The sequence below is a fragment of the Amblyomma mixtum genome, chromosome 2, assembly GCF_055824585.1.
Source record: "Amblyomma mixtum isolate Tamu chromosome 2, ASM5582458v1, whole genome shotgun sequence".
NCBI classification, from domain to species: domain Eukaryota; kingdom Metazoa; phylum Arthropoda; class Arachnida; order Ixodida; family Ixodidae; genus Amblyomma; species Amblyomma mixtum.
This window is the reverse complement of record NC_143013.1, coordinates 136,104,071-136,247,575: the sequence shown is the minus strand read 5'-3', so window position 1 is coordinate 136,247,575 and position 143,505 is coordinate 136,104,071. Positions and strand designations below refer to the sequence as shown.

Here is a 143,505-nt window from a genome sequence, read left to right as displayed (position 1 = left end):
GCAGGAATTTCAGATGCTACTATCAAGTCAAAAGGGGAGCAGTATCGCAGTGCGTGGCGTTGCTCAAATTGCAGGCGTTCGAAAGGTCGTGCTCCACAACTCGATAGATCCAGCATTGATACGGATGACCAAGATGTTCGTGCACTGCTGAAATCAATCAATGAAAAGCTGGAGTACCTTTTACCGCTAAAAGAAACAGTTGACAGCGTCGAAGACACAGTTCAGTACATGAGTGACCAGTACGATGAGCTTCTAACTCGGATAGAAAAGAACGAACGTGAAGTCAAGGACCTGAAACACAGGGTAGATAAGATTGAGAAGCAAGACGATGAAATAACGCAGCTGAAAAACGAAATGGACTGTTTGGAATGGAGAAGCCGAAAGCTCAACCTTGAATTCCATGGAATTAAAGCAATGAAGGATGAAAACCTGATTGATGAGATAAATAAGCTGGCAACTCTAAACAACCTCCCACAGCTTCAGGAAAGTGACATAGTGTCCATTCATCGCCTGCCCTCAAAGCAAGATAAGATACCTGGCATTATCTGTCGTTTCGCCAAACAATCAGCAAGAGACAAATGGTGGCAAAACAGGAAAACACTGTGCCAAGGAAATGACAGCATTTTTGTGTTAGAAAACCTGACAAAAAGGACACGTACTCTGCTTACCGAAACAAAGCTCTGGGCCAAGACAAATAACTACAAATACGTATGGCACAACAACAACAAGGTCTTGGTCCGGAAAGCTGATGGGCAAAACGCGGTGGTCATTTCCTGCTCTAGTGACCGCGACAAACTTAAGCAACAGATCAGCTGAACACTAAGAACACTATGGCACCTACTCACTCGTATGTATTGCCACACACTTTCAACCATCACTTAGGTACAGCGTTTTCGAAGGCTTTCAAATGTTTTCACTTAAACATACGTTCTTTTACTCGCAAGGAACATGACTTACAACTCTTTTTTGAGCAAACAAAGCAATCCTTTGACGTCATTATGCTGACAGAGACTTGGTGTGTTGACGATGTGAACATCTTTCGGCTTCCATTGTACAATACTTTCTACCTGAATCGATCAACAGGTCGTGGTGGCGGAATATGCACCTTGGTTAAAAAGCCGTCTGCATGTGAAATATTGAACCAGTTTTCAGTAATAACTCATGACTATGAATTTTTATCAGTGATACAAAACAATACTGTTTTCGCTGTTTGCTATCGCCCGCCGAATGGTTCCGTTACATCATTTTTGGAGTTCTTAGAAACTTTTCTCGTCTTTATAAATGAAAACAATTTCAATTTAATTTATGGCGGAGACATTAACATTAACATGATGAAGAATGATTCACCAAAACTTAGGTTAGATACTCTCTTGGAGATGAATGCGTGTTGGAATACTATCAGTCTTCCTACCAGAGTGACCGAGAATTCGTCATCTTTAATTGACGTATTTATTACGAATTTAAGTTCTGAAGTCATTAATGCTGGCGTCTTCGCATCGGATCTCAGTGATCACTTGCCGATATATTTATGTTTCAAGGGTCACGTACGAAACAAGGAAACTAAGACAAACCATTTCATTCAACTAATAACAGATCAGACTCTTTCTATTTTTCGTGAGAAGATAGCTCAGACATGTTGGGATACTGTATACGATCTTAAAGACGCAAATTTGGCTTACGAGGCTTTTTTCAGCCTATTGAAAGAAAGTTATGACATTAGCTTTCCTTTTAAGTGCATTAAACAAAAAAAGAAAATACGTAAACCATGGATTAGTGCAGAGCTATCTGCCAGAATACGGAGAAAGAATGCATTATACAGTGAATTTATAAAGACAAGAGACCCCGAAATATTTCAGGCTTTTAAAAAAATTAGGAATCGTTTAGACAAAGATATAAAAAAGGCCAGGCGAGATTACTATACACTTTCTTTTAATTCACTGGTTCCACGTACGGCCACAATGTGGAAAAAACTGAACTCTTTGTTGAATTGCAATATTCCTGAGGAAAGGATACAGAGCTTAAAAATAAACGGTCTTGAGTTAGAGGGAAAAGCACTTGCTGACGCTTTTAACGAACACTTTGTTAAAATTGGAAGTAACAACGCACCAGACAATGATCTTGATGGTATTCCATACAACTCTAGCTCTATATTTTTGTATCCAGTAAATGAGGGAGAGATAATTAGCACAATTCACAGTCTAAATAATAGTACCGCTAAAGATATTGATGGTATCCAAATAAAACCCATCAAATATGTTGCTGACCTTCTCTCTCCTTGTCTTACATATATCTTTAATATCTGTATAAGCGAAGGCACGTTTCCTCGAACGATGCAGATAGCGCGAGTCGCTGCGCTCTTTAAAAAAGGCGATAAAAACGACTTAGGAAACTATAGACCGTTATCAATCCTTCCCGTCTTTTCAAAAGTCTTCGAAAAAGTTATTTTAAAGCGACTATCCGAATTTGAGCAGAAACATTGCCTGCTGACTGATTGCCAGTATGGCTTCCGTAAGGGTTTAGGCACACAACTCGCATTGCTACAACAAAAAGAACACATACTAAATCAGTTTGAAGAAGGAAGACTTGTGTTAGGAATTTTTATTGACCTGTCAAAAGCATTTGACTCCATTAGTCATCAACTTTTAATTAAGAAACTCCAACACTATGGCTTTCGTGGTAAAGCCGCATCTCTTTTATGCTCCTACTTGGAATTTCGTAGACAAATAGTTGTCATAAACAACCACAGTTCTAACCCATTATCTATTTCAGCAGGCGTCCCACAGGGCAGTATATTAGGACCTTTTTTATTTAATATGTACGTGAATGATATTGTGAATATTGATGCAACCGTGAAATTTATCATGTACGCGGATGATACCAGCATATTATTAACCGGTAAAACTAGTGACGACCTTGTTGATGCTGCTAATTTAACATTAATAAAACTAGACGAATGGACGCGTAAAAACAGCCTGACGATTAATGCAAACAAAACAAAAGCCGTATTCTTTCGAAGTAAAAACAAAAACCTAACAATACAAAAGTCTATCTACTTAAATGCCACTCCTCTCGAAATAACTTCCAGTATTAAGACATTAGGTGTTATCTTTCAGCAGAATATGTCATGGGATGTCCACGTGGACAGTATGCTTATTAAGCTGGCACAGGTAATTGGGCTAGTATACCGCAATCGCAATTTACTACCACCAAAAATCTTACTGTTAATTTATAATACCCTATTCTCCTCCCGACTCAATTATTGTCACTTAGTTTGGTCTACGACAACTTATGGAAATTTGCAGAAGCTTCACAAGTTGCAGAAAAGGTTTGTAAGAGTAATAGAAAATCTGCCGTTTTATTCACATACGTATCATCTATTTCCCAAATACAACATAATTCCTGTTACCAAGCTGTTTGATTATATCCTTTGCAAGGCAATTAAGAATGAAAACGCCAGCAACAGTTCATTTCTACATCGTCTAGCCAGGTTACAACAAAACGCTACTACACGCCAGACACGTTACACGGAGCTCTGGAAAGTAAGGACGTTTCGCACAACATACGGCCTACAAACACTACAGAATAAACTACCCCGGTTACTAAATGATTTAAATCATAAACATATCCAACTTGAAAAGGTGCCGTTCAAAACACTCCGCCGGTATTTCAACATGTACTAGGACACTTCGCTTGCCATTCCTGTTTACTCTGTCACATTGTTGTTTACCCTGACTGTACCGCTTGTCTGTATTCACTTTGATTTGAATTTTATTTGAAGCAAAAATGTGCTTAATTTATCTGTTACTTTCGCTAAACTCATTGCCATCGCACATGAATGTTCCATTGCTTTTGTAAGTGCTTTCTAGCTTCATTCTAACACATTTTCTGTATAATTTTATGTAGTTCTTATGAGTGATTGTAATTGCAGATGTTTTCATGTTTTGTTTCTATTTTCTTTTTGGATGAGACATGCCGTTTCATTGCGCCTATGATGCTGTCAAGTGTATAGGGGGGCCTCCGGCTTTGTCAAGCTGTCGCTTGTGACAGCTTTTACTGCGGGTCTCCCGCGCCATGTATTCATTTGGCGCAAATAAAACCATTATTATTATTATTATATTATTATTATTACCTATGCCGCTACCGCTGTCTTTCTATTTTTGTTCTATTTTTATTTTAGTTGTCTTTCTTTGTTTTTATTCCTTTATTTCTTTACCCCCTGTCCTTCGCAACCCTCTTCCTCTACCCCCAAATGACTGCAGCACTCTTGCCTCTTGTACTGGCTTTCGCTCTCCTTCCTCTAGCGGGAGAGAGAGTGATTTCACCTCTCCCTTTGTGTACGGTGCCTCGAAAATACGAACTTGTCTTCATTCGTCTGTTTACCAGAATGAAGGACAGTCTTCCGTCTGAAACTACTGGTAATAAACGAAGATAATTGGAAAGTTGTGACCCCTTCATTCTATAAGTCTTCCTGGCCCATAGAAAGATGAGACCTGCTACTACTTCTACTGCAGTGGCTGCCATCGCCGAAACAACCGAGCGATTATCCATTCACCTGTCACGGAAACCCATCAGCACGCCTATAATTGGATTCTTCTCAAGCATCTATACGAGTATTTCGACCGGGCGCAACATAACACCTCTGTCTTCGTGGTGTATAGATCAGCCAAGTTCACGGATATTCCGGCACTCTTGGAATACCTGACTGCCTCCATCCATAGAGTGATTCTTCACGTTGGGACAGCCGACATCACGCCCGCGGGCGCCACTGCCGCCCTCTCCGTGAGCGCCCCTCGCTGAAAGTGTGCCTGAGTTTTCCTTTTCCACGCGCCCTGAACCGCCCACGCTGAGGAGCGAACAGAAGGTTCGTCAGCTGGATTAACGGCCAGGCGAAATTCTTTGTGGGCCAGGTCACCGATGGCGGCTTGGCAGTGACGTGGCGTATCTTAATCACGCACTTGAAGAGCTGCCACCATGGAGGGTACTCGCGGCCGATGGACATCATCTAAGCTTCGAGGGCGTGGCTATCGTGTGCGAGCACCTGACACGCGTCCTCGGGACCAGACCCCCCGCTACGAGATGAAGCTTCCGTAGACAACCGATTACGACGACTCAGGGAGGCAGCAGGGCAAGAGCAACGCCATCTGTGGCTCATCCGAGATCCCAAGAGGCCGAGACACCCCCGTACCGCCACGCCGCCGCTACATGACGACAGAGGCCTGTGAATCACTCGCTGCCGCCACAGCTACGGCCCGCTCCCCAGAAACTCACTCGCCGTCTTTTCTAAAAATCCGGAAAACTATCGAAAAACGAATTAGATATGAATGCCACGCGGCCATTCTAACTCGCTATTCTGAATCAGAAACCATACCAAAAGGTATGTGGCTGCAGCTCACGCAGGTGATGACAACCCTTAACGCAGTCGAGGACGCGGAATGGTGTGAAGGACTGTCTACGGGAGGCCTAGGCGTGGCCCGAAAGAACTCTCTCCACCGACTAGTACCACAGACACTGCGTCTGGCTTCAAAGTTATCGCCCTGCCCCGTCTGCGAAGGCGGTTGTGTGGAGTGCGGCGGAAGCAACAGAAAGACGTGAAAAGTAGCCAAAGGACTAAAGAGGAGAGGCCGTCTGGGAAGCCCAGCGCAACCACAGACATCCCTGCGGCCTGTTTTGTGGTGCGCCCCCAACTGCCCCTTTGGCGCGCAGACAAGCACGTTTGTGCGTTTGTGTGTGCGCTAATGCGCGCCTGCAGACGGCCTTACTAGCAGCGGCCCCGGCAGACCACGTAGCGGCTTGAGGTTGCGGGGGAGGTCGGCGGGGCTAGCACCAGGAGGGCTCCCAGCAGAGGAGGCGAGACGCTGGTTTAGGGGAACCGTTGCCCTCCGAGCGACACCTGATCCCCTTCGACACATCCCCAACGGGGCCATCGGGCCTGGTGTCGTAACGGCCGCGGCTTCATGGAAAATCGGCGGGCGCCCTTGGTCGGCTGCATGAGCAGCGACGGCGAAAAACCATTGGGCGAGGAGGACACCGAGAGAAAGAAAGAGGATCCTCAGAGAGACGCGACGCAGAGAGAAGATCCAAAGGAGAGAACGAGCAGAGACGGGCGAGGTGAACGGAAGCAGATCGCGCTGGTCTGTAGTCGGCGAAGCCGGACCTCAGGGGTCCGTAGCAAACTGACCACCAGCCGAGACGTCCAAGAAGCCTAACGCCTCAACCCGTCGTAGTACCGCTAGCGAGACGCCTCAGAAGATCCGACAGTGTCAAGATGGAAGCCCCCATTAGCGGTCGCCGGGCCAGTTTGCCGAACCGTGGGACCGTCACCAGGCTGAGCGCCACCCCACTTGAGCAGTCGAGAGCGAGGCACCTGTTGGCCGCACTGAACAGACTCCTGATACAAGACAGCGGTGAGCGGAACCCCCAGTTTCACCTTCAGGCAGAGTGTGAATAAATAAGGTTGACTCGGAGGTGTTGTGTGTTGGCTCAGTTCTCCCCGCTTCAGGAGAACCCGTAGATAGCGACAAATATTGTGTTGCTTTGTGTCTGACCGCCGACAGGCTGGAACGTCACAATTGAAATACATTCTACACGAGAGTTCATTAAGCTTTGTGGACCTAATTATACGGCACAGCCAACGAAAGGCTCTCGAATTAGAGCATGTCTAACAGTGCTTGTGTCGTGAACCGGACCTTACGCCGACAGGAATAACTCAGCTAAAAGAATTCGCAGAACGAAAGAAAAAGGACACACATGTGGAGAAACTTAGCAAACTCCGGTGAAACGGTGTTATCCCGGTGCCCCGTTCACCTGTTCTGCCTCTTACTGAGAGCACGCTAAGCCCTGAGCAACCTATGTTAGCCGGTCTTCCATCGAGGCTGACAACGTTGTGAACGTAACGAGCCGTCCACTTTCTCCTTCGGAACGAAAGCTGCTCTCCAAGGGTTTAAGTGGTAATAAGAGAGTAATTACTCATTGACGTCCACCCGAGCGCAGCCATACGGCTACAAAGGAAAGCTATAACAGCTTTCTCAGAAACTTCGTAGTTAAAGAAAAATTCGTCCTGGTCCGGGGATCGAACCCGGGACCACCGCTTCACCGGAGCAGTCGCTCAACCAATTGAGCTAACCGGGACGGCAAGCTTATGGTAGAGCGAGAGCGAATTGATCAATAACTCGAAGTGGGAACAGTGTTGACCAATTCTAATTACATCAGAATCTGGATAACTTCGCAAGGGATCTACGTCTGCGTGAGTACTTCCGAAACCTCAAAAACAACCGTGAAATTAGCATTCCCGGGACATCAAACCAATCATGGAATCCAAACGAACACAGAGAAAACATTTCGATATGTACTACATCGCTGCCGCTCAAAAGGATATCCTAGTCTCATATTCAAAATCCAAAATATCCCGAACAACCTCTCATCCGAGGAACAGCGAGCCCTCGGCCCTTTAAATGAGCGGTCTTACATAATCATCAAGGCGGCAGACAAAGGAGGGGCTGTTGTTGTTCAGTCAGGATACTTAACAATGTTTCCGACAAATGGAAAGTAAATATTTTTGCACTCTGCTAACCAGTGGTCAGGTCAGTTCGAAATCGAAATTAACAATAAGTTAAAATCAGTTCGTCAACATCAAAAGATATCCGGGGAAATTATGATGACTCCAGTCACAGCGGTCCCTGCACGGTTCTACCTACTCCCGAAAATAGTCCGAGACAGGACGGTACGTGCGCGCGGCTATGTACATATAGTTTACATCTTTTGTGATTGTGCGCAGTGGCCGCTCGCGCGCACTTATTTTCGGACAATGCATGGACATTAGCGCGCGAGCGGCGCGAACTTGATTACTTTTGTATTTTGTAAATAGTGTACAAAGCTCTCCCCTGTCCTTTCTTGCTCTCGCTCCCGTCTATACTTCTCCTCACTATCCTCTCCCTTTCCCTTTCATTTCCGCCGGCTGCAGCTCGGGTGCTTAACATATTAGATAGCAATTGCCGCGGCCGGCAACACTCTTTTGCTTCACTTTTTTTATATTTTTTTAATAAACCACTACCACCACCACCACCACCCGGGCCGTCGTCCCATTGTGTCAAGTAACGGTACACTCCCCCATCCTTGACTTCCTCTTGAAGGACATTATACCGACCATCCCGGCCTACATTCAAGACACAAACCACTTTCTCAGAGTGGTGTCTAACCTCAGAATTTTTGTCCAAAGTTTCTTGGTTACAATGGGCGTGACATCATTATGTACAAATATCCCCGACCAAGACGGCATACGTGCGACAGTGGATGCGCACCTGCGGACAGATCCCCGCGTTTACCTCGATGAGGAAACTCTTTCTACTATCCTGGCCTTATACTGAACTACAACTTCGAATTTGAGCGAAGACACTATCTTCAGGTCAACTGCACGGCGATGGGAACAAAGATGGCAACGGCCTACGCAAATATATTAATGGTGGCACTGGAAATAGAATTCCCACTCATTTATAAACGTATCTTCGACAATATTTTTTCATTTGGCCCCACGACGAAGCCAGCCTCTTGACATTAATAGCGAGGTATAACACATTTCATCCTTCCACGTCATTCACCCACAGCATCTGCACAACATTACAAATTTTTGGGTGTTCAAACTGAGAAAAAGGGCAGCGTACTTAAAACAACCCTCTACAAAAAACCCACCGACCGCCAGCAATACGTTTTAAGAGCAGCCACCCACACCACTGCAAGATTGGCATACCCTAGTCACAGGCTCATAAATACCAACTGATTTGCTCTGAGTTCGAAGACTTTGACCGCCATGCTGAGCAAGTAAAAACAAACCTTTTACTTAACGAATATCCAGCGCCCATCGTCGAAGACGCTATCCAGAAAGCTCGTGGTTTAGAATGGAATAAAATACTAAATTTCCGTAAATCGCAGGATAGTGAAAGACCAAGCAACCTTATTCTCACGCATTCATCTAACATACCACGTGTGAACAATATCCTTTCAAAACATTTTAACATTATCCAGCAAAGCAGTCATTTGCCCCTCATTTTTAAAAACCCCGAAGAGCATTACACCGCCACAGCAGGAACCTGAGGGACATTTTAGTTAAGTCCAGTACAACGTCGAACTCCAACCCGAGTCCTGGACGTTAACCACACCGTAAGCCGCGCTGCAAGGTTTGCAATCATGTGCAGATTACAAGCCCTGCAAAGGGTACATTCTCTGATTTCACCTTCACGATTAGAAAAACTGTAAACTGCGACAGCGCAAACGTGGTATATATGATTCTCTGCGGTGTGTGCGGCATGGAGTACATCGGACAAACTGAAACACCGTTTAGGTTGCGTTTCAACAACCACAAGGCCCATTTTCACGCGCTGCCAAAACTTCCTTTTTCCAAGCATCTGCGTCTACCCCAACATGCGTTCGAAAGCATTCTGGTCATCCTTCTCCAGTCGGGTTTCCAAACAAGTCGCCAAAGAGAACAAAGAGAGTCCTATTTCATACACAAATTCCGGACACTAACCCATGGCATGAATGAAAACTTGGGCAGTTTCTCCTTTCTCAAAAACCTACCTGACGGAACGCTTTGAACGTCTTGAATCTCTCCTTTTCCATGGGGTCTGCACTCTCCGGGCGCCCCACGTTCCCTTTTTGTTATTTTCTAAATGTACCTATTCTTTAGATTATTTCTCAGCCCCTCTTTCCGGCCCCTTATCCTGAAGGACGAGTTTGTACTGCGAATGCCTTTGCAACGAAAAGCACTAAGGGAATGGCCAACTGAGGAACGGCCGCCGCGGCACTTGGCTGCGGAATCGGGCTCCCGCACGGCGTCTGACCGGCCGCCCTGCCTCCCTCGACCGCGGCGCCGCGCTTCCGCCGTGCCGATCACTAGCTTCTCTTGAGGAGGTCAAACTGTTGTGGCCGAACTCGCAACTCACGTTAGAACGGCCCAGAACACCTGCACCGCTGGGAAGCGGTCCATCCTGTGATGTACTGTACATATTCATGCATGTACTTGTTCATTTCATTTCATTTATTTGATCCTTAAGGGCCCGAGGGCATTACATAAGGAGCGGATACAGTTAGGGTAAATACAAGCATGATGAAGGCAGGCGCAATTAACACAAACACTACAAATTATAATAGACAAGAAAAATAAATAAAGAGCATCAAGGTATCCGTGGGATGGTGCGGAATATGCTTTTTTTGTGTGTATTTGCTTCGTACTTTCCTTGTTAGGATATTGCTTTTATTCTCTCTCCTGGCTGCCGCATTCTGAGAAGCAACTCGTTCCCTCCCCATCTATCGCTATAGCTTTAACCTACGCCGCTACTTTTTATATATCTGCAGTGTACAGGGATATAATAAGGGCGCATGGAAAACAACGTCCGGTCCCCAACAATATTTCCAACGAAGAACGACAGCCTTTGGAAACGGTGCGTAAAGACGAAGACATCGTAATAAAACACGCTGACAAGGGTGGAGCTATAGTAATCCTGGACAAATAAGAATATTTTAAAGAAGGCCACCGCCAGCTTAATGATGCTCAGTTCTACAGAAGCTTCCGAACGACCCCACACGTCAACTAGTGACAGAAATAGGGGACTCTCTTGCTGGACTCGCTAAGGACTGTGGAATAACTCAGGCAATGTTAAAAGCAATGTCGCCGAGCAATCCAGCTCCAGGCCGGTTTTATCTCCTCCCTAAAATTCATAAAGCTAACCATTATGGCTGGCCCAATCGTGTCCGGCAATGGGGCAGCGACGGAGAACATATCTAATTTTATTCAGTTTTTCAACAAGGACATCCCTCCTCGTTTTCCTTCTTACATCAAAGACGCAAGCCATTTCCTGCGGTAGATTTCCAACTTCACCATCCTCGCAGGAGGCGTTCTGGCAACCATGTATGTCTGCTCCCTGTATACAAATATCCCGCACGCAGACGGCATAGCAGCAACGTTGGCAGCCTTCGAAAGCTCAAACTCTTCGGTTCATTTGGACGATGGAGCTCTTTCCGTCCTTCTTGAACTGCTCCTAAATTCCAACAAATTTGAGTTTGATGGCGAGCACTACTTCCAAATAAGCAGTACTGCGATGGACACAAAAATGGCACCTAGCTATGCCAGCATCTACATGGCGTCACTAGAAATTCCCTTCATTGAGGAACAGCAAAAAAAAAACACTTTTCTATAAGCGTTTCCTAGACATCTTTCTTTTAAGGAAACATGATGAAGCGAGCCTGTTGGACTTCATTTTAATACCCAACATCCCTCCATCTGGTTTACCCACTGTATGTCCGACTGAAAGATTAATTTTCCCGACGTGGAAATATCCGCAAGCGGAAACTACCTCTCGACTTCCCTATAGAGAATGCCCACGGATAGACAGCAATATCTCCATTCCCACAGTAGCCATCCGAAGCACCGCAAAACAAGTATTCCTTATTCTCAGGCATGCAGATACCGAAGCATATGTTCTACCACAGAGGAATTTGACCAGAATGCGGAGACTCCCAAGGTCGCTTTGTCACGACAAAAATACCTGTGGGAAATAGTCGATGACACGATTCAACGCGCTCGCAACCTAGGCCGCTCCTCCATCTTGGCAGAGAACAAGGTGAAAAAAAGACAGCAAAACAAACCTAATCCTCACCAACTCCGCAATGGCTCCCAAGGTAAACAACATACTAATCCGTCATTAAAATTTAATCAGACAGAGTAATAGGTTGTCACTAATATTCAAGGAACAACCCCGAGTGGTGTACCACAGGGACAAGAACTTGAAAGACTTGCTTGTCAATGCGAAAACAAAGAAGAACACTACCCGAGGTTGGTGCCACCCATGCGCAAAACCCCGTTGCAGAGTATGTCCACACGTTTCAGACACCAAATTGGCAAAATCGAAGTTCGATAGCTTTGTGTCTCTCATAAATGAAGACCTCGACTGCGACTCAAGCAATGTTATTTACAAACTTCAATGCGAGGTCTATGGAGAGGAGTACATTCGTCAGACCAACATATTATTCCGTTCCCGCTTCAACAACCACAAAGCCTATGTGTTATCCTTACCCAACTTGCCCCTTTCCAGGCACCTGCGTCTGTCACTCCATACTTTCGAAAAGATCCGTGTAATCCTTCTCCAGTCCGGGTTCCCTAACACCTATTACAGGGAAGAAAGGGAATCGTACTTCATTCACAAGATCGGCAAGTTCTCCCATGGGATGAGTGCTACTCCCTGAAGACTTTCCTTTTAAAGGAGCCAACATAGGAAATTTCGCCGCTCATAGGCAGCGTTATAAACCGGAATACGCCGGAACTTGTTTTTGAGGACTTCAGCCACACTGTGAAATGGCAGGGAATCTAGCAGTTTATTTCATGAGTACTTCCTTTGTCCAACCTCCTGCCAGCATCCACGTTCTATCCCAAATAGACGCCTATAATATCTTTATCGTCTAGTGCAGTGGGACCACGCGGAAGCTCCGCGGGCCGCAGACATTTCGCGTTTTTCGCACACATGTACTATTATTTTTAAGTTTTTAACTTTGGTATAATTTCTTGTACTCTAATTTATCTTTTCTGTGCCATTTTCATTTTTCTACATATCCCTTGCCATTTGTTATTTAGTTAAAGCAACATCGACTTAACTCGATAATCTCAGAATGATTTAACCTGCGCGTGCATGCAAATCTCGAAACCACATGCACTGCGCCAAACTTTACCAAATTACTGCCACCTATGTGATATTTGTGTGGCGCCACATTTAATCAATAGTTTTATTTCTTTTCTCTTTCTGTGTGTGTGTTAATATTTTTTGGGTTATACATTTTCTATAAATATTTTTTTGTGTCGAGCTTTTTCTGCTCTTCCCTCCCTTTGATTTGTTCCCCCAAACTCATCTTTGCCTTCCAATTACGCGCTCAGGCTAGCTCAGTATTTTACCCGACGGATGCTGCTTTTTCACGGGAAGCGCACAGCGGGACACGGGTTGACAGCCTAGTATATTTATGGGAAGAAGGGTGCCAGGACGTCTGGCAGCAAAGCCTGTCAGGAGAGCAAAGCGAAGAAATGAGGCAAAAATACGCAGGTGGCACAGGCGCAGGTTGCCATTGCGGCGGTTAACAAGTGCGTGGTGACGTCTCTCGAACAGACAGCTCACCCCTCTCCACTTCCACTACAACCTTTTGTCTCCTTCCCTTCCTCCACCCCCTCTTTCCCCTTTCTAGAATTTGTTCTTTCTGTCTCCTTGCTTTGCAGCCCTCATTTTTTCCCCTCAATCGGCAGGAACACCCTTGTCCGCCACTCTGTCTTCCTTTTCGGGTTTTGTTTCCTCAAAGGAGAGCGTCTTGCCCTCTCCATCTGTGTGCGGTGCCGTGAGCAAGCGGATCTTCTTTGTTCATAAACAACCTTACCCTGATGAAGGACGGTCCACCGTCCGAAATCGTCGGTAAAATAAATGTTTCTGTAAGAAGTGTATTTCAACTCTTTCCTTATGTTATCAGCAGTCGAGGAAGTTTTTTCATCGTAATAGACTTCACCTTCGATGGCTGCTTCAAGAAATGTCACTTCAAGAAACTTCAATTCAAGAAACTCCCCATCAAGAAACGTCCCTTCAAGAAACGTCGTATGGAAGTTTCCCCATCCCTTTCAGCATGTGCTGTGATAGGGGACTCTCAAACAAGGCACGTCTCGACCTACTTTGACCCATCAAGCCAACACTGCCCGGCATTCGTTATCCAGCCGGGAGCAAGAATCGGGGATGTTCCGAACCTTGTCGACTTTGTGCCCCACAGTGTGACCTGTGTGATAATTAATGTTGGGACGAACGACTTCTCTTCCGAGAACAATCACACCACCATCCAAAATTATGTGGACGTTATCAACTTTATCCGGACCCAACGCCCCCAAATCGAGGCCATACTCACCACCTTGGTGCTCCCGCGTGCCCCAAACTGCCGGCGACGGTTCGGTAATTGGCGAGCGGTGCAACGGTTCAACAGGCGAGCTGGGAGGTTCAATTCACAACTTGTCCAGCTTAGCGAAAAACTGGACGTCTTCTACTTGCACCACTCGCTGGAAGCCTTCCACCCGTCTACGGTCCTGGCTGCGGATGGGGTGCTTCCAAGTTATGGCGGTGTTGCAGTGCTTACATGGAACCTTCACAGCCTGGTACTGACAATCTAGCGGAACAGCCTAGCACCGTGGCTTGACCACCTTCCCACCTCAGGATGAACTACAACAGCACCTCCCACCTACACCGGAGTAGCCGAGGACCAGAACTTAGCCAACATACTGGCAAGCCACTTTATTAGGGAAGCCACCACTGCTTCCCTACCCGCGCCGAGGCACGAGGAAGGCAGGATGCTAAGAGGCCTTTTACGCGAGTATTCCGGCGAACGCTTCCAGCGGACACTGCAAGTATTCGGCCAGTGGATTCTCACAGAGAAACGGAGTCAGAAGTTGCAAAAATCTCTAAGTACATTCGTGGATCCTCCAGTCCAGCACAGCAGAATCATCGCCCTAATTAGGATCACCACATAAATATCACCATTACACCAAAATTCACGACAGAAACCAATGCCAGCGAAGCGAGGGAACCACCATTCAATTTCGCCCCATCCACCCCCAAGCCAGTGGGCACCACTTCGAATACTCTGCTGCGCCAAAGCTCACCACCCAAAACAGTTGTTGCGGATCAAAGGAGGCGCCGCTGGATTTTGCACCTGACACCTGCAGTTCAACTTTGAGCGTATCAGCGTCTCCTAGAGCAACTGAAGCTCAAACGGCCGAAAGACGCCGACGGATACCTGACATCGGGAGCAGCTGTGCGGAGAACACTTCTACCTAGAAATCGAGGTATGACCTCAGGCGACGCTGCGGTTCCGCCCAGCGAGTGAGACAGGACTGACGGTCTGGTCGCGCTCAGCCGCCTACTCCCCCCTCAGCTGCTGCTATAGTCTCGGAATTTTTTTAAAATTAAGAAAAATAATAGACAAAAGGATCAGGCACGAGCTCCACATAAAGTCCCTTAAAATATACCTAAAATCAAATACGGTGCCCAAGGGGCGGATCCTTAGGGTATTTAACCAGCGCCCTAAGTGAAAACGAACGCTCTGGGCCTTGTCGAAAAGGCTCATCCAGTCGCTCGACGTTATGAACTCTTGAATTTTGGACTCTTTGCTCTTGTGCATTTCAGTATGTAAATAGTTTCTTGCTATTAAACCCGCTTGTTTTCGTTTCCCATACTCCGAAGCTTCAGTCTTCCCTCATCCCCGACGAGCCCCCAGGGAGACGCAACAACTGGCCACGCTAACCGACTTGTAACAACTGGTGGCAGCGGTGGGGTGCTGCTACCACGACTTACAACAAACGCTACGAAGAGACAGCTTGTGTAGGAACTGAAATCGCGTCAACTACGGTGCTCCGGAAGCAAGTACGAGCTGATCTCACGAATCCTCGAAGATAACATTCGACAACGAGTCTCCGACGAGATGGACACGCCAACGATAATTCGGGCTGCCAACGACGACGACAGGCAGGAGTACCTGGAGGCGCTTTCCACAATCAAGGAGCTCCGTGCCGAGGTGGAGATCGTCCGAAGGCAGCTCGCCCAAGCTATTACGACCATCGCACCTGGAGTGCACGGCAACGTCAGCCCAGCTGTCCCAACGCCAACGGAAAACGTCACGAGTTCCGGACGAAGCACGGCACAATTTGGAGTTCCTGCTGAAGGCCCGAGAGCTGGAACGACGGAAAGATCACCATCGGCAAGTGGCAATCATGCACACTACGACACGGGGCCGAACGGCAGTACACAAATACCGCTGCCTTGCACCACCATTGACGGTACACCAAATATGGCAGCTATCCTGGCAATGACGTCACCACGCAGGCGCAGCTAGCCACTGTATTGAAGAGGACTGCCGCGGCCACGCCACTGGTGCAGATCCAATCTACGAGCGACACGCCATCCGCCATACCGCTTTATGACGGATCTCCGCAGCAGAGTGTACACGGCTGGATCTCGCAGGTCGAAGGCATCGCAGCACTTGCGCATTGGACGGAGTCACTAACACTAGCCAGCGCAGCGACACGTATGACGGGAGCTGCAAGAGACTGGAACAGCTCCTACGGAACGAGGTGCGACACCTGGCACGAGTGGAAAGAAGCTCTCGCCTCCCGCTTCAAACGATAGCTCTCTATGCAGGATTTTCTTGACCTCCAGGCTAAACGACGCCTTGAAACCACCGAGTCCATCGTGGAGTACATGTATTCGGAGAACGCAGTACTTGACAAGGCGCCGTACCCGCTGGCCACCGAGGAAAGGATCTCCCTCAACCGGAGCGGCATGGACGACGACACCTGAGCGAATCCACTCGCGGCGCAGTGTTGCACCACGGTGACCGAGCTCATCGACCGTGCAGCTCAACTTGACTCGCGACGCCGCACCACAACCGCGCACATCGGCGACGCCAAGGAGGAACATCCGCCTTCTACGAGACAACGATGCCAAGCCAGGCGGGTCAGCGAGACGGCTAACGCTCCTGAAAATAACAGACAGCTCGACTACTCACGGCCAAGATACGGTACAGCACGAGCGTTGTTACGTTGCAAGACACTGCTGGTGTGTGGGCCCGCGAGCTCCGGAAACTTTGTGCCGCGAGCGTTCCGGCCTACCCTCCGCGCCGCAGGGTGCCGGCCTCGTCGCGGACGCGGGGCTCATGTTCAGCCGATGACACACCCCTCTCGAACTTGACATGTTTATGAGGGTCACGGCTGTCCCCTCTCCTCTCGCATCGGAACTCGGGGTGGTCTCGATTCGGCCCCCAAGGACGCTTTCTTCCAAGAACCGCGGCTTGGTCACGTGATCACGGCGTTCGAAAAATTCAGGGGTGCACTTTGTTGACCCAAAGTGCGGTGAGGCGGAAGCCTTAAGCGCGGTGTTGCTGTTTGTGTTACTGATGTGTGGTTAAAGTGTTAACTTAGCTTCGCCTCTAACAGTGGAACGCGACAGCGTCATGCAACGCCGCCAGGGATTCCACAGAACGCCATCGCCCGTTCGGCTGTGCGCCTTGCTCGTCGGTAATTTGGTTTTTGAGGAAAGGAAATGTATTTGTCTCGCATGTCTCGATGGACACCTGAACCTCACCGTAAGGGAAGGGAGAAAGATAGGAGCGAACGAAGACACAGTATTCACTAGACGCACCTTTGTTCATTCTGAACCATCGAGCTGGCATGGCGGAGTGGTTGCGTGCTCGTCTCGCACCCCGGAGACCCTGGTTTGATTCCCCAAGTCGACCAATATCCTACTCGGATTTATTTATTTATCTGGTCTGACTAGAAATGTTAATTAGGCTAGCTGGTTAATTAACTAATTAACTAAACTCAGTCATACTTGGAGCATCAGTATACCATCCCTTTAGTTGGTTGCATGGTTACTAGACAAAGTACAATTGGCCCCGTTTGAAATTCGCGCACTGTGATGTCACGACCATTTCGACCAATTGAAAAGCGTGACATTTCTTTCGACAACTCCTGCTTAGAACGATGAGGCATTAAAGGCTTCAGCCTTAAAACTCGACCGTCAACGGACAAAAGAGAGTCGTCCTCCAGCAGCGGAAGAGAGCAGCTGCTCGGGGAGCAGCCTATATTTTCCTAGGGCCTGGGGCCTTCTTTCCTTTTGGGTCACTTCTTTCAATAAAGACCCAATTCCTGGCCATCCCCGAGTCGAGAGCTAATAACTCGCAACAGTGTGCTTCAACTGCGGCGACGTTGGCCACCTGTCCCGCGAGTGCAGCAGGCCAAAGACCGCAGCTACCATCAGGGCTGAGCAACGGCGATCTGGCAGCAGCAACGACGCCAAGAGGAACGGGCCACCCACCAGGCAAGCGAATTGCTTTTTGCAGTCTACCGGCGCCACGGCTCAAGATCTGTATCGACAGTGGAGCCAACGTGTAAATCATAAGCGAAGATGTACTGAGCCCCGACATTCGCACGCACGCCCGATTGGGTTCGGAGGAAATTCAAGTCTTGAACCGCTGCATTAGACCGACGCGCGGCAACGCTGGACGTTGAAGTTGGAGCGACGAAAGTGTGTCTCCGAGACGTTGTCATGACGCCGCTACTGGAATCAATCGATCTCATTCTCGAACCGGACTGGCGCCGCCCTGCAAACGTCGACGTGACATTTCACCCGACTAACGACGTGACTCTCGTGCAAGTCACCAACATCGTCAACGCCCCAACGAGCTCGCAGGGCCAGACTCGAAAGTTAATAAAACACACAGGAGAGGCTTTGGTGGCTTCGTTTTCCCGTCAGGCTAATGAGAGTGCTCCCGACGACCATGTCTTTGTGCAGCTGGGTGCAAACTTCCTTTGCCCCGGTGACGATTTCACGGCTCTTATGGAAGACGCGGTTTCAAAAATGACCACACGAGCAAACGAGAAGAAAGTTAACCGTTCATATCCAATCTTCCAGAAATGCTTGCACCTGAGGACAGGCGCAAAATTTGGGAGGGTCGTTTCAGCATGCTGCCGACGGCAACGTTTCTCGTCCGGCCCAAGGAAGTTCCAAGAATTCGCTAACTGCTTCGGCCTTCGGACCGCACGCACTTTCTACAGATTTATGGCCGGAGGAAAGCAGACCCCGACGAGAACCCACCGCGCCTGCAAAAAGAGATCAACATGTCAGAGCCACGGGCTCTTCACAGAAAAGAGGGGACCCCGCGACGCCTCCCGCACTCCGAAGGGAAGAGGGGGAACCTCACGCGACCGGGGGAGGAAGGAACGGGCCAAGGGGCAGAGACATTCTTTCACCGTGGACAGAGAGACGAGCGCCAGGGAGAGAACAGAGTGGACGCGGCGAGAGAAGCGCGGTTCACACGGCGCGATCTCCATTGAAAGCGTGGACTGGCATCCCTGTATATTTTCTTAAGCGACCTCAATAAATTGGTATTTAAACATGCACTGAGTGTCCGCAAACACAAGCTACTTGGAAGAATTAGTGAAACGCTGTGAAAGTGTGTATGGAGCACAAGTGCTTCCTGTTACCAATAACAACAAGGAGCTCCAACTACTGTTTTTCGAAACACCGCACACGGAACACGCCTTTCACTCATTACCAGAAGATCTCGTCCTTGATGACGCATAAAGAACTACGGACGCTTGTTGCCTGTTGATTGTGCAAGACGGATCTGGCTGCAGTCACGTTGTCACCTATGATTTTGTTTACTCTGAGCAACATCACGTAGTGACGCGGCTCCTGGAGGTATTTGTTGAGGAGAATCCTGCTGCAGTCAACACAAAAGTGATGGTGGTTGACAAGGACTTTACAGAAATCACTGCTGTAAGACAACATTTCAAAGCGCACCAGCAGTAGAGCTATATCTATTCATTCAGCTAGAGCCTTTAGAAGGGGAGTATGCCAGCTCGCCAGGTCAGCTGATGTACCAGACCGCCTTTTGTAGAGTTTTCATTAGATGCTGCATTCACCTACGCCCAAAAATATGATGAGGTTAAAGTACAGTTGAGCGGCAAATAAGCACCGAGGCAAGTAGCTACTTTGAAAAACAAAAACTGCAGCAACAATGCTGAGATGTGGGTCCGCACTTATGTGACTTGTACTGTGGGAACAACACAACACCTGTGGGAACAACACAACAAACCGTGTAGAATCCCACAATGCTAAAATAAAAAAATATCTTCGTCAGCAAAACTGCATGAAGCATTCCGAGCACTCCTCAAGATGACAAGTAGCATGATACGAGAGGCACACCACGAAACGATACTCCTCAAGACAAGCGAGTTTTACTCCTACTAAGTTTCCAAAATGGTGGAAAACCAGTGCGAAAAAGTGTTGACCCAATATGCCAGGAAGTTAATAAATATGGAGCTGGCAAAGACACGAGACAAAATTCGGGAAATAAGGATGGCCTCTGCAGAAATATATGCAGTGTCATCTAAATGCACTGATGTCTGCCATGGTTTCATTTGAGACCAAGTCATGTACTTGCACAGCATACTCGAGAATGAAGATACTTTGTTGTCATTTTCTAGTGGTATGTGCATAGTACAATCTGAAACGACTCCTGTAAAAGGCTGTACACAAGTGGTGGTTAAAGTCTTAACAAATAGACGTTTTCAGTGCCACTCCGGGACCAACTAGCAATGAAGCCAGCAGCTCCAAAGGACTGAGGATACTTTCAGCTCCTGGTTCTATTATTTGAAAAGATGAATCGGAACCCAGAAGTACACATATGCAATGAGGACACGAAAGGCTGTTGCCGACACCCAGGCTGAATGCCAGTCAGATGTGTTTGCGAGACGCCTTGGTTCTCTAGAATCTTTAAATGTCTCATGGCTGAGAGGGGATGATGTGACAGAGACAAATTTCCAAGAGCAGCAAATCACGATAGACGTGACACCGCGTATTTGTCCTGCCATCAGTACAGAAAGCAGTGACCTGGAGAGAATTGAAGAAATCACCGATGATGCCACAGAACATGCCTGCGGCAACAGCATGGCATCTGCATCAGAAAAAGCCACAACGAGCTATGATAACTTGGACAGCTTTGATCATGAACATGTCTGCGACATCATTGTGGCATCCACATCACAAAATGCGGCATCGCACAGTGGACACCACAGTGCGCTTTTTGAAACAGTGGTTACACCATTAAACTTCCTGATGTCAGAACATGAGGGTGGCCCTCAAAAAGGGTACTGCAGAACAGAGTAGTAAAAAGAAAAAAAGGAAAAGAGGTGTAACCTGTTCCCTTCAAATACCTGGCAGAAAAGGCCCAAGCAAGAAGCCAGATAAAAACCACTTCATGTTGTTTGACCTTTTCCCAACCTTGTCCAGCATTCTTTCTACACTGCTGTTGTCTAGAATTCCTGACAAGCACTTATGTCGGCGCTTGATTAATGGAATGAACCCGTGAGAGGAAAGTGATATTAAAGTTTGCTCAGAAGCCTTGCCCAGTGCCTTCCTGGATTACAGTTTCCCTTCGAAAGCTTAAAAAAAAACACTTCATGCCTGATGGATGGACTGCATTGACATCCTCAGGTGTGCAATACAGCAACTTTTTAAACGTTATGCTTCAGCACTTGCCTGGAGATTTTCATGTCTTGATTCTTTTATAGTTGCTGTGAAGAAGAAAAAGAAACTGTGGATTTGTGGTCTCTGCAAGGAAGAATACGACGGAGAACTTAAGTTGATCTGCTGTGACCAATATGTATCATGTACACATGAATAGCAACTTTTACCTCCCAATTCTTGGCCGATCCCCCAGAGTGGGTATGTGCCATCTTTTCAAGGGCTAACCGCAACAACAACCAATGCTTGGAGTGGTATCGCTGGAGAGTGAATGTGTATTAGTGTGACAGTTTTGCTGCTGCTGTTGTCAAAAGTTTTGTCTATGCCAGTTAAAAACTAACTCAGTGGGAATTACTAGGTGCTGCTGCTGACAGCAAAGCTGACCGCCCATCGCAATGCAGGTTTTGTTTTTAGCAAGGGCATGAATTGGTACTTGCAATTATTGTATGATGATGGAAGAACGTTTCAAGTTCAAACACTCCTTAAGAGAAGAGTTTAAATGAGCATTACAAGAGCTTTTCAATAGCCACGTTCACAAGGATGTAAACAGCATGCTAACACAATTTTTGTTATCCTACTGTCTTGCATATTATTTGTTGTTTTGCTCAACTTGCAGGAGTTGTGCTGCTGTGAATAAGGAGACCACGAAGAACCTTTGGTACTGTGCGCACTGCACTGGACACAACTAGTATTTATTCTTGGTGGCTGACACTAATAAATACAATTAAATGTCCTGAATCTCCTCAATCTTTATGAACGCACGTAATGGTCTACTAACCGTAATAATCCTGGACTGATGCAAGCTTTTAATTGTCTTCTGCATTTCACAGCCTAAGTGGTGTCCTTTAGCAGCATATCACATTTCTTTTTAACATTGATGCAATAACAACCGTGATAGGCGTAAGTAGCGACTGCATCAGTGAGACTGGGAGGTGAGGGTTTGCTGATTGTTTTCTACACCTGTACTGTCGGAATCATGGGACAAGCAACAGTGTGTCATGAGGTATGCACTGCTCGGTATTAGACTGCGTCTGTTTGTTTCTAGATTTTTGTTCTTCGAGGATAGCTAAACCTCACTCGTAGCTCAAGTGAAGTTTTCTGTAGCATATGGAAAGCTGTCCTCTGTAATCTACATATCCTAGCACATATGACCTCATTTTTTCAATGTTCGAAAACTCTCTGGGTTCACTGCCATCTACGAACCGGGAATTTCATTCGTAAGTGAAAGCAGTGCTCTAATACAGCGCCGCGATATCAGAAGTTATGCTTGCTTACGTGCGTGCTGAAATTCCTGCATGTGATAACAAAATATGGAGCATGGTGTCGTCTTCGCATGCGGCGATCTAAAAGGAAAGTGGCGAGAGCGAAAAAAACTTGCTTAGAAGAGCAAAAGATGCACGGAGGGACAATGGTCAGCAGCACGGGGACTGGCCAACCAGCACATATAGCTAGCTCGCTTTCCAAAAAGCACTTCCGAATGCCGCGCGGTCTCAACCAGAATAGTATAGAAGACGGAAGCGGTGTGCCATTATGAGAGCGCCTTAATCGTAACAATCAATGAAGGTAGTACTAGCAACGCGAAGGGGTCCATGCGGGAGAGCGCGCCTCGAAGGAAGCGAAAGACACCAGGTGGGGGTGAGGGAAGGGGAATGATTCAAACAACGTAATAACTCTGATGACCTGCACACGTCAGAACCACGCAAGTTAGAAATTTCAGAACATAAGACTCGCGTCATGCGGGCAAGCCGAAAAGGTGCTCGCTCACCACCATGTATTTAGTCACGAACAATGTGTTCGTTCCGACTTGGGAAATATCTGAACGCTTGTTTCGCGAACTTCGCAAAGCTGTCATACTTCTCCCTTAAACACATCTCCACCGCAGCAACGCCGAAATGCCTGTCGTTCACGATAAACCACCAGCGAACTGGTAGAGGCCGTCGAGCATGGATGGAAAAAAAAAAGCAGCAGCAGAAGATTGCGTGACGAGAGCGAACGCAAATTTTCGTTGCTAGACGGCGCAAGCGACCCACGTAGTGCGTACACAAGCTTCCGGTTAGCGAACACGACATCGTGCGTATACAAGCAATCAAGCCCAAAGGCAGGGGACGTTTTCAAAAAACTAAAGGATTTGCTTTGTCCGGAGCAGTTCTATAAGACCGGACTGTCCGCGGACTGTCCGACACGGACTGTCCGCGGATAAAGTGGCGCAGCTTGCGGACGAGTGAGTACAAGGCAAGCCGCAACTTTAGGCAGCCTAAGGCAAGTGAAACCTTCAGGAACAGGCGCCACGGGTAGAAATTTTATTCCCGCGAATAGCAGAGGACTCGTGGAAAAACGGACAACAAAACACGTGGTTCGTTCCGCCCTGATACCTCACGTAAGGCTCAGGAGTCTGGGAGTAAAAAGAGAGGTGCTCATTGTTCAGAGCTGCAAAAAAGAAACCTCTTGACGTCGCAAAATTCCAAAGAGCGAGGCCATTCTCCTCCATACTGCACGAAAGAAAGGCCAGTGTTGGCCTCGCTGTGTGACCACCCAAGAACCATGACCTTCTGCAACCGTAGACTGGAGGTTTCATCATAAGTGGACAGAAATGCAATTACTGATGGATTCGACAGCCACCATGCATGTAGTCCATCCTAAATATATCACGAAGGAAAAACTGTGTATCGGAGCGCGCATAGATTCGTCGGGTAGTAAGTGAAGACTGCGTGTGTCTGCCGATGGCTAAAAAGTCGACATTGAGGGTCCATTCGGCACACTAAAGGCAGTTTCGGCTGTATCGAAGAGTCTGCCTTTACCTCTTTTCGAACAGTTCGCAACAACTGGTGAACGAGGGACTGCGCTTTCGCTGACGCCGAAGCCCAATTAATGGCTTTAACTCGGGCTAAAGCACGACGACTTTCGCAGAAACTTATGCCGATATAGTCGGGGAGAAGGAGCAAAAGGGCCATATTGAAATGGCTGCACCTAAGGAAAACGAGGGTGGCGCAGCGCACAAGACGCAGAGCAGCCAGCGCTCTAATGTAATGAAAAATGGGCTAAAGACTCCGTTTGTCGTTCCTACTGCGCACAGCCTTGATCAGCTGCTTGAGGTGAACAAAGAGAAGCTGGGGTCTGAACAAAAAGCGACCCGACTCTTTAGATATTTAGAAATTACATGACAGAAGGTGTGTCATCACTTAACACTTCCTTTCGGGACGAAAACGGTGTTTTTGTACCGTCACTACGAGAATAAACAAGGAAGGAAATTTGATAAGCTATCAGTACCTGCTCTTTATCGCAGTGAATTGCTACAGCTCTCTAGACAATCCATGGGCTGGACACCTTGGCGTAAACACAATGAAAGAAAGGTTGCTTCATGAATTTTACTGGCCAAGTTGTTTCAGAGATGTTCAGGCTTTTGTCCGGACCTGAGAGATTTGTCAGAAAGTTGGAAAATCCACCGCCAAGCGGAAAGCTGGAATGGCAAACGTACCTAATTTACGAGACTTTCCACCGAGTTCTTGCTGACATTGTAGGACTGTTACCAAAAACAAAATCAGGGCACATGTATCTGTTGACATTGTTGTGTCCCGCGACTAAATTTCTGGAGGCCATAGCACTAAAGGAAGCAACTTCTATTATGGTGGTCGACGGCCCGTTAGCCTTACTTTCGCGTGTCGGATTCCCTGCGGAAATGCAAACTGGCCAGGGAACGACTTCCCTAGTGCTCTGACTACCACCTTTCTAGAAAAATGTGGGATACGAATCCTACATAGCACTATTTATCCTTCACAGTGTAATTGCTTGGAAAGATGGCATGCAGTGCTTAAGAATGTATGGAGAGCTATGTGCTCAGAGAAGAAATTGGACTGGGACTGCTGTATTTTGGGCGCGGTTTTCGACTTACGCACAGTCCAACATGACGGGACTAGATTTACTCCAGCAGAGCTGGTTACGGGAGCAATCTTCGCGGTCCAAGTTGAGATTGCAGGCCGCCCGGCAGTGGGCCATCCAAATCTCACCCCGGCCGCCGCTCACTTGGTCCTTGTCTTCAGATGTTCCAAGAGGCTCGTCGCGTGGCCCCCACCCCAGCGACGGTAGCCCGGCCGTTCTAAAACAAACAAAGCTAATGCTGCTGGCAGAGGGCATGCCGTTGCAAAAAGTAAAAGAAGTAATGGCAGAGAGGGGTGCTGGCATGGGATGCACCCCGGCGCATTGTCAGGGGCCAGTTTTATGGATTTTCGTGAGCGGTGCCGAACAGTGTCAAAGAAAGCTTCAAGGACATTTGAGGAGGGAATTTCGCGAGGAAGGCCGCTGGCTGCACGCGCGAACGTCTGGCTGCTGGATGGCGGGTAACGAGCTGTGCTTCCTCTTCTGGCCAGAGGGCTCAGATGCCACCCTGTATCTGGAGCCACAGCTGGTGGAAGTAGTGCTTGTGTGCATTTTGTTGTCTTGCCAGCGTGTTTTTACAGTCTGTGTAAAAGCGCAAAAGCGCGGTCGGCTCCTCGGAAGGCACGCGGTCCTCGCGAGCAAAAAAGCTCGTGGCTACCGGAGCGCCATTGGTCTGTTCAATTGTGGAGAAAATGCTCCGATTGGTTATAAGAACTTATCTCTGATTGGTCACTAGCATGGTCCCCAGATTGCTGGGGAAACTCATGTAAGGAGGCGTTTTGGCTCCAAAAGGAGACACTTGGGCAGAGGGCTATTGGTGGAGAGTCGGAGTCGCGAGAGACGGTCAGGGTCTAGCTTTGCGCTGGCCACGTTCCGAGGAACGAATAGCCGCTAAGCGTAGCGCGAGCTAAGTCGGTCAGGCAGGACAGAGTTTCGTAGGGGCGAGCTCTGGCCTGACGCTCCCGATCGTTGTTGATACTAGCAACCACTCTGGTCGATGTATAAACAGTGTAAAAAGTTTGTAAATAAATCAAGCTGTACAGTTCTGCACTGAAGTTCGTCTACGCCTCATCTCCCTCGTGCAATGTGTCGCGCCCAAACGGACCCCAAACTCCACCTGAGGAGGGCATGAACTCAAATCTCAAGAAAACTCGTCAGGTTAAACCAAACCTCAAAACAATGCTGATTTGTTTTTTCGACGTGAGAGGAGTCGTCCATTCAAAATTTGTTCCACAGGGTCAGACAGTTAACCAGGCTTTGTACTTGGATGTTTTGAAAAGATTGCGCAACAGTGTGCGATGAAAGCGGCCTGATTTGTGGCAGATGGGTGACTGGTTTTTCCACCATGGCAATGCCCCTGCTCACACAGCCCTGTCTGTACGACAATTTTGGACCAAAAATGGCATGACCACTGTTCCTTAACCCTCATAATCACCCGACCTTGCCCCGTGCTCCTTTCTTTGTTGCCTAGAATGAAAAGACAGGTGAATGGAAGCCGTTTCGCTGATGTTGCTGAGGTGAAGAAAAAAGCGACGGAGGGACTGTCAAGCATCACAAAAGATGAATTTAAACAATGTTTTGAAACATGGCATGAAAGATTCGACAAGCGTATGATTGCAAGTGGAGAGTACTTTGAAGGAGATTGAAGGTCTGCGCTTAAAATATGAACAAATGAGTTAAAAAAAAATAAGTTCGGTTTCTTTTGAGTACCTCCTAGTATGCTGTTTGCAGTTGTGTTTCGTACAGCGGCACCCCGAGCCGCGTCGCCGGGGCGCCGCGCGCCTTCGGGGGCGGAACATTAGTTTGTCTTTTGTTTGTCGTAAGGAGCGGGGCCAATAATCTTTAGGCGAGACGGGCCGCGCGATCATCACCCGCATTTTGATGTGTTTTGTTTCCGCGGGTTAACTCGCACTTCGCGTGGAGTGAGCATTGAGTGTACTACTGGTTTCGTCGGGTCTTGTTCTGGCATTGACATGTAAGGCGCCGTGTGTCTCCGTAGATGTCGCCGCTTCGCGCATCATTTAGCGTACGGCAATCCGGACGGCTTCGACAAACCACACCCCGCGCATCTGTTAGGTTCCTGGGTTTGCATTGCTTTCCATTACCGAATGTCGGAGCCACTTGTCGTAAATTTGCGCTTCTCCGCGGGAATTGGTTTCCTAATATTGCGGACCGGGGCCCAGACGCGCCGGCGTCCCAGCCCCGTCTTCTGTGCATGCATTGCCAGAAACTGGGGGAAGTGTCCTAGGGAATATGGGAGCGCTGGACGAATAATTGTTTCTGTGGAAGAAACCCAGCGACGGCCGCGAGCTCTGAGCGGGCGGGAGTTGAGGTCGGAGCTTGGTAGAAGAAGGACTTCCTCCCGCGTGCTCGCTTAGGACGACGGACTGTCCTCAGTCTAGGGGCGCCCCAGCTCAGTTATTCTTTTCTATGCTGCTGTCATCATTATAACTGTACTGCAGTTTTTTGTTGTAATCAAGTGTTAATTAAATAAGTTCTCTCAGTTAATCCGGCCAATTCGAGAGGTTCATTGGGCGAAGCAGGGAGACGGGAACTACTAAGAAGAAAGAAGAAACTACAAGCAACAACGAGTGAAGAAGAGAAAAAGAAGGAACGAAGAACAACAGAACAACACAAAGTTTTACTGTGATGATGATGATGAACGCAGTAACAAAATACCAAATCTACCCATTGCCCAATATTCAGGAAAGAGTAGAACTGGTAAGCGGGGCTACGCTTATTTCTACTTTTGATTTCTTGAGAGTCTAGTGGCAAGTGCTAGTAACTGAACGAGACTTTAACTATGCGGCATTCATCACACCTCTCAGGGCTGTTCAGCCAGTTAATATGAGTGTTGGCCTGAAAAGCGCAGCATTGTTTTACTAGATAAATAGACAGGGAGCTTAAAGGCCTCAGTGATTTCGCATTGCCTTATCTAGATGATGTAGCTGCATTTTCAAATCACTGGAGGTCTCACGTAGAATACATTTGAAAAGTTTTCCAGAGGTTTAGAGCCGCAGGATTGACGCTGAAAACAAAGTGCCGCTTAGGCAGAGCAAAAGTGATGATGAAATGGGACAAGAAAAGCGTGAGCCCATGAAAACTAAAGTGGCGGCTCTAAGATATTTCCCAAGGCCGGCAACCAAGGAGGACGCGCGGTCTTTCCTCAGTATGACTGGTCACTACGAGCACTACATACAGAGTTACTCAGAAATAGCGAGTCTCCTCACAGATAGCCTACGGAAGCAGGAGGCTGATGTGGTCACCCGGATACGCGCCAAGCAGGAAGCCTTCCAAAATCTGAAGGACGCTCCGTTATCGCGACCAGTGGTGGTTTCATCAGATTTTTCTCGAGAATTCCGTCTCCAGTGCGATTGTAGCAAATTGCTGAAAACAGGAACGTTTAGAGGGGCAAATGGAGTAGTCATCGTGCTTTCTGAGATAAACGAAAAGAAATAAGAACATCCCGTGGTTCACATAACTCGAAAATTGACAACGCGAGAGGAAGCATACAGCATGTAGGGTCCGGCACGCTGCCGCCTCTTTTTGTACATGTGTTACGAACATTCCGCGAGAGCGCAGTGGCTTAGGCTGCGCGTCCCGTTTTGTTTCGTTTTGTTTTCTTTTAGTGCGTGCCGTTGGAAGGGGAGGAACGGCTCGAACGCCCATGCTCTTCGGTTGGTCTCTCCGTTCGTTCTTGCGTTTTCCCTTGCCACTCCAGATGGCAGGATACTCTGCCGACATCGACCTTGGGCTCCTGTCCCCCGTCTTCCCGGAATCCTGCCTCCCGGGGGGGGGGGGGGGGGGGGGGGAGAAGCCGCCGGCCATAAACAAGCAAGAACGGTCTTGGTTTCGTCGCGTTACGCGACGGGCTGTGTACTACACTGCAAACTCAAATAAGCCCAAATAGGAGTATAAATATCTTGTGTCCGCTATTAAACTCCTTATTGAAAATTGCGCAATCGACTTTAAGTAGTAAAAATGAGGAAATCCTCCTTTTTTACCGCTGTCGCTAAATGGAGGAGTAAAATAAAGTATTCACATGATTTTACTACTTTTCCAAGCAGGAGTATGTCGGCTTCAATACTCCTTCAGACCCTTTATGCACTCCTTAGTGTCTGCCCGCCGCCTAGTGGCAGCTGCCGGTTCGCTGCACTTGCAGGTGACGACGCCTGCTCGCTCGTCGCTGCCTGCTCGCTTCTGCTTTTGCTGCTTCAAGCCCGTTTGTCATGTTACAAGACACCGAATCGTCGCAGCCTTGCGCAGCAGTGTGCTCTGCACAGACAGTGCCTGTGAAGTCTCTAGTGTGTTCGGAGAACGCTTGGTGTTGCATCGCCTACGACGGCAGTCCGCGAGAGGCTTAGCCAGCCTAGCTCAGTCGAACCAACATGGCGGTGTGTGACGCGTCGACCTGCCCGCAGCCGCCAGCTTGCCGCCCGCTCCTTTTCGCGCGCTTGTCGGGACATAAGAGACTGGACATCATCGACCTTAGCAGCAAGATGCTGCAATGAACGTCTCACTCAAGCCAGCGATATGTGCAGAAGCAGCGGCTGGTCGTTCATTGTCTACGCAGCATACAAGTGTTGGCTGCTGGGGCGCGATTACGAGTCGCTCAAAATCGTCTCAATCGGAAAGTGTCTCAAAAAGTGTCTCATTTGCCCCGTTCCTATTGGTCGGTCGTGACCAGCGGCCATATTGGTTTTTTGCGTCACCGGCCGACGTCATAAGTGTGCCAAAAGTGTTGACGTTGCTCATCTAATTATGCGAGCCGATTGAGACGATTTCTTGCGACTAGAACGAGTGGTCTCAAACCGCTCGAGACAGAAAATGGCGGTTGTTTACATGGCCGGTGGCCGCGCGAGCAGCGGTGTAAGAGGGTGCATGAAGACGGTTTTGACGTGCCGGACGAGTTGTTTCGACGTTTTGACATAGGAAGGAGCATAATGGCTGTGCGACGAACTCGGCGTTGAACTTGGAGGTGTGCGGGTGAGTGCGCGGTCAGTGGAGCGGCAAGTGCCTGTGCGCGCCTTCGCCGCCGGTGGGTTTCAAGACACCGTAGGAAATGAAGTAAACGTCGGCGTAGCCCAACCGACTGTGCAAGTGTTTGCGGTGAGTTGCGGAGACCACTGTCAAAGTTAAGTCGCAGAAGGTGCGCGCTTTCCGGCGAGACCCCTCAAGACAAGGCGGCGGCGAAGGTGGACTTCCTTCGCATAAACTTTCGCCACCGCAGTATCCCCGGCGGCGTCATCCGAGCATCATCCGAACGGAACGGCACCACCAACACGAATATCAAGTGCTTAACCCGAAGCGGGCGGCATGAGTTGGTTACGAGGCGGAAGAGTGATTGTTGCCGCAGTGACCGGGCGTGCCGGCTCTTAATTCCCGCAGTGAGATTGCAAGCTCCCATCAGCTGCACCGGTCTGCTTCCGTATGTCGGCAGTTGCTGCAATGTGATTATTCATGGCCGCCGGGTATTTTCTGAACAAAAATAAATATAATCACGCATCGCCCTTTGAGCACATTTGCCATCGATAGCAGCAAGGTGAGTTCACACTGGCGAGTCGCGGAGGTCGCGCGACAGGCTTAAATCGATTTATTACGCACCCTCCCCGCTTTACATGTGCTTCGCAAACCGTAACTAATTGAAAGAAATCGGTCGCCTAGAATACTAGCGCGACGGTTGCAACTCGCCAGTGTGAACTTGCCTTGAAGCTGCCTTCGCCGGTTTTCGAGCCAAGCGCTCCTTCCAAATTGTTCTCGGCAGACTCGTAGCAATCACTGCCTTTAAACAGATTTTTCCGCGCACTTAAGACGTCTGCGCAGTACTTTGATTCTGCGTAATGTGTAAAAAAAAGAGGACAGCCGTCGAATCAGCTGATTTTTTTTCTGGCTGCCATGTTTACGATGGCTGAGTATGTGCGTGGAGGGATAAGGCTGAATCCTTTGAATCAGGCGGCAGCTCCCGCCACCTAGCCGACGCTACCGACGCTTTTCCAGCGTCAGCGCACCCTCGCGGCAGCAAAAGTGACTGAAGAGCAAACTTAATTGCAAAATTGAGGACGCTTCTCCTTTTGCTTCATGTCGTTGAGTTTGAAACATAGTTTGTTAGCGAAATAAAACATTCTTCAAATTATTAACGGCGTGTTTACAGAAAAACTTTAGCATACGGTCCCTTATTGCGCAACTAAATGCTTCCTGGGTGGAACCCTACTATTAGACACCACAACCTCGCTGCTAATTGGTTGATTCCGCCGTCAACAACTCGCGGTGTCGTCATTTTGACGTCAGAGTCTCAAAATTGAGACAAAAACTCGTAATCGCGCCCCAGCCGTTTCACCGCGCCGACATGGCGGTGTGTGTGTGACGCATCAGTTTTCTCGACACCGACGGCCCCTCGTTCTTTCGCTGTATTACAGCAAGAATACAAAAGACCGGATTATCATCGTCGTGTATAGCGGTAAGCAGTATTAAACTCTCCTTTGATGCCACAGACGCGCATGCACTTAACGCCGCTCCCTTTTCAGTGTGCGAAGGCTTGCTGTGAACCCCGGGTGCACGGAGACGAAAGGCTTCATCGTCGTCCGGAGGAGCCAGCTCACACAAAGGTCATGAAGTAAGCATCTAGAAATTTGTTGTTGCATGCGGCTGAAAAATAGTGTGGCACTGCAGTCGTGGCTGTTTACGTTAATATGTACGACTGGAAGTAGGGTCAATTCTTCTAGGGACCAAATTTTCTCCATGCGTTCACGCCCCATGAATATGTAAAAGCTGTACAGGCAATGAGCAGGTGAAAATGCACGGCCTTGGGGTCCGGAAATTTTTGTCACGTTATTACGAACAGTGCTGAGAACAAAACATTGCCTGCCCTAATGTGTTGCTTCCTTTCCTGTGTTTTAAGAGGGCCTTGTTATGCAAAGAATGCAAGCGATTTTATTCTTTTCAGTCATAGCACAGGACATGGCGAAGCCTAAGCGCTCAAGCAGATTGCCTAAATTGTTACATTTTCCGAGTTGGTGGCGTCTTAACGTAGCAGCGATTGTCGGCAGCGGACATGAGGTGGCAACCATATTGAGCGTTGCCTTTCTGGATCGTTAGGCGTCTAGTTCCAAAATGCGGTATCTTGTAAGGGCTTCGCATTTGAAAAATGTGAAAAGAAGTTTCCTCTTCGCGTGCAGTTTCCGAACACATTCCATTATGTGAAACTCGTGGAGGCAAGCGTTCCGGTTCGGACTGCTGATCCCGGGAAGGTAGCGAAAGAAAAAAAAATAAAGCATACGCTAGAATACAAGATGCCCTGCTCGAGCTGGACATAGTACATTGGCGAAACCAAGCACTTCCCCGAAAAATTGAAGCAGCACAAAGCCGATGTCAAACAAATGAATAAGGAACGAAGCGCGGGTTGACAAGACTGACTTCAAGGGAACTCTTGTGCTGGACACTGAGCCGCGTCCGCGCAGGACGCTCTTACTTGAGTGACGGCGCATTCAGCAGACACAAGGAAATGTTATACTCTCCCTAGAAACCCTACCCCCCTCTTGCATCAACTGTCTACGAGCAGTGACCCGGCGGATGACTAATCGGAGGCTTAAAAAACGCAAGTTGTGACTCGCTCGCAGTCACACCTGGTAAGAACCAAGAAGGTTCCGTCGTGTTTTTTTTTTCGCTTTTTTTTTTGGTTGGCGTTCATTCCTACTTAAATTCCTTTCCCAGCCAGATAGACCTGTTTAGAATGTTTTCTTTGGAATCCTGGCAACGAATGTGAGGGCAAAGCATAACAGAAGACAGGTGGCGGCGGAAGGGTGGGTCTGGTGGTAGCTTTCTATTCCTAACAGTGCCTGCTACGTTAGTCACCCTTGCCCTGCCTTTGACCTGTACCACGCTTTGCGCTTTGTATCAAGCGGCCGTGCCTGTACACAGAATGACGACGCCCTCAAAATGCACGGCTGCGGGATCTCCCATCAAGGAAATAGCGCTTTGCATACACGCAGTGGAAGCTCACATGCAGTCTTTTGTTTGCATGTTCTGATTTCAATAATTGGTCCTGATATGGTGCCTGGAACGTGTGGGGAACCTTCTGACAAATGAAAAAGAAAATTATATCGCAATGCTTCTTGCAGTGCCGGAACGCAGACAAAGGCAGCGCGAATGCGCAAGAGCCTCAGTAAGACCATTTTATTTTTTTAGCTTTATTCTTTACGGTAAAAATGTTCCCCATCGACGATGCTTCCCATTCGCCGTATTGCCTTAACGGTTATGAAAGCGGCTCTCTGGAATTATTGATTCCCTGAAAAACGCGTTTAGCCGCTGTCGTGCGACAGGGTACAGATATGTATTATAGCTAGTTGATTACCTACTATGTTCTACTAGCTAATCTTTTGTCACGAGAAACGTTTAAACTTCAACAACACCTACTTTATTGAAAAGTGCACTCTGAACTGCTTTGGGAACTTGACTTCTACACTTGAAGCACATCATACTTCAAGCTTAGAGGTGTAATTCCTCTGATGCACTTTTTTTTCTAATCTTTCTTTCAGAAGAAGCCTCCTTTGACGTCGTGCCTTTTAACCAGCGATAGCATGACATGCCCGTATGTTGACAGCAAAGCATTTCAAGGTTCCCTCCTTGCTTTCAAGTGTGGCATCTCTATTTTTATTCCTTGGGATATTTCAACTCTGTACCCAAAGACAGCGCGGGTTAAGGCACTCTTCTTCTTTTCTACAGGGGCCAAGACATTGGTTCTCTGTAACCATCGAAAGCAAGCTGCCGAACACTTGGTTTAAATGTTTTGTACACAATAAAATATTGTTTGAAATAAATCACTGCAATTTCATCGACGCATTTATCCTGGGAAGGCTTTAAAATGAGCCTTCCATAGGAATACTTCATTTCAAATGGGCTTCCTCATCAAGTGAAATAATAAACTCGTCTGGGCATCATGAATGTTACCTTATAGTAAGGGAAATTGCTAAAAAAAATTCCTGTCAAAACTACTTAAAAGGAACAGGCACGTACTCCTGAAATGTACTATAAAAGTAGCTGCAAAGGAGTATATAATACTTCTGTTAATTGCCATGCTAACTCCTTTGTGATCGCAAATTTACTCCTAAATAAACTCCCGTCTAGAGAGCGGTAACACTTCACTCCTTCCAGCACTCCGAAAGTACCCCTTCAAACAGAGGAGTAGACGATATACTCCTATTCTGAGGAGTATCTAAAACCCCTATTCGGGAGTGCGCTACGCGATGAGCCATTTACTCCTTTTTGGGAGTTTTTCGGTTTGCAGTGTAGGCCAGCGCGGTAAGGAACCGAAAGGGTCTGTTAGCCCCAGACGTCTAGCGTGCATCCGGTCCACTAGGCGGAGGATTGCGCAACCGCGTAGGGAGGAATTTCGGGGTGAGGGAAAAGGCGCTGACATCAGTTCTGAGCTTTGTTATTCGTTAAAACTGATGTCAGGCGGGAAGCTGTATCACTGTTTATTTTTGCGTGTGGAAAGGGGCGCGGGGAGATCGTGGTGGATTCTCGAGGGGACCCACGCCCGAGGGCTTTTTTTCTCGAGCTACTCCTAGCTGGCAGGCGATCGGTTGGGCCGAGCGCGGAGGTAGCGGCCGTTGAGAGCTGGTGCAAGGCGCGCCAGTTCGACTGTTGGGACGTGGTGTCCCTCGCCTCTGTGAAGGCGGTCGGCTAGGCCGGCCGCGGATAGTTTGGCCGTACTGAATCCTGTACCAATCTGTAAATAGCCTGTATAAAAGTTCTTCGTTTCTCCGTGAATCGCTTCGCCTGGAAGTCACTTCATCGAGAAGCCCTTCTAGCAGTGCATCCAGTGGCTGGAAACCACCGGACCAACACCACCGGCACAACTTTACTCAGCACCTCTGAGAAAGAGTGCTGGTGAATAGCTTGAGCCATTCAAGAACTCGTCCATGGTACAAAATTCACAGTCGACACCGACCACTGCCCTTTGTCGTGGCTGAAGCAAATGCCGGGCAAGAATGGCAGACTCCTGAGATGAAGCGCCATATCGCAAGAGTACAACTTCGACGTAAAATGCCAAAAGGGAAGCGAGAACCGAAATGCAGACGGTCTGAGTAGAGGGTTCTAAGTTACAAGAATATGAGACGGCGCTAAATAATCGTCGTAGACCTCTGCGTCACTTTTGCTGTGTGTTTTGCCGTGTTGTCGAGAGCCGAATACTCGGTCAGTGAAAACAGACAACGCAGGGAGGTGTCTTTTTTAGCAAACGGCGTCTGGCGCTCGTTCGTCGCTAGGGCACCACCGTGGGCAGGGTTTCCACGAACGCGCGCCTGCCTTCATGCGCGCGCGCAACACGGGCAATGCAGAGGGGAGAAACACGGACAGAGGGTACAAACCCGAGAATACTGGTGTTTGTCCCTTCTGGCCCGAACCTGCCGTGGCGGCGGCTTACCGCGCCGCGGGTTGGGTGCCCCAGCTCTGACTGCTAGGGCTGGCACGCTGGTGCTAGAAAGCGACTACTGCTTTTAGCCCTTGGAGCGTTATTACCGGAACAACCCCCATATTCTTGGCGCCAAATGTGTAGCCAGAGGTGTGAGAAACTGAGTGTCTATGTGACCGACTGCCAACACACAGGCTAGCCATGGCGGCGAGTGGGATTGACTTCCAACCCCTGCTGTGGTCTATGGCTGTCCGATACGCCCTCAGCAGCAACATCTTGACACGGAACTAACACCTACAGCAGGTTTATTGCCTGAGGCTGATGCTAACCCCTGCGATCTTATATCGTTTGAGCCGAGCGGTGAATCACGCGTCACACTCGCTCAGACGAGCGGCGATGCTAGGCACTTCTCGCCAAGCGCTATGCCGCCAGGTAGAGAGAGCACGGCACCACCTGTGCAGCCTTGCTCATCCTACGCGGCGGCCCCTCAGCCAGAACCTCCTGGCCAGGCCAACCCCTAAGAGGCTGCGTTGCGCAACGCCTTGCGCTTCATAGCGAGCTTCACGGGAACTGTGCAGAACACCCTGCGAACACCCGCTCCAGCGCCAAGGCTACGTGTGGACCTTCCCAGCTATGGCGGCTATCATGATCTTGTTAGTGCCAACGAGCACCTTGAGCGCATGCTGACTCCCCAGCAGGCGACGGGGCTTACCGATGGAGAGGTTCTGGCGCGTGTCGTGCCAGTCTCACTGACCCATCAGGCTGCCCGCTGGTTCCGCCTCACCGGCCACCGGTCACGCACAATGGAGGAATTCCGAGCGAGGTTTCGCGAGTTCTTGCCCGCAAATTACGAGCGTCGTCTTTGGCGCGAGTTGGAGCTGCGTGCTCAGCATCCGGGCGAATCCTTGGGCGATGGACGAACTTTACCGTATCGCAGACCCCACATCTCCGAAGACAAGCTCACCCAACCTTCGCAGCTTATCTACAAGGCGTACAGTTCAGCGATTTGGCCCAACTCGATTCGTCAGCCAAGCGTATACAGGCGGGCATACTCGGCTCCCGTGCATATCGGCCACCACCGCCAGCTTCTCAGGCACTTGAGCAGGGATGCGCCTGGAACGGAGACACTTTTCGCATTCGTTCCCGGGGAGCCGAAGCGGTTGTTCAGTGACGGGAAACAGAAATAGTTGGGAATTATATGACCGAGCTCTGGACCCGTACACGTATGCTATGCGTGCAGCACACACTGCACCTGGTCAAGGCACGCAGGATCGGGAACGACATGCGGCCCGAGAACGGAGCAATGGGCAACTGCGATGTTACGCCCGACAGGGAGGAATGGTAACCGGCGCGCGGCGACAACTGCCCCGCCTGGCAACTGCCGAATACCCTCTGCTACCGGTGCAACCAATGAGGGCACTACGCCCAGGAGTGCAGACGCCCCGTGAACCGAGAGCACGCGCTTTCGGGAACCGAACGCAGCCGCGGGTGAGCAACGATTCAGAGCAGGCGGCGTCAACAGCGGTGCTCAGTGAGTCACACGAACTCCTAGCCCCGCTGACCTGTCGTTTGGAACCACCCAGCGGCTTGTGGTGCGGTGGGACAAACGAGTGAGGCGCCAGCGCTTCGCTCACCTCCCCGGCCTATCGGTTCCAATTATTCTTGGTACAGACTTCCTCGCCAAGACGGGCATTGTTATTGACGTCTGCAACGGAGGATATAGGAGGCGAGCATGTGGCACCCTGACACCTTTCATTAAACCCCCAAAGTCGTCAGAAGCACATTCGCTTTCCGATGATATGTGCGCAGACGTACGCAACGATCGCCTGAAAAAGCCCCTCGAAACGCCTCAGGCCAGGCTGATATACTACCCTGTCGACAGCGCGAAAAAAAAAAGCGCAGAAGGCAACAGCTCCCCTCCAGCTCGACCCCATGTCCCCCCTGCGGTGGCACTTCTCCGCCGCGCGGCATGAGGCCTTCCCACCCGCTGCTGGGAAACTCAACCACATTTGCGGGGAAGGAAGAAGTGTGCTTGTCTCTCCTGCTGAACAAGTACGACGCCGTATTCACTGAGCGGCTTGGTTGCATAACGCTGGTTAGGCACAAAATTGAGACAGGCGACGCCCTTCCGTGGAAGCGCAATCCTCGGCCAGTCAGTTTCGCTAATAGGAAAACACTCGATAACTCACTGGACGAACTTCTCGATGCAGGCGTTGTGGAACGTTCAAACACGATGGAACTTCCCGCCTTTGTGTGGACTATCGACGCCTGAACGACGTCATATGGAAGGACGCATTACCTCGATCGTGTTCAGTGTTGGTGGAGCGAAGTGCTTCACTACGCTCGATGCCAGCAGAGGATACTTTCAGGTGGAGATGCCTCCCAGTTACCGAGAGAAGACAGTCTTCACTTGTCACAGGGGACTTTTCCAGTTTACCCGAATGCCGTTCAGCCTGGTCGGAGCGCCAGCTACGTACCATCGTCTGATGGACCGTGTCCTAGGCGATGCAAGGTGGTACCACGCCCTTGCTTACCTGGATGACATTGTGGTGCATTCGGCAACCTTTTATGGGCACTTACGTCATCTCAGGGATGTACTGGAAAGGCTGAGGTCAGCGGGAAACACTCTGAACCCGAACAAGACCCAGATAGCCGCGACTCGAATAACACTGTTGGGGTTTACGCTCAACAACGGACGCCTTCTGCCGTGTGAAGACAAGCCGCGGGATATTTTGCAGTTTCCGTCGCCGGCAAACATAGGCGGACTGAGACGCTTTCTGGGGCTGGTGAACTTTTATCGTCAGTTTATCCCAGATTGCGCAGCTCTGCAAGCCCCCTTCACGACGTTGTTGAGGAAAGGTGTGAAGTGGCATTGGGGACCCGAGCAAGAGGCGGCACTACGCCACCTCACTTGCATACTCGCGCAAAACCAGAGCTGAGGCTGCCTGATCTGAACAGGGAATTTGTGATCTGCACGGACGCTTGTTACCTGAGCTTAGGAGCTGTTCTGCTTCAAGAGCACGAAGGTACCTTGAGACCGGTGGCGTTCGCCAGCCACTCATTAAAGACTGAGCTCCATGTAGGTGAAAAAGTAAGCGACGCGACGAGGCGGCGCGGCGACGACGGCTGGCTGTCGCTCCGTCGCCCACCGGCCAAGCTCCATGCGCAGCGACAACGCGAAACAGAGGCGAACGCATGGAGACGGCGATCAGTGTTGCTGGCATAATACACCGCAACCCTGTTTGAGCCTGTAAGAAGAGTCACATTATTTGCAAGGATTAAAACTTTGAACAAAAAAATGCAAAATAAAATGCATGTACAGCGTTTTCATTGAATATAACCTGTTTAACTGACCGCTTACGTAAACTTTCGGTACTCGGTTGTGGAGTTTTGGTTTTGGCGCTTTTCCCCGTGCGCTCTTCTCCCGCGCTTTTCCCCGTCCGAAATGGAGCGGCAGCAGAAACTCGCAGCTCTGCGGTTGCGTTTGATCTTAAAGAAAAAGCAGGCTCTTGCCCGCAAGTGGTGGGTGCGGCCAGTCTGGAAGCGGCGCGCTGAGGAAAGCGAATTCTTCACATCGGTAAGTTGTTCGTGGCGAAGAAATGAAAGCAGCGCAACTGCATATGCTTCAAATGCATTCTTGCAGATGAAGGTAATGCAAGACAACGATCCATCGCTGTTCCACAAATTTTACCGGATGTCACCGGAGACATTTCACTCCCTGCACGCAATGGTGGAAAGTCGTCTTACGAAAGAGTGGCTGTGCAGAGAGCCCATATCGTCTGGCGAGCGCCTCGCCCTGACGCTGCGGTAAGGACGTACATACTGTTTCTGGAGGGACGCTGTGTGGCTACTGCGATTAAGAATTTATGGCCGACAAGCGGCTCTGAGCAGACGACGCTTGTCTGGGGACATTGTACTGGATATTTCTTGGCTGTAATAAACCACAGAGTAGCACAGCGCGCGCGCGCGTGTGCGTGCGTTTTGGAACTTAATGAAATTCTTGTTACTGTCCATATTTTCAGGTACCTTTCATCAGGAACGCTGATTAAAGATGCCGCAATGGCGTTCAGGGTGGGGATTGAAACAGCCAGACGGGCAATCCATCTGACACGCACGGTGCTCTGGGAGGTGCTGGCTCCAATTTACATGAAGGTGCGTCAACACCACCCTGTGGTACAGTGCTTTTCATTAAGCACTAGTCGTCTGTATTGCAGGCTCCATCAGAGGATGAGTGGAAGAAGATTGCTGCAGGCTTTTGGGACCCTGTGGCAATTCCCTAACTGCCTGGGAACGGTGGATGGCAAACACATAGAAATAAAATGCCCGAAGAATGCTGGAAGCCTTTATTTCACCTATAAGATATGAAAGCAAAGCATTTGTATGTTGTGATGTAAAAAACTGAGTAATCCATTTGTTGCACTGCTGCCAAGGCCCAACGAGCATTGTGTAAAGGGCCACATATGACTGTGAAACAGGTTTGGTTTGGTTTATGGGGTTTAACGTCCCAAAGTTTTTTCCCGCGCACTGTGGAGAGCTGGAATTCTTTGGATGGTAACATTCGTGCATTGTCAATCTCTGATTTTGCGTCGGCACTTGAGTCGTAGCACATTGTATATTGTTGTTCTCAGCGTTTATATTTGTAATGCTTGTAATATACCCTTGTATGCGTGGAATTGTTCCACATTTTTGTACCCACTCCTGCTATAGCCCCTAGAACGGGGCTGCAGTATTTTCAAATAAATAAATAAAATAAATAAAAGCGACTCAGCCTATGAGAGACGTCGTAGTGAAGGGCTCCGGGAATTTCGACCACCTGGGGTTCTTTAACGTGCACTGACATCGCACAGTACACGAGCATCTAGAATTTCTCCTCCAAAGAAATTCAACCGCCGCGGCCAGGATCGAACCCGCGTCTTTCGGGTCAGCAGCCGAGCACCATAACCACTGAGCCACCGCGGCGGCATGACTGTGAAACAGTCACACTGAGCTGGTGCAAGAAAAAGGAGGACCTTAACAGCTACGAAAACATCAGTTATGGAAATGTGACATGAAGAACGTGCTTGAACAGACAAGGGTAGAGAAATTAGGGGTTTGTTATGACATGCATTTTAAGGAAGCCTGCAATAGCTGAAACCTCGGATAGCATAGGCGAATAGCAGAATGTTGAGCTGGGCGAGGTGATAAAGATTCATAAAGATTGAAGAGGGGAAAAAAACTACAGACGCAAAGAAAGGTCGACGACACAGGACAAGCGCTGTCCTGTTTCAATATATATTTTCAGTGTGTGGTCTTGATAAGTGGGAAATTAGTAGCGTAATCATGTTATGGCGGAAAGATAATTGTTTTGGAAGTTTTACAACCTTGAGGAGGGAAGGCAGTTGTGCCTTTTTTTGTGTGTGTGTTTAGGTAAGAGGCCTACAGCCCCTGAAACTGTTTTAAATAAATGTTTTATAATCCAAATCAGTGTGTGTGAAAAAAGAAAAAATTGTGCAGCAGTAGGAAACGCCAGATTCCAAACTTAACGCTACAGTGCAATGGATTTATGAGTGGTCTGAACTGGTGTTTTGTGTGGCATGACTGCAAGTGTGTATTCTGAGGAGGCAAAGCAGTTTCCACATTAGGGTGGACATTCCAAGGTCCTCACAACGTCACTAGCGCACTCGCTTTGGCAACCAACGTGTATGTGCTGAGAATTGGGATCGAAGCCGCGGACGAAACGACTCTTCGAAAATTCTGGGAATTGGACGCCATTGGAATTAACGACAAGCCAGATAATCAAACATGTGAACATTCCGTCCTAAATATTGAGGGGAAAAGTGACCGCTACGAGGTTCCGCTGCCATGGAAAGACGAAAGCGCCGAGCTGGCGAATAACAGAAGCATGGCAGTGCACCGACTAAGCAGCTTGACAAAACGACTTATTCGCAACAAAAAAATGATGGAAGAGTACGACTCGGCAGTTAGAGGCTACATGGAAGGAGGGCATGCGGAAAGAGTTCCTAAGGGTGCGAAGACCAGCCACGTCTACTATATGCCGCACCAACCAGTTATCAGAACGGAGTCGACCACTACCATATTGCGCGTACTGTTTGACGCCTCATCGTACGCGCCCGGCAAGCAGTCACTTAATGACCAATTAGAAAAAGGACCCAAGCTGATCAGCCATTTGGTGCGCATTTTACTGCGATTCTGTCTGCACGAGGTTGCACTTGTTACGGATATAGAGAACGCATTTCTGCAAATCAGCGTCCGACCGGAGAACAGAGATGCGCTTAGATTTCATTGGTATAGCAGCCCACCTATTACTCAGGAACCTTCGCCCAACGTAGAAGAATGGAGAATGTGTAGGGTACCATTTGGAACTACAGCAAGTCCCTACCTTCTCACAGCCACACTTCTTCATCACTTCGAAAAGGAAAAGGTTGTTTTGAGAGAAGCGGATAGCTTACTGAAAGACTCCTTCGAAGTAGACGACTTAGCAACGGGTGCGAAATCAGACGACGAGGCTATGAAAATAGCAACACAAGCAGCAGACATACTAAAAAACGCCGGAATGCGCCTGCGAAAATGGACGTCAGACTCTGCCGCAGTGCGAAGGGTACTGCGCAGTGGAGACGGCGCCGCCTCAGACGGGACACAAAAGGTCCTTGGTCTGCATTGGATGCCCACAAATGACCGCACGACAATATCCCTCACAAGTGTGCTAACTAACAGTGAGCACGGTGAGCAAGACGAAACGAGCGGTGTTACGGGCGTCGTCTCCGTTTGTCGTACGAGCAAAGATAGTATTTCAGAGGATGTGGGGAAAAGGGTTAGGTTGGGATGAGCCATTACTCTGTGACTTGGAAGCTGAGTGGACACATTGGTGTTCAGGTCTCGTGAAGCTCAAAGAACTGCATTTCCCACGCTGCATCGGGTCGAACAATGTGATCTCTTGGCAGATGCACGTCTTCAGGCTTACGGCTGATGCGGCTACCTCAGGATTCAAGACGGCAACGGAAAATCCTCGGTTGTCAAAGCCTCTCTCTTGAAGAGCTTGCCGCTCTACTTACCGATGTAGATGCCACCATTAACTCTCGACCGCTAACGTAGAGCACTAATGAACCTGCTGAGCCATCTGTTTTAACGCCATCCCATTTGTTGACTGGCAGGAGGCTGACAGCCCCCCCTGCAGCACACTCGATCCGTGTTCCTTCAGCCACTGCTTCGGACATTACTCGTCGCTTTAAATACTGGCTATCTATTGTCAACTTGTTTTGGAAGCGATGGCGAAGGGAGTACTTGCTGCATCTACGGTCAGCTCACACATCGGCAGCAAGTCCGGCCAACACTCGGCAAGTGGACGACATCGTCATTGTCCAAGAATAACGGCGAGAAAACATCAAAGTATGCGTCCGTTACACCGATGACGATGAATAGTGAAGTGAAAGTGTACTTGTGTTGAAGTGAAGTGAAGTGTGGGAAAAACAAAAGATTGTCAAGTATGACAAGTGACTAGTGCAAGTGTGGTGAATTGAAGCCAACCAAGTGTTTGTGAGTGTTCTGTGCTGTGTTCCTAAAAGTGTTTCAAGTCTACACACAGAGAATGCAAGAGCTAGAAGATAAGTCAAGAGCTCCAATCATCATAATGAAGGTTGAGTGAAAAGCAACCGTGCGACCGTGTATGTGTTTAGTGTGCGAGTGTGTGTAACAAAAACAGTCACCACTGAAATGGAAAATAACTACACAGGAGAACAGCGAGTGAATAACAATCATGTGCTAGCCATGTGTTATCGTAATCTTGTGAAGTAATTTAGTGATTAGGTTTGTGACCGTGTTTGTGGCAAAAGGTGACAAGGAGTTCAGTGACCAGTGAAAGTGCACCAAGTGAAGTGCAGCAGTGCACGCCTTTTTGTGTTGTGTGTGTCGAAGTGTTATTAAGGTCATTAAGTGGACAGTCAACGGAAGAAGACAGAAGTCAAATCAAGAACTTCAAGTACCACACTAAATCCTCTTTGGGCTACATCTGGCCGTATGGGTGGAGGAAAAGCACAAGGAGGAAGAGAAGAATAGAAGACAGGAAGCAGTCCAAGAAGTGACAAGACAGTCCAATGAAGAATCTAAACCGGAATGTAGTGAAATATCGGAATGTAAAAAAAAAAGAAATAAGAATAAAAGCCGCTCGAGGCCAGGCTCGCTCCCTTGGATGGGGTTCGCCGATGATGGTATCTACTTCTCTCCTTTTCCTTCTCTCTTTTATACCCCCCCCCCCGTTTTTCCACCTTTCCACCTTTTATTTCATTTAAAAAAAAAATTAAAATTTTGGTACTAGACCGATTTTTTTTTAAGTCTATTGGCTTCTTCATCACCCGCGATACATCAGTGGTGCGGGAGAGTCCCAACCTAGGGTCTCAATCTACTCTGTCTGTCTGTCTGTCCAAGACGATAATGCACCAAAACATATGGGGCGCACAGCTCGCGTCGTGGAACTATTCAAAGGGCGAGATGGCCACGTGCGTTCTTGCGAAATAAAGATGCCATCCGGAATGAAGCTACGGCGACCAGTGCAACTTCTCTACCCTCTAGAGACTACAGTAAAATGAGTATACTCATTTGGGGGGAGGATGCAATGGAACCAGACGAGAAAGCCAGGCGCAGCTACGGTAGCATGTCTTCGTGTTTCCAGCCAAACTGCAGCATTCCGAGAAGGCGCGGAGCCGAAGTGGGGCCTCGAAGACGGAAGCAACGTATCCCGTTACACGGAGAAACGAAAACGCGTTCCTGGAAGACTGCCGCTCAACACCACTCGACTGTGACAGGCGCGTCCATAACTTGTAAGGCCGCGGTTCCGCCCCAGGGGGCCCGGAGCTGAAGAGGCTTGCGCGCCGATCACAACCGGGAAAGAAGACTGCTGCGAAGCGTCGAGTCGCCGACCATAAGAGGGAAAGGGGGAAGACAGCGGCCAAGCGTCGAGTGCTCGGCCCAAGAAGAAGCTCACTGTATTACGTCCACTTCGGATGTACTGTGTATTTCAGTCCATAATATAGTCCTGTTTTACTTTCCTAAAAGAATGTAGTTGTCTCTTCACCGTTGTTAAATAATAGCGAATCCATATAGTTTAAAGTTATCCCGCAAAAACTGCAATATAATCACGTTTCGTCACTTTAATTCACTACAGTGCTGACGCCAACCTTCTTCGAGCCTTAATGACAACGTATGGAGAAGCAGAGATTAAATTGCAGTTTTTCCATGCCTCCCGTGACCAATAACCTCTGTTTGAGGTCACAGCCATCGTTCAGCTGTTGAAACCGACACAGAAACAGCACGAGAAAGAAATTATTTATCGGTCGTGTTAGCATACCACGTGGTAATCCGTGTAAAATAATGCGTTACACCTCATTACCAAGAAAAAAACACGCACCCAAAAGTCAGGTGTCTACATTCCTTTAACTGTGGACTTTTTGTCGTAGAAAAATTCTGTGCGGCGTTCCTCAATCTGGTCGGAGCTCCACTGCGACTTAAGTTGTATCCGCTATCAAAACGCGGTCACCGCGGCCCGAACCCGACCCCAAGTCCTCGGGCTAAGCATTACGCGGGTTCGATTCCGACCGTGTTTGATTGAAAGCGAAGCCCAAGGCCCCACTGTTAGTGAAGAATCCTATCTTAGTGAAATTTCGAAAACCTCCTCTACAACGTCTCTCATAGCGTGAAATGACGAGAATTTCAGCAACGGCTGGTGACCTGCAAGTAATAAGCTACAGGTAGCGTGACTTCCGATACTGCCCACGCTGGGTAGTTGCCGTGTGCGTAGAACATGGCTACTCTGTCTCACTGCTGTCCTTGGCAGCTCTCCTCCGTTTTCCTGTCACGTGAAGAAAGCACACATTTGCTCGTAGCTCCACCTTGTTGAGAAAAGAAGCATATTTAATGATCGCTCTAAATAACGACCTAGCTAAGGAACAAGGTTCACATTTGTGGGAATCCTGGCTTTCCGCCGTTGCCTTTGCGCGGCTGTGCCGGCTCCCTGCGTTGTTTCTCCTCTTTCCCTTGCTCCCGCCTCAGGCGGTGGAGAGGCGGCTAGGTGACTAATCACTGTCATTTGGCCACAGCTCCGCCCCGGCTCCCCAACGGCCTTTGCCATTGGCGCCTTTTGGCGGGAAATCGGGACCCGCTACGGGCGGCCGCGCACGGCGCGACCGTCCGAGCGGGGCCCAGAGAGAGAGAGATCCCTCCGAGACAGCGTAAGGTGCGTACGTTACTGTTTGTCCGTGCCGGCCTTTGCCGTTCGGACCAGTGCTTACTCGAGCTCGCTCGCACGTGTCCTCCGACCTGCAGCGGCTCGAGCCTGTCCAGCGGGGTCCAGCGACCTCCGACAGGCGTACCATGCGTTGATTGCCCACTCTCTCTCGCAACCGGCCCAACGGTCGACACGAGAGAGAGATCACAGCACTGCCGCGGGGACATTCTCCTGCAGCGGCGTGCTAGCGGCGCGCATTGCTCGAGTCGCTTCGTGCGCGCAGCGGAGCCTTGCTCCTCGCGCGCCCCCGGGACGGGGTGACGATTGAGTGTGTGTGTACTGCTGAAGGACGACGTGAATAAACGTCTCCTTTGTGAACTTGGAGGCCTATTTCTTTGCGGCGAATCGCTTTCCTCCCAGCGGAGGTTGAGTGCGCTGCAGCGGTGTCGCAGTGTGTGTGTGGTGACGGCTGATCGGGGCCCTTGGCTCGCGCGAAGCTCGAACCCGCGGTGGGTGGTGGCCTGTGTCCACGTAGAAACCCACACATTTCATGTTCTTTTTTGCGAGTATGCTAACTTGCTTATCAAGGTACTGTTTGAAACTTTATTTCGCAGGTGGAAATCGGCAACGGTATTTGTGTGGAAAAAGCGGTCATCGACCGTTTGCTGGTTCCCTGCCGAGGCCAACCCTGCAAGTTTGCCCGCCACCTCTTGCGTAGTGTCTTCACAGTCGAAAAACTCCGTGGCAAATCACTGAATGGCAAAGGCAGCAATGCCAACAAGGAGGCAGAAAAAAAGAAGCACTTGATTCGGACCGAGCAGGAGCATTGCAAAGGAGTTGTAATGTCTCAACTGTTTACGAAGGCGCCGGTGCGTCTCATTGATGACAAGTATACCGTGGAGCGCATAAAGGCGGATAGCAACCATGGCCTGGAAACAAGCACTCGTCGACGAGGGTCGCCGTAGCGCGTGGCCGTACACGGAGCTCAAGTTCGCATCATTTCGAGTGTCCGGATGAGGCAAAAGACATACAAGGCTACCCGAGAGCGGCGACCTCGCCCAGATGCGAAGGCGTGGGCATAACACAAGCAACGCTGGCTTCGCGCCGGGGTCGGTTTACCGAAATCCGCCGTTTGGAGAAACGTACACATCGCCGAGAAGCAAGCCTACAGGAGGACGAGCGGACCCGCCGAGAACACGATCTTCCAAGTTCGCAGCGTGAGAAACAGCGGTTGCCTGCGGAAGGCTGGTGGTGTGTGTGCTCACGTGCTGTGGCTTACGTGCAGGAATTCGAGGGCGGGCCTTTGTGGTGCCGTGTGAAACGAATGACAATTTGTGCTCTTCGATTGGTGCGTGCCCAACGACAACAAATTCCCTGCCTAGGGACCTAGGGACATTACAAGGCTCAAAACCCGACGTTTGCGCCTCGTAGGAGGCAGAATTCTCTGAAATCTCCATCTCGAAAGATGTAAATAAATTCTAATTCGCTTACGAGAGCTCCTCGCCTCCGAGGTTCCTCGACGCCTCGCTCGTCTTCGCTACCCTTGACTCGGGCCCACCGTCCGGCGTCGCGACAACTGGTGGCAGCGGGGTGGGATCGAGCCTGGCTGACCGACGGAGGACAGCACGCAGAGATCGCAGAGACTGGCAGTTGCAGAGTGGTGAGTGCCGGCATTGCTTTTGGTTGCCAGGCTGATAAGATAGAGGTGTAATCTTCTCCCTGGTGAGGCCAGCCGCAGAAGCGTGAATTAAAGTACTTCTGGGTGGAGGCCACGACATTTTCGCACTGCTGTCAGTCATGGATTTGAAGCGGCTACTCAAGACTCAGCTCGTGAGTCTGAGTGAGGAGCTAGGCATTAAGGTCGGTCCGGAGATGACAAAGTCTGATATCATCGTGGCAATAGGAAGTTTGGATGCCGAGAGCGGGCAAGTAGAAGAAGCATGGAAAGAGATGCAGAGATGCCAAGCGGCAGAACAAAAGCAGTTAGAGCTGGAAGTAGAGAAACTTCGCCTAGAAGTTGATCTCAGAAAGACGAGCAGTGTTCAAGGCGTAGAGGCAGTGGCCCGGCCAGATCTATATGATCTATCGAAACTGCTGCAGCCCTTCAAGACTGGGCAAGACATAGGCCTCTATCCCGTTAATTTCGACAGAGCTTGCGAAAAAGCGCAGTTTAGTCGCAGCTCTTGGCCGCGACGGTTGTTGAGCTTGCTACCTTGCGAAGCAGCGGATGTGATCGCTGGATTCTCTGCTGAGGACTCGGACAGTTATGACAAAGTGAAAGAAAGCCTTCTTAAGAGATTTCGCTTATCGCCAGAGGCATTCAGGCCTAGGTTTCGGAGCCTAACAAAGAAGCAGGGCGCTAGCTATGCAGAGTTTGCCTATGAGTTGAAGGCAAACCTAGTGGAATGGATGAAAGGCGCCAAAGCTAATGATGAGTTTAGTAAGGCTCTAGAAATTATCGCCATCGAGCAGTTTCTTTCGAAAGTTCCAGAGTCGATGAAACTTTGGATCCAAGACAGGGTGACTGTATGCTCGGTGCAGGCAGCGGCCGAACTGGCGGACGAGTATGTCTCCCGCCGAGGGGTACGAGAGGAGTTTTCTTCCGCCAGGCCGGCTGACAGGGGGAAGAGCTGGACAGAGCGCCAGTGGAGAGCGGCACCAAAGCCGAAGCTTGAGACACCAGAGGCTACGATAAAGCCTACTAAAGTTGAGAACACGCAAAGTGAGCGAGAGAAAAAGGGAGATGATGACCGCTCAAAGAAAAAAAAATTGTGAGGCGCGCAGACCGCTCACGTGCTATAACTGTCAGGAAACTGGGCACATCGCTGCAGGTTGTCGCAAACCAAAAGTAACGTTTGCTTACGCTTGCAATTCAGCCTCAAATGAGGAGCTGCTGAGCCCATACTTGTTTAATCTTACTGTGAATGGAAAGACATGTCGGGTACTCAGAGACAGTGGAGCGACAATTGACCTTGTACATCCGGACTACGTTGAACAAACGCAGTACAACGGCAAATGCGCCTGGATAAAACCTATACTGGAAGAAGCGAGCGTTTGTCTTCCAGTAGCAGACGTGGTCATAAGCGGGCCGTTCGGTGAAGTTCATACTGAGGCGGCAGTTTCAGACAAGCTACCCCCACAGTACCCGTACTTGTTTTCTAACCGAACTGACCGACTTGTGAAAGATGAAGGAATAACCTTGACAGAAGGAACTGTTCAGGCTCTGACAAGAGCTAAAGCGCGTGCACTCGCTGCTAGGTTGGAGACGACGGTGCGGAACTCGGATGAGGATGCGACAGAAACCCATGACACTAGTGCACAGCCTCCAACATTGCAGATGGGCGGCCACAAAGAGAGCGAAGGTGAGAAGTCAGACGCACAGAATGACACTGGAGAGGAACTGTCCGCACTACCGTCGGATGAATCGGTGATGGAGGCGGAAGGAGACAATTCAAACCGGCCAGGGCAATCAGAAAGCGCAGTACTGGATTGTGAGGGTTTGTTTGTGCTTCCATCGTCAGATTCACTTGACCGAATTCTTGGAAGGGTGACCAGAGACACTCTTATTAAGGAGCAGGCAGAAGATCCGACGCTCAAAGATATGAGGGAAACGGCTAAGGAAGGAATAGCTCGTAAGAATGTGCGCTTCTTAGTGAAAGATGGAATATTGTATCGACACTACAGATGCGCCAAAGGCCGTATGTTCGACCAGCTGGTGGTGCCGGCCAAGTATCGGGCCGACATTTTGTCCCTTTGTCACGGAGCAGGTTCGTCGGGACATTTAGGGGTCCGCAAGACGAAAAACCGTTTGCTGTCTGAATTTTATTGGCCCGGCTGCTTCAAGGACGTCGAAAATTATGTCAGGGCATGCGACACTTGCCAGAGAATGGGGAAACCGCACGATAAGACGAAGGCTCCACTCAAACTCGTACCCCTGATTTCGGAGCCATTTCATCGGTTGGTGATAGGTATCGTGGGACCGCTCCCAGTGACAAAATCAGGGCATCGATACTTTCTGACTGCTGTTTGTCCAGCCACAAAGTTTCCAGAGGCCATCCCCATTAAAGAACAGAGTTCCGTAGAAGTAGTCAACGCACTACAGTCCATATTCTCAAGAATAGGATTTCCTCAAGAGATTGAGTGCGATCAGGGTACGATGTTCACAAGTGTCTTCACATCCGGTTTTCTGGAGAGGTGCGGGGTCAAACTGATTCATAGCTCTGTTTATCACCCGCAGTCAAACAGCGTTGAACAGTGCCACTCAGTAATGAAGCGCATACTGAGGGCACTTATCTTTGAAAAGAAACGCGAGTGGGACGCATGTGTCCCCGCTATGCTATTTGCTTTGCGGACAGTCACTCATGAGGCGACTGGATTCAGTCCGGCAGAGCTAGTGTACGGGTGGACCTTACGTTCACCGTTACGCCTACTACGGGAATCTTGGGAGGAAAAAGGCACAGACCCTACTGTGGTCGAATATATATTGGACTTGCTAGGTAGGCTTCACCGATGCCGAGAAATCGCAGAGGCAAACATGAAAGAGGCGCAGACTAGGGCGAAAAGTTATTATGACCGAAACGCGAAACTTCGGTCGTATCAAGAAGGAGACAGAGTCCTTGTTCTGCGACCCTCACGAATGAATAAGCTCGAGGTTCAATGGGAAGGACCGTTCAGAGTTGTGAAAGAGTTTTGCGATATGAACTGCGCCTATGAACGGACAGGAAGGCGCCGAGGGATCATGATTTATCATCACAACCTCATGAAACGATATGTCGCAGAGGTAGAGACAGTCAGCATGGCTCTTAACGTCAGTGAGGAACTAAACACGGAGATCCCTCAGCTGAAAGGCTCTAAACGAAGCATTGGGGCTGAGGAGGTTATGAGAGTAGCAGCGCCTGCTGAAGGCCTGACCGAAACGCAGTGGGCTGACTTGCACAGTTTAATCTCCGAGTACGACGGTCTCTTCTCCGAGAGACCAGGGCGGACAGCGCTCGTTGCTCACGATATCGAGCTTACGTCTGATGTTCCGATCAAGTTACGGCCTTACAGAATGGCTCCCCGTCAGCAGGAAATACTGAAGGAGGAGGTAGAACGCATGCTCGAGCTTGTAGTTATTGAACCGTGCGAGAGTGCCTACGCGTCTCCTATGATACTTGAGGAAGTTCCGGGTAAAGACCTTCGACCTTGCGTAGATTATCGGAAGTTAAATGCAATAACTGAAGATCAGATCTACCCTATTCCGAACGTAGAAGAGCGCGTAGAGAAAGTGAGTTCGGCAAACTACGTATCTACCTTGGATTTAGTCAGGGGCTACTGGTAGGTACCTATGACAGAACGAGCTAGCCAGTACGCCGCTTTTGTAACACCTACGGGCACCTTTAGACCCCTTGCCTTGAGTTTCGGTCTAAAGAATGCGCCATTTTTCTTTTCCAGGCTCATGGACCGAGTGTTGAAAGGCGCGGAGACTTACGCTCTCCCCTATTTGGATGACATAGCTATATTTTCGGCTACATGGGAAGAGCAGCTTTGTCACCTGCGAGACATATTCAACCGTCTGATGAACGCAGGTCTAACTGTGGAGCCTGCAAAGTGCCAAATGGCACGAGCAGAAGTGAGGTATTTGGGGCACGTCGTGGGGCAAGGCAGAAGGAGACCAGATGATTTGAAAGTCGAGGCAGTGGTTGAATTTCCGCAACCACAAAACAAGTCCGGAATAAGAACGTGTCTTGGGCTTACGGGTTATTATCAAAGATACATACCCCGTTACTCTGAACTTGCCGCTCCATTGACAGACGCACTGAGAAAAAACGCGCCAGAGAGAGTACGGTGGAGCAAAGAAATGGACAGTGCTTTTCAGGCGCTGAAAACAGCCCTGTCCAGTTCTCCTGTACTGCGTGCACCGAGATATGATAGACCCTTTGTCGTTCAATGCGACTCAAGTAACCGTGCATTAGGGGTTATTCTCTGTCAAGAAGACGAAAACGGGAATGAACATCCAGTGCTCTTCGCAAGCAGGAAGCTAACAGCGAGAGAGGAGGCCTATAGTGCATGTGAGAAAGAGTGTGCATGCCTCGTTTGGGCATCCCAAAAACTGGCATGCTACCTCTACGGAACCCCGTTCGTCTTTGTGACCGATCACTGCCCGCTGACATGGCTATCGCAAATGTCAGGCAAAAACCCCCGACTGCTGAGATGGAGCCTTGCGCTTCAAGATTTGAGTTTTCATGTGCGGTATAAAAGAGGAAAGGCGAACGCGAATGTTGATGGCTTGAGCCGTGCCTTTTAACCGCCTACAGGAACAAGGGTTATATTCATTGCTCTTTTAAGTGTTTATGCTAAGTATTGTTGCAGTGATTCCTTCTTTTGGTAGCTCATGTAACCTGGTGATTTTTTCTTTCTTGTTCTGCTAAAGAAAGAGACCACAGTACAGTGTGACAATGACCGCGAAATCCGATATTGGGCAGGACCTTTCTTATCATGCAACAGCCTGGTTGCCAGGAAGCTTTTGCTGGCGCTTCCTTGCTCTGTGGCGCTAGTCTTTACCCTTCAGGAGTGACCATCAACCGGACGATGATGCAGATCTCTTACGTCGAGCAGCCGACACTCCTCGCCGTCCGAGATCATCCCGTCGGCGGAGGAGCTGTAATGTCTCAACTGTCTACGAAGGCGCCGGTGCGTCTCATTGATGACAAGTATACCGTGGAGCGCATAAAGGCGGATAGCAACCATGGCCTGGAAACAAGCACTCGTCGACGAGGGTCGCCGTAGCGCGTGGCCGTAGACGGAGCTCAAGTTCGCATCATTTCGAGTGTCCGGATGAGGCAGAAGATATACAAGGCTACCCGAGAACGGCGACCTCGCCCAGGTGCGACGGCGTGGACATAACACAAGCAACGCTGGCTTCGCGCCGGGGTCGGTTTACCGAAACCCGCCGTTTGGAGAAACGTACATATCGCCGAGAAGCAAGCCTACAGGAGGACGAGCGGCCCCCCCGAGAACACGATCTTCCAAGTTCGCAGCGTGAGAAACAGCGGTTGCCTGCGGAAGGCTGGTGGTGTGTGTGTTCACGTGCTGTGGCTTACGTGCAGGAATTCGAGGGCGGACCTTTGTGGTGCCGTGTGAAAAGAATGACAATTTGTGCTCTTCGATTGGTGCGTGCACAACGACAACAAATTCCCTGCCTAGGGACCTAGGGACATTCCAAGACTCAAAACCCGGTGTTTCCGCCTCGTAGGAGGCAGAATTCTCTGAAATCTCCATCTGCAAAGATGTAAATAAATTCTAATTCGCCTACGAGAGCTCCTCGCCTCTGAGGTTCCTCGACGCCTCGCTGGTCTTCGCTACCCTCGACTCGGGCCTACCGTCCGGCGTCGCGACAGAGTCTAAGAGTTTACTCTTAAATAACGAAAATATGTATTGCGGCATTACTCACCTCTTAAAGAAATCAATTCAAAGAATGTAAGTAAATGATACTCGGTAAGATTTCTTTGTACACAGAAGGCTCTCCCTTTTTGCTTTTTGTTAGTCGAGGATTAAGTGATTAAATGAAAGCACACGAAATGTTATAATTGTGAAGGACTGTGTACGGGAGGCTTAGGCATGGCCCAAAAGAACTCTCTCCACCGACTAGCACCAGAGACACTGTGCCTGGCTTCAAAAATATCGCCCTGCCCCGTCAGCGAAGGCGGTTGTGTGGAATGCGGCGGGCGCAACAGATAGACGTGCGAAGTAGCCAGAGGGCTAAAGAGGAGAGGCCGCGCGGGGAGCCCAGCGCAACCACACGCATCCCTGCGGCCCGTTTTGCAGCGCGTCCCCAACTCCCCCCCCCCCCTTCCCTTTTCACGCAGAGACAGGCACGTTTGTGCGTTTGTGTGTGCGCGCATGCACGCCTGCAGACGGCCTTGTTGCGAGGTACGGGCTGTGGACTCGGTGAAGGCTAGGAAGGAGTTGGGTCTCTATTAATGGAATTTAACCCAAAAGAAAAGAGGGTCCCAGGCCCTTAGAAAATAGAGACTGGCTCCTCGAGCAGCTGCTCTCTTCCGCTGCTGGAGGAAGACTCGCTTTATCCGTTGACGGCCGAGTTTTCGAATGCGGTGGTCCCGTGACCAAGCCGCGGTTCTTGGAAGAGGGCGTTCTTGGGAATCGAATCCAGACCATCCCGAGTACCGATGCGAGAAGAGAGAGGACAGCCGTGACCCTCATAAATATGTCAAGTTCGAGAGGGGTGCGTCTTCGGCTGAACATGAGCCCCGCCTTCGCGAAGAGGCCGGCACCCTGCGGCGCCGAGGGTAGGCCGGAACGCTCGCGGCACAGTTTCCCGGAGTTCGCGGGCCCACAGGCCAGCAGTGTCTCGCAACGCAACGGCCTTACTAACGGCTCGAGGTGGCGGGGGAGGCCGGCAAGCTAGCACCAGCAGGGCTCCCAGCAAAGTAGGCGAGACGCTGGTTTATGGGGAACCGTTCCCCTCCGAGGGACACCTGATCCCCTTGGACACATCCCCAACGGGGTCGCCGGCCTTCGCGTCCTCACGGACGCGGCTTCGTGGAAAAATCGGCGGGCGCCCTTGGTCGGCTGCATGAGCAGCGACGGCGAAAAACCGTTGGGCGAGGAGGACACCGAGGGAAAGAAGGAGAGTCCCCAGAGAGACGCGTTGGAGACAGAAGAGACAAAGGAGAGAACGAGCAGTGACGGGCGAAGTGGACGGGAGGAGATCGCGCTGGTCTGTAGTCGGTGAGGCCGGACCCGAGGGCATCCGCAGCAAACTGACCGCCAGCCGAGACGCCCGAGAAGCCTGACGCCACCACTCGTCATAGTCACCGAAACGTGGGACCGCCACCAGGCTGAGCGCCACCCCGCCAGAGCAGCCGAGAGCGAGGCACCTGTTGGCCGGACTGCACCGACGCCTAATACAATACAGCGGTGAGCGGTACCACAGTTTCACCTCCAGGCAGAGAGGGAATAAACAAGGTTGACTCAGAGGCGTTGTGTGTTGGCTCAATTCTCCTCGCTTCAGCAGAACCCGTAGATAGCAACAAATATTGTGTTGCATTGTGACTGACCCCCGACAGGCGGGAACGTCACACAACCTGCAGCATATCGAGCTGTATTTAGTGATAACCGGAACTTCAGAAAATCTCTACTGTGGAGCATACAGTACGAAGACAATTAATTCTTCTTTCATTCTGGGAGGCTCGGAAAAGTCTTGAAGTTGAAGTTGAAGTTTATTTCTCGCTCTCAGTGGTACAAGTATTACTTACAGTATTACAGTATTACAAGTATTACAGTGGTACAAGTACAAGTATTACTGGGAGAGAGAGGACGCAGGGAAAAAAGCTGCTTGAATCCAGCTTGAGAGGCACCCTGCGCCCACACTGCTGAGGCAACGTATTGCCTCAGTTGTTAGTTTACAAGACAGCTACAGGTGAGGCACTCGAAAACAATAAATAAAGTATCAACATGAATATAATATCTACAGTGGCACTTAAACATTAGTATCACAATCACAACAAAAAGCGTCATAAATACTCAAAAAACCAAAAGCATCACATCAACCAGGTGTACAACAGCAGAATTCACACGTGTTACAGCTTTAATCACAGTTCGGAACAAGTTGTAATTAAGCGTCTTCAAAAAGATACAAAATGGTTTTTAGGCTCTTTACCGTGATGCATTTTAACGATATGTTGTTATTTTCTAAAATGTTTAGGTATTTCGACAGAATAAAAGATAAAGATTGCATACCGTATTTGGTCCGACAAAGAGGCAGTGACCAAGGAAAATGAGAGCGGGTATAGTAGACGGTTGAATAGCGAGACATTTTTAGAAGTGAGAGAGTGGTTTCATTGTTAGTAAAAACCGCAGGGAAGGATCCATATCGATTCATAAAAAGTACGCACAATTCGTTTGAGAAAGATTAATTACGTTGAGAGAAAAGGTTTCAAGGGGAAAACAGGACACTAAACAACGTTTTGTCCTTCTGAGATAAATTAAAATGTTATCTCTTAGGTGCCGTGATTATTACGTGCAGTGAAATGCACTGTGACCAAATTCTGAATTCATAATTTTTGTCCTGAGGAACGTACGCCTACGTTTCGAGCAGAGAATGTTCTCTTACCGTCGCCGAACGAAGACTTGATGCGGAGGTTCCAGATATATTTCTCTCCTCTATAGCGGCAGTGTTCATCTTAGCGGTCCCCACAGACCGATGTGCTACACTAATGCTCTTATGAAGATCGGTCGATGCAGGTACTTAAATCCTATGTGGTTCTGCACCCGTCCTCCCCCCCCTCCCCAGAAATTCTTAATCAAATTAGGTTTGTATGTTTCCCTTGGGTTCTTCCTAAATGGATAAAATGGTAATGACATGTAAAATGCACATTTTGCTTCTTCCACTCATGTTTTTATGATTACCTCGTTCCATAAATGTTGCTTATGTCCTTGAACCCCAATCAGAGTCCGATGCAAGCACATGATCCCTTGAAAGTGAATTCACAGGATGCGCACGCTACAGCTGCTGTACACTTTGTTTTTCTTTTATTTTTAGGCTGCACATGCTCCAATTTTCCAGGAGTGGCGGCGCAGCAGATAAGGACAAGCCTTTCATCAATGGTGTCACGAGAAATAAAATGACAAGGCCACTGATTGATGTTACTGTTTTGGAATAAATTAATACTTAAAAGCTATACCTGATCAGTGTACTTGTTGCCTGCAGCATTCATCTATTTTTTGGTGTTTATATGGATGCATTCACGGAGTATTTTACTCAAGATTAAAGATACAGATCCGTACAAGTACCTTCGTTATGCACTTCTTGCACGATAAAATCTTATGGCGACAATGTTTCTAAAATTATTTCTCTCATCGCTAATCTCATGAAAAAATCAGACATTACATCCACAATACAAAATTTGACGTGACATCACATCTGGGAATATTACAGAATGCTGCTGCTGATGCTCTCTCGAGAGACAAACGCTGGAAGCTGAACCAAGCTAAAACGAAGTGACCAGCAACGACCTCGCTTGCCTCGCCGTAATCGTGAGCAGGCATAGCCGCATACGCGAACTTCAATAGTGCGACCTCGAATGCCAAAAGTTACGGGCCGAAGCTGGAGCGAACAGCTCCAGCTATGAAGTCGAAGACGGCATTGTGTTGAAAAGGTCTACCGAAACAGGACTTGTTTGCAGAAGAGTGGTGGTTCCCGCGGCGCTCCGAAGCAGTGCCATGGCGGTGTTTCATGACAACGGACACCTTGGAAGCGAGAAAACAAAAACCTTGCTGCAAAGAAAGTATTGATGGCCGTCTATAGCGGAGGACATGCGCCGTTACATCGAGTCATGCCACACTTGCCGAGTCGTAAACTCACGAACGACGCGAGCCGAAGGGTGCCTGAACCCCAGAGAAATTCTGAGCGAGCCCAATGTAGTCATTTCGATCATATGGGCCTCCTGGATGGAAACGAAGGATATGTACTTGTATGCATCGATCACGCAACAAGGTACATGGACGCGGTAGCAGTGCAAAGCATCTCTTCGAGGGACTACTTGGAATTTCGCACTAACCGCTGGATTCCCCGATTTGGCGCGCCCAGCGTCGTCATCACGGATCAAGCAAAAGGCTTCGTGAACAAACGAACAGCTGAAGTTCACCACAGACTTGGAATTCAGCACGTGAAATCTCCTTCGTACTGGCCGCAGTTCAACGGACTGATTGAAAGAATGGTGGGAACACTGAAACACGTACTACGGACGGTCATCAGCAATTCCGAATCATGGTAAAAGGAACTGCCTAAGGCGACATTCGAGATCAACGTCAAAACGTACCACCTCAGCAACCAAAGTCCATTTTATCTCATGCACGGTTACGACCCGAAGGTGCCCGGAGAACTAAACATTGGAATTACCTTTGAGGAAATCGGCGCCGCACAAAGACTGCATGAAATGGCCAAGGGGCACCAGGATATGAAAAACTCTTGAGAGGAGCCAGGAGGAAACAACAAGACGCTACAACGAAAGACGTCAGACACCGCATTTCCAGTGTGGAGATATCGTTCTTCTCGAAATCGGCTCAAGATCTACGTTAGATCGAAGATACGAAGGGCCGTTCGAAATAAATGCATTTACCGGACCCAACATGGCTGTCATAAGCAGAATCCCTCACATTCCTGGAAGGTTAAACGAGAAAACTGTAAACATCGAACAGCTGAGAAGGTACAAGGAACCCGCCTAGGACACCGAGGAATTGGTATCTACAACGTGCGCCTGAGGACAGGCGCATATTTTGGAAGGGCCGTGTTGGCCCTCCCATAACTTACACGCCACGAGATCTCAACACGCCTGCGCAAGACAGCGCTCCTGCACAGTATCCACGAGACGCCCCGGGTCCGGCTCTCAGGTTCAAGCAGTGAGCGCCGAGCGGAACAACCACCCTGCCTTCGAGCCACGCTGAATGGGGATGGGCGGCACATTCGTTCCCAAGCTTTTCTAAACACAGACCCCGCGGCCTGGGACACTCGGCGCCGCGAAATGTAAGCCACGCACTCACGACGCGTGCCTGCGCCCGCATTCGGACTCCGAACTCATAAATTTCCGAAGCCTCGGCACGGCACCAGGCGAGCGAAGAATGCCGGCGTAACGTGAACCGTCGACAGGCGCGCCGGGGAGAACACCGAGCGACGAATGCTTCGAGCGAGGCCCGAGAGAGACGACCCAGACACGCCGACGAAACGAGACGCGTCGGCAAAGCCCCCACAACTCTGCAGATCCGCCGAACTTCCTACGTATCAATGATCCAGTTACCTTATTCTTGTATTTATAAGTTTAAATAAATTAATTTGCTTTATTCGAGAAGAATCCGGCCACTTGTTGCTAACACACGCAATCGTGACCGCGCGTCCATCCATAGCGCACGTCTGTGGGGCATGTGGTTTTCGCCGTTGCTGCGGTGCCAAACTGCCGCGTTTTGCGCCCCTTCCACACCCTAGGGGTCCGCGCGTCGGCCCCACTTTGAGGCAAGAACACGACCTTGGCAAGGACTGAGCTCTTCGTTGTCGAGTGACACGTCGTTCTAAACTGCATGTCAGCAGGCTGCCGACGGCAACGTTTCTCGCCCCGCCCAAGGAAGTTCCAAGAATTCGCTAACTGCTTCGGCCTTCGCACAGAGCGCACTTTCTACAGATTTATGGCCGGAAGAAAGCAGAGCCCGACGAGAGCAGACCGCGCCTGCAAAATGAGATCAACATATCAGAGCCACGGGCTCTTCACAGAAAAGAGCGGACCTTGCGACGCCTCCCGCACTCCGAAGGGAAGAGGGGCAACCTCACGCGACCGGGGGAGGAAGGAACGGGCCAAGGGGCAGAGACAGTCTTCCACCGTGGACAGAGAGACGAGCGCCAGGGAGAGAACAGAGTGGACGCGGCGAGAGCAGCACGGTTCGCACGGCGCGATCTCCATTGAAAGCGTGGACTGGCATCCCTGTATATTTTCTTAAGCGACCTCAATAAATTAGTTTTTAAACATCCACTGAGTTTCCGCTAACATGTACTTCAGCTTGCCGTGTTTGTTTCATGGGAAGCCGTACGAATAGCGTTGGGGAGGGGCTGCTCGATGGTCCTTTGCACAACAGCCTTGCGGCTTAACCTCTTCGTTTACAGAATTCCTTGAAAGAAAAAGCAGACGAGAAAAAAAGAAAGAATGAAGAATCGAGCACCTCAGGAACTTAACGTTAGTCTGACTTCAATCATGGCGGGGGTACGGAGCTTAACACAGGCGCAAAATGCGCCATCTTTGAATACAAGCGGCAAAAGCCATCTCAGTCAATCCAAGCAGTAAGGGACTGGGCTCAGGTTAAACTTGAGCTCAGACTCACCAGGTCTACGGTTGCATCGATGCTAAATGACTCTGATAAACGGCTCAACATCGCCATCGCACCGTCAACCACAGTCCGACAGCGCCCAGCACAGTTCGAAGAATTGGAGTTAGCCTTGATTGTGTTGTTCGGGAACGTGTGCGCAAACGGTGCTGTTGTTAGAAGGCTCGCTGTGTCGGAAACATCATGGGTGTTTATATGTTTCTGTTCTTGCATTTTGCTAGCTTTTAGCTCTGCTGGTTTACGAAGTGTTTTTGCAGCTAAAAACCTTAATGTTTACCGAGACATATTGCCTTCCGCTGTGTCTAGGGGTGCCTCATTGCAATTACTCTCGAGGATATGGCTTACGAGGTTTCAGAAGAGGTATGGACTCTCGAGCCGACGCATTCACGAAGACGGGGATACTACTGACAGCTCTGCTTGTTTTGTATGCCCTTTTTTTTTCTTGGGGAAGGGAGAGTCCGTTTTCTACGAACGGCATCGTTTCCCCGTGCCTGTGTTTCTCGTCGCCCGCGTGCCCTCCTTTACGTTTTTCTGTGTGTTTTTCCTACGCCCGTGTGGGCGACGGGGGGCCAAAGGGGACCGGGGCAATGCGGGGACACTCCCGGCTTTGAGCGCTGGTGGCTGTGCCGGGGTCGAGTTTCCTCGGCGGCGCCTGCGAGGCGAGTTTGGGCGCGAAACGGCCTGGTCAGGGAAAACGGCCGGGCCCCCTCGTCAAGCAAGACAGTGGCCTCTTCGACGGCAAAAAAGAGAGACGTTTGTGTAGTGTGCTCTGTCTGACCCCTCTTTGTGTATCTGCACCGTAAAGTTAATACAGTGTTCCTGGCTTGTTTGTTAAAGAATGCGTCCCTGTGTCTTCACTCTCTTCAATATTCACCGTCGCAAGATTCGAGCCTCACATATTTGGCTACCCTGCTGCTTCCTCGTCTCAAGAGTATTTCAAGCAGTTACTCAGTGGCTATCATCCAAACAACGTCTATAATTTCGACGAAATCGGCTTCTTTTATAAGCTTGGCCCACCTGCAACTCTTGCTCACGGTCCTGCAATAAGCGAAAAAGCGCAGCAAGGAGAAAATAACACTAGGCCTCATGTGCAATGTGAGAAGCACGGAAAAGGTGAAGCCGATCGTAGAAGGCAAATCTAAAAGACCGCGATGCTTTGGAAGGACTTTCTCCCCACCTATCTACTGCACATACGAATGAAGTGAGAAAGCACGGTTGACTTCAAATATTTTCAGAAGGCTTTTAAAAAATTTGACTAAAAGTTGAGGCCACACAGTGGCAAGGTTATTCTTCTAGTTGATAATGTCGGTCACTCCATCTCCCCAGAATAGTTTGCATACATCAACCTTGTATTTCTTCCGCCAAATATTGCGGCTAGAATTCAGCCGCTTGATGCTGGCATATTTAGAGTGACGAAAGCACATACGTGAAAGATACGTGTTCGCAAGATGATTTCACCTTATCGAGGCTTCGAGAAGCCCTGAAAGAAGCAGGAGCTGCTGACCCAGAAAGCACTGCTGAACAACTCCTCGACGCCGATGAAGAAGCCGACGTGGAGGAGCAGCTCAGTGACGAGGCCATTTTGGACGCGACGGCGAGTACAGAACCAGAAAGCGATTCATCGAGCAGAGAACAGTCCGTCATGGTGAGTTTCGTCAACGCAAAGCCTGCCACAACTGCACTGCAATTTTTTTTGAAGACCACGACGATGACGACAGTGCACACCAAATTGCCAATGTTCTGTCAAAATTTCAGTCCAATGCACATCGCTATGTGCAGAAGCAGGCAATGTTTCTTTTTTCTCAATAAATGGTTTTCGTTTTTCGTCTCGAGTCGTTATTATGGTGACTCGCTTTATGGACAGTTTTTCTCGGGAAGCAAAGTGTACGTATTAATGAGGCAGGACTGTATTCGGAAACGTAGAATGAGCAAGCTCATTCGGCGAGGTAGTGTTGAAACTTCGTTTTCTTTACGTGTTTACCCTGTTTTGTTTGCATGGCATTTTCTTCAGTCCGCTTCGCGAGACAAATCCCAGGTACCTTTCGCTTGTTTGTTTATGGCCGGCGGCCGCTCCCTCAGGGCGACAGCACTTTGGGAACCGGGAGGAGTGAGGCCAAAGGTCGAGCAATCCTCCCTCTGGAAGGGCAAGGGAAAAGTGTGGGAGCTCCAACGAGAAGCATGTAACCTGTCGACCTCTCGCTCCCTTCCTAACGGACAGTTGGACTGTTTCCTATAATAAACCAAGGCATCCAATACGATAACAGTATACCGTCATCAACACCGAACTAAACCAGTTAGCTTCGGCAAAAGGCTACCAAAGAAAGTGCTCTTCATTCTAAGACAATTAATTGGACAACTTTGTCATCGGATTTCAATCTGTCAGGTACCGTTCTATTTTAGCACTGTTGAAAGTGAAATTCTCGTTGAAATGAAAGAGGGAGCAGTTGCCATGCCTATCTTCACGAGCGGCGTTAAAGAAACAGCTTTCAATACAGCGGAGGAAACGGGACAGTTCGAGCGGGTGACATTCGCACTCGCACGTTCTCCATCGGCGTTCCAGTGATTCGTGAAGCGCGTATTGTGAACTAGTGCACTGCACGGGCTCGGGCCGGCCCAAAAACCCGGGCCCGGCCCGGCCCGCGGGCCGGGCCGGGCCTGGACCTGTTCTGTTTTGCCGGGCCTGGGCCTGAAGTTGCGGGCCCGGGCCGGGCTCGGGCTTAAAGCTGCGGACCCGAGCCGAGCTTGGGTCCGTACAGAAACGGCTGGTGTCCCACTATTCATCGACTATTGTAGAGTGAAGTACACAACCACGGCATTGGAGCAGCGACACGGATGAGCTATGAGTTCTAGTACGCGCTGAGAAAAAAAAAACTAAGCTTTATTCATTGACTTATATTTCCGTATTTCCACGCCGCGGTTGCTTAGTGGTCAAGTCTCTTGATAACTGAGCCGGGGAACCAAGGTTTGCTCCTGGCCTCGGCGGCCGCATTTCTGTTTAGGTGGCAAGCATGACAGCCATGTATGTACTTTGTGGTATCATTGCTCGTTGAAGAAACCCAGGTGGTCGAAATGATCCGGAGCGCTCTGCTTCAGTGTCTCTCACAGGTTGACTCCCCTTGGGCCCTTAAGCCCCAAAAACATAGCTTTTATTTTATACCTATATTTTTCTCATGCAAGAAAATTCACTAACTAAAGCGCGCTTGGTTCTGTTTTTGACCGAGGTACACCACAGGGGGCGGTATTATCACCACTCCTTTTCAACATCGCCGTGATGCACCTGCCCAGCCGGCTGGCTCAGGTGGAGGGCATAAAACAAGCACTCTACGCAGACGATATTACAATCTGGACCACCGAGAGGAGCCTTGGGGAGATGGAAGACCGCCTTCAGCAGGCCGCCTCCATAGTCGATGCATATGCTGCCGACTGTGGTCTCCAATGTGCTCCCGCCAAATCAGAGCTTCTACACGTCAGGACAAACCACATGGACAACACGTCTCTACACATATCTCTGTCGGGCGGTCCCATCAGAGAAGTGGCAGAGCTCCGGATCCTGGGTCTGTTCATCAATAACAAACTTAAGCCGGACTCTACTATAGCGAAACTCAAGAGCATAGGTGAACAGGTAGGGCGCATGATCCACCGTGTTTCCAACAAGCGGAGTGGTCTGCGGGGCAGGGACGCGCTACGGCTCGCCCATGCCTTCGTGACCAGCCGGATCCTCTACGCCGTGCGTACCTACGCACCACCAAACAACAAGACGAGCGCATTGACGCCATCATCAGGAAGGCAACAAAGCGAGCACTGGACCTCCCGGTGGCTACCTCCAACGCCAAATTGAAGGCGTTGGGAGTGGTAAACTGCTATCAGGAGTTGCGGGAGGCCCACCTCGTGAACCAATATATGCGGCTATCACAGACGGTTCCTGGGAGCCGCCTGCTTAACCGCTTACGCATCCAACACGCATGCATACCAGAGGGGACGGAGAACATCCCGGTGCTGTAACGCCACATGCTCTTGCTCGCTCCGCTCCCGCGTAACATGGACATGGCTTCACATGAAGGCAGACGACAAGCGCGGGTTCACACGCTTGAGAGGCAGTATGGATATAAAGAGGGCATCTACTACGTGGACATCACAGGGCCGTCGCCCACGGGATTCTTCACGGCTGCCGTAGTCCACCGGGGAATGAATGTCGATGGGCTATCTTTTCGGGCCCCAAATTCAACACGAGCGGAGGAAGTCGCAATAGCTCTCGCGGCCGCCGATCCAAAATCGAGAACGGTTATCACAGACTCTCGCCCGGCCTGTGACCATTATCTTGCAGACGAAATATCACCTCTTGCCTCCCAAATTCTAAGACGCGCTCCCGCCGATCCAACTCGCACAAACGTGATCTGGGCACCTGGCCACCAGGGTCTACAAGGCAATGAGGCCGCTGATGCGGCCGCCCGAGCGCTCACACACCGGGCTCCTCATCCTAGCTCTCCTGGCTCAGAAGCTCATAAACCGCTTCTGCGGTTCCGCGAAATCCTAATTCATTATTGCGACAGCCACCGTCTCTACCCAGTACCTGCCAAGGGGCTGAGTAAGGCGGAGGAGCGAACTCTGCGGCGATGCAGACAGGAACTCTTCTCTGTCCTGCCATAGCAAAACACTTCGATCCGAACACAGATGGGCGCTGCCCGCACTGTGCAGAGATCTGCGATATCTTTCACATGGTGTGGGCATGTACTCAGGATCCTCACCTCCCCCATTCCCCCACCACCCCCGAGAGGCATGGGAGACTGCGCTCCTCAAATGCTCCACACTGGAGTCTCAAAGGGCCTCTAGTAAAGCGGGCGCGAGACGGGGCCTCGTCGTGCGGTGTCCCGGACTAAGGATACCGACCATGTAGCAGGGTTTTTTGACCCCCAAACTCTTTTTGCATATTAAAGTTTTTCACCACCACCACCGGAACGTCTCTTAAATGAAATAGCCACAAAAGCTCGCGAGTTTGTAAATCTCATCTCATAACCACATTTATCCCTCCTCGCTTCTTCAGCCCGGTTGTCAAGACAAGTGTTCGCGCGTTATTTTCTGCTCCACCAGTAAGAGTAAAATTCAACCGATCTTAATTGGCCATTGATCGTTCGTCATCCCAAAACATACTTATACACTATCAGAAATGCATTCGGGAAGAACATATTAGTTTAGCCCCCCGCGGTGGCACAGTGGCTACGGCGCTCGGCTGCTGACCCGAAAGACGCGGGTTCGATCCCGGCCGCGGCGGCTGAATTTCGATAAGGCGAAATTCTAGAGGCCCGTGTGCTGTGCGATGTCAGTGCACGTTAAAGAACCCCAGGAGGTCGAAATTTCCGGAGCCCTTCACTACGGCGTCCCTCATAGCCGTAGTTGCTTTGGGACGTTAAACCCCAATAAACCAAACCAAACCATATTAGTTTAGGACGCTTATAGTCTTCAAACACGCACTGTGAAATACTCAGGCCTTTTAGCTTTTCGTTTCTGCTGAATGGCGACCAGTTCGGCTATGAGTTCAACCTGTGAGATCGCGCTCACTAAAAAAATGCCATCCCACTGCTTGCTAGGCAGCTTTAATGTTTATACTTCGCGAGCGGCAAAATATAACTGATTAAAATCATGGGAGAGTGCGAAGTACTCTATAACGTGCGTATACAGCACTTTTTATTTGGCTCTCGGAACTTCCGAGTTTATCTTTGCGCACCTATGCGAAATCACTGTCCAAAAGACGGGCCTGGCGGGCCCTACTCTTAATCACTTCCTTCTGGGTTAAAAAGAAGCAACTTTCTGCTAGCCAAACAGTGGTTTCAGAACCTTCCCCGGGCAGTTCCTTATCGATCTAGTAGCAGTCTACTTGCTCAGAGTGAGCAGTACACCTCCAGCGTTACATTGAACGGGCCGGGCCGGGCCCGGGCTGGGCTTCACTCCGGGATTCACGGGCCGGGCCGGGCTCGCCAGTGATAACTTAGCGGGCCTGGGCCGGGCCTGGGCTTGAAGCCGCGGGCCTGGGTCGGGCTCGGGTTTTAGGTCTCGGGCCCGGGCCGGGCTTGGGCCTCAGAATGAGGCCCGTGCAGTGCTCTATTGTGAACACTGAGAGCCACTATCGCTATGTGCTATTTGGGTGACGTGCTCATTCCTGCTAACAAGTGAAGCGGGTTAGCCATGAGGTTGCACTAAGTTCTCGAAGCATTCAAATAGAGTAAATGCGCCTTCGCAAAATACAGTGTTGAATTTTGGGGGCTTAGACTAAAGGAAGGAGAAGTACAGCCCGGTGAGACCAAGGTGCATGCAATATATCTCTCTTTCCTGTTCCGAGCAGCAGATTCCAGTCACCGAATCTACGAACAGTCGCAGTCGCTGTCCGGACGGGTGCAGGTGAAAGACCTGGGAAGAGAAACTGAAAGTTTACTGTTCCCGCGCGCGCATGCAATGGTTTGTAGCGTGCGTACGCCCGAAAGATGCGGTCAGGCACGCGGCGTTCTGCGCATGCGCATTCGTTACCCGCATGGTCGTCAGGTACGTAAGCTCAAAGAGTACACCCAAACGAAAGTCTAGTGCTGCGATTTATGGACTCATCTCCCGGACCCGATCCTGCCATCTCCTGCCGCATAGGAAGCAAAGCTGCCTCGTCAGAGAAGAAAGCGCCGCACATCCACAGCGAGGGGAAGTGAGGGGAAAAAAATTAGACTGAATGGAAACCCCTTTCGTAGAGAAAGGTACCCGCTGTCCACCTTTATAATAGCCGACTGCATCCAAGAGGAACAAATGGGCTTGGGCAGGGCATGTAATGCGAAGGAAAGATAACCGCTGGTCCTTAAGTGTAACGTAGAGGATTATGAACTTGTTTTTTTGCCGCGGGAACTAGATCTACACGTTCCTAGCATTCTTAGAAACAGTGACTTATTGCCCTGTGGGGCCGATTTCCCCAATTAAATCGAATTAACGTCCGGCTCCCGCCTTTTTTTTTTAATTCTCCCTCGTACGGTGGGCGGTGTCGACCAACGCGTGGAGCGCCTTTCACCCAGTCCCGTGGAGGCTTTGCATTCGCTTTATTTTGTTTTTTAGGTTTCCATGAATAAATAGTTTCATTCGCAGATAATATAGCCGCAAAATAAGCCCGAAGAAATAAATATACGCGCGGACTATTTGCTACTACGGACTACTACGTATTACTCCGCCGATGGCAGAGCGGCAAGCCGCCACGGGACTGGGTGAAAGGCGCTCCACGCGTTGGTCGACTCCGCCCACCGTACGAGAGAGAATTCAAAAAAAAAAAAAGGCGGGAGCCGGGCGTTAATTCGATTTAATTAGGGAAATCGGTCACACAGGGCAATAAATCGCGGTTTCTAAGAAAGCTCGGAACGTGTAGATCGAGTTCCCGCGGCAAAAAGACAAATTCAGATTCCTCTTCAGTGCACCTTTAAGGGTAACAGAGTGGACTCCAAGAGACGGCGAGCGTAGCAGGGGGCGGCAGAAAGTTAGGTGGGTGGATGAGATTAAGAAGTATGCGGGGGATACGGTGGCCGCAACTGGCGAAGGACAGGGTTAATTGGAGACACATGGGAGAGGCATTTGCCCTGCAATGGGCGTAGTCAGGCAGATGATGATGATCCATCGCACTTTTGTGCCCGGGCAGTGATTTCAACCTGGCGTGTGCCCCAAGTGTTTCCCGCGGAGTTTGAGTAAACAGCCTCTTGCACAGCGGACCCATTCCAGCCTACGTTTGTTTGGTTTCTGGCTGTCTGCGCGATCTCGAATACAAAAAAAGGAAATGAGGAGTGAGCGGCAGCTGCACGAGAACTTTGTTTACAACTTGCATTCTGACTGCTCTGTTCGCGCCACGGCAAAGCCGCGACTACGGGGCCACCTTCCCAGCGGCGGAAACAACGCGTCCAGCACCACTGCCTGTTCCCACAACTCGGATGCTGTCTACAAGGAGTCGCTCCGCAAACAAATACGCGCCAAGCGGCCCTTTGACTCAGGGCGGTCCTCCTGCGCGTCCGTTAGGTGTCGGGGTTTGCTTTTATTTTTACTAACGGACGTCGGAGCCACTTGTCACGCGAGAATGGGTTTCCTAACATTGCGGTCCGGGGCCCAGACGCGCCGGCATCCGAGGCCCGTCTGCGGTACATGCATTCCCCGAAACCGCGGGGAGGCGTCTTTATGGATGTGGGAGCGCTGAACTAATAAATGTTTTTTTTTTCTTTTGCAGACACCCAGCGACGGCCGGGAGCTCTGAGGTCGGAGCTCGGTAGGAGACGGACTTCCTCTCGCATGATCGCTTAGGACGACGGACTGTCCTAAGTCCAGGCGCAGCCCAGCTCAGTTATTCTTTTCTATGCTGCTGTCATTATTTTAACGGCACTGTACCTTTTCTTGTTGTAACGAAGTGTTTAATTAAATAAGTTTTCTCAGTTAATACCACCAATTCCAGAAGTTTATTTGGCGAAGCAGTCAGACAGAACATAAGAAAGAACCAGCAACAAGTGAAGGAGAGAAATAAAGACAAAATAACAGCGTAAATTTTCACTGTGGGCGAGCTGACAGCACTTTTTCTCGTGAACACTGAACACACATAAAAAATAATTCCGCTTGGAAAAGGATCAATGGTCACAAAAGTTATTGACCGTACCTTCATGCGAGGCTTCCGCGGCAGTCGCACGCCTTAGCAACGATATGATACACAGCACTACGACAAGGTCAAAGCGGCGCTGTTGCGGATGTCAGCGTGCAGCTGACGAGCGCAATCCTCGCCCAGACGAAGGACAAACAGTTCCTAGAATTCACTTACAGCTTCGACCCTCGGACAGAACACACTTTGTCCAAATTTATGGCCGGAGCAAACCAGACCTCGACGAGAGCGCACCGCGCCTGCGATTTTTTTTTTTTTTTTTTTTCAAATAGACCGGTTAAGACATACGGGCATGCTAGAGCCATGGACTATTCGCAGAAACGAGAGGACCACGCGACGCCCCCCGCGCCCCGAAAGGAAGACGGACCTCACGAGACCGGGGGGAAGAGAAAGACCGAGGGGTGGGGGGGGGGGGGGGGGGATAAAGAGACGAGCGTCCGAGGAAAGCACACAGGCCGACACCGAGAGCAGCTCAGTTTGCGCAGGCGCGGTCTCCTTTGAAAGCGTGGACGCACATCCTTCCAAATTTTCTTTAAGCGAGGTCAATAAAATAGCTTTCCAGCATCCAGTGAGTGTCCGCCATCACGTAAATATTGTTATCAGTGAGGGGATCCACCAGCGCTTAGACATGCGAAGAAGGGCGCAGTATCTCACCAAAATTCGCTTATGAGATTAACTCTATAACCTATAAAAAAACGCTAAAGAGCGCTGGTAGATACGAAGATTATGAACAAGTGGTCGAGTGCACAGGTCTGGAGCAATTCTATCGATGAATTATGGAGGAGACTAGACTCTGGGCGAAGGAGAGAATAATCGAACCAAATCTGGAGAAAACAGCCAAACCGGTTGAAGACTGCTACCCGCGCAGAAATTTATGATCGAAATCGGCAAAAGAGGAGAAACGTGGCAAAACGGAGTCTGCTTCCGGCCAGTCCGGAGGATGGAGATATCCTCCCGGTAAAAAGTTCGATAGGCAACCTTCGCAAGTACGCGACAAGGAAAGTGACGGTCAAGATGAGTTGTCGAAATCAGCGGAATTGTCAAAGTAACCTGCAGGGACAACGCATTTAAGGCGCGAAAGACATTCATTTGTTTCGTAGTGCGCCAGCCCTCGCCGGCACAACGTTTGCGGGCTTCTTTCCCATGCTTTTGGCAACGTGAGGTGAACGCTGTTGCAGTCGGGAGTCTGCGGTGTCACTTGAAACAATCCAGACCAACCAGACAGCACTTCGCGCGCCCCCGCATCTGGCCAACACTGCTGGCTGTTCCTCCCACCTACCCCCCCCCCCCCCCCCCCCCTGAGCTATGGCATGCAAAAGGGGCCCCACCTATACCAGGTGGCTTTGCCTATACCGAGAAGTCAGAGTGAGGGACGAAGGCGACGACAATGCGATCGGTTCTGGAAACACGTGACACTCCTTTCATTGCCTCGGGGAAAGTCATGGCATGTCGCGACATGCTTCCGAACGCACATTTTTTCCTAGACGTTGACTGTGCCTACACCTCGTGCTGCGCGTGCGGTTGTCTCCGAGACGATGTTCTAGTGCCATCGTTGGAGTGGAATGCGGATTACGCTTCTGCCAGGATATGCCTAACAAGTGCTGCGTGTCCAATTGCCGGACTAATTTCCAATCGGGTCCCAAAGACCACGTTTTCAAGTTTCCCCGGGTTGAAGAAGAACAGAACGTGTGGATTAGAGCAATACCTCGAGAGAACTTCGTTGTATCACCGCATCCCAGGGTACGATGTTCGAAACTTCTTCCTAGAATAGTTAATTTTGCAAAATACGATAAGATTAAGCGCATGCATTGTAAAAAAAAAGTGTATTTAAACTAAGCAGCTGGTTAGCACTGCAAGTAGCGAATGAAGACTTTCAAGAAAACTCTCTTGCCAAGCTACAGCTGCTATTTAAGCAAAAATTTAACTTCCTTCTAGGTTCGCGAGCTTCACTTCAATGAGCTGACATCGTGCGAGAGGCCTCCCACATCGACGAGGTTGCAGGGCGCACCACCACTGCACCACTTTCGCATCTGCGCCTTCGCCCAGGCGCAATGCCATCAAAGTTTCCGGGATGCGCGTCTTATACTTCTAAGCCAAGCACCTCAAGGGATCGTATTCATTTAAAATATGATCTTAGAACAAACACATGTACCTCCAATAAACTCATAGTTTTTCAGCGCAACGGCACACGGCCAAAGAAAAGAAGCAGGAAGAGAAGACGGGCGAACACAGCGCTGACTGACAACTGTTTATTTAGAAACGCACACACAGCTTAAATGCACTCAGACCAGCGCAAGCGCACACCATGCAAGGTAAACAGGAAAAAAACTCATTTCACATCTTTATCGTAAAAACTTTGATAGGAACAGCTTTTCTGCAGCGTAGAGATGAACTGAAGTATCGCGGACACATTCTGTCCCTGCTCTCTTAATTTTATATGCCTCTATCGTTCCATAGGTTGTTTTTGATTTGCTTGTGCTCAGAATGCTCACTTCCGAAAACACCGGTGTACAATACTTGGAAGTAGCGCAGTGCTCGACAAGGTTAGCACCTTCCCCATTCCTTAGGTCTCTTGCGTGCTCCCTGAAAAACTATGAGTTTAAATCAGGTATACCAACTAGCCCAAGAAGTAACTCTACTGAACCTCCAATAAAAATACACATAGGCAGTTGTGAAGCTAATCGAGAGTTTTTAATTCTTCATTATCGCTGTGCTTCATAAAACTAGGTGAAAAAAATCGCTGCGGCTAGTGCCTCAAAATTAATTCCGCGTAAAGTGTCTGCTACTCGTTCCAGTTTTTTAACTAAAGAAAAAATGTGGACTGATAAATGTAAGCTTATTGCTGCTAGATGATTGCAGTCGCGATAAACTCCGCCATAAGTGGCGGGGACTTTGGACCTCTTTTCGTGACGTCACGCAAGGAGTACTGAGACCTTGTCAAAATTGTTTAGAGGGTGTTGATCTGGCGCGCTCTTTCCTTCTCCTCCCTTTTCCTTGTTGAAGCGGCGGGGAGCGCCTCCCGCGCTCCCCGCCGCAGCTCCAATACCACAGGAAGAATAGATGGTTGAACCGCACACACGTCTCGTCTTGTCTGAGAGTCTTCTTGCAGCTTACGCCCTACAGTTTCAACTGGAAGCAACATGGCCACTTTGCTAGCAACTGCAAAAAGAAAGCCGTCTTCGCGAGTACGCACGACTCTCACGACAACCTGCTGCTTTCGCAGCCGTCACTGCAGCAACTGTTAGTAAACGGTAAGAAATGCGCAGAGTGTTTAGGGGCTCTGTGACCCCCATGGACGTGGCGCATCCGCGGTGAGTTTCTCCTCTGCACCATACAGGAAAGTGTGTGCAGAGGTCCCGGAAGTGGCAGAAGAGCGGAGTGTCTGCCTGCCACTGGCTAAGGTCGACATCGAAGGCCCTTTCGGGAGTTGTACTGGCTGAGAAAAACCCGGACGTAGGCACTGTGTTCACTCCTTCATCCGACAGCTGAAAGCGGCTCGCTCAGCTTAGACAAGGCGACGCTTGTTGCAGAGCAGAAAAGAGTGGTTTCACTGAGCACTCTGCGTGCTAGAAAGTGTCAAACCGGGCTGCTACAAAAAATAATATTTTGTTTTATTAAAAAGAAGGTTTAAAACACGCCGATACTATGACCCTACAGGACGAGTGTACGACCAGTTGTTGGTCCCTGAGGCGTATCGTAAAGAGCTTCTCGACATTTAGAAGGAAATGAAGCAACTAAAACTGTTAAAGATGTGATGTAGAAGATTTCGCGCCAGTGACGCCCCCAAGAATATCGTCACTGCACTACACAACAAGCCACCAACTCTGTCCGAGGGAAGGACCCCTCGGCCCGTTCCGAGAAAAGTTGGGAAGCGCCCATTACTCTACCCCCCCCCCCCCCCCCCCAAGAAAGAAAGCGGTGTCGGTGTGCGACGCATTTTTTTTTTTTTTTGTATGTGAGGGCGGGCGCACAGAAGGGACGATTCCTTCGTCAAGGTCGACGATAGTCAATCAGCGATCCCCTAAAAGCGACCCTCTCGTTTCGCTCCGGCCAGTTTTTCCTTTTTTTGGTGCAGTTGGAAATAAATCCTAGTTCGGTCTTTTTTTTTCAGTGCTTCGATCTCCCTCCTGTCATTGAAAAACGAACAACGACTGACATGAAGGCATATCTCCGCCTGACTGGTTATTACCAACATTACACCCAGCAGTTCTCCCACATTACAAGTCCCTTGACACATTGTCTTCGAAAAATAGAGCCCGTAACTACTGAGTGGGACACCAAGAAAAATGCTGCATCCCAATGCTTGTAAAGAGATTTGAGTGAAAGGCCAGTTCTCATAGCGCTTATTTTTCGAAGCCTTTTATCATCATCCAATGCGAAGGCAGCGACTGAGCTGTGCTAATTGTCAGGCTCACTCACATAAGCAAGAGCGACTTATATACCTGTCAGAAGGCAAATTTAATGTCATTGGCATCGAATGACATTCGTTAAAAATGACATTAATTTGCGGCCACACGAGAAAATGTAATGCCATTCGATGAAAACGACACTCGCCATCTAATGAGCTTAGGCAACTCATTCGCACTCGCTCCTCGGTCGAATGTGTAGCCTAAGCACCAGGGTAGCGTTAGTAAATAAAATGTAATGCATTGTAAATGAGTAAAACTAATTTAGTTGATTTTTCATGAGTACGTGTTATGCTTACAATGTCGAAAGGACAGCAACACGTAAACGCAGAGAACTACCCTCGTTTCAGGCTGCCCCCGCGGACACGTGACCATGTTTGTTGAGCTAGTGTTGTAGCGCGTGCAGCTGTTTTCACGTTCGTGAGTTGCGCAACGGTGGGCGATGGAGAGCGATGCAGCCGCAGCCACTTCTTAAATCGAAACAAAAAACCGTGCGCAATGGGCGGGGGAAGAAACCTACGCTCTTATAAAGGTCTGGGAGGACCACTTGGCCGACCTCAGGCGCATGAAAAGAAACGCTAAGGTGTACGCTGCGATTGCCGACGCGCTCCACGCCTTAGGCATCGACAAACCGCTTAAGGTGGTGAAAAGCAAAATAGAAAACTTGGTCAACAAATACAGGTGAGCACAATTTTTCTCAAATGTGATGTAACCGTGCAACCATTGTTCGGGTGATGCTGGCAATCGGTTCTGTTTGAAAGGCCTGTGTTGCTGTATTGCAGTGGCACCGTCTTGGTGGCGTTATAGAAGGTGTATTTATGCAATCATAGTCGACCACTCCTTGCAGCGGACGCTTCGGCATGTAAGTAGAGCTTTTTTTTGTTGCTATTGGCTTGCGCATAGTTTTTTTTTTTCTACCCGCGGCCTTGTTATGCGTGCGCATCGCATGCTCGGTGTGTTCGCGTGAAAATGGTGTATGTTGCGCTCCTCAACGCGACGTGCGTCATCGGAACCTGAGAAGACTGCGAGTTGCCCTTCGAATGCGCCGGCGGCGGTCGAGGGTAGACGCAGCTGGGCCAGCCGCACACTCCAGCGAACGTCGCTGCGACTCGGTTTACTCGAGAGCGGTTGTTGCGGTGCGCGCCTTGCAGTTCGTCTGGGCCGGCGGCGCTTCCCGCGAACCTTGTAACGTCGGCGGCGTCGACACGCATGGCTCAAGTGGTTCAAGCGCATCTCTCTGCGGCCGTTTACGCTCTTCGACGCAACCTATGCCACCGGTACTTAAGGCGACACCGCATTCTCCGCGCAGAGGCCAGTGCAATCAACAACAGCTTCCGGCGGCGGGACTTCGCGCGTGAGATGAGCGGCGGGTAACCAGAACCCCGTTCCTTGGGATGCAAGAATCGCCTATCTTCGGCAGTGGTGCGCGGGATGCGAGCCGCGGACTCCGAACACTGCGTACTGCGTGACGACCGCGGGAGAGTGCGAGGAGAGTAGTGATTGGTGCAGTGCGTGTGAATGTGAGGAGAAACCGTGACGAAACGTTTGGTTCCGCCCAGATAACTGAACCTCGCGCATGATTGGCGAGGTTGGATGTTCTCTGTCAGGCGAGGCTATTTAAATGACTGGTCTTGGTGTTTTGGAGATCGAGATGCAATAAACGAGTTAAAACTGCTGTTCGAGCGTGCTAGCAGTCCTCCAAGGCGCCCGGCAAGCACACCCCAACAGAACGCCGGTCAGCGAGTTCGAGCACGGCGAGTGAGGGGAGGACCTCTTCGAAGGCCTGAAGCTCAGAAGGTCGTTGCCTCTTGAGACGAACACGGCGGGTGAGAGCTGGGAAGAGGCTTCGAAACCTGACTATGTAGATCGTCTGTATTCCGCGTCCAGGCTGCAGACGCCGATTCACTTCTGGAATTGGTTTCCCAGGCGCGGCAGAAACGTGCTGTGTCGAGGGACATGTTCAGCGCACGATGTGAAAACATGTTGCTCATTTTGTAGTCTGTGCATTATCGGTAGCGTTGTACGCGCTTCCGCGGTTTTACGTTTTGTAATTGCGAAAGCTAAAATGGGCCGCCGTCTTCATGCACTAGCTTCACGGCATAGGTTCAGACCGGCCATTACTTATTCAGTGTCCGGTCAGTGCTGTTACAACTTTCAAAGGGTCGAAACAGGTACGGGTCAAGCGCCGCGCAGCACTTGCCAGCTGTACTCAAAACCTGCGTTTGCACTTTGAGTGCAGATTACCTTTGATACCTTTCTTCTGATATAGAGGTCATGCTTTCTTTCACTGCAGGGACCTATGCAAGAAGAAAACTACAGGGCCGGTGAGGGATCGAATGGAAGTTCTTCTGGGACTTGCATAAGTTCTTCGAGTTCCCTGCCAGCGAACGACAAAGCCTGGCAGTTGCAGAAGGTTGCGAGGACACTGCCACCGTAGAAGTCAGTTCCCTACTTTTCATGTCAATGTTGGAAAGAATGTATTTCGTCAAGCAGAGCACAAGGACAGTGAGCCAGGAGACACACACTTCATTGTGCCCCTTTGCACAGCTCACAAGGCAGTGACAAAATATTTTAACATCTCATTGCTCGATGCAGTCAGCTTGTTTCATGGATTGTTGATCTGTCACTAGAAGAAGACAAAAATACAGTGGTGTTCCACTATCTTGTCTGGCAGTGTTTCTGCTTCAGCGATCGAAAATGAGCCTGTTCCAACATTAATATATGCTGCAGTATTACTTCCGCTGTGTCCATTAGTGATGTCAACAATCATGATGAGCTATGATACAGTACATCCCCTAAAAATTTGCTGGTTTTCACGAGAGAACACAAGTGTCCTATGGAACAAGCTGCTAAGCACTCTATTTTTGCACCAGCAGCAGAAAATGGCCACATTTCCATAATTGTGCAGAATGTTTGTTACAGCTGGTCCATGCCATGGTACACGGGGGCTCTCATGGAACCAGTGTTGTCGGTAACGCGTTATAAGTAACGGCGTTACCTGTAACGCGCTACTTTTCTCGGTAACTTAGTAATGTGCTCGTTGGGTTTTCAAACTCTCAGGTATGTGTTGCCATCTTTCCTTAATAGTAACGCTTTCACTAATCAATCCATTCTTTCCGTTTCATATAACGCTGTCAGAAATATGTTCTTACAAAAAAATGAATCATATCCAACTGTAAAATAAACAAAGTGTCCATGTGCTGTGATTAAACTATCATTTGCGTGTGTGTAACAGTACCGAGACTATTCTGGTGATCTGTTATGAAGATATTGTACATATTTGTTATTTCATGCATTCTCTTGTTATTGTTTTACTGCTGTCTGTCATCGCCGTGCCAAGCCGCTACGGGAGATGGGAGCTTTGTCAAGCCGCGTGTGCGGCTTTTTTTCCTTTCTCCTCAGCCATTGTACATGACTGAAATAAATGCACTGAACTGAACTGAACATTTCGGAACTGTAACGGGTAACGTACTTACGTTAACATTTTTCGGTAACGTGAGGTGTCACGTTACTAGTTACTTTTTATTCCAATTGTCCGCCTCCGCCTCTTTTTCAAAAAAAAAAAACGCCGAAAATGAATTTGCAAATAAACAAAATCTACAGGTGTTCTCGACGACCCGTGTTGCGGCTCGCATGCATGCCAAAAAATACCTGTCCTTGACGACGCACTCAACTAAAAAAAAAAAGCACGAACACGCAGTCACACACTTGTCTCCATCCCCAAACCACTCACGCACACTACTCTCTAAAGAGTGGACGCATGCCGAGCCACCAATGAACCATTTGCAGAAATCTGTAAGTCAGTTTCTGCGTAAGCTTGTTTTCCAACCGAAAGGTCTCGTTCCCAGGCGACACTCTCGCATTCTTTGTGGAAGCAGTTCCCTCTTCTGAGCAAACTCAGGAATGTCGCCAGTTCACTTCAAGGTGGCCCCAAGAGAGTCGTCGAAGGAGTACAGTGGTACAGCACAGAAAAGGGGATTGCAGTCAACCGGCTGTTTCTGTCTGCAACTGCGGCTACGTTTCTGGTTATTGCGAGCGCAAATTTATTTTTTCCGAAACTATGACATTTCATCATTTTTTTATTGCTGCACGATTTCCGCGTAATTTCGTAAGCAGCAGCACACCAGAATTCCTGTAAATTTGTTGAGTTCAGCTGTTTTCTTTGTGAAGTTGGAATTATATGAAGTATGAGCTTTATAAAATTGTTATCTTGAGTTCTTACAGCGAAGACACGCTGATTAAAATTTATGGTCATAGAGTAACGGCAAAGTAACGTGCGATACTTTTTTTCGGTAACGGTAGCGCGTTACCTTTTTTGTAGGCAACGTAGGGCGGTAACGCGTTCTCTTTTTTTTAGTGTAACGGGTAACGTATTTAGTTACTCTTTTCGGTAACGCCTACAACACTGCATGGAACAGAGGAACCTGCTGCAGCTGCAGACGTGGGGAACAACGAGCCATCGCCACCGCCATCGAGAGGTGGGAACACATCTCATTTGCACGATGTGGGAACACCACGGAGCGGTGTTCCCCAATCGGGCCCATCACCACCCAGACTAAATTCTGGTTCCGGCAACAGGCAGACGGCTGGAAGAAAATCCAGCCGGGATACTGCAATAGATCGGCTCATCAGCGAACAGAGGTAACTTGACAAGTCTAAAGAAAAAGAAAGCAACTTTCACGAGCGGCTATTAGCCATGCATGAAAAAGCCGGTGAAAGGGAAAACAGGCTAATTGATGTGCTTTCCGACCGTTGCAAAAAAGAAATGTCTGAAGGGGCTTGTTTGTCTCATTACAACAAACAGTACAAAAACATACAAAACGAAAGACGCACGGCGAGTGGCGAGACGCGCACACAGTGGCGAACGGCGGCGGCTATGCGTTTTGACTTGGGCTTGCGAGAGATATGGCGCCAGGAGCGCGAGCAGCTCGAGCAGCGCGCTGCCCCGGCTGCGGAGCTGGTTACGAGCGACAAGGGCGACGCCGCGAAACGCAGGAACGGGCGCCAAAGAGCTGCGCTCTAAAAGAAACTGAGCAGTGAGCGGCGGCCGCGCGAGAACTTTGTTTACACCTTGCATTCTGACTTGCTCTGTTCGCGCCACGACCAAGCCGTGCTCCAGGTCCATTTTCCCAGACCAGCGCCACGGCCTGTTCACAACAGGCCGTGGCGCTGTTGGTGGGACCTGAAACAGATCCCACCTGAAAAGAGACGACGCTTGCGCGGCTCGCAAACAAACCAGCGCCACGCTGCTCTTCGACCCTCGACGATCATCCGACCCTCTCCCACGACTGAGTGCACAGACCGCCGGCGAGGATCGTGTCGGATAGACCACGGCGCAAACGGAGTATCGCCTCTGCGCGAACTGCCTGTGCCGCACCAATGTTCCGTCGTAGACGACAAGTGCGTGTGTTCGACCCGGGAGGACACCGCTCAAAATCGTCGGCCGCGTTGGCCAGGGCCACTCTACGCTTAGCTGCCTCACCATGCTGTAATCGGAGCCATGTGCTAGGTATGCTACACAGCTAGCCTTGTTACCAGATTGAAACAAAAGGCTCGAGTAAGCGTGGATGCAGTAGGTGGAAGTGGAGGAACCAGAGCCGAAAGGGCTGTGTTGAGACTATTCACATGGACATGGCCGAGTGTTGTTTGTGCGGAAGTTTGGTGTGCACTTTTCCTTTTGTGCTTCAATGATTACAGACAATGTGGGATGAACCGCTCGGAACTGTCTTCGTGTGCGTGTTGCAGAATGTTTGAGTGCCCTGGTAATGATGTCGTGTCTTGACTACAGGTTGGAATGTATTTGTCATCAGCACTGCATGGATTAAGTTTTGTTATCTTATATTGTCTTTGCTACGAGCGTGAGTGTGCAAGATGTGTCGGGACTGTCGTTAAGACGTGAGTTTCTCTTATTGATGTGGTAGCTGTGTGTACCATCGGGGTGATTTTCTGTATGTTTTGTTTCGTATATCCCTCCGCATTTTTTTTTTATTGTAACGTGCTTTGTGTTGTGCGTACAGCGAGTGTACACGCAACATTCTCGGTAAGGAGTTGAGTTGCCGGGTTGCGGCTCAGGGACCCATCGCGCACGCACCCCGAAACCGGTATCTTGGCCCGTCTGGTTTTGCGTGTGTTAGCTGTTTGTCGGGGCTCCTCGAGTGGCCGCCACCCCAGCGCCATTCGAATGGGTTTGTTTTAAACAAATGTGGTAAAGTGCATCCCAGAATGGCGGTTAGCGGACTGCACCGTAGCCGGCTGCGAGAAGACGAGGCCCTGCAGGGTCGCGTTTGAACCGCAAAACGAAGCCGACGCGCGGACCCCTGGGGCGTCGAGAGGGGGCCGCGTGTAAATTTATTGCTTTAAACTGCGGACCGCGTGACGGACGGGGTGCCTCAGAGACGACCGACGAAGGGGGAGAGCGCGCGGTTCGGGCTGAGTGTTTGCCTTCCTTGTGCCGCCGCTGCTGTTTTTGTGTGTTTGTGTGTGTCGGTGCTGTAACCAAGCGGAAATGCGTAACGTCTTCGTGGAATTCGCGCGGTGCTCGCGTAAACAACAACCCCGTGAGCACTGGCGTACTATTGGCTCCTTCAGTTTGAACAAAATTTCCCTGATTGGCTCTGACAAGCGCATTTCCTATTGGTTACAAAAATGGTACCCAGAATGTTGGGAAAGTGTATTCAAGGGCGACTTTTGACGCGAAAAGGGGGATTGGAGATCGGAGACCGGCCGAGGAGAGAGATCGGACCGGGGGAGATCGGACCAGAAGGTCTTGGAGGTCGGAGCTCGAGAGAGTCCGGAGAGACCGTCCGGCACCAGAGGGGACGGAGACCGGGCGAGGTCTGGTAGAGATCGGAAGGAAGTCGCTGATGAGCGCTCGTGAATAAACTACATAGTCTCGGAGAAGTTGTCCAGTCTGTTCCGCAACGTGTCGCCGGATCACCGAAACATTAGAAGACTTCAAGATCATCAAAAAATAACTCACAGTCTCTACGGCAAATTATTCCTTTTTCTGACACAGGTAGAGCTGAGGTTGTTTTCACTTTTCTTCTTCTCGCTAGCTGTTGCGAAGCGAGGTCAGGCCGTCTCGGTGCCGTTACGACCCGGTCTTCTGATTGGCATTAGCGCGAAGAATGACGACGATGATTTTCATTGGAGAAACAAAACAAAAACCTTATACATAAGAGATTAGCATAGACGGTACAGTGAAGACGGAATAGAACAAAGGGAGAGCAACAACACAGTGGAGCCGCCAGAGCTCTCCCGGTCAAAAGCTCCTGGCGAGAACCCCCAGATTCCCGCCAACATCTTTTCTTAATGCCTCAGCTCATCACTGATTGGGCCGGCCCTCTCGTGACGTAACAGTTGCCCGTGGCCGTGTATTTAGGCGGGTCCACAGTGCTTACAGCGAGACCCACGTGACTGATACAACACAAGCAAAACACAACGAAACCATGACAGAGTATCTTCCCCTCAGGAAGTCGGACTGCGCTCACTAAAAGAGGCAGGAATACACACAAACACACGAACAGACCCGTCAGTTGCCCTCTGTTCCTCGAATCGGCGCCAGCCAGCGGAAACAAAAGCGCACGGCCAAAAGAAAAATCTTCTCGGCGCCGCCGTTAGGCCGCAAGTCCGGCAATGAGCGTAGCTGAGGCGTACATCTGTCCGCGCAGCTCAGGAACTATGGCATGCCGCCGCCGAAGCCGCCCGTTGCATTAAAGAAAAAGAAACCTAAAGGCCAGCGTTCGTAAAGCGCGCCACTGACACCGACCAGGCACAGTCCGTGTTCCCGGCTTCCCGCGCGTCGCCCAGAAGCGGCGCGGTGACTACGCGGAGTTGGCACACACACGCACAAGCAAAAGAAAAAGGAGCGCTCCTGCAAAAGCGGTGCGGGTGAAAGTATCATTTAGGGTTTCTCGCGGCGGGGATCCTCCAAAGGGACCGAGGCGAGACTGCCGGTGCGCTGTAACTCACGTAACGCGTACCCGGCTAGCTCCTCGGCGCGACCGTGTCGACAAACAGCTTGAAGGTCGGCGGGAACACATATATTTCGGCTGCTGCATGCAGGTCTTAAGCTCTGTGGCTCTACAGGTAGTTTGATTTTTGCATTCGCAATGGTTCTAAAGAAAGCAAAGCCTGCTCACGAACAATGCAAATGCGTGTGCGCGGTTCGTAACACAAAATATGCCGCGACTACGCTGTGGCGCTGCCAGCGCGTGAACATTAGGGTGTCTGGATGCCGACCATCGAGCAACCCTAGTGAACACAGTCGACAGCAGTTAACCGGTCACATGAGAAGGGGCCGGCACACAAAAGAACAAAGCCAGCTGGCACAGACTCCCCAATGCCCGCATTTGGTCTCTCTTTTCCTCGCGAATGCCAAAAAGCCTGAGGAAACGAATGAAAACAATGCACACATTAAGGCAACGCCAATGATTTCAGTGCTGCGGAATGCAACAACTATTATTACTACCGCCATCTACCGCTTACGGCACGAAGAAGTGCCCGTGCACCACAGTGTTGTTTCACTCACGTGAGGACGAGTGCAGTTCTTTCCTGAGAGATGTGGTCGCTTTCAGGGAAGCACGTTTACTCCTCGTCGTTCCAGCGGAGTCATAGCGTCTGCCGCGCACGGATATCACTTCACGCCTCTGGCAGGGCGGAGCACGCACGTGTATAGGCGACGGAGTCCGCCGCAGAGGTCGAGCAACAAAAGGCGCCGAAGAGCGTGCCACGAGGAATGCGAACATGAACGCCGGAATGCGCACACAGCGTCCCAGCGGCCAGAGTGTTGTTGGTGTAGTCTGGTGTCACAAACCGAATCCAGTAAGGTGCAGTCATCGGCTCGCGTCTCGATCACAGCGAACACGGCTGCCTACGACTGCTGGCATGCCTCGCTCTTCCCAGCGCTAGTACCAGCGCTTCTCGAGCGCAGCTTGTCTGCATACAGCGTGTCTCCACTGTTGAGAATCTCTGGAGAGGGTGGAAGAGGAGCAGGAGGGCAAGTGAAAACCCTCGCCCGAGAAAGGAAGGGAAGAAGGAAACAAGCGACCCTTTCCCACTACCGCCTACGCGCACGGACACAAAGCAATGCTCAGCGAGAGAGAGAGAGAGCGCGCGCTTCGAGAACGGCCGTGGATCAGCGGAGGAGGGTGCCTCCCCTTTAGGCGCCGACCGAGACACGCTGGACGGCGTGAAATCGCGGGGATGCTGAGAGGGAAAGTTGTCACCGCGAGAGGCAGAGCCAGACGGCGGAGTGAAATAGAGCACTGCACGGGCCTGAACTTGAGGCCCGAGCCCGGCCCGGGCCCGCGACCTGAAGCCCGAGCCCGGCCCAGGCCCGCGGCTTCAAGCCCGGGCCCGGCCCGGGCCCGCTAAATTATCGCTCTAGTGAGCCCGGCCCGTGAATCCCGGAGTGAAGCCCAGCCCGAGCCCGGCCCGGCCCGTTTCACACTAAAGGCCGATTCACACGACGGTCCGTCCGCCCGCGGCCCGCGCAATACGTGGTCATGCGTCAGCACTTTGAGGGGCGCGCTGTCGGCCGCCATCCATCGATCCATCCATCCAGCGCGCCTCTCAATGTGCTGACGCATTGAACACGTAGTGCGCGGGCCGCGGGCAAACGGACCGTCGTGTGAATCGGCCTTAACTGAGCAAGTAGACTGCTACTACACCGATAAGGAACTGGCCGACAAAGGTTCTGAAACCGCAGTTTGGCTTAAAGAAAGTTGGTTCTTTTTAACCCAGAAGGAAGTGATGAAGAGTAGTTCTCGCCAGGCCCGTCTTTTGGAGACAGATATCGTGTAGGTGGGCAAAGATAAACTCGGAAGTTTTGAGAGTCAAATAAAAAGGGCTGCATACACGCGTATTAGTCTACTCTGCGTTCCCCCGTGATTGTAATCAGTTATATTCTGCCGCCTGCGAAGTATAAATATTAAATCTGCCTAGCAAGCAGTAGGATGACATTTTTTTTACTGAATGCCATCTCACAGGTTGAGCTCATAGCCGAACTGGTCACCTTTTAGCAGAAACGAAAAGCTAAAAGGCTTGAGTATTTCATGATATGTGCTTGAAGACCATAAGCGTCCTAAACTAATTGTTCTTCCCCAATGCATTTCTAATAGTGTATAGGTATGTTTTGGGAACGCGAATTATCAATGGACAATTAAGGCCCGTTGAATTTTACTCTTACTGCACCGCGGCGTGGAAATAAGGAAATAAATAAGTCAATGAATAAAGCATAGTCTTTTTCTCAGCGTGTACTATAACTGATAGCTCATCCGTGTCGCTGCTTCAATGCCACAGTTCTGCACTTCACTCTGCAATATTGAATGAAAAGTCGGACACCAGCCGTTTCTGTACGGACCGAAGCCTGGCTCGGGACCGCAGCTTTAAGCCCGAGCCCGGCCCGGGCCCGCAACTTCAGGCCCGGGCCCGGCCCAGGCCCGGCAAAATAAATCATGTCCCGGCCCGGCCCGCGGGCCGGGCCGGGACAGGGCTTTCGGGCTGGCCCGAGCCCGTGCAGTGCACTAGAGTGAAATGCTGGAGACAAATAAATAAAAAAAAACGGTGCTGACCGTAAAGCTGCTGCCCGGAAGAGGGTGTCACGCTGTTTGGTCTGGATGCGCCGTAGCGCACTCTTGGCTTTCTACGTTCCCTGCCGTCGGTAAGCAACAGCACGACATTCACTGACGCACTCATCTCGAGACGTATTGGCTGCGAAATCGAAGAGTCGCCACCTTGCGGCGCAGCGGCGAACACTCGTGGATGCCTGCGCGCGTCGTTTGTTGTCTGTTTGTTGTTTGTTTGTTTCGCGGTTCAGTGCGCTCCTATTTGATACACCGCATCTTACGAAAGGAATGTGAACACGCTTTCATCCTAGGCTGCAATGAAGACAATAATTGCCCATAAATGGCATGCTGGATCGGCATACTCCGCCGGTCTTCAGTACTTCAGGCTATTTCCCGCGCGGCGTCTCAAGCACAGCGACGATGGCTCAAGGTGCAGTGTCAGATCAAATATAACAGGCCACTGCCGTCCATAGTGCTGCTGCAGCCACCCCATTGACTGTATATTCTCGTTAGGTATCATTGGGATTCAAGAGGTACTGACACACAAGTGGGATTTTGGACGGCTGCCAAACAGAATGCAATTCGGGCGGGTCATTCTGTGGCCTCTATATGCATAATCACGTTCCTTGAATATTTTCTTCTCGTTAGGTTAGTAGGTTTCCAAAGGCACTATCAGCAAGAACTGAAGCGCGAACAGCAATACGAGAAGTCCTTAACACTACATACAGAGGGTCATAGCCGCCGAGTTTTCAATCTGCCGCAGGGGGGGGGGGGGGTGAAGGGTGGGGACAATTACCACTCTCTCTCTTTTCATTCGCCCTCCCCCCTCCTTCGGGCATGCTTCTTGTAAAGAGATATTTATTTGTTTCTTTTACTCACTGGATACAGAATACATCACAGAGGGGGAACGGCAATTCACAGCAATCCAGAAGGTAAAAAAGGGTAAAGGGGCCAAGTACTGATCTTTGAGGAACCGCAGTACCAAGTGCTATAGTATAGGAATCAGCGTCATTAACGCTGACAAATCCAACACGAGAAGAAGGAAATCCAGCAGTGTCAACGTTCAGCACACTTAGTTTATGTAAGTTATTAACTTTATCGAATTCTTTAGCAAAGTGATGAAGTTTGCAGTCAGATGAAAAAGCGGAGTCCAAATAAAAGTGCAAGTTGTAACTGAAGGAAAGTAGTTGAATGGCATATGAGAAAACTTTCGGAAGCCATGCAGTGTTAGAAGATACTTATCCCTAAGAAAATTAACAAGATGTGTAAATATATGTACCAATATTTTGCATGATATTGATCCCAAAGATATGGGTCAATGGTGTCGGTTTCTCAGTGGGCACAGGCCACCACCAACCACCGCGGGTTCGGGCTTCGCGCGAGCCAAGGGCCCCGATCAGCGCCGTCACCACACGCACCCTGGGGCACCGCTGCGGCGCACTCAACCTCCGCAGGAAGGAGAGCGATTCGCCGCAAAGAAGTAGGCCTCCAAGTTCACAAAGGAGAGGTGTATTCACGTCGTCCTTCAGCAGATACACACACACTCAATAGTCATCCCGTCCCGGGGGCGCGCGAGGAGCAAGGCTCCGCTGCGCGCACGAAGCGACTAGAGCAATGCGCGCCGCTAGCACGCCGCTGCAGGAGAATGTCCCCGCGGCAGTGCTGCGACCTCTCTCTCGTGTGGACCGTTGAGCCAGTTGCGAGAGAGAGTGGGCAATCAACGCAAGGTACGCCTGTCGGAGGTCGCTGGACCCCGCTGCAAAGGCTCGAGCCGCTGCAGGTCAGAGGATCCGTGCTGGCGAGCTCGAGTATGCACTGGTCCGAACGGCAAAGGCCGGCTCACACAAACAGCAGCTTACGCACCTTACGCTGTCTCGGAGGGATCCTGTCTAAGCTCCGATCGGAGGGTCGCGCGGCCGCCCAAGCGGGTCCCGAAATCCCGCCAAAAGGCGCCAATGGCAGAGGCCGTTGGGAAGCCGGGGCGAAGCTGTGGCCGAATGACAGTGATTGACTGTCGCCCAGCCGCCCCTCCGTCACCTGAGGCGGGAGAAAGGGAAAGAGGAGGACAACGCGGGACGTCGTCAACAGCCGCGCAAAGGCAACGGCGGGAAGCCAGGATTCCCACATCCTCCTCGGCGAAAGCACGCGGCAAAATAAAAAATCAATACACAAAAAATAACCTGAACTTCAGTTCCAGCCATAACAAACTAAAAAAACACACACACACCAAAGAAAACTAGGCAAACAAACAAACACTTCACTTCGCTGCAAGAAAAACAAAACAGCATGCAGATTATATACACTGCAATGTGAATACAACTGTACAACTATGTGACAGGTGGATGATAGGCTCAAAGTTCGGTGGCGCGGCCCATTAGGCCTGTCTGCAACTCACCGCTCGCAGACCTCAAGTTGAACGGGTTGGGAGGGGCGACGACTGATGGTGGTCTTCCTTCCATTGAAGACGACGGGGCCGCGGCAGAGCACTAACCGCGCGTCCTCGGACACGACGTCACGTTCGGGCCCAAGATAGCTAGTGCACCCTTTTCATGCCGGCTGAAATCGGCGCGGACGTTCGGCGGCGTCCTGAGGTGTAAACATGGCAATACCGAGGGGTCTTTTTCATCGCTCACGCAGAAGCACACCACGGCACAACTCGCGTCGCCTCTGCTCATGGTTACGGGCGTGTGCACACACACACGCACACGCGCGCACACACACACACGCACACGCGCACACGCACACGCACACACACACACACACACACACACACACACACACACACACACACACGCTGGCGCGTGCGCGGACGCCGGTCGGCGACAACGATCCGCTCATCAGAAGCGTCCCGAGGCGCTGCGGCGAGACTCAAAGGATGCACTTTCCACCCCCCAAACACACCCTACCAACTTTCCCTCCATACCGGCCGCACAAAACAAAACTCGCGTCGGGACACACGGGCTCCTTAATGGGTACCCTTCACAAGGGGAGGAGGGGAGGAAAAGAGAAAAGGCGCGCCGTACAAACGACAGGCAAACTCTGCGCTTCAAAAGATAAGTGCAAGCGAGAGCGACTGAAGTTCACATATGTACAAGTCTGGTTAAAAAAGCTGAAGGCCAACACAGACGCATGCTACCTCTTACATCTCGGTACGCTAGAACTAAAACGGAACGAACAAGCAGGAAACGAAAGTGGCTAGAAACTGACTCAAGCAAACAAATAAATAAACTGATAAACACACAAGGCTGGAACTGAGCATGCTGTAAAAAAAATAAAGGTACACACCGCGCTTCACCTGGGTAGGGCCCGACGAGAGAGCTCGCCAGCTGGCTGAGGCTGCGTGCCTTCGCAAGAGTCCGCCGTCCGGCATCAATCACACCGGTGACCGTCGCCTCAGATTTTATTTATTTATTTGAAAATACTGCAGGACGATATATTGGCCCATGCAGGAGGGGCTATACAAGGCGCTTGAAATAACAAAAGCCAAATGGAATACATCAATGAGCAAAATAATGAAGAACAACACTCATTCACTCAAGGAAATGCTTATCGAGAGCTTTACTGATTTTGGAGGACTGAAAAATGGCCTCGGGAAGCAAGTTACAATCGGAAACAGTCCGTGGAAAAAAAACTGCTTCAACGAATCAGTCCTTGCAAAAATGAGTTCGAGCAAATGAATACGTGAATGGTGTGTTCGGCGCGATAATTGTTTAAAAATTGCGGGGCGGGGCATGTTTAATTTATGGGTTAAAAGGTTATGCATAGGCAATAGACGGGAAATTTTCCTGCGTACTTGGAGTAGTGGAATATGGTTGGCTTTCATTAGTGTTGTAGGTGAGTCTAACCTCCTATATTTGTTATAAATAACCCTAACCGCTTTCCTTTGCACCATCTCTATCTGGTACATATCTTTCTTAATGAATGCATCCCATAAAACCGAAGCGAACTCTAATTTGGACATAATAAAAGTATGCAAGGAGTTTGACTCTACTTGGGGCACCTTTAAGCTTCTGCGTTAAGTAGGAAATCTTAGAAAAAGACGAGGAGCAAATGTGTGCAATGTGGGAAGACGAGCCTAAGTCATGTGTTAACGTTACCCCTAAATATTTATAATGTGTAACCTCGTAGAATAAATGGTTTAGCAGGCTGTAAGAGAAAGGACTAAAATGTTTTTTTTTACGTGAAATTCTCAAGAGAACAGTTTTATCATGGTTTAATTGCATATCCCATTTTACACGCCAGTGATGAAGAGCTAAAAGCAAATTTTGCAAGATGTAGTGATCATTCTGATTATTTATGGTCTTAAAAAGTAGTGCAGTCACGGGCAAAAAGCTTTAAGGCCACATTCTCGGGGATAGAAACCGACAGATTAATTATATAAATTAGGAAAAGCAGCGGCCCCAAAACGCTCCCTTGGGGTACACCTGAAGTAACGGAAGCTCGTTAGATTTGGATCCATTAACGTCTACGTATTGTTTCCTGTGTTTAAGATAAGCACCGGTTCAACCTGTGCGCGGTACGCTTGCGTTCCGCCGCACCAGTTGTGCCTTTGCGCTTGCCTGTGATACCAATGGGTACCGGCGTGTAGAGATTGCCGAGATGGCAGGGTTGCAGAGTTGGGCCGGCTACTAGGCCTAGCCTGGACCCATGCTAGCGGACGGAGCAGCAGCAGTGAACGCTCTCAAGACCGGAAGCCAAAGACCCTTTATTGACGCCGGCGTCTCTATTTATAGAGCCGAACCAGCGCCCTCTACATCTCCCCTTCCCGACACATTGACCCCCATCACGCACACGACACAGCTCACTGTCACACAGTCTGCGAGGTTCAGTCACACAGGTTCACAGGTTCAGTCTGCTCGGTGTCCTCACACGTCGGCCGGATCGTGTAGTGCGCCCAGGTGGTGACGAAGAGGGGAGAGCGTCCAGAACTTCTTCTGGCGAAGACTGAAGCATCTCACGATGAGGTGAGGGACCGTGCAACCCTCGAGGTGGTGTAGAAACAGGGCTGCTGTCAAGTGCATTTGTCGGAGACGACAGCGTGCTTGAAGCCTGAGGTTCAGTGCTTGCGCCCGAGGACTCCTCTGATGCTGCTTGAGTCTGAGTAGGCAAGGTCGAGTGCCCGTTCTCATTCCACACAAGCTCTGTCGACTGCGGAACAGAAATGTCATTGGCAAACCTCAGGCTTCAAGCCCGCTGTCGTCTCCGACAAATGCACTTGACAGCAGCCCTGTTTCTACACCACCTCGAGGGTTGCACGGTCCCTCACCTCATCGTGAGATGCTTCAGTCTTCGCCAGAAGAAGTTCTGGACGCTCTCCCCTCTTCGTCACCACCTGGGCGCACTACAAGATCCGGCCGACGTGTGAGGACACCGAGCAGACTGAACCTGTGAACCTGTGTGACTGAACCTCGCAGACTGTGTGACAGTGAGCTGTGTCGTGTGCGTGATGGGGGTCAATGTGTCGGGAAGGGGAGATGTAGAGGGCGCTGGTTCGGCTCTATAAATAGAGACGCCGGCGTCAATAAAGGGTCTTTGGCTTCCGGTCTTGAGAGCGTTCACTGCTGCGGCTCCGTCCGCTAGCATGGGTCCAGGCTAGGCCTAGTAGCCGGCCCAACTCTGAGTACAGTATTGAGTTAAAAGGGTACATTCCCCATCCTGCTGTTGATGGCTGCGAACATCATCAGGACTGATTAGACGAGTCTCAGTGATTGCTGAAATCTGCAGCTTTAAGAATTTTTCGACCATATCCACTTGTTGGGGAGGTGAAGCTACTGGAGTGCGGGACAGCGTGTCTGCAGTAGCAAGCTGCTTGCCAGGCACATAAACAACTCGGAACTGATATCGCATCAGTTTGATATGGAACCTCTGAATCCTAGGTGGCATCATGTCAAGATCTGATTTCCCTAGAAGAGTTACTAGAGGTTGATGATCCGTTTCCACAATAAATGAGATACCACGAATGAACTGGTCAAACCGGTAAATTGCCCATGTCACTGCTAGAGCCTCTTTTTCGGTCTGGCTGTAGCGTTTTTCTGCCTCTGACAGAGCACGAGACGCAAATGCTACAGGACGTAGCTCACCAGTGGGCTGTTCTTGCAAAAGAACTGTGCCAATGCCAAAAGAGCTGGCATCACATGACAGAGTTGTGTTGTAGCTTGGATGATACTTAGCTACACACAATGAAGACGAGAGCATTGACTTGACCTTGGTGAAAGCTAACTCTTGCATAGGACCCCAGTACCAGTCGCTATGCTTATTTAGAAGTTCTCTAATCGGTGCTGTAGCCTGTGACAGATTTGGAAGGAAGCTACCAATGTGGTTCACCATACCAAGAAACCGGCGAACACTATGAACATCTGTCGGAGTTGGTAAAGAACGGATAGCTTCAAGCTTGTCAGGACTCGGAGAAATACCGTTTTCACTCACAACTACGCCTAAAAATTCTATTTGCCGTTGGCCAAAACAACATTTGTTTTTGTTCAGCTTTACACCTGCTTTGCTTAGACGATCCAGAACTTCAGATAACTTCTGGTCGTGTTCCTCTTTATCTTTCCCAAAAACAAGAATGTCATCAATCATATTAACAACATTAGATTGGCCTTCCAAGATTCTAGCCATTTCCCTTTGAAAGAATTCGGGAGCAGATGTTATTCCAAACGGTAAACGACAGTAGCAGTAACGACCAAAAGGCGTGATGAATGTAGTGAATTCCTGACAATCTTCCGAAAGACGGATTTGATGAAATCCAGCAGTGGCGTCCAGCTTTGAGAAAACTTTGGCATCACCTAGTTGTCCTAGGACCCATTCAACCGTAGGTAAAACGTGCCTTTCCCTGAGAACCTCCTTATTAAGTTTGGTCAGATCCACACAGAGGCGGTATCCACCTGAAACTTTTGGAACTACCACCAAGCCTGCACACCATGCCGTTGGCTTGTCAATACGCCTAATAACTCCCTGTCTTTCAAGCGAGTCAAGTTCATCTTTAACCACGTTATGGAGGGGCAGGGAAATCTACGTGGGACGCTCAGAGCAAAAGGTACAGCGTTCGGTTTTAGTCGGATAGTGTACTCCGCACCAAAAGTCCCTATGCCTTCAAAAATATCCTGCGTCGGCAACTGACCAGGAGAATGAGAAGGAGGAGCCTGACTTACTTGCGAACGTGCCAGCGCATCAACGAAATGAACGACTCCAAGAGCTGTGATGGCTGGATAACCCAGAAGTGGCGTCGACTGCGAAGGCAGGACGTAGACTCTCTGCTGCGAAGTGCGACCTTTCCATTCGAGGGTAGCTAAAAATTGACCAGCAACCCTCAACTGCCGGTTGTCTGGCCCGGTGAGGCGACCCTCTGGCGCGTCCAGCCGCGACGGAATGCCTGGAAAAGTGGCGGGAACCACAGTCACTTCTGCACCAGAGTCCACTTTAAATTCAAGAGGAAGTCCGTTTACCTTCACACACACGAACTTGGCGTTCTCCGTCTTCTCCTTCTTGATAGGATGCACAGAAATGGAGTGCGAGTGTCTTGCGGATGAGCGTTGCTTGGAAACGCAGACGCTCTCAAAATGACCCTTCTTTTTGCAGAATCTGCATGCAGCGTTCCGCGCAGGGCAATTATCACGTGTATGAGCTTCGCGTCCGCAGAAGTTGCAGGGTTTTTCCGAAGCGTTTCGACGAGCGTCTCTCGTTATGGATTTGCGACGCGCGGTGGCGTCCACATGCACAGGCAAAGTACCGTTGTGCGCTCGTTCCTTGCTTTCTTTCTGCGCGTCCTCATACAAGCGGGCATCTAAAAGCGCCTTCTCGAGAGTCAAATCCGGCGTTCGGCAAAGCTGCTCCGAAAGCTTAGTGTCGAACAGGCCAACAACGAAACGGTCACGAACCAGTCTGTTTTCGACGCTGGAAGAGCCGTAATTGCATTTCTTTACCATCGAACGCAGGGTGGAATAGAACGCGTCCACGCTCTCGGATGGTTGTTGTACACGCTTATGGAAGCGAAAGCTTTCATGAACTTCGTTCACAGGATGAATGAAGTGAGCCGTGAAACGTTGTTTAACTTCTGCATACGACGCGCTTTCCAGCTCGGTGAGCCCAAGAGAAGAGAGGATGCGGCGCGCTTGAACACCCATGCAATAAAGAAGTGTGCGAATCCTTACTTCGTCTGTTGCTGAAGACGCACCCGTGGCGACAGCAAAATCTTCAAATTGCTCCACCCATGATGACCAGGAGGCCGGGTCATCGAAGTCGAACGCTGGTGGCGGCGCTAGGCCAGACAAACCCGTGAATCGAGGTTGCGTCTGAGTCGAAGACGACGCGTCCATGGCGCTGCAGATGGTCTTGGTCTTGAGATGGTCTTGAGATGGTCTTGAGATAGCCTAAAGATTTCAAAAAAAAGGAAAAATCAGAATCCAAACACTTCTGACACCATGTAGAGATTGCCGAGATGGCAGGGTTGCAGAGTTGGGCCGGCTACTAGGCCTAGCCTGGACCCATGCTAGCGGACGGAGCCGCAGCAGTGAACGCTCTCAAGACCGGAAGCCAAAGACCCTTTATTGACGCCGGCGTCTCTATTTATAGAGCCGAACCAGCGCCCTCTACACGGCGCAAGCTCGTCAGACCATGACGCGTAGACCTTCAGGTCTGCGATATGGGCACGGCTGGTTTTCGCGAGCGGCGACCAGACTCTGACCACTCGGTATACGGACCAAGCCACTTAGGAGCGAGCGAGGCTGAGAAGCCCTTGCTCGCATCGCTAAGAACGTGGTTGCGCTTGAGGAGCAGATCACCCACCTGAAATGTCAGGCTGCGGTGCTTGCGGTCATACGAGCCTTCTGTTGGGCTCTGGCTGCCGCCAAACTCTCTGTTGAGAGCCCGAATAGCCGGTCCCGAAGCGTCGACGCATAAGCAGAGCAGCCTGCCCGCGTCTGCTCATCCCCGAGCTGGCTCTGCACGACGTTTGACATCGGATTCGACAGCTCCCTCCCGAAGTTGAGGAAGGCGGGAGAGAAACCAGTTGAGCGACTCTCAGGTTTTCGAATGGCGAACGCGAACTCACCCAAATGGTCTGCCCAATCCTTTTGACACTCGGAAAAGGCCGCCAGCACTCGCTTGAGCGTTAGGTTGACTCGCTCGGTCAAGTTCAAATGGTGATGGTAGGGCAAAGTGGTGCAGTGCTAGATTTTCAGGGATCGGCATGCATGCGTTACCGAACGCCCCAGCGGTGATTGGTTGGTTGGTTTATGGGGTTTAACGTCCCAAAGCGACTAAGGCTATGAGAGACGCCGTAGTGGAGGGCTCCGGAAATTTCGACCACCTGGGGTTCTTTAACGTGCACTGACATCGCACAGTACACGGGCCTCGAATTTCTCCTGCAAAGAAATTCAACCGCCGCGGCCGGGATCGAACCCGCGTCTTTCAGAACAGCAGCCGAGCACCATAGCCACTGAGCCACCGCGGCGGCAACCCCCAGCGGTGAAATAGGACGCATTGTCCGTGATCAGTTTTTCCGGAAAGCTGAACCGACAGAACACTTCCTGGAGTTTATCTAGACACTTTCCGAAGCGGGTACAACTGGACCCATTTGAAAAAAAAAAAATTGGCTACGGCTTAGCTTAGGTTAAGCCAGGATATCAGCGAAAAGCTTCGTTGATGCTTGTGGTTTTTAGCTTGTGCATGGTTATGGCATGGTTGTGTACTTGTGGTTCCCCTGTAGATATACCACGGTTACTCCTGGCAGTGTGTCATTGTCTCATGTTTATTTATTTATTTATTTATTTATTTGGGAATACTGCAGAGTCGGCTGACTCCAAGCAGGAGTGGACACAAAAAAGAAATACAAGAATCAAGAATACAAGAATACACGAATACAAGAAACAATACAAGAAGACAAGTACAACTTCACCCCCCATTTTCAGGTTTGTAACGAACTCTTGAGCACTGGGACGGTCGACAATATTCCTAGGTAATTTATTCCAAGCGCGTATGGTTCTCGGAAAAAATGAATACTTAAAGGTATCGTTTAGGGGGCTATATTCACGAATCATTTTCCCGTTATCAAAACGCGAGCCTGTGCGTAGTGTGTGAGGGATAATGAAATTATGACTATTGATGTCTATTATATTGTTATATATTAAATACAAGTATTTTAATCTGCATTCGGAACGCCTCGCTCGTAGTGTCTCTAGACCAAGATAATCAATCATTTCTGTCACGCTGTCAGTGCGTTTATATTTATTGCAAATGAATCTGGCCGCGGTTCTTTGAACCCTTTCTAATTTGGAAATATTTTTCTTTGTATAAGGATCCCATAGACACGAGGCATACTCCAGACATGGCCGGACCAACACTTTATAGGCTGCTAGTTTCACGTGCATGGGGGCTTTTGAAAGCTTGCGTCTAATAAACCAGAGAGATTTAAAGGCTTTGGTGCAGACTGTATCAATATGAAAATCCCAACTCAGATTGTGTGTAATAGTAACTCCGAGGTATTTAACAGACGGCGATTCCTTAAGTGCAGTGCCATTTACAGAATAAGAATGTTGTAAAACAGTTTTGTTCCTGGATATGCGGACGACTAGGCACTTATCAGCATTTAAAAACATGTTCCAATTTGCGCACCAACCTGAAACGTCAGCAACAGCTTTGTTAAGTTTAATTTGGTCAGTTGCACATTTAACCGAGGTGTAAAGAACGCAGTCATCTGCGAAAAGCTTTATCTCAACATCACTGTGTATGACTTTTACGATATCATTAACATAAATAAGGAATAAAATCGGTCCCAGAACCGAGCCTTCTGGTACCCCTGATGTCACCTGCAGTGCCTCCGAGCAGTACTTGTCAACTTGGACGTACTGATACCTGTTTTCTAGGTAAGCCCTAATGAACTCGATAAGTCTGCTATTTATTCCCATGTCGTAAAGTTTCTGTAATAATTTATTATGTGGCACTTTATCAAATGCTCTCGCATAGTCTAAAAATATAGCATCAATCTGTTTTTTGTTATTAATCGCGAGTGAAAAATCATGGCATGCACTAAGGAGCTGCGTTACAGTCGACAAACCACGCCGAAACCCGTGCTGTGCGTCTGATAACAGTTTGTTTTCTTCGAGAAATACGGTCAAGTGTCGGCAGATTATATGTTCCAATATTTTGCAACTAGTTGAGGTCAAGGAAATTGGACGGTAGTTCGATACACTCAGGCGATCAGTTGACTTGAATATGGGAATGATACGAGCACCCCTCCAGTCTGTCGGAAGAGAACACTGTGCTAGTGACGCGTTAAGAATGAGGAACAAGTAATGCGAAATACATTCCGCGTATCGGTGCAGGAAAACTGTAGGAATCTTATCGGGGCTGTCGGCTTTTTTAGCGTCAAGGTTAAGGAGCAAGTTTAAAATACCTTTTCCGACTCACATTGACATCAAGCATAGAAGAAAAATACCCAGCAGGCTCGGTAACAGGATGACTATCCTTCTGGGCGTATACGGATTGAAAGTACCTGTTAAATTCAACGGCAACTGGTTTTACCTCTGAGGCTGGGCAGCCGTCAACCATCAACGAAATACTATTGGATTTGGTGCCACCTATATACCTCCAAAATTTCCCTGGTGCTTCTTTCATGAAATTGCCTAAAGTTGTAGTGAAGAAAGTGTCCTTAGCTTTTTTACCTCAGTTTCAGCGCTGCGCTTAGAGTCTTAATAGGAGGGTCTCGACACCGACCTGATCGTCTCATTCTCTTAAGCTTTCTTTTCATGTGTATGATCTGTCTCGTAACCCAGGGGTTTTGTTTCTTTTTCTTAATCCTGTCAGGAACAAACATGGCAGTACAATGAAGACAAATTTGCTTGAATTTACACCACAAAACATTCACATCTACGTCAAAATTAAAACCGTCCAAATTCATTTCTAAATAGTCCAGGATGCTCTCATCGTCTGCCCTGTTGAAATCTTTCACAACAATCACAGGCTTGCTTTTGCCACAAAACCTTTAAAAGGAAAAGGTGCCAAATATTAAGTTGTGATCAGAGAGCCCTTTCATGACATCAACAGTGTCACATTTGACAGCGGAACTTATAAACAATTAATCAAGAATATGCCTAGTGGTTGCAGTTATTCTGGTAGGGTCAGTAACAATTTGAGCAAGACCACATGAAAATGCAGTGTTCAAAATAATCTCTGAGTGCCTAACATTTATGCCCATCGTATTCATGGTTGATCAATCGATGTTCGGCAAGTTGAAATCCCCAGCTAACAAAAACTTTACGTGCTCACCCCGGAAACGCTGTACATAATCGTAGAGTTGCTCGATAAATGCAAGATCTGCCGTAGGAGGGCGGTATACAACACCGAGAGCTGTAGAGTTACAGTAAAAATCAATTTTACAAAAGATGCTTTCGTGTTTAGGAATAGCTGGCAAAATTGTCACATTAATGTTTTCCTTAACTACAATAGCAACTCCACCCTCTCGGGATTGTTTGTCATATCTAAATATGATGGGGGGATGATTTCATTATCGAGCACACTGGCATGCAACCAGGTCTCCGTCAGCAGCGTGACATGCGGGTCGAGGCCATAGAGCAGCGCTTCAAATCCGACACTTTTATTCACGATACTCTGCACATTTAAAGAAAGTAACCTTAGTTGACAAGTGTTATTTCCTGGTCATTTGGGGGCCCCGCTTGCGGCCATTCGCCGGGTTCTCACTCGATTATTTTGAGGCAAAGACTGGTTTTCGTTATCTTGTGCAATGCGGTCGTCTGAATCTGCACCGGGCCCCACAAGCTCCCGTCTTTCGTTTTTTCCCTCATCCCACACGTACGTCACCTTGTTGAGAACTAGCTTATCGTACATCAGATACGCTTTATCTTCAGGCGTGAGAGTGTCTTTAACGGACGACCATAGCTGCTTTCTTATTTTTTGGATTTTGAATGAATAATCCTCCGACAACGAATAATCAGGGCCCTTTAGTTTCTTTGCATTTCTCAGAAGCTAGATTTTTTCATTGAAATCAAAAAACCGCATTATCACTGGGCGCGTTTTGTCTGGCCCCCTTCTTCCCAATCTGTGTATGCGCTCAAGACTGTTGACTTTTATTCCCATTTTCGTTTCGAATATTTCTGTCAAAACAACATCCCTGAGCGATACCACAGTTTCGGATGCAGATTCAGCGATTCCGTAAACGATTAAATTATTGCGCCGATTTCAGTTCTCAAGATCATCGATTTTTTTAGTAGAAATTCAGTCTGCTCACTGAACTTCGAAACCCGACGCTCACACTCTTCCATCCTTTCTACGGTCTCTGAAAATGACAGCAGCTTCTGCTCAATAGAAGCGAGCCTTCTGTTAGTTTCAGCAACATGACTTTCCAAGCTTTCCCGTATAATCTTAAGCTCATTTGAGGCCTCCTATTGATTGGCAAAAATAGCTGCCAGCTGTTTAGAAACCGCAGGGCCGGGGCCAGGGTTCATTTCTATATCCCCACTTAACAGAAGAACAATAAAGCACAAAGAGTCAAAACAACTCGCGACACATTCACACAACACCCTTGGGCAAGGGACTACAACCAGACACAAGGAATCGCTCTTAAAGGCCTACTTGACCGAAATTTGTCAAACCGTAAAAAAGGTGCTTTTTCATAGTACACCACCGTATTATGCTACCCACAAAACATTACGCTCCAGTTTCAAGCAGTTACGGTGCCAACGGCACGCAAAAATCAGAGTTTTCAAAACCGAAACTAGAAAAACGGGCGCCATTGCCGCCAGCCGGAAGTGACGCATGTTTGAGGCTTGAGTCCAGAAAGGCTCGGAGCGTCTGCTCGTTGCGGCTCGTGCAAAGCGCTGGTAGCGGTAGCGCGTGCAGCACTTTGAGCAGGGGCGCTATGCTGGAAGGCCCGAGTTTGCTGAAACTCGGAATCTTCCCGAGCTCTGGCGACGCCCTCAGATGAGTGAACTAATGGTAGCAAGACAAAATCCCACCCTCGTCATGCCTCAAACTTCATTGGGTTATCTGGATATATTCCGTGCTTTATCATCACATCGGCGCCACCTCATCGGCTTCTTGGGCGGTCTACAAAGAACGGGTCACGTGAGCCAACCGCCGGTGCACTTTTCATTTGTGTGTAGCTCCACCAAGTGCACTGCGTGTGCAATAAGACAAACGGGTTTGTTGAATTTTATAAGGCACTTAATACACCTTTATAAGCATTTTATAGTGTGCAAGATTTGGATTTAAAGCGCTTTGGAGTGATTTATGCATTATTAAATTTTGCTTTGTACCGCGAGGGAACACTACCAACGCCCGTCATCAGCTGACCGCCAATGGCAACGAGGTACATGTGCAACGCTGTGAAGGCTACGGAAGTAGTCCGCAAACAAAAATAGAGGTGTGTCACTCCGCGCTGTTCTGTGGCCGTGGGGAACGCTACGATCAAATGTGTCGACGGAGAGGAGAGCCCTTGACAAGCCGCCCCCGCTGCCAGGCCTGGCACCAGCACCGGATGGCTCCGGTGTCAATGATGTCGTCTAGCCAAGCGCTAGACGTGAAGGGTAAGCACCATATCCCCGGCCTCTTTCTTCTGCATTAAAATGGCTCATGCGTTCCCCATGAAAGTCGGTACACTTAATGTCAGGGGACTGGCAAGTAAGAAGAAGCAGAGCCAGGTGTACCGCCTTTTAACTGAGCACGACATTGACGTCCTGGCAGTGCAGGAAACGAAAATTGACGGGGAAGAGGAGACCGGGAGCATGGTGAGACGTTTCACGTCTAGGTTTTTTGCAGTTGTCGCCCACGCTGTAGGAACGTCTGCGGGTTGTGTCATCTTTGTAAAGAATGTACCGGGACTTGAGGTTCAGGCATATACGGCGTGTCCTTCGGGTCGATTTGTTTTGGTTGACCTCCTGTACGACAAAACATATTGGCGCATCATTTGTGTGTACGCCCCAAATGCGGTGGATGAGAGGACAGCGTTTTTTCAAAGCGTACAAAAGCACTTCAGTTGCGAGAAATGCCTGATCGTAATGGGTGACTTCAATTGCGTCCTGAGGGGCTGTGACAAAACCAGTGCAAGGGCATTTAGGGACAGAAGCACTGAAGTACTCTCAGAAATTATAGACACGTGCAACCTCGATGATGTGGCCGAATGTTTAGAAGGCGAGCGTTGTGTGAGACTCACTCATTTTCAACGGTCAAGCCATGCACGGCTAGATCGCATTTATGTGTCACCGAACGTTATTTCAAAATGCAATAGCTACAATGTAGTACCGGTATCATTTTCGGATCATTGTTTAGTGAAGTGTGGGATAGGGACAAAGAAACGAGGAAATCAGTTTTCTTGGGAAATGTGGAAATTAAATAATAAGATCATTACAGACGACATCTTTAGCAGGAAAGTAAACGAAGAAATCAGTAAATTAAAGCCGAGCGGGGAACTGAAAGTATGGCAGTAGTGGGAACTTTGCAAACAACAAATAAAAATAGCAGCAATCGAAAGGTCAAGCTGCATACGACAAGAGGAGAAGCGTGAGGAGGACAATTTAAGATCTTTACTAGCTAGACTTCTCGAAAGAGAAAGCGAAGAGCCTGGCAAATGGATGGATGACATTAGGAAAATAAAAAATAAGATTGAACTCTTTGAAGAAGAACGCTATCGTGGCGCACTGGTGCGGGCTAGGGCGCAAGATATAGCTGATGGGGAGACACCTTCAAAACGAGCGCTAGGAATGGAAAAAACGCATGCTCAACGAAACCACATTGAACAGATTGAATGGGGCGGGGCGTTATCTGGAGAAAGCGGGCATATCCAGCAGGCATTTCTTGAATATTATCAGGCGCTGTTTGCAAAGCAAGAAGTGGATGTGAGCGCATTCAAGGAAAAGTTTCTTGGCGCTTTGCCGCAATTAGATGACGAACAGAAAGAAAGGCTGCAGCTGTCGATAACTGCGTCGGAGGTCGAGCAAGCGATAGAAAATTTGAACCTGGGAAAATCTCCTGGACCTGATGGGTTAAGCGCCGCTTTTTACAAAGCATATAAACGCGAAATAGTGCCAGTACTGACAGCAGTTTTTAACGAAGCCTATAAAGAAAATGAATTGCCCCCGTCTTATGGTAAATCCCATACAGTGCTAATCCCTAAATCCGATGACGCAGAAAAGTTAAAGCAGGTCACAGCATATCGTCCTATCGCCCTCACAAACGTGGATTATAAAGTTTTCATGAAGATTTTAGCCTGTAGACTACAGTCAGTAATTCAGGATATAGTCGGTCCCCACCAGACGTGTGGGATCAAGGGACGCTCTATTGTTTCCAATATTCATAAAGCGAGGTGTGTGCTGGAATGTTGTGATTACACAAATAGCTGTGTAGCCATCCTTCAGCTAGATCTTGAGAAGGCATTCGATTGTGTTTCGCACGATATCCTGTTCTGCATACTCGACCATGTGAATTTAGGGTCCATTATTTGTGAGGGAGTGGCCTTGGCGTACCGGAACTGCACGACAAGATTAATTGTAAATAAGAGTTTGGGGGCCCCCATTAGCCTGCAGCGTTCGGTGCGCCAGGGTTGTCCCCTCAGCCCTCTTCTATTCTGCATTTACATTGAAGCGTTGTGTTTGAATATCATGGAAAGTGAAAAAATTCGAGGATTCCAGCTACAGGCAGCAGAAGTTAAGCTGCTGGCTTATGCGGATGATGTCGCGGTGTTCACAGTGAACCGGGAAGGTATAACCGAGGCCGTGGCATGCGTAAAAGAATTCACCAAGATCACCGGTAGTAAAGTGAATTGGTCAAAGTCCCTGGGGCTTTGGCACGGAGAATGGCCAACGAAGCCCGGCAATTTTGCAAACGTGTCCTGGGTGACGACCCCAGTAAAGTACTTAGGCGTTCCACTGGATGGTTATCGCGATAGCGATTCGTACTGGAAAGCACAGACGCAAGCCACGCGTGAAAAGGTGGAAAGGTGGAAAGGGCGACACCTTTCAATTTTCGCAAGGGCCACAGTGTGCAATCTGTTTTTTATGTCTAGGCTGTGGTACGTGATGCAAGTGTTGCATTGTGCAAGGATGCACGTACAGAGACTGCACCGGATCTTTGCCGTTTTTGTGTGGGCTGCGGACTGGGAACGCTGTAGCCGGACCAATTTGTTTAGGCGGGTGAAGAATGGCGGCCTGAGTCTGGGTCACTTATTTCTGCGGCAGATTGTAAGCAGATTTTGTTTTGTGCGCGATGTAAGCGATCCGTTTTTGCGCACTGTGTGTCAATTAAGGCTCGGAAATGCACTGCCGGACTTTGTTGTCACAACCGAAAGGTTCTCGGGACGTATTTTTGGTTACTTTAGAGAGGTTGTCGTGAGTGTTCGATTCCTGTCTGTTCGATTTTCGTATGAATATTTATCTTCTGTTAGCAGGAAGAAGTTGTATAAAGATTTGTGCGATGTAGTTCTTCCACAACCTATGTACAGGGCCTTATACAATGGAGGCCAGGGACGCGACGTACTTAAGCGTGTGAAGGCGATGCAGGTGCCGCCAAGTGCAAAAACTTTTTTCTTTAAATTACATACCGGAACACTACCAGTAAAGGAATTCTTGGAAAGGAAGCAGTTATTTCTACCTTGGGGATCACATTGTTTAATTTGTAAACAACCAGAAACAATAGACCACGTTTTTTTGCACTGTTGGGAGGGGGTATACTTTTGGGACATTTTGCAACGGACTTTAAAAAAGGAATTTCCGCTCGACGCTCATGGTATTCGGTACTTGCCTGTGGAGAGTGAGGATGGGACACCATTCGACCTCATTATGCTAATGGGCCTCCATTGTATTTGGCGCTCCAGAATGGCAGGATATCATTGCGATCCTGATGCAAGGCCTGCACGGATCTATTTTCGGGAGTGCATGCATAAGTATATTGAAGTTCAGAAACTTGCTCCTGAAGCTCCCGAGTGGCTCGAAAGAGTCGAGCCTTTGGTGACGCTTAAGGAGTTTTAATATGATGTGTTGTTAATTATTGCTCATTGCGCTCTGTAAGTGTATTTGTGTACTGTGGTTCTTGCCGAAGTCAGGCAATAAATAAAAAAAAAAAAAAAAAAAAGTTCTGTGGCCGTGTGGTCTAACGCGTCGCTCCGGAGAGTCGACAGGCAATGGTAGCGCGTGGGTTCAAATCCTGCATGGTGAAACTTTTTTATCTCACATTTTTTTTCATCGCAAGTTGAATTTCGCGTGACTTGTTCAGAATCGCTTTGTATAGAATCGCTTGAATATTATGCCATGTTCTGAAATGAACTGCATGCATGTGTTCATTTCATGCATACCGCGTTAATGTGAGCTGTGCGAAATTCGTTTTCAATAAGCTCGCACCGGCTTTCGGTCAGCAGTGGCGGTTATCTTCCCGATTCTGCAGCATTGTGCCTATACTTTTTAGATGCAAGTGAGAGGTTTGTGCGAAAGATGATATTCATTCGTCGGATTTAATTAATTAGCACAGTGGTGAGTGCTCTGCAGTGGCCCGATTAACAAGTGGCCATCTGCAACTTTCGATTTCGCCGTTGCCGAGGAGCCCACTTTTTTTTGTGCGCCTCTCTTAAGGTACCTGGCATGTTATGAATTGTTCTGTGGAACTGGTTAGCGGCTGATCCAGTCTTCGCCAAAAGATTCTGGGACCGACTTCGGCACTGTGCTGTAGAGTAGCCCAAAGGACTTGGCGAGAACAATTATTTTTTACTGATTGCAATGTTCAATGCATAATGTGCCTTCCTCGTGAAATAGTTGGCCTTCACGATGTCAGGGCTGGACTTCGAAGCGGCCTTTACGCCAATGTAGGTCCCGTGGACGCATCCCACGACGTCTGTGATGCCGCCGCGCAGAAGGAAACGCTCCTCAACATACGCACGCTCGGCCGCAGTCGTGGGCAAAGCGAGCCACCGCTTCTGCACAGCCGCGTCGATAAGCGCGTCGGAGACGTCCCTCACACAGCGGCTCACAGTGCTTTGGTGGCGTCCAATAAAGCGGTCTGCGCCGACGCTCCCCTGGAAGCTGCCAGTCGCGAAGAACCGGAGGGCGCAGAGGACTTGCTCTTCGACCGAAAGCGAATGAAGCCCGGTACGCACTCTCCGAAGGCGTGGGTCGTCGCCTAACTCTTTACACAACCATCGTACCGATGTTTTGGAGAGGCGAAAATGTCGCTGGAATTCGTCGTCGGCCAAGGCAGTAAACGGGTCCAGCCGGCCGTGCTGATATTTGCCGTCAGAGGAAGCGATTTCCCAGGCTGCTGCTGCTGCCACCATGACAGTCCCGAGATGAATTCGGGGCACTTCACCGTTCACGAGTTTAGCTCCGAGTTCACCTGTCAATCAAAACCATTTGTCACGCCCCCTGCGTGCCGTACATAGATTATAGGCGTACGCGCTATGGGTGGGACACTCCCAACATCCCTGCCGGCTACAGGTATGCTGCGCGGCTGTGCTGATTGCTCACAGACATCGACGATGTTTACCATGGAAATATAACAGGCAAAACGGACGTCATCGCTGATAAATCTAAGCACCTCTGCGAAGGACACACAACGTGGCGAAAGCCGCCGATTCCTTCGCTTGCATACCAAGATTGCACAACACTATAGCCTGTTGCAACCACGTAAGGCAAGGAACAACGCTGAAGGCGCGTCACACCTGCTTGCAAGGCGTCAAACACGGAGCACGACGACGAACCGGTGCTTGGAGCACGTCCTACTCCAACAACATCGCATCACAGGTGTTTGACTTGGCCGTCCTTTCATCGGTGATAAAGCTCAGCATCAATGTGTCAAACACATCTGGGATCGACAAACGATCGCTGCTCCAGACCCAGTGCAATAAAGTGTTTGTAATTTCCAGCACGCAAGCACTGCGTACTTCACAACCGTAACACCTTTCTCTGTTTTAAGTCCGATTCCATTATTACAAACAGGATCCGTCACCTGCCCGAATGATATTAATGCGATGTCCCTGCGGTGTACAACGGCGATCGACGTTAGTGACCAAACCAGTCCGCAAAACCTTGAAGCGCGCGACGTTAACAAATACTACGCAGATACGCGTCACCCCCTTCACAGCTTTCAGTCAGCGTCTGATGACATAGGATGAGTTGTGTCGCTTGGTAGCACGCTCTTCGCATCCGCGGTGCACTAAAGAGGTGTCACACACAACAGGCATAAGTAATGAATCATTGAATACAGCCAAACAGCAATTTTTTTTCTCACACCGCATCACAGCCGCTCACACGGCCAATTTCTACCGCTGAGATCATGGAGGAAGGAAAACTAAAGAGAGGCCCTTCGTATTCCTAATCCATTAACGAGAATGTGGCGGAAGTGACGTCAAAATTTAGGCTTAAAAAGTCGGGCCACTAGCAACGTTGTCGTTGTTGCTAAGAAAACTCGGGCCACTAGCAACGGCGTACGGCGTCGTTAGCGTCGTTGTTTCTAGGGGCTCGAGTGTTTCTCGGTGGCGGTGGACGGGCTTTCGGCACGGTGTGTTCGGCCTTGCGTGTTAAAGTCTGCATGCCTGGCGTCGTGACGTTACGCACGCATCTAGTATTGCTTTTAAATGCGGCAAATAACCGCTCATTTCATATTTTGTTCGTCAAACTTGGTGTCGTACGCGGAGCGATCGATGCGTTGAAATGAATCTCGCGAAAAGGTGGCACTCCGGAACCGCGCTTCGACACGCGAAGAAGCGTTGATTGTTTTGATCAGCGAACTTTCGCACCTCACCAAACAGCACAGAAACATGAAGCCGCTCTCGGCGATGCTGAGCTGCGTTTCGAAGGCCACACGGCGGGTGTACGGTAGCCCGAGGAGGATGGTGAACTGAGCTATAAGCGGCGCGCAATGTCGTCTTTCTTCGCCTGGCGTCGGAAAAGGTTCACCGCACCTGTGCACCGCTCTGTGTCTAGGTGCGTGTTTGCGGGGAGGGAGGTGTAGGAGTGTAGCGGCGACGGCGCGGTTTTTTTGATACCTTTCTTTTACGAAGTGCTGCGAGCCGCGCGCGAAACCCGCCCCGTAGCTCGGTGGAGAAGGAAGATAGTGAGGAAAGCCGAGCCAACTTCCGGTTGCGGGGCGGCTTCACAAAATGTGACGTCAGGGCCTCTCCTTAGTTCTTTCCTTCCTTCATGGCTGAGATTCGCCAAGAGCGTACTAAAAGCAATGGTTGGCCATAGCGGGTTGCGGCAGCGGCCGTAGCAGCGGAGGGCTCCACCTGAGGTCACTGCAGAGAGCAGCAGTGACGCGGGGGTGCAGTGAAGTTCAGTTTTTTGCTTTTGTTTATTATGCAAGCCAGAAGATGCATGACTGTTATATTTTGATATACGACACAATAAAATATATTATCGCAATGGCCGAAAGATGACAGATTCAGCGTGTAGCAGTTGCCCAGTCTTTCCAGTCGAAGGCAGCGCTACCGGCGGCGTGTCAGCGCAGGATCTCTCTCGTTTTCGACACGGTGGGCTGCCGCGCTGGTTCGTATGCAAGCCACGCTGCAAGCAATGGCCTCACTATCGCCTCTAGCGGCAGAAAGTGTCAAATCTTTGGTAATTTCCTAAAGCTATGCTTTTCAACAACGCTTCATTGGATTCAGTTTTAAAATACATTTGGAAATGAACAAAATGTTCATAATATTATCTGTTGCCTTTTAACGTATTCGAGAGAAGAGAAAGGGTTGATACCAGAGTGCACCTAGTGCGCACTGTTCGTCTTTGGAAATGGAGAGACAGATAGAGCTTGAAAGAGAAGACACGCCTTTGACGCGCCCGAAAAGGCGTGTGAAACAGCTAGCGGCGAGTGTGCAGATGGATAGCAGAGAAGTCACGATTTCGCGATTGCTGCTATGGCGCTGATAACTTCAGGTAGCGCTGCGGCCTGGTATTGTGTAGTGTATTGTGTTTGAAGTGTGAAACAGGCGCGCAGGGTGCGCTTGTATCGCCTTTACGTGGCTTTATCTCTACATTTTATTGTGCGCTGCCTGCGCACGTTCCGCGCTATCTTCGTTCACTGACTGCCGTCATCGCAAACTCGGATGAAACTCGGGCGAGCGCCAAACTCGGGCCTTCCGGCATAGCGCCCCAGGGCGTGTTCAGAAAAGAACGGTAATCGAGGTCCCATGACCATTTTTTGTTTTCAATGAAATTTTTACATATGATGGGAAAATGTGTCCACACAAAGGAATGAACCTTAGTTTTGCAAGAAGCTTCGCAGTTTTCCCGGAAAAAAATCGCACGTCACAAGAGGTGGAGAATGTCGTTTTTGGCGCTTCGCAAAGTTGCAAGTTTGAAGCCTCATTCCATGAACAAAAAATTTTTCCCGCGCATCAGCATTTTTTAAGAATTTCTTTACAACTTGTACAATCCGAGAAAATAAATGTTTTCTTGCTCTTTAAACCTTCGGAGTGAAAAAATTGCAAACTTCGCTTCTGGAGCTATGCGGTGCAAAAAGGGCACTTTTCAGGGCAGCCTTAGGGCAAGATGCCTAAAGATCATCCCACTGAATACTTTTCTCAGTATTTTTCAGCTGTTTTTACTCACCTCAGGCAAGTTCTGTTGCTCTAGACTTGACAGATAGTTTTCAGTACGGTCTCAAAATTGGCCGAAGGTCAAAAACGCCAAAAAAGTGACAACTTTGACGTGGGTTTAAAAAAAAAACATCATCATCGAATTTTGTTAAAATTTGCCTGAATAATCCTCAATACGTGATAACTTTAAGGCAGCAAGGCAGTCTGAGGAAGATCGAAAGAAGAACTGAAGCGCTGGAGGAGGGCGACGAGTTAATCACGTAGCGTGGGTGGAAGATCAGCGTCAATGGCACGGTGGAAGTCGTCGCAGGGCGGTGGATCATGCTTAACATCACAAGAGCTCAGCACATCGACATCGAAGGAAGCGGTGGTATCAAGAATAGGGTAGGGAAGGCAGGAATCAAGTTCTTCAATACGCCCGAGGCATTCACCTCGGAGCACTGCTGACGGGCACGAAGATGGGTTCGAGACGTAAATTGCACTTTGTCCATGGTCGATCGTCAGAACAGCAAAGGGAAGCAGCAGGCAGGGATGGCGGGAAGCGGTTTCGGAAGGCGTGAAGGAAACAGTTGAATGAGTGACGCCGGCACAGGAGAGGGGTACGAGGGCAGCAGAAAACGGAGGAATGTCGGTATCAGTCGCGACGACAAGTTTGGCAGACTGCGTAGGTGCGTCGCAAAAGGGAGCGTCACACAGCGGAGAAAAGGCAATTTCCGCTCGAGCGCAGTCAATAACGGCACGATGAGTCGAAAGGAAGTCACATCCTAGGATGATGTCGTGTGAGCGGCGAGACAGCACAATAAACTCGATGGTGTACAAAACATCTTGAATGAGGACACGAGCCGTACATGCGGCTGAGGGATGAATGCGCTGTGATGAGGCGGTGCTAAGCGAAAAGTCAGTAAGTGGGGAGTCGGCGGCAGAGACCTTCACTTATAACAGATACTGCAGCGCCAGTGTCGACGAGGGCGAGCACCTTGGCACCTTCCACGAACACTACGATTACATTAGCGGGACGACACGGAGGACTTGAGGAGTTCGAAACAAGCGCAGTTCTTGCCCCCGGAACTGCGGCTGTTTCCCTCAAGTGCGGAGCTAGAACGTCGCAGCATCGGAGAAGGGGAACGGCGTCGAGGGGAAGGCGATCGGCGAGTGGTGTAAATTTGGCGATCAGGGCAAACAAAGGGGGGACTAGGTGGCCTTCTCGGCGAGGATAGTTCGGCATCGTACGGGTAGGAGCGCAGATCAGGTCGAGAAGGCGGAAGGCGCTGGCGGCAAAGCCGCGCGACATGGCCGGGGAGACCACAGGCGTAACAGATGGGTCGGTTGTCCGCAGTACGCCAGGGATTCGTAGGATGTGGGCGAACTCTTGAGAACGGAGCTTGAGACGGGGGGGTCAGACGGCGGCGGAGGACGGAAAGAAGGGGCGGCCTGGTAGGAATCGGGTGCCGGCGTATGTCGTGGCCTGGCCACCGCTTGGGCGTACGTCAGGGGTGCTGTCACAGGCGGGAGCACAGGGCTGGACGGTAGCAGATCAGCGACTTGGTCTTGTACGTCAGGGCGAATGGTAGGAGCCAAAGACGGGGTCGAGTCAGGAACTTGGCAGGCGGGGTCTTGAAAATGTGATACGAGGGACAGCTGGTGAGCGACCTTTTCACGAACGAAGGCTTTGATTTGGTTGAGAAGAGGGGAGTCTTCAGGAGTAGTACCCCCCAGGGCCAGTGAAGAGAGGGCCTCGTCGCAGACACCGGCACGTCGTGTAGAAGCGTGCTGCTTGCGGAGCTCGTCGTAGCTCTGGCAAAGCTTAATAACCTCACTGACGGTGGTGGGGTTTTTCGCGAGGAGCATCTGAAATGCGTCGTCAGCGATGCCTTTGAGGATGTGGTGGATCTTGTCCGCTTCTGGCATGGCGGCGTTGACACGTTTGCAGAGGTCAACGATGTCCTCAATGTAACTTGTGAAGGTCTCGTCGGTGTGTTGAGCGCTGTCCCGTAAGCGCTTTTCGGCACGGAGCTTGCGCACCGCAGGGCGGCCGAACACTTCCGCAAAACTCTTCTTAAATACGGGCCAAGTGAGTAGGCCTGCCTCATGGTTTCGAAACCAGAGGTTCGCCACGTTCGTGAGATAAAAGATGACATTTCTCAGCTTGATAGTGTCATCCCACTTGTTATAGCTGCTCACTCGCTCATACGATGACAACCAGTCGTCAACATCTTGGTCGGCAGTGCCACTGAAGAGGGCAGGGTCATGCTGTCGGATGGCGCCAGAACAAATGACGGTGGTTGAACTGGCCGCCGGTGTTGGGGCAGTCTCATCTGGCATGGTTGACATAGGCGGCAGCGTACGGCTCCGGAGTTCCAGGTTGGTAGGGGACGTACCCAGCACCTGTACCAATTGTAGGGGTGCGTTTATTAGGCGTCCTCAAGAGACCGAACCACCGTGCAGGATCTGGCAGCGTAGACGGGCGTAGCCAGCACCAAGAGAGCGGGGCAACTTCGTCGTCGTCAGGCGCAGCGTAGTGTGGGCGCATGGCGGTAGCGGAACCTGTCACAGTTGCCACACGACACTGGTTGCAGCAGCCACATTTTGATGGAGGTGAAATTCAAGATACTCGTGTACAGTACAATTTTTTTGCACATTAAAGATCCCTTGGTGGCCGAAATTTATCAAAAGCTCTTCCGCTGCAGCATCCCTCATAGCGTGAGTCACTTCAGGACATAAGGCCCCACAAACCAAACCACCTTTCAGGCAAGGAACATTTGAAGTATGTCATCTACAGTCAAAATGACCCATAGCGGTTGCACAATTCAGCAAAATATGTCACGCCATCCACATTCTAAGACATGCATGGCCGGACAACATGAGTGAGTGGGATTAAGTTTCTTGATGTAGTTTTACGGGCTATCTTCAAGTGTCCAACATTGCCAAAATTTTGCAAGTCATATACATGAGAGGCAATGAACAGCTCGGCACTCCCACTACACCCAGAAACATTCAATATGTGGTCCACTACTGCATAAGTATCTCCAAGCTTCACTGCTGAAGAATCATGCTTCAAAGCAGGCTTGTGTTGCTTGCTGTGTATAATGACTCCATCAACACTCACTCGCCTGTACTCTTCAATTTTTTGCACTTCCCCCACACTTTCCAAAAGAAAGCTTTTCAAGTCTGGCGAAGGTGGATGGGGCCTACCAAGAAGCCTAGCTCCTTCATGCTTGTTGGGTGTCTTCAGGCACATCTCCCTCACTTCTTGTGAAGCCTTGGACCGCAACTGCTGAAAGTTGCTCCTCAAAAGAATGCGAGAAAGGATCTGGCATGGAACTCCGTTCGATGACGATACCAGCTTGAGCAGATGTCCCATGTTGTTCTCAAATTCGTAACAAGACAGTGCCCAGAGTGGGCCATGTAACAGTACACTCTTCGGAAGGTGCAGCAAAGTGTGGACATTTGAGGTCATTTGGGCTTCTCCATAGTGACACTACATCATTACAACAAATTTCGTCATCCTCTCCGTGCTGTTGTTGATGTCTTCTGTCGTGATATGGCTCTTCAGAAGCAGATACACTGAAGACACCAGCAGTGCGAAGTGCTCAAGCAGCTCATCGGGCAAGATATCTTTCAGGCATGGAAGACAGTAATATAGGAGCCACGACTCCCATTCTGCTGCCTTCCAGTACTTGCGAAGCTTGATTGACCTCGGAGTTAGATTAAAAGAAAAGTGTGGCATTTGACTTTGAAGCCGGTGATCTACTGCTGCCATTTTCCAGGGGGCTCCAATGTAGTATGCTTCCGCTGTGTCCGAAAACCATGCATCGGTGATCTGGCGGGCGACACCCAGTAGTATAGTAGAACTTCGGTCCGAGAAGTTTCGAACGCCTAACAAGGGAACACCTCAAGGGTCGGTCATTTCACCCACGCTATTCAACGTGGCCATGATCGGATTGGCAAAGCAACTAAAAGAAATTGACGACATCCACCATGCCATTTATGCCGACGACATCACAATATGGACTAACACTGGCTCACTCAGCGAGAAAGAGGATAGGCTACAAGAAGCGGCCACCTGCGTTGAAAACTATGTCAAAGCAAGAGGGCTAGCATGCTCGACCGAAAAATCTGAGCTCTTACGAGTTTGGAGAGGAAAACAGAACCGAACAGTCCCTACCAGTACAGAACTTCGACTACAAGTTTACCTCGAAGGAGAACCAATACCAGAGAAGACACTCATACGGGTACTAGGGATGTGGATACAGTCAAATCAACGCTGTACTCACACCCTTGCGCTATTAAAGGCATCTACACTCCAAGTGGCCCGCATGATTACGCGCATCTCACACAGACGTCATGGCATGCGAGAAGAAGACACACTCAAGCTGGTCAGGAGCCTAGTGGTCAGCCGGGCGACATACAGTCTCCCGTACTACAATCATATCAAAAGTGAAATACAACAGGCGGACGCGATTTTACGCAAAGCGTATAAAACCGCGCTTCGACTACCCCATAACACCTCAACTGAAAAGCTCTTAGCCTTGGGACTGCACAACACTTTCGAGGAATTACGGGAAGCGCAGCATGTTGCCCAAATGCGCAGACTACAGCAGACCCCCACAGGGAGAGTTCTTTTAAAGAAACTGGGCTACACCGAACAAATTCGAGAAATATTGAGAACTAAAACGATCCCCGATGAGTACCGCAGCACGCTCAGGGTGGCACCAATACCAAGAAACATGGACCCGAACCTCCACAAAGACCGAAGAGAGGCAAGGGCCGACCGCTTACAGAAAACACACGCATCCCAGGATACAACAGTGTATGTCGACGCTGCCACATATGCCATGACTAGGGGACAAGGCACCAACAACGCAGTGGCAACTGTAGTCAACTCGGAATTACACGAGATTACCAGCGCCTCCCTGCAAGACTGCACGATAGCTGAGGCTGAAGAAGCGGCCGTCGCTCTAGCGGCAGCGGAGGGCTATCGGACTGGGCGGTCACTGACAATTCTTACTGATTCACAAGCAGCCTGCCGCAACTATCTTTGCGGCAGAGTCGGTCACAGAGCGCTCCGCATACTCCGCTCTGTAGACTGCAAGATGCAACAAACACATGCAAAAGCACACAAGCCGATCAAACATAAGATCATCTGGGTACCGGGGCACACGGGGGTGGCAGGAAACCAAGAGGCAGACAGGATAGCTCGAGGATATACTAACTACCGAGCATCCAACGTCAACGACCTTGAGGAATCCCTGCCAGTACCTCAGGAATACTCGGCCATACTCAACAACTACAAAGGCAACAGGATGCGGTACCCACCACCGCACAAATCTTTAAACAAAGAAGAGGCTGTCACATGGAGACAACTTCAAACGGGGTCATATCCAAATCTAAACACACTAAGTAAAATTCGCCCCACACTTTACGCACACAATTGTCCGTGGTGCCATGAAAAACCTACACTGTATCACATCACATGGGCATGTCAAAAAGTCGACATCGTCCCAGTTATACAAAACCCAAGTGTGGAGCAATGGGAGGGTCTGCTCTCCAGCGACTGCCGCGATGACCAGATCGGTTTGATACGGCGAGCTCAGCTGACGGCAGCATCCAGCGGAGCCCTGGAATAGGGGCAACCGACCGTTGCGGATGGACTCATCTGACCACATAAAAAAACCTTGTGCTAGAGCCGAATAAAGTTATCCTACTACTACTACTACTACTACTACCCAGTAGTACACTGTGCATGTAGTCTGGACGAAAGCTCCAGACGATGTCAAAGCCTGGAACGTTGATTAGCGGTGATGGCCCTTTGACGCCGTTGGTTATCTGTTTGCGCAATACTGCAGTTTTCATGTCATCTAACATAGGAGCCTCGGGCCTGTCATGAACAGCAGCAGTCACAGGGTACCTGACACAGCCTGCACAAGATATGTATATACACGCCTTGGTTAGGATGCACAACGTCATGGCAGTACAACAGTTAATGCATCTTCATGCTCAGTGTAAGTTTATGTGTTTGACTCCAATGCAAGCTTTGGGAAACATTTGTAAACAGGTATAGTGGGGCAACCATGTGCCCCCATGTAGGCAAGAATAACTTTGATCGTTACATTAAAACATATTTCATGTCTTGATCATTAGTTGGTTCTAGATGAAAAACTGCAGCGTACAAAACCCACAATAAGTTTGAAAAAATGTGAACTATACGCACCTTCAATGAACTCTCCAGGGTGAAAGCACCAAGCACAGCCATAATAGCCATTAAACTGCACCATATTTTGCATTATTGCCCTTGCCGGTGCATCTGCAATGACTGTAATGCAGCAGACCTAAAAGAAACAGACATCAGATAATGAGCTTTCCGTCTTACAAATAAAACTCGAAATAAAAACAAAAGTTTAATTGAAAGAACTTCAGCAGTGCCAAAAACTTAACAGTAGCTGGCGGGCCCTACAGTCCTGCCAGATTAGTCATTTCTCCTCCCATCTCGCTCACATTAGCAGATATCCATCTTGTTTTAGATTAATGCCATAACAATAAGACACTTCATATCAGAACGATTTTGCACTGAAATAGATATAACCAGGAAGTTTAGTGGTAGTGGTATGTAGGGTTTAACGCACTGACAACTGACACAACAGTGGCTATGAGAGACGCCATAGTGGAGGGCTCCGAATTAATATTCACCACCTAAGCATCTTCAATATGCACCGACATCCCAGAACGGGCACCTTTTGCATTATGCCTCCATCGAAATAAGACTGCCACAATAGGGTTTACTAATGTAGCGGCTTGGGCACACATGACTTCAAAAATATAGTGTAGCACAACACAAGGAGAAAGAAACAGATGAGATACAAATGTGCCTGCATTTTTTTAAGCATATGGAAAGATTTCACTGCACTGCTCGACGCATTGCTAAAATGTAATTGTCATGTTTAAAGAATATACCTTTGAATGCAGTTCTTGACCTCCTCCATTCCACAATACTCCAGTTCCAGATAGCTCTTTCATCTGTTTAGCAAAAGCTTCAAGTAAATATGTAAATTGGTTTTTGAGGAAAGGAAATGGCGCAGTAACTGTCTCACATATCTCGGCGGACACCTGAACCGCGCCGTAAGGGAAGGGAGGAAGGTGGGAGAGAAAGAAGAAAGAGAGAAAGAGGTGCCGTAGTGGAGGTCTCCGGAATAATTTCGACCACCTGGGGATCTTTAACGTGCACTGACATCGCACAGCACACGGGCGCCTCTTGCGTTTCGCCTCCATCGAAACGCGGCCGCCGCGGTCGGGTTCGAACCCGGGTACTCCGGCTCAAGTACCAGAGTCATATTCGGGTGCTTGGTGTCATACCACAGGAGCGAACACACCACGTTGCTCAAGCGAAGGTGTGGTGGCAACTCGTTGACGGTGAGGTGCACAGGCCAGATAGAATAATTGGACGACTTGAATGTCGGGCTTCCATCAGAACTTACGGTCACTGTCAGGTCATGCACTTCGCAGCCAAGCTTCTTTCTTTGTTGCTTGTAGAAAGCACCACCAGTTATGTCTGATATATTGTTCCTGGGCTGCTCTCTACGGCTCAAAGACTCAAAGAGCTGCTCTTTGAGAGTGCAACCTGCAAGAAGAGACTCAAATTGCTTCCTCAGCGGCAAGCAAACGAAGAAGTCCCCGTCTGCCATTAACTGGGAACCGAAGTACTGCTTTTTAAAGTTTGAACATATCGCAGATACACTGTTGCGCTCTCGTAGACTTCCACGTGCATTTGCCAAGGGGTGCTCACAAGTAGGGCAGTAGAAATGGAACTCCATATCGTCTAGTGAAGCGCCAGAAAATTTTTTGCAGAGATACTTGATCTCTGGAAGAATCGTGCTTCCTAATAGCAAATTTCCAAACTTTAAAATATCTTCTACCACCGTCCATGCCAAGCCATGTTTTATAGCCATGTCCATAATGAGGACGACGACGTCCCCTACTGACATGGAGCTTCCATAACCTATGGGAGTCAAAAATTCTAAAAAGGACGGGCAGCCAGAATAACTGGTGAACGGCCGAGTTTCTGTTGAAGAAAGAGGCTCGTCCTCCTCTTCTGCACCTGCAGGATCACTGTCCTCCGCACTCCTGTGACCATTCGATTCGTCGTTTTCACGTGCGGCCGGTGACGCACAATCTTCATTTGAGATACTCACTAATGGTTCGTCTACACCGCTGCTAGTGTCAAAAGCAACATTTCCATCCAAAATAGAGCTTTGGTGAGGAAGAACTGAAAATGCCAGTGCCCGTTTTCTGATTTCAAACTGTGTTGATCTTGGCACACACTCATCCCTTGCGTTGGGATCGAGATATCGCTTACGAGTCCTGTATTTCGTCGCGCTCATGTTCCAACACGAAAAATAGCACAGAGTGCCAGCAGCTAAAACCAGTGATGAAAATCGGTCCGAGGGGAACCAAATCACGCGCAACCGAACATAAACAGCCACAAAGGAACAAGAGCTCTGTTAGCTCTGTGCTCGGCTCTCCAAGGCTCGGCTCGGATGACTCGGGTTTGTGAAGCTTGATGACGATACCGTTTAAAAAAAAACAAAAAAAAACATGTGATATTTTAAGAAAAATAATTGTCATTATTTCAGTAATTTTGGCCTCACTTGCATAAACAAATGCCTTGTACATAGCATAAAACAGTTGTTAACCTTAGGAATTATTATTCATTGTCTTGCAATCCAATCCAATCCAATGCAATCTCTAGCCTTAGGAGCGTGTGAATTTTGCCTGCTTGTTGACCCACGCTCTACGCACGTGCGCCAGTAGCATTGGTAAGAATGCGCTTGTGCGGTTCGAAAATGAATTTGATGGTACCTTCTATGAAGTACCGACGTCCACCACTAAGGATTTTCACCCAGTTGATGAAAATGATTTCCAAAAAGGCACTGTCTATACAACGATGAGGGTTGACCGGGAGAATCCTGACAACTCCGGGCCTTACCCATCGCAAGTGCTCATGCTAGCTAGTAAGTAAACAGCCTGCAGTAATATTTTTCTATTTGTGCTTGTTACATCGGTTTTTGTTGCTAACAGGCGGTACAGCATGCCCGACGGCGTGGAACCGCTGTGCGGTTATCGGCTTCCCTACTTTAATTGTGCTCATTGCTTTGCTTGAATGTGGCCTTTAGGCTTTCAAATTCTGTGGACAGCGATATCTTTAGATCGGAAACCGATGTCGGCAGACGCATGCCAATCTATTCTGGTGCGTACACGACGTGGAATATACGTCAAACACTAGCGTGCACGACATCGTTTGGCGCCCCACGCAGATTTCAGCACAATTTTTAGTAGACCATGTCCAAACCGCGCTGCATGTTTCTGAATGGCGCAGTTGCAGAATTAAAGCCACACAGTAAGCAGTGTCTTGCAGTTTACGCTCGCTTTATCGCCATCACGTACTAAGCCGCTCTATACTTCCATCAGTGCACTTCAGGGGTGGTTTTGTTGCACCGTCGTTGGAAGACCGCGCTTTCTGCTTCGACAAGAATGTGATATCTTTCATATTCAGGCTCGCCGCTGTTCTGATTTACTTCGCGGTGATTTCGTCGCGCGATAGAGTATAGCACGTCGATAGCTCATAAAAGGCCATGAAAGTTTAGCGTAGCACGCTGGAACGTATGGAAAAAGTCTCGAGTGCCAGCACACACTCTGAAATTGGTTGCATTCTTGACAAAGCAGAAATTGCAGGCCACCAAAGAACTACTCTTTAAGCACAATGTGCGCCTGTAATAAATCCTTCTATGAAGGTTGAAAAGTGCACTTGATGTGCACTGAGCTTGCACCCATGATGGCAATGAAGTGAGCATCATAACTGCTGAATGGGAATGTTAGATCCTTGCTCTCTGCATGCCTTTCTAGAGCACGCTGAGAAGCAGTTTGTCTTTGCTCATGTTCTGTTTTACTTTTGGAGGACCTGTGTAATAAACTTTGTCTTTGCACAGTCCATTCTAAAGCAGTTGTATCCTTCAACTTTCATGATCACACAGATTCAAAAGAAGAACTGGAGATAAAAAGAAAATCCAAGAGAGTACGCAAGGCACTCATTCATGCGTCAGATCTCGAATCTGAAAGAGATGAGCCTTGCTCACAGAGATCTTTCAGAGATACGTCCAGACAAGTATGTTGCACATGGTTGTCAATTTTTGCAACTGTGTAATAATCGTCATTTTTGACATTTGTTGCAGGCAGCTAACAGGCAGAAAGTGGCCTCAAAAAGCTTGGCATACCAAGCAATTTTGAAGGAACAGCTAAATAATGCAAGGAATAAAAATGAGGCTGTTTCTGCTGTCCAGGTATGTCCAGGAGTAGTAGCTCTGTGCTCTATGCTCTCAGCATATGTTGAATGAATACAATGAATTGATAATTTCCTGCGCAGGCACCCACAAAAAAAATACGTGCTTTGGAGACCCTGTCAGGGACAAGTGACAGCGACACTGATGATGAAGTCGTTTCCTTATCGGAGCTGAAGCGTGCCAAGGCAGAAGTGCGGTACTGGCGGCACCGGTGTTATGAGCTCGTAAAAGAGAACGGCGAACTTACAAGCATCATAAGTGCCATGACAGGAAATATTAATGGCAAGCTGGAAGAAAGTGAGTATTATTGCTACTACCTCGATACCCCGAGTAATATCTGCCTCTTCATTGAATGTGTGCTCAGAATATATTTATTGCCTTGCATTTCTGATATGCTATGGGCAGTGGTATTGTTCGGACCAGACATGAATGTCACAATTCAGTATTGCCATTCAAGATTTTTGCTTAGTGAGCTACCTTATAACTGCAAAGCTGAACATGATCATGTTAGCTGTAAGGTACTGAAAAGTGCTATCAAGAGACGTTTGGTATGTCATTATGGCTAGAAACTGCATGAAATGAAAGGAGAACAGGGGATGTGATCTGCAGCTGTTTTGCCTGCACAGTCTCATTACTCTCTCCTATAGTGGGCATGTCAGCTGGCGTCCAGTCGACACCATGTCAAATCCATTCCTGTTTTTCATGCAGTTTGCCCTAATCGCCTCGGCTGCGGAAGCCGGCGCTGTGAACACGGAATTCATCCTCGCTGAACGCCTACGCCAGCACGGAGACTGCGCAAAAGAAAAAGAATTTCCGAATCTGAGCGACTGCTGGGGATCGCCACGTGCAACCTCATCGACGTCATCGACGAACCGCGATATAAAAGCCCTCCTGCCATCGTCCTTCTTCAGTGGGCATGTCAGCTGGCGTCCAGTCGACACCATGTCAAATCCATTCCTGTTTTTCATGCAGTTTGCCCTAATCGCCTCGACTGCGGAAGCCGGCGCTGTGAACACGGAATTCATCCTCGCTGAACGCCTACGCCAGCACGGAGACTGCGCAAAAGAAAAAGAATTTCCGAATCTGAGCGACTGCTGGGGATCGCCACGTGCAACCTCATCGACGTCATCGACGAACCGCGATATAAAAGCCCTCCTGCCATCGTCCTTCTTCAGTGGGCATGTCAGCTGGCGTCCAGTCGACACCATGTCAAATCCATTCCTGTTTTTCATGCAGGTTAGTAGCAATGTTTCTACAATCAGATCCAATAATGTGTGCCTTATCCAGCTGACATGCCCACGTACAGTGCTTGAAGTTTATTTTATTGGTCGTGACTTCGTACTGTCTCTTCTTATGCTGTGTGGCGACGTTGAGTCCAACCCTGGGCCACCCACTGAACAGCTACTGACCCAGCTCCTTGAAGGCCAGAAAGATATTCAGCGGAGACTGGGCGAAATTGAGGCCAAATTGCACAAAGTGGAAGAATTCACATCAGCTATAAATGAATTCAGAGATTTAAGCCGGGAACTAGAATCACGAGTTGCAGGCTTAGAAAGGAAGCTTGTCGACCTGGAAGACCGGGGCAGGCGAAATAATGTAATCGTGTTTGGAATTCCTGAAAAACTGAATGAAACTTACGAAGAACTGTCACAGAGTGTGTTGAAAGGCGTGTTCTGTGACAAAATGGACACGAAAGTTGTTTCAGCCGAGAGAATTCATAGAATCGGTCGCAAGCAACCTAACAAGCATCGACCTGTTATTATCAAGCTGATGGATCATCGTGAGAAAGTTAACATAATGAAAAACTGCTCGAAACTAAAAGACACCGACTACTCTATTTCAGAAGACTTTTCGTATACCACGCGGCAGATACGGAAGAATCTCTGGGAAAGCACCGCAGAGATTCGAAAAGCCGGACAGAAGGTTAAGCTAATCTACAACAAGATAAAAATTGGTGACGATCTGTTTGTTTGGGATGACACTAGCAAAGAAAGAGTCCTAGAACATGGCAGCCGGAATCGAAAACAAAGTGACCAATGAATCGAGAACAGTCAAACTAAATCGCTAAAATGTATTCAGTTTAACGCCCGGAGCATTGTGAACAAGTCTGAGGATTTGGAAAGTATAGCAGTGGCCATAAACCGCATATCATTATAATCACCGAAACCTGGCTGCACTCCGATATCTCGGACGAAGAAATTACACCACCAGGATACAGAATTATGCGCAAAGACAGGACTTCTCGCGGTGGTGGTGTTGCAATTCTTTTTCAAGAATCTTTCCAAGTAATCAGGCAACCTGACGTACAAGGAATTGAATGCGTCATTTGTAAACTAATTCTAAATGAACTTAGTCTTGTTATCGGCGCGTTTTACCGCCCGCCACGAAGTGACGGTGTTTTCTTTGAGAAACTCAATGAATTCTTATGTACTACGAAATCACAATCAAGTAGTGTACTGCTGGCTGGAGACTTTAACGTGCCGCTCGTCAATTGGGACAAGCAGTTTCCAGAGCCGCTCTGCACATCAGCCGAACTTCTGGTAGACATCGTACTTGATCACGATTTAACTCAATTAGTAAAGCAAGCAACGCGTATACAAAACGATACGAAATCCATTCTTGATCTTTTTTTCGTTAGTAACGGTGTCTTTCGTCGCGGTCCTCTGCTTCAGTATTTCGAAGGCATATCAGACCATGTTATGGTATCTTTAAACATTCCATTACTTCATCCCAAAAATAAAAAGAAAGAGGTACGTGTTGTGCCAAACTTCTCGCGTGCTGATGATGTTGCAGTCTTAGACTTACTTGATATTTCATTCTCAGATTTTGTGGTTCTTTACGAATCCTGCGACTGCTCAGTAGAAAATCTCTGGGTTTTCTTTAAGAACCTTGCTCTGAATTGTATTTCACGTTTTGTGCCTACCCGGGTAATTACCCTACGCGCCAGCAGCCCTTGGATGACGAGGGAACTTGTACGCATGGGACGAAAGATTAAGAGAGTTCGCAAAAAACTTCGGCGAAGCCAGTCGGCAGTTGATGCAGCTAAACTATCTGATATGCGCTTGAACTTAAAACAAAGTATCAAAAAAGCAAAAGAGTATCACTTTAGCGTATCCATGAAAAACTTTCTTGTTTCGTCCCCTGCAAAGTTCTGGCGGCAGTTATCAAAGAAAAAGAAACCTGTGTACAGCGTCGTCGTTGACGGCGAACTGATTACTGATGCGACACAGATTGCTTCGTCTTTCAACCGTTTCTTTTGTACTGTGTTTACGCACGATGATGGCAGAAAGCCCCACTTTAACTCAGATTGTCCGCCTATTACTGATGTTCCTATAACTGAAGAAGGTGTTTTCTCTCTGCTTCTCAGTTGTGACGCAAAAAAGACGCCGGGAATTGATGACATACCAAATACGTTTCTTGTGAGATATGCCGAATGGTGTTCCAAGTACTTAACGCTCATATTTAAGAGGTCTCTGTTAAGTGCAGAGCTCCCGGAGGACTGGAAGCACGGCAAAATTATTCCCATTCCCAAAACTGAAAATTCATCTCTACTTAGCTCATATGGGCCAATATCTTTATTGTGTACTTCTTAAAAATACTTGAACATATACTTTTTGGGCATATATCTGCCTTCCTGGAAACCAATCACGTAATTGACGATCGGCAACACGGTTTTCGCAAAGGCTTCTCTACAGTGACCCAACTTCTGGAGACGATTCAGGATTTTGCCGCAGCCATTGATAACCGGTGTCAAATTGATGTCATTTTTTTAGATTTTGAAAAAGCATTTGACCGCGTCTCACACAGAAAGTTCTTGCTAAAGCTAAAGACTATCTTGAAAAACGATCTACTGTTGGCGTGGGTACAGGCATATCTATCGTCTCGATCTCAGTCCATATCAATCGGCAATGCATGTTCGAGCCCAGCTTTAGTAAGCTCCGGTATCCCACAAGGCTCAGTACTTGGACCATTGTTCTTTTTAATTTTTATAAATGACATTGGTAAAGAAATTCCTGTCAAAATCAAGCTGTTTGCCGACGATTGTGTATTATATCATGAAATACGAACTCCTGCTGACCAGCTTTTTCTTAATGACGCCTTGGCTAAAATTCATGATTGGTGCTCAACGTGGCAGATGAGTATTAATACTAAAAAAACAGTTTCAATGTCTATCACGCGGAAGAAGCAGCCATTAAGTTTTGCCTATACTATTAATAACCATCCCCTGTCTACCGTGGACAGCTACAAGTACTTGGGATTAACGATTAGCTCTGACCTACGGTGGAACAAACACATTTCTAATATTAAAAATAAAGCTATGAAAAAACTTGGCTTTTTAAGAAGATATCTCCGGTACTCCACGCCGGAAATTAGGTTACTAGCTTACAAAACTTTTATCCGACCTGTTTTAGAATACGCCTCTGTTGTGTGGGACCCTTATACAAAAGAAAACATTAAAACACTCGAAAGTATTCAAAGAAAGTCAGTGCGATTTATTTGTAAGTCATACAGCTGGCAGACGTCCCCTACCATGCTACTTGAGAAAGCAAATTTGGAGTCTTTGCAGCTCAGGAGATACCGCGAGAGGCTTAAATATATGTTCATGATTGTTCACAACAAATTAGGAATTAACAGCAGCAAGTACATTGAGCTCGTCCCGGGTCGTTCGACACGATCCTACCATTCTTTAAAAGTGAAGGAATACTCATGCCACACTGAAACATACAAGAATTCTTTCTTCCCCCGTACTGTGCGGGAATGGAATGTCCTCAAAGCGAATATTGTAGAGGCTTCTACTGTGGAGTCGTTTACGGCGTCGCTTAGGAATTTGTAACTGTTTTGCAGCATTCAACATTTCCTTTTTTTTCTTTCCCCCAGTGCTCATTTTGACGCGAGATTCGTCTAATATTGTGTAATGTTGTTTCTTTTCGTCGTTCATTTTTTTCGGTATTGTGTGCTGAGTTGCGTGTGCCTCAAGGAGGTTTTTCTTTTTGTCAAAGTGTATTTTACACCCACTCCTGCTTAAGGCTTTGCAATAAAGACAGCAGTCTTCTGTAAATAAAAAAAAATAAAATAAAATATAGCAGTGTTAAATTAATCAAATAAATCAAGCCTGTTATGTATTTGGCCCAGAAGCAGATTTTGCTTGCAGTGTCTGGGCATTCACTGACTGATGATCAAAACAGCACTACTTGTAAGAAGGAACACCGTTTGTTGCATAGGCTTGCACTCTCCTTCAGTTTTACACGTAATAAACTGTGGTGGTTATTTATTTGAAAAGGCTACTTATTGGTATGGATGGAGTGTAAATGTTTAGGAGGGTTTTCTTTCAATAAAGTAGGTTTGATACTAAGGAAAGCATTTGTTTAGTTGTGCAGATGCTGCTTAAGAAAACTGCAGATCAAGATATGCAGTACCATCAGCCAGGTGAGCAGCTTACATATGGCCTTGCACTACTTTTTTTTTCGTGTACAAATCTGGGAACATTTTGTTGAGCAATATTCATTAAACGCATGGGTACTGACCAGATGTCAGGTGAAAGAAAAGATTTTTCACTAGTTATGCTTGTTAAAAATATCATTTCTCAGAATGTCATTTTGCCTTGCCTTTGTTACTTCACAATTTGCTGAAACTGGCGCTCAACAGCTTGTGGGAAGCCACTGGGATAATCAGTCTGATTTCTTAGTGCAGTTCTAGTGCACTGTATGCTTTTGGCAGAGTACTTGCATTGCTCCCAGTGAGAAAATCAATCTGCCGAGTCAGTATCAAGTATAGTATGAGTAACTATTGAGATGGGGTTCCAAACTTATTCCAAAATTATCAACAAGCAAACGCCATGTATTTATTCTTCAGTTCTAATATCATTCTTTTTGTACGGGCTCTTCTAGCTTACACATTACATATTGTGTGCTGGTACATCTTCAGAGTATGAAGGGCAGAATGAGGAGTTGCCAGTAGCATTTTAAAGTGTATGCATTGTTCATCTCTCCAACGCTGTTCTGTGTTTTAGATACTTGTGCATGTATTCTCTGTTGGTGATGTTTACTGTCCACCATGCCATTTGGGGGTATGGCACTATGGACTGTAAATGTTTGCAACAGATACCTGCATATGTTCCTGGCTGCACATCATCTTAGCCCATCTTTTATGCAGCTGTGCAAAGCCACCTTCAAAGCCCATCGGAGAATATTGAGGGAGCCCATGTTTTGGCGTCTGCAAGCTCCTCCCCACATCCCCCGGTGAAAGGATCTTTGAGAGGCTGGCTACAACATGGAAGGAGGCAGTACATTCCAGAGCCCACCTCCCAGCAGAGACGATGGGAACACAAGCAGCAATAGGTAAAAGCAAAGCACAATGTTGCCACATTAGGTATTCTGTAGAACTTGATGTTTTTAATAATTTGGCTGAGCATACTAATCATAAATTTGCATTTTTTCAGTGGATGATTTGCGAGCTGCTGGGGCATGCCCCTTTCACAAATATTGGTGATGGCAGCGTAAGCATGAAGGGATTATCAGTTTTTTAATGCTGCATCTAAGTTATGGTTGTACAGTCGGGGACAAAAGTCTCCGGACCACGTGATCCTCAAACGAAGCTTATAGCTCTACTTTCAGACAGTAGCTGGAGACCACACTTGTGGAGATGAAAGAACAAAAAATTAACTTTTACCTCCACAACTGGGGTCTCCAGCCGCCGACTAATAGCAGAGCTGTAGGCTTCGTTAGAGGAACACGTGGTCCGGAGACTTTTGTCCCCGACTGTACTTTTCATTTCATAGTTCCATGTGAAAGGAGGTCTGACCATCAGCAGCATGAAGGCCGAAAAAATATTACAGCATTCGAAGCCAGCCCTAGTCGTGAAAGACATGGCCCAAACATTATGGGGCTTTGAGGGGCTAGCCGAACGTACGTTTGGCGGAAAGCCAGCCTCCAAGGACTACCACAAAGATGGTGTCCTCACAAGAAAGCAGCTTACTCCTGAGAAGGTGGCCCTTATTGTTGGTATGCAACATTAGCCTCTAATTATATTTGTGGATATAACTTTTCCTCATTTTTTTTTGTTTTTCTCCTTGACTTTTTGCAGAAACATTGACATTCTGGGGCTCAAGGACAGGCGTCTGCACGCAGGCAACAATCAGAAAGCTGCCAACGATCCTGTCGCAGAAAATTCAGAATGTCCGCAAGAGCGTGAAGCGGCAGCTTCTTAACACGAGTCAAGATTGATGGCGCACACATGACTGCAGCTATGAGACTGCAAAGTAGCTGTGAATTCATAGCTACTTTGCTATCTCACAGCTGTGTAACTTAATTGTAGCCGCTTGACTACATTCAGGTTTTTATTTTATTTATTCATGACCTGCATCACCCGTAAGGCACTACAGCAGGTTTATGCTATTAATTATTCTCTTATCCAGCACTCAGTTTGGATCTCGGATTTCAAATAAAGTGCAAATGAAAGCTTTAGACTATGTTTAAGTTTTACTCAAGGCTACAAAATGTCGCTGTGAGGCGGCAGTGTAGTCGCATGCAAGTGGTCGCTCTTGCCGAGTGGGACCACTCTCCAAGTAGTCCCTCTTGCAAGTGGTCCCACTTTCCAAGTGGGTTATTGGACAGGGACCACTTGGAAAGTGGGACCACTTTCCAAATGGTCCCACTTGCCAAATGGTCCCACTTGCCAAATGGTCCCACTTGCAAGTGGTCCCTGTCCAATAACCCACTTCAAGTGGTCCCACTTGTGAAATTTCCACCTGGGGACTTGGGGGTCGTTCTCGCGGTCGAGTTGGGGCGCAAGCGGAGACGTCTCTGTTCGTCGAAAAGTCGTCGGACGTAAGGGTCGTTCACACTGTCCAATTGAACCGTCAAGTGAAGGCGTCTCTGGGCGTCGAAAGGTCGTAGCGGCGTGGGGTCGGCGGTCGGGTTGCATGCTAACGTCGGCGAGCGGAGGATGTTCGTCATTATGTCCAGTGACAGCGGCCCTACCTCCGGGGGTCGCCGTCCTCAGTTTTCCCGGCGCGGGCTGGATGACTGGCGGACGTAGGACTGGCGGGCTGGTGAAAACAACCGTCGAGGCGACGGTGACCTGGACTGACGTTGGGCAGTGGGTGCAGGTGGGACGTTGGCCGCTAGGTACTGATCGATCTCGCGGGGTCGTTCACCATAGCGTGGCAGGGGTGCGTCTGGCGAAAAGCCGCGCAGGCCAATCGGACGGTACGGGCAGTGACGACGGATGTGGCCTGCTTCGCCGCAGTGGAAACACAGGGGCCTGTTGTTCGGCGTGCGCCACATGTTTGCCTTCGTGACGGGTGGGCGGGCGTCTGGCAGCGCTGCCGTATACGGGAATCGGCGGGACGGCGCGGTAGGGGCAGGAGAGTAGAACGCCGGGGGTGGTGGCGCAGGACTGCGCAATGCCTCGCTGTATGTCATCACATAGGGCGCTGGCGGTTGGGGAGGTGGCTACACCGTGCGGCGTATCTCGTCACGGACAGCATCCGAGATGGCGGTCACACTAGGAGGCTGCTCCACAGAGCGAAGCTTCTGCAGCTCTTCGCGAACGATGCTCCTGATGAGCTCTCGGAGGGAGGTGTTCTCATCCCCGGGCTTCGGCATGTCGCACTCCACAGCAGTGATGTTTGATGGACAGCCGTAGTGCGCAAACCGCTGTTGCAGGGCGCGCTCCATGCCTGCCGCTTCCTTTGCAAAATCGGCGACTGTAGCAGGAGGATCGCGCACGAGCCCAACGAACAATTACTCCTTCACTCCCCGCATCAAATGGCGCACCTTCTTGGCTTCCGACATCGAAGGATCAGCGCGGTTGAAAAGCCGGGTCATGTTCTCCACGAACATCACCACGCTCTCGTTTGGCTGCTGAACTCTCGATTGCAGGGACAATTCAGCACGCTCCCTCCGTTCGTTGCTGCTGAACGTATCCAGCAACTGCCGCCGGAAGTCTTGCCAGGTGTGGATGGCGGACTCGTGGTTTTCGAACCACGTCTTGGCGGCGTCCTGGAGGGCAAAGTAGACATTCCGAAGCTTGCGGTCCTCGTCCCACAAATTAAATTCAGCGACCCTGTCATACCCGTCCAACCAGTCCTCCACATCCTCAAACTTGTCACCATGAAACGACGCACGCGTACGAGGGGTATGAAGAAGTAGCGATGGCGAACTCACAGATGGCTGGAAGGTCTGGCTGGCCACCGTAGAAGTCATCGTGCGGGATGGCGCGGTGAGGGGATTGTACTCGGGGGCTAAGCCTTTCAAGCGCTGGCTTGACTTGTGGACAGGTGTCGTGTCCAGGGGGTGTGGCGGAGCGCTGGAGGTTCCTGGGACCTCTTCGTACATGGATCGTACCCAGCAGCTGCACGAAAATTTCACGGACGCCGGTAGAACGTTCTATCACTGGCGAGCACACTGGGCGGAGCGCAGCCGGTCGACCCTAGCACCGAGCAGAAGAGGACGAAGTCCGGCGCGCGACAAAGGTCGAAGACAGACCGCACGGGTGCGCCGGTAGAGTGTGGCAATATCGTGCACATTTTGAAGGGTGTTTTTAGTTTTGGGTTTTGTGTGTTTCGTCGTATATCTTTCTTCCTGTTTCCTTCATATAAGAAGGTTTTAGCAAATAAAGCTTTTAGTTGTGAGTCAGCGCCTGTCCTGTGTCTTTCTTACTCTGGTTCCTCGTCTTTTGCGCTGTGTTGTCACCATAAAAGAGAGGGTTCTTATTTATGATTCATGACAGCGCACCAATCACGGACAATAGAGACATTAGACAAATCAATTAAGCGCTGTAGTTTTTAGTAGCTTTAGGCGAATCAGGGGTGCGCTACGAAGCTCTATAACAACAGCATTTTCCTGCATACACATTGGATCAGAATAATTATTTTGTTTTCTGACTACGCTTTGATCACCTCAAAGTGGTGGTAATAAGTGCACATTAAGCAGCTGCCCAGTGGGCGGTCGCGCTGTTGCACAAGGGCTCGAACCCTGATGCGCTGCTGGACAATAATAAGAACCCAAGAATAGAGACGGCCGGAGCCTGGTGAAGTTTCTGGATGAGAACAGCGTCTAGAACCGTGTCTACTTTATCGGCACTCGCAATATATTTCATACTAAAAGTGATCGAATAAAAGAAAAGAAACAGTGTGATCGACTGCGGCGCCGTCGCGTCTTCCTTCCCCTCGAGGCGCTTGCCTGAAGAGGCGGTCGCGCTACTAGAATGCATTCCTGTTTAGTGAAAAAACTTGGCAGTGCCTTAGCACAGCTAGGCCAGGATATACGGGGCGGAAGCAGTTTCGTCTACTGACATTTCTGCAGGGACGCGCCGTCGTTGTCGTTCAGCAGCCTGGCGGCGTCTCTTAGCGAGACGTTCCTCGTTCTTCGGGCGTCTCGGACGCCCCTGGCCTTTTCTCGATTCGTTTTCATGCTGTCGCCGGCCTTGTACCATGCGATGACTTCTGGATTGGAAGACTCAATTTTACGCAGCCTGTACAGCTGCCGTGACGAGCACGGTCGCTTTCCTCCTTCCATGGACTCCCCTCCTCAAGGTTTGCAACTCTCGAATCCAGACCAGTGGGAGGCCGCATTGCTAAGTTCCGACTCGGACACGCAGATCCGGGTTGTGACAACAGCCCTAGAAGTCGCCGAACGCCACGGGCTCATGGCCACTTGATGGGGCTGTAACCACACACCGTCAGATACATTTGTCGACGAAAATAAAGTTTATCCTCCTCCTCCTCCTGCATAGTGCGTGCTGAGGAGCGAGCGCATCGCTTGCGGCTTATATCCCAGCTGTGCGGCGTGACTCTGCGCATGCACAGTGCGGCGCCGTGGTAACGGCGCATTCGCAGTAGTGGTCTTTTGCAGCCGCCGCGAAATATGCTCCTGCTAGCCTAGTGCAGCTTTAACTACAAAATAACTTTCTCGATCAAAAAAAGGGGCTGAATACAACCACATTTCGCCTCCTTTTTTTTCTCCCGCTACATATTTGGTAGCGTATCGTGTGTTTATGCATTCCAAGAAGAAGACGAAGAATGGTGCCGAGCATTGCCATTTTCAGGTGGAGAAGAAGAAGAAGAAGGATTCTTGTTTCCGTCGTAAGTGCCGTAGCTTGAATGGCTCCAGTCAAGGGCACTTAAACAGACTCGAGACGAGCTGCGATGCAAGGCTCGCACTCACGCCGACACGAGTCACCGCGGCCCAACAACCCAGCGGACGGCAGCACTCCGGGTACCTACTACACCGCGCCAGAGGGCTACGACACGCTGCCCGTTCCCAGGGCACCGTTTCCAGGTCCAGGAGGAGGCTCAGGAGCACCAGGTCCGCACCGTCGGCCATCAGAGCACTCGTTCGCCGCTTGTGCCCCCCTGCACCGGTTGCCGGCACAGCAAGCGAGCGCCGCTCCTCAAGCCGGCACTGCGGCCGATTGCCTCGGCCCGCCCTGTGCGGTAAGCAGAAAGCGTCTGTACCAGCGGGTCATAGTTCGCAGAACATCGCATGTGTTAGTCCCAGTGCATTGCAAAAAGGTAGGGCCTGAAATATATGAACGGCCGAGAGGTAAGAACGAAGAACGCGTGTCTGGCCTCCTAGCCTCCACTAGGGGAAGGGAAGCAAAGAAAGACGTACGCACTGGAGATGGAACGTAGTGATGTTGGTTGGTTTATGGCGCTTAACGTCCCAAAGCGACTCAGGCTATGAGAGACGCCGTGGTGGAGGGCTCCGGAAATTTCCACCACCTGGGGTTCTTTAACGTGCACTGACATCGCACAGAACACGGGCCTCTAGAATTTCTCCTCCAAAGAAATTCAACCGCCGCGGCCGGGATCGAACCCGCGTCTTTCGGGTCAGCAGCCGAGCACCATAAACACTAGGCCACCGCTGCGGCAGGTAGTGATGTCATAATAGAATATGAACCTGTCGTGTCCGGTCGCTGTGTTGAATGCAGCGAAAGACGCACACGGTACTTTAAGACTTCGTTTATTTAAAGCCGATGAGGGTGCGACCAGCGTCGACCGAGGCAGGAGCCGAACTGGCCGCCCGAAGAAAGGAGGGAGAGGAGAAGCGTCCACGGGAGGGAGTGGCTTCACAAAACAGGAGGAGGATGCGGGGGCGCACCATGGGGGGGCATCTGGCGACAGCGTGCGACGAGGGGCAAGTGGTCGTTAGGAGGAGGATGCGGGTGGTCGTTAGGAGGAGGATGCGAGTGGTCGTTAGGAGGAGGGTGCGGGGGCGCACACACACAAAAGCAATAAGGGGACACAACACTTCCTTCCCCCTTAGAAAGTTGCCTGGTATCGTGCAGGGGGTCGCGCTCACGCGTGGAGGCGCGCTGGCTTTGTGCGCTCGGGGGAGAAACACTTGTAGGCTGGCTGTTGTTCGCTGTGTCTCCTAGGTCTGTCCTGGGCGAAGTCTCTTCTTCCGGGAAGAGGTGCCAGGCTATGTGGGAAGATGGTGCACGTGTTCTCTCCGCTGGCGGACAGCTCTCAGACGGCGTCGTAAATCTACGCAGCTGGTTGAGATGTCGGCGTGCTACTGTGCCATGTATGTTGACGAGCCAAGAGCGCAGGCCTATGCGTCTGACAATTGTAGCTTCCTCCCAGCGTGGCTTTTTCAGAAACTGTCGGGCGAGGACGCGCTGCCCCTCATTAAGCGTGCCGCAGCGCGGAATTGCTTTTTCTTCCCGGAACGTCTCTGCCTTTGGCTCGGGGAGGATGGCTGTGAGCTGGGTTCGCATTTCACGCTCGAACATCATTTTCGAGGGGGTCTCGCCTGTTGTGCTCTGAACCGTCGTGTGCTGCTTGAAGAGAAAGCGCGCAAGGCGGCGCTGCAGCGAGCCTGTCTGATCTCTTTCAAGGGCGCGTTTTAGCTCGGCTACGTAGCGCTCGGCTTGTCCGTTTGTCGCTGGGTGGTAGGGGGCCGATGTAACTGATGAGATCCCGTTGTCACGATAAAACTTGAGGATCTCCGCAGACACAAACGGTGTTCCGTTGTCCGACACTACCTTGCGCGGCAGGCCGAACGTTGCAAATAGTGATCGGAGGTTGTCAATGACTGCTGCCGAAGTCGTCTGTCCCATTTGCCTTATCTCAAGCCACTTTGTGTAGGCATCTACGACCACAAGGAAAGTGCAGCCCTCAATTGGTCCTGCAAAATCAATGTGCAGTGTGTGCCATGGTGTGTCTGGCTTTTCCCATTCTGGGACAGGAGCTTTCGGCGGGGCGCTCCGGCTGCTCTGGCAAGGCTTGCATTCTCGCACCACTGTTTCGATGTCGTTGTCAATGCCAGGCCACCACATGTAGCTTCTGGCACACTTTTTCATTGCAACGATGCCCCGATGTCCGGCGTGGATGAGAGACATAGCTTGTGCGCGTAGTTCTCTCGGCATCACAACTCGGGACCCAAATATGATGCAGCCGCGATGGGTGCTCAACTCTGTAGCTCGCCTGCGGTAAGCGTCGAAGTTGTCCCCTTTGAGTTTATGCACGTTGCCTTGTTGAACAGCTGTGTAAACTAGCCGGAGAGCTGCGCACTTCTGCGTAGATGCTGCAACTGTGCCTGCTGTAAGCGGAGGTTCTGGCAGTGCTTCGAACATCAGAACGTCTCCTGGTGGAAATGGTTCGTCAACAGTTGCGTCTAGTGGCAGACGGCTTAGCGCATCGGCGTTTTGATGTTTACCAACCATGTTCTGGCTCGGCGTCTGGTGTATGCCGCATATCATCACGCCTAGTGGAGAAAACCAGTTTCTCCCTAGAAGGCTTGATCCTGTGCCCTTCACAACAAGCAGAGGTAGCGTATGGGTCTGGCCGTTGTAGTTAACCTGCACGTTGGCAGAGCCCAATAGTGGCAGATTCTGTCCTGACCACGTTCGCAGGTGCGTGTCGTCTTGTTGCAGGGCGGGTGCGTCAGATGGCCATGAAGTTCGGAACGTGTCCTCACTGATCAGAGTACAGGCTGCGCCGGAGTCCACCTCGAACTTAATCAGCTGGTGATGTACGCTTACTTCTGTAAAAATCTTCGGTCGCGTGCCGAGATTCATGGTGTTCAGGTCGTACAACACAGATGGTGTTGCTGATGTTGTTCCATGGAGATCAGATAGCGGCGTATTCTCTGAGGCGTTGACGCTGTGATTAGGCTGGGAAGGTGACTTTATCTTGGCAAGTCTCCGTTTCGTAATGCATGCTCTTTCGATATGCCCTCGCTTGTGGCAAAAATTACACGTGGCTGACTGGAATCGACATCCCTGGGGGTTGTGTTGGTCGTCACACCGCCAGCAGCGTTGTGCCTTTTTGACCGATTTTACAACAACAGAAGGCTTGCGCACCTGGTTGCTTGTCTGGTGTACCGGCTCGGTGTTCCGGCGAATCCCTCTCTGCTGGTGACCGGCGCTCTCCGCTCGAACGGCGATGTCGTAAGCTTTGCTGAATGTGAGGTCCTTCTCAGCGAACAGGCGCTGCTGCAGTGACTCGTCACTCAGTCCGCACACAAATCTGTCGCGTAACATCACGTCCAAGGGAAGCATGGTGGTGTTAGCAGAAGAAGCTGCGTCTCCCTCCTGCCCGGTAGCTGTTGTCGACAGCGTTCCAAAATTGCAGTCGGCAGCGAGCTTCTTGAGCGCGGCTACGTAGGCGCTCACAGTTTCTCCTCCCAGTTGATCTCGTCGTTGGAAGCGAGCCCGGCTGTAGACCTCGGATGGCCTTGGGTCGTAGTGCTTTTGCAGCGCTTTTACGATGTCGTCGTAAGACACTGCCGCTGGTGTGCTTGGCTGAATAAGGGCGCAGACAGTATCGTAGGTCTGCTCCCCGCACAGCGTCAGCAGGTTGGCCCTCTTCAAGGCTGGGTCTGTGATGTTGTTAGCTTCAAAGTAGAACTGAAGGCGTCCAACCCACGATGACCACGATGAGCCGTTGAACTCTGGTATCTGATTGGGAAACCCTCGCGTAGCCATGGCTTGTCAATAGCGTTGCGTAGCGCGGGTCGAATCCACTTTCTCGTCGCCACTGTCGTGTCCGGTCGCTGTGTTGAATGCAGCGAAAGACGCACACGGTACTTTAAGACTTCGTTTATTTAAAGCCGATGAGGGTGCGACCAGCGTCGACCGAGGCAGGAGCCGAACTGGCCGCCCGAAGAAAGGAGGGAGCGGAGAAGCGTCCACGGGAGGGAGTGGCTTCACAAAACAGGAGGAGGATGCGGGGGCGCACCATGGGGGGGCATCTGGCGACAGCGTGCGACGAGGGGCAAGTGGTCGTTAGGAGGAGGATGCGGGTGGTCGTTAGGAGGAGGATGCGAGTGGTCGTTAGGAGGAGGGTGCGGGGGCGCACACACACAAAAGCAATAAGGGGACACAACAGAATCATATTCTATTACGTAGTGATGTCATAATAGAATATGCGGCATACTTCGCCTTAGACGATGCACGTGTGTGTTCATAGAATGACTAGCACAGGTGTCTAAAGCGCGGTGTTAAAACTGCAACACATGCTAGCACGCGGATATCGGGCACAGCACATTACCAATACCCGAGGCGATGCATACCGCCAAAGTTATCACGAACGCTAGCCACGAACGTCCGCAATTTGAAGGAAGTTAAGTGCTAGTGTTTCTAGCCACCTACACCGAGCCTTCCAGACATTAAGAGCCTTCCGCACTGATGTTGTCCGCACTGATGATGACGTGCAACCATGAAATGTTAGAAACTCCCCTTTGAACATAGCGTTCAGTGCTGCCAACGTACGTACCATGTGCGTAAATAATACAGCAGGGAATGCTTGGTTTATTCGGGTTTAACATCCCAAAGCGACTCAGGCTAAGGGAACAGGAGGAGATGCAATAGGCGGTATCAACACCCTGCACAAGGAGCAATCTCTCTGCAAATGCGTGATTCAAATATTTCTCGCCATTCTCAGCGGAACCATTCGCCATTTATCATGTTTAGTGATGTTTACATTTTTTATCATCCTATGCCATCTCCGCACACCGATAGCTCTAAGCATTTTACGTTCTGATCGCACATTCAGCATGTCACTTCGGAATGGATTTAAGGGCTACTCTACAAAGTCTCTTGCCCAGAGTTTAATGATTTTCAAGAGATGGCACTTCGAACGATTGTAAGACATCTAGGAAACAGTAACTGGTCTCTCTTCTGACTCAATATCTATTATTATCTGACCAAGAAAGTTAGAAGTCTGTAGTTAAAATTGAATATCTTTTAGAAGTCTGTAGTTAAAATTGAATATCTTTCACGGACTTCTTAAGACAATCTGGGAATAGTGAAACGATGCGGCGAACTTGGTTTCTTTTCAATTGAACGCGCAGGCTGGTTAGTTAACATAACTGAGGAGGCGAAAGACCTGATTAAGAAACGCCACACCATGAAAGCGTCTAACCCTACAGACAGAACGAAATTGAAAAAGCTATCGAAGCTCATTAATAAGCGCACGCTTACAGACACCAGAAAGTGTATGGTTTGGTTTATTGGGGTTTAACGTCCCAAAGCAACTGAGGCTATGAGAGACGCCGTAGTGAAGCGCTCCGGAAATTTCGACCACCTGAGGTTCTTTAACGTGCACTGACATCGCACAGCACATGGGCCTCAAGAATTTCGCCTTCAAGAAATTGAGCCGCCGCGGCCGGGATCGAACGTGCGTCTTTTGGGTCAGCAGCCGAGCGCCGTAACCGCTGAGCCACCGCGGCGGGGTATCAGAAAGTGTAATATGGACAGAATCGAGCATGCTCTAAAGAAAGGAGGTAGCCTAAAAGCGGTTTAGAGGGAACTAGTTATAGCTAAAAACCAAATGTATGCGCGAAGAGACAAAGAGGGCAGTGTCATTAGCAATATAGATAAGATAGTTAAAGTAGCCAAAGAGTTCTATATAAGTCTATGCAGTAGGGAATGCATTTAGGACGTTAATGAAAGCGTGAGTAGCACACAGGAATGGGACAGCCGCCGCGGTGGCTCAGTGGCTATGGTGCTCGGCTGCTGGCCCGAAAGACGCGGGTTCGATCCCGGCCGCGGCGGCTGAATTTCTTTGGAGGAGAAATTCGAGGCCCGTGTACTGTGCGATGTCAGTGCACCTTAAAGACCCCAGGTGGTCGAAATTACTCTGGAGACCTCCACTACGGCGTCTCTCATAGCCTTAGTCGCTTTGGGACGTTAAACCCCATAAACCAACCAACCAACAGGAATGGGACATCCAGCCAGTAAGCAAGAAGCAAATAAAGTCTTAGGAGTAATACAAAGGGGGAAAACAGCTGGTGAAAGGGGAAGCAGAAGGGGGAAAGCAGCTTCCACAGCAAATCTGTGCAAGGACGGCGGGGAGATTGTGGTAGAAAAACTAGCCACCGTGTATAATCAATGCCTTATGACCTCCAGCGTACCTGAAGTTTGGAACAACGCTAACATTATCCTAATTTTTAAGAAAGAGGACGACATGGACTTGAAAAAAATTAGATAGGTCACCTTCCTGCCCGTTACCCACAAGTTATTTACTCAAGTAATCCTAAATAGCGTTAGGAAAACCTTACACTTCAATCAACCAAAATATCAGGCAGCCTTTCGCAAAGGATACTCAATAATAGACCATATTCACACTATCAATCAGTTCCAAGAGAAGAGAAGTCCAGGATTCCAAGAGAAGTCAAACGTAGCAGGGGGCGGCAGAAAGTGAGGTGGGCGGATGAGATTAGGAAGTTTGCAGGGGTAGATTGGACACAACTGGCAAAGGTCAGGGTTAATTGGAGAGACCTGGGAGAGGCCTTTGCACTGCAGTGGGCGTAGTCAGGCTGATGATGATGTAATGATGCACTGGAATTGCACGGGTGTCGTGAGCGGAAGCCTAACATAGTGTCCACGAAAGTGTGATGTGTTTCGAGGTAACTGCACAACCTGTCTGGTACCATAGTCTCCGTCAGTTTTCCGACAGAAGATGTGAGCGAGATAGGGCGCAAGTTATTCACATCAATTGGTTTGCCTGCCTGGGGATTAAACGTCACTAAGGCTGATTTCCAGTCCTGGGGGAGAGGCATCTGTAAAAAACCAGAATTGGTTGGTGAATTCACGGAGGCCATAGGCTGCATCTGGAAGCTTCGCCAGAACTTTGACGGTAACCGTGTCCCGGCCCGGTGCAGTACCGCGTTTCATTTTTGGCTAGGGCCTCCTTCAAATCATAGAGCTTGAAAGGGGCGTTCAGCTCCAGATTTGTTTGACCAACGTATGAGCATTGGGAAAGGCGAGGGTCCACCGTGGTACAGCGGTATCTGTCACACAGTGTTCGGGCCAGTTGTGTCGCAGTACCGGGAAAGTTATGAATGGCACATTGAAGGTCCCGAGCTGTTTCTCCACGTGGCTAAGTGCGGTAAATAAGTGCACGAAACAGACGCCAGGTGTTGGGCCAGACACCTGGCGCGCACCAGTGTAGTATCGATGCATCCAGTTAGTGTCGGCTAACTGAGCGGCATAGTCGGCAGCCTTATGGGCGTGTTGAAGAATACGGTGTCTGAGTTTCTTGTGTTTCTTTTTCCATCGTTTGGTGAGACTGCGGCGTGCCTCCCACAGATGGAGAAGATGATACAAAATTCTCTTGTCGCACTGACGAGTCCAGTAACGAGGAACGCGCCTTCCGCACGGCTTCGTGCGCCAGTGGATCGAACCTCTGAAACGCAGCAGCATCCTTCACCCCCTCAACTTCTGATCATGGCTCCCAATCCTAGATCGCGAGCATCCACACACACGCATCCCTTCACACTAGCCCAGTGGAACTGCAGGGGTTTCAAGGACCGACAGAAGCGTGCCCACCTTCGCCTCTACCTTGAAACATTTGTGTACCTCGTGGTCTCCCTTTAGGAGCCAAAACCAAACTCACTATCAAACTTTCCAGAGGGACACACAAGCCTGCATCCTAGCCCTCTAAGACTACACAGAACAAGTGGTCTGGAGTGTGGAGTAGCAGGCCAGGGCCATGTTACCACCGGCCGACCTCTCCACCTTTCCCTCATTAAAATTCCTTTCTCTCTTCTTAAGTGGTCACCCTACTTCGACCCCCGAATACTCCTATGTCATGGTCACGGTCTTACCCCTGCGGGGAAAAGACCCTTCGATTCATGTACGTAATATATACTCCCCCCCCCAAAAAAAAAAAAATCAAACTTAAAAACTTAACTTTTGCTCAGCTCTTTACAGAAGCAATGCGCGTGGCTGGATGCGACCCCCTATTCATTGTAGAAGACTTCAACGCTCATTGTCGGCAATGGGCCTACCTTAGGGAGGAACCCAGAGGCAGAAAATTGGCGAAACTAATTTCGACTCTCCGCCTTACTCTCCACACCGATCCGGCCAATCCCACTCGCATGCGCAACTCAGTAACCAGGGATACATGCCCATATTTAAGCTTAACCGCAATATTCGGCCCGCCGACTGGCTTAACACCCAAGACACCCTTGGCAGTGACCACTGTATCATTAATACAACCATTTACACGCGGTCCTTTAAACGCCGCACAACACAAGAACACATTACCGATTGCACTAAGTTCTGCTTGACACTTTCCTCTGTCGGCATTGTTCGCTCGAGATATCAAGACTGGGCAATTTCTCTAATTACATCTCTCCGCACTAACGAACAATGTATTCAGCTCACGAACTCCATCCCCGAAGTAGACTGGCCGGAAGCGGCTGTTGCGGGTCGCTTGCTGCTATTGGCAGTGAAAAGTGGAACACTATTCTGTTCCACTTACTATACTGTTATACTGTTCCACAGTAATTGAGCAGATTAGCTTACGCAAAATTTTCAGTTCGCGATACCTCAGCAGACCTCACGAAGCCGAAATGAACATTGGAAGGACATGTAATGCGGAGGAAAGGCAGTCAATGGCTCCTTAGGGTAATGTATTAGATCCCAATAGTAGGCAGGCATAGGCATTCGGCGACAAACAATCAGGTGGTGAGTTAATGAGGAAGTTTGTGGGAATGTAATGCCAGAAGTCGACGCTGAAGAGGGGTAATTATCAGTGAGACAGCTTGGGCTGGTGATGACGACAGTGATTGCTGTCACTTCTTCAGTAAGTAGAGAATGAGGGGCAAAAAAGTTCTGAGTTCATTCGCATTGACCGAGATCACAAACGCTGTTCAAAGCAGTAGCTGATTAGTTACTACGGGCATCCAGTGGGACCTTCCTTGTCAGCAGATGAAAAACAGCCAAAATATCAACCACACGCCGGTTGAATGCGGAATCTGCTTAGCCAGTCGGCGAAATTTTGCAAATAAGACGAAATGCATGCGTGACATGATGAATGTGTCCTGTCATGGATACACAAAGAACAGTGGGCAGTAGACAACCAACATCTTGCGTACACACCAGACGCGGTGGCTTTGGCGTTCGGGTACTGATCCAAGGGTTGCGGGTCCGAATCCTAGCCGTGGCGGTCGCATTACGATGGAGGCGAAATCTATTACACCTGTGTGCTGTGCGTTGTAAGCGAAAGGCGCCCTAAATCAATCCGGAGCCTTCCACTACTGCATCTTTCACAGCCCATGTGTCGCTTTGAAAAATTACATCCTGCAATTCAGAACTGAATTCACATCTTGTGCAGAGTTTTGCAAGCATCCCATATGAGGCTTCCAGAGCAAAAACAATCAGATCTCCTTTTCCTTATAATTCACCGTCGTGCTGGTCAGTTTTGATATATCACTGTTTTCAATTTCAGAGAGCATGCTTGCAAGAAGATTCCCAAGCAGCACAAGTAATCGGCCCAATATTGAAAATGGATGGCTTCACTATGGTCCTTTGTAGCGCCGGCCCTTGCACATCATCATCATCAGCAGCAGCAGCCTGACTAAACCCACTGCAGGGCAAAGGCCTCTCCCATGTCTCTCCAATTAACCCTGTCCTTTGTCAGTTGCCGCCACTGTATCCCCGCAAACTTCTTAATCTCATCCGCCCACCTAACTTTCTGCCGTCCCCTGCTACGTTTGCTTTCTCTTGGAATCCACTCCGTTACCCTTAAGGACCAGCGGTTATCTTAACTGAAGGACCAGATGTCATTAACCCGCGTTTGTTCCCTCACCCACTCCGCCCTCTTCCGATCTCTTAACGTTACACCTATCATTTTCCTTTCCATAGCTCGCTGCGTTGTTGTTAACTTAAGCTGAACCCTCTTTGTTAGCCTCCACGTTTCTGCCCCGTAGGTGAGTACCGGTAGGATACAGTTGTTGTATACTTTTCTCTTCAGGGATATTCGTAAGCTACCATTCATGATCTGAGAGAACCTGCCATATGCGCTCCACCCCATTTTTATTCTTCTAGTTATTTCCCTCTCATGATCCGGATCTGCGGTCACTACGTGCCCTAAGTAGACATATTCTCTTACTACTTGCAGCACCTCGCTACCAATTGCGAACTTCTGTTCCCTTGCTAGGCTGTTGAACATTACTTTGGTTTTCTGCATGTTAATTCTTAGCACCACCGTTCTGCTCTGCCTGTCTCTGCCAATACATTACCGATATTGGGCCGAGTACTTGTGCTGCTGGGGTTGCTTTCCCAGTGTTTTGCCCTCTGGCCAGTGCTTACTAATGCGCGAAGCCCTTGCAGGCCATGTGGACACAACCACCCGAGGTGGCAGCCACTGCGGAAGCAGCCACGTTCGCAGACGGAACCAAGATGAGTGCCGGCTGGGCGCGCACCTCATTGATGGAGAAGCGCACCGCGTCGTCCTCTCATCGCAGCTCTCACGCCGCGATTGCGTACATCGAACTGTGCCTGGCATTCACCGTACTCGTGTTGATCGGCATGCTCTTGCTCTTCATCTTCGTTACCACGGGGGCGTGGCCGACTCGGCATGAGCCCACCGCCACTCTGCGGATCGAAACTATGCCCGACGAGCCAGGATCTTTGAAGCCGTTTGTCGCCTTCCGCGGGAACGTCCACTCTCGGCCAACCCGGAAGAGTCCCGACGTGAGCGGTGGCGTCTCCGCGTTGGTCACAAATAATACACACACAGATGGCAACACCTCCACTCAACCAGCGCTCTGATGTATGATGAGAACGTTCTCTTGCTATGAACTGCGTGACCTCAGCTCTCATAGGGTACCACAAGCGAGATCATGTCGTAAAGTGCGGCAGTGAATGACGAATAGCTTTCGATGCGATGTGGTTCCTGTATATGCCAATGCAATCCACTAAGCTGCGGATGCGTTCCAGAATGTGATGCTTTCTGCGTGGAAAGGTGCTTTTCTTGTGTGCATTCCTTTGTTTGTAAATATATTACCCGTGGATGCAAGCAGCCACTTACATCGTTTTACACCTGTAAGTGATCCCAACTAAAACTCAGCCACTACAGCTCATGCAGTCTTCACGCTGCGCAAATCCAGACCGCGAGAGATATCTTTTATAGAACGGCCCTCGCAAGCATTTGTATGTAGGCAGCGCCCAACTGTTTACTGTTATCTGTTGTTAATGTATAATTTGAATAGCCAGAAAATTCCTTATAGTGACGGCCTTTGACGTAAACATAAACAAACAAACAAAACGAGCTTCGACAGATTATAGCGACATGAGAGGAACGACGATGAACGCCCTCAGGTCCGACACGAGTACAAGAAAAAGCACTGTCATACAGTGTTAACCCATTTTGCAGCCATAATAACAAGAATAAAAAGTGGAATCATAATTACGTTTTTCCAGTGGGGGTGCGTGATGGGACACTATGTTAACCGTCTAATGCGCGCTGCATCACCTCTATACACACCGTGGAACGTCAATTTTTGTTCGCGATAGGAATACTTTCAGACTGATAAGCGGGTACTGAAAAAGTACCCGCTGCAAAAAAAAAAGGATGAGAAATATCTGTGTGATAAAAGTTGATAATCAATTAGAGGAAGAAGCCTTTTAATTGAAAAAAAACATCGGAGACCTTAGCTGTCGTTTAAATCCGCTGAACTCGTTGTCACCGCTTGACCACATCCAATCTTGGTAATGGCATACTGAGAACTCTCGCATAGCATACTCCCTGTCCACGCCTGGCTCTCGGTCATAGTGGCGCCATCCACACCGCGTCACCGTTCTCCCTACTGGTGGTTCGCACAACATTGAAGACGTGCTTTAATCGATCCAGTATAGCGGTCTGCTTGTGTGGACGGCCTGAGTAAAAAGTGTTTTGATGTAAGTTACACGACTTACATTGCTTAGGAGCAATGCAAAGAGGGAAAGCAGCTGGTGGGGATCAGGTAACAGCAGATTTGCTGAAGGACGGAGGAGAGATTGTGCTACAAAAACTAGCCACCCTGTATACGCAATGCCTTGTGACCTCGAGAGTACCAGAAGCTTGGAAGAACGCTAACATTATCTTAATTCATAAGAAAGGAGACGTCAAGGACTTGAAGAATTACAGACCGATCAGCTTATTGTCCGTTGCCTACAAGGTATTTACTAAGGTAATCGCTAATAGAATCAGGACAACCTTGGACTTTAGTCAACCAAATGATCAGGCAGGCTTTCGTAAAGGATACTCGACAATAGACCACATTCACACTATCAATCAGGTGATAGAGAAATGCGCAGAATATAACCAACCCCTATATATAGCCTTCATTGATTACGAGAAAGCATTCGACTCAGTGGAAACCTCAGCTGTCATGCAGGCATTGCGGAATCAGGGTGTGGAAGAGTTCTATGTGAAAATATTGGAAGATATTTATAACGATTGCACAGCTACTATAGTTCTCCATAAAGTCAGCAATAAAATTCCAATACGGAAAGGTGTCAGGCAGGGAGACACGACCTCGCCAATGCTCTTCACTGCCTGCTTACAGGAGGTATTCCGGGGACTGGAATGGGAAGAGTTGGGGATAAGAGTTAATGGAGAATACCTGAGTAATTTGCGATTCGCTGATGACATTGCCTTGCTAAGCCACTCAGGACAAGAACTGCAAAGCATGATCAATTAGCTAGACAGGCAGAGTAGAACGGTGGGGCTAAGAATTAACATGCAGAAAACCAAAGTAATGTTCAATAGCCTTGCAAGGGAACAGCAGTTCGCAATTGGTAGCGAGGTGCTAGAAGTAGTAAGAGAATATGTCTACTTAGGGCAGGTAGTGACCGCAGATCCGGATCATGAGAGGGAAATAACTAGAAGAATAAGAATGGGGTGGAGCGCGTATGGCAGGTTCTCTCAGGTCATGAATGGTAGCTTACCAATATCCATGAAGAGAAAAGTATATAACAGCTGTATCCTACCGGTACTCACCTATGGGGCAGAAACGTGGAGGCTAACAAAGAGGGTTCAGCTTAAGTTAAGAACAACGCAGCGAGCTATGGAAAGGAAAATGATAGGTGTAACGTTAAGAGATCGGAAGAGGGCGGAGTGGGTGAGGGAACAAACGCGGGTTAATGACATCCTAGTTGAAATCAAGAGGAAGAAGTGGGCTTGGGCAGGGCATGTAATGCGAAGGCAAGATAACCGCTGTTCCTTAAGGGTAACGGAGTGGATTCCAAGAGAAAGCAAACGTAGCAGGGAACGGCAGAAAGTTAGGTGGGCGGATGAGATTAAGAAGTTTGCGGGGATACAGTGGCGGCAACTAGCAAAGGGCAGGATTAATTGGAGAGACATGGGAGAGGCCTTTGCCCTGCAGTGGGTGTAGTCAGGCTGATGATGACACGACTGATTCGCGCTCCTCAGCCAACAGTATTTCGGTCCTCGAGGATGTAAAGGAATAGACGAGAGACAATGAGGAAATGGCCCGATGGTCTTTGAAAACGTCATTCTCTACGCCATCGCATAGTAAGACTTACTTTTGCGAATGAATGAAAAGAGCACAATTTCTCACGTTTAGGCATTCAGCTAATGAGCGCCCAGGTATTTTAAGTTCCTTTACCAGAAACCGACAAAGCTAAAAACATTGCAAGAAACTGGTGCATGAGGTTTACCTTCTAGAGATTTTACCGTTCCTATTTTCATTTGCTTATGGATATTAGCAACCACAAGCGGCTACAAACATCTTCACTCATTTCCGATTATGTGTAGCGGTAAAGGGTGAGCAATCGCGCTTTTTGGGCTCAGCTTGTCACCAGAGGATAAATTAGCCTAGACTTGATGGGGGAACAAAATAAACAAGGGAGGTGGAAACCGTCAACGAGTTAACGGTAAGAGGGACACTGGATTAATTCAGGATCTCGCGGCATAAAAGATATTGGCCTGTAACTGATGACGGCAACCTTAATGTTCAAGCAATGAACGATAATCGAATATCTATCATTACGGAGTGCGCAGTAGCAGTAGGCCATGGGATAGTGAGAAAGGATAACAGCGAGCTCTCTCAGGCGACGAAAGATGTCATTATAAACGCCAAAGCATGAAAGCCTCTTACCCCACAGACAGAATAGGACTAGTACAGCTATCAAAGCTAATCAATAAGCTCAAAATAACCGACATAAGACAGTTTTGACACGGAGAGAATCGAGCATCTTTTAAAGAACGGATGTAGCCCAAAGCGGTGAAAAGGAAACTATGCATAGCCAAAAATCTGGTGTGTGCGTTAATGTCATTAGCAATGTCAATGTCAATGTCATCAGCAATGTGGATGATATAATTATTGTAGGCGAAGAGTTCTACAAAAATATATACAGTAGCCGATTTAATCAGTACCTTCATTAGGCAGGCGGTAGGGCACAGGAATGGGACATCCCTTCAGTAACGAAAGAGGAAGTAAAGAAAGCATTAGTAGCAATGCAAAAGGGGAAACATGATAGTGAACATCATTGAACAGATGTTTTCAACGGAGGGGCGATTTTGCTGGAAAAGCTAGCGACCCTGCATGCGCAGTGTCTTATGACCTCTCGCGTACTTGAAGCCTGAAAGAACACCAACATCAGCTTAATCCATAAGAAGAAGACGTCGAGGACTTGAAAATTGCCGTGTACAACGTTTTTACGAAGGTAATCGCTGACGGAGTTGGGAAAACCTTACACATATATCAAACTAATGATGAGGAATACTTTTTTGCAGGCGACTCCACAATAGACCATATTCACACTATCAATTAGGTGATATAGAAATGCCCAGAATATACCCAACACTTAAACATAGCACATAGCCTTCATAAGTTAAGAAAACGCATTTTAGTCAATCGAAATATGAGCAGTTATGCAGGCATTACGGAATGAGGGTGTAGAAAATCTATGTAAAAGGGAGATTTCTAGAATGGCTCCACAACCGTAACACTGGCACCTTCAGTCGGACCCAAAATACAAGTAGCTCTACTTCTAAAAAAAGCATGCACCGGTAACACAAAAGGTCGAGGTGGCTCGCGAGTCGAAGCCCTGACTCGGGTATTCGAAGCGATCCCTCACACCTTGTATACGACCCTGTGATCGACAGAGACGCCATGAACATGGTAGCCACGGACGAAACAGGCAGAATTAAAAATTGCCTGCTCCATCAGGGGTGCAAACTCGAGGAAGACGGCGGAAGAGGCTGCCATTGCACTCGCGATACAAGGTACTGAAGCAGAGAAAGATATACGCAATGAAACCGACGCCACAGAAACCGTCATCGCTGACTCGCGGGCAGCACGCTGAGCATAAGCATCAGGCATCCTAGCCGCACAGGCAAGACACATTTTACTGCACTGGCAAGTTAGCAACCTCCCCCTTATTTATAATCATAATACTGATTTATTTTGTCAGCGTCAATACCAATACAGATGAGACAGGCCGGTCTAAGCGTTTAGATGGCTAGTAGGACCGTTCCTAAAAAAATACATAGTGACTGAAAAGGACGAAAATGCGTACATCGACAAAGAAAAAAAAACAGTACAGATGAAAACGAGCACTCTAAAAATTAGTAAATCAATACGAAATAACACTACAAGGAGCATAAAGGCGCAAAATCTGACAAAGCGAAACAGATTGCACTAAACCTAAAGCTCTACCATTCATTCTTGAATAATTCTCGCAGCTTTCCTCTAGAACTAGCCGTAATGGTTTCATCCAGCAGTTTGTTAAAAGTAGCCGGCACATAAGCGCAACGCCTGGCCGCACTATACCTCGTGTTTGAACGAGGAACAATATAACGATTATGTTTTCTAAGATGTCTCGTCGGGGTATACTCCTGCTTAAATTCACTGGACCAGTAATGCTTACCGACAACTGCATTAATGAACAAGGATTTGAAGTCTAAGAGCCCTAGTTCACAGATAATATTTTCAGCTAACACAAATGGGTGTGTTATAAGTTACGTTTTCCAGAATATTCTTTAAAATGCAGTCGAACCTGCAAATCCAACGCTCCGAGCAATAATAATAATAAATAATAATAATGATAATCCTTTTATTTGTGTCATATAAATGATACAAGACACTGGAGGCCGGCAATAAAAGCTATTTTCAAGAACAGCGCGAAATAGACAATGACTAGAAGAAGACACACACACACAGGCGCTGGTGTGTGTCAGCGCCTGTCTGTGTGTCATATTCTATTTTTTTTTAATGCGATGTTTATTGCCTCAGGGCATAAAACGGCATGTAATGATAAATGAGGATGCCTAAATAAATGAGTAAAGGTTCGCTGATCTAATGAAATCGAGCAGTGAAC

The 143,505-nt window shown here is 49.3% G+C and overlaps 4 protein-coding genes and 1 pseudogene across 11 annotated transcripts in view; 3 read left to right on the top strand and 2 right to left on the bottom strand.

Annotated features, from left to right (window-relative positions):
* Positions 1-1,550, top strand: part of LOC149361029 (uncharacterized) — a 1,655-nt gene extending 105 nt beyond the window's left edge. Inside the window, exon 1 of the mRNA XM_089572576.1 lies at positions 1-1,550. This exon is cut by the window's left edge and continues 105 nt beyond it. Within this exon, the coding sequence (XP_089428702.1) occupies positions 1-816 (816 nt within the window). The 3' untranslated portion in view covers positions 817-1,550.
* A 36,937-nt stretch (positions 1,551-38,487) lies between these two features.
* On the bottom strand, positions 38,488-91,660 carry LOC149361028 (uncharacterized). Of its 7 annotated transcripts, none has more exons than XR_016288897.1 (3): positions 90,231-91,655; positions 85,475-85,665; positions 38,488-45,211 (listed from the first exon to the last, which is right to left on the bottom strand). XR_016288897.1 is itself a non-coding variant. In XM_089572575.1 (3 exons), exons 1-3 carry the CDS (start codon positions 91,310-91,312, stop codon positions 87,919-87,921), a joined length of 822 nt encoding a protein of 273 aa, XP_089428701.1. In that variant the 5' UTR covers positions 91,313-91,660; the 3' UTR covers positions 87,766-87,918. The 7 variants fall into 7 exon arrangements, 5 of the variants coding, with proteins under 5 accessions (XP_089428697.1, XP_089428699.1, XP_089428701.1 ...); XR_016288896.1 differs by lacking the exon at positions 38,488-45,211 and adding an exon at positions 84,573-85,116; XM_089572575.1 differs by lacking the exons at positions 38,488-45,211; positions 85,475-85,665 and adding an exon at positions 87,766-88,227 and having other exon boundaries at positions 90,231-90,660; positions 91,230-91,660.
* Positions 91,661-107,757: 16,097 nt separating this feature from the next.
* On the bottom strand, positions 107,758-114,108 carry LOC149361027 (uncharacterized; annotated as a pseudogene). The gene is made up of 5 exons (XR_016288895.1): positions 112,926-114,108; positions 112,559-112,644; positions 111,819-111,936; positions 111,351-111,525; positions 107,758-109,458 (listed from the first exon to the last, which is right to left on the bottom strand). The product of XR_016288895.1 is annotated as an uncharacterized LOC149361027 (transcript).
* A 30-nt stretch (positions 114,109-114,138) lies between these two features.
* Positions 114,139-123,307, top strand: LOC149361026 (uncharacterized). Its single transcript, XM_089567978.1, has 9 exons — positions 114,139-114,147; positions 114,357-114,612; positions 115,633-115,763; positions 115,831-115,938; positions 116,022-116,235; positions 121,309-121,365; positions 122,092-122,273; positions 122,717-122,939; positions 123,022-123,307. Exons 1-9 carry the CDS (start codon positions 114,139-114,141, stop codon positions 123,159-123,161), a joined length of 1,320 nt encoding a protein of 439 aa, XP_089424104.1. The 3' UTR covers positions 123,162-123,307.
* Positions 123,308-127,087: 3,780 nt separating this feature from the next.
* On the top strand, positions 127,088-137,949 carry LOC149361025 (uncharacterized). The gene is made up of 2 exons (XM_089569445.1): positions 127,088-127,375; positions 137,509-137,949. The coding sequence occupies exons 1-2, from the start codon at positions 127,088-127,090 to the stop codon at positions 137,947-137,949; spliced, it is 729 nt and encodes a 242-aa protein (XP_089425571.1).
* The last annotated feature ends 5,556 nt before the right edge of the window (positions 137,950-143,505 follow it).

Bases quoted from the DNA above. Each gene is read 5' to 3' on its own strand.
- LOC149361025 (XM_089569445.1), top strand. From the start codon at position 127,088: ATGCAAGGCTCGCACTCACGCCGACACGAGTCACCGCGGCCCAACAAC. The intron at 127,376-137,508 runs GTAAGCAGAAAG...AAGCCCTTGCAG, and splicing joins GCCTCGGCCCGCCCTGTGCG to GCCATGTGGACACAACCACC.
- LOC149361028 (XM_089572570.1), bottom strand. From the start codon at position 91,394: ATGGACGCGTCGTCTTCGACTCAGACGCAACCTCGATTCACGGGTTTG. The intron at 88,228-90,230 runs GTAAGTCAGGCT...TCTGTTCCGCAG, and splicing joins ATGCGCTGGCACGTTCGCAA to TCGACAGAGCTTGTGTGGAA.
- LOC149361026 (XM_089567978.1), top strand. The intron at 114,613-115,632 runs GTAAGTAAACAG...ATGATCACACAG, and splicing joins GCAAGTGCTCATGCTAGCTA to ATTCAAAAGAAGAACTGGAG. The intron at 116,236-121,308 runs GTGAGTATTATT...GCATTTGTTTAG, and splicing joins TAATGGCAAGCTGGAAGAAA to TTGTGCAGATGCTGCTTAAG.